At 43.7% G+C, this 144,179-nt stretch overlaps 4 protein-coding genes across 5 annotated transcripts in view; 2 read left to right on the forward strand and 2 right to left on the reverse strand.

Moving 5' to 3' along the window:
- Positions 1–13,342: 13,342 nt before the first annotated feature.
- On the reverse strand, positions 13,343–29,079 carry SKA1 (spindle and kinetochore associated complex subunit 1). The gene is made up of 7 exons (XM_070736412.1): positions 28,890–29,079; positions 28,172–28,273; positions 26,847–26,971; positions 24,421–24,512; positions 21,474–21,611; positions 16,171–16,340; positions 13,343–13,657 (listed from the first exon to the last, which is right to left on the reverse strand). The coding sequence occupies exons 1-7, from the start codon at positions 29,062–29,064 to the stop codon at positions 13,509–13,511; spliced, it is 951 nt and encodes a 316-aa protein (XP_070592513.1). The 5' UTR covers positions 29,065–29,079; the 3' UTR covers positions 13,343–13,508.
- A 4,132-nt stretch (positions 29,080–33,211) lies between these two features.
- LOC139162788 (tetraspanin-36-like) lies at positions 33,212–75,424 on the reverse strand. Its single transcript, XM_070743565.1, has 7 exons — positions 75,082–75,424; positions 50,317–50,508; positions 44,135–44,209; positions 40,744–40,839; positions 36,835–36,993; positions 35,691–35,768; positions 33,212–34,541 (listed from the first exon to the last, which is right to left on the reverse strand). The coding sequence occupies exons 1-7, from the start codon at positions 75,139–75,141 to the stop codon at positions 34,455–34,457; spliced, it is 747 nt and encodes a 248-aa protein (XP_070599666.1). The 5' UTR covers positions 75,142–75,424; the 3' UTR covers positions 33,212–34,454.
- Positions 75,425–80,312: 4,888 nt separating this feature from the next.
- Positions 80,313–112,332, forward strand: CFAP53 (cilia and flagella associated protein 53). Its single transcript, XM_070743566.1, has 8 exons — positions 80,313–80,603; positions 85,073–85,305; positions 87,082–87,255; positions 95,891–96,194; positions 102,055–102,273; positions 105,148–105,364; positions 108,335–108,437; positions 111,866–112,332. The coding sequence occupies exons 1-8, from the start codon at positions 80,538–80,540 to the stop codon at positions 112,092–112,094; spliced, it is 1,545 nt and encodes a 514-aa protein (XP_070599667.1). The 5' UTR covers positions 80,313–80,537; the 3' UTR covers positions 112,095–112,332.
- Positions 112,333–124,962: 12,630 nt separating this feature from the next.
- The window catches only part of MYO5B (myosin VB), a 345,830-nt gene continuing 326,613 nt past the window's right edge, over positions 124,963–144,179 (forward strand). The window contains exon 1 of one of the 2 annotated variants that reach the window (XM_070743570.1): positions 124,963–125,256. In XM_070743570.1, coding sequence (XP_070599671.1) covers positions 125,230–125,256 — 27 coding nt within the window. In that variant the 5' untranslated portion in view covers positions 124,963–125,229. The remainder of the gene's footprint in view (positions 125,257–144,179) is intronic. The other variant, XM_070743569.1, reaches the window with a different exon arrangement.

Here is a 144,179-nt window from a genome sequence, read left to right on the forward strand (position 1 = left end):
CTGGAATGGCTACCTTGTAACTCTGTAAATAGTTTGTTCCTCTTTCTAGCGCTGTCTGAGCCGAAGCAGGAAGTCGCTCCTGATTGGCTCAGACGCGACCGGCTCTAGCTTTGGCGGGAACCGCAAATGTATAAAAGGAGCGGTTTCTCCAGGCAGAGTCAGTCGGTACTCGCTGAATTGTCACTTTACCTTGCTGAGCTGTCACTTGTTCTCTGAGCTGAATAAAAGTACCGATTGCATGAACCCTGCCTCTGGGTCTACTTCACTGGCGACGAACGGACGGAAGAAACATCGCGTGCAACATGAACAAAGTCCAGATCGGCCAGGCTCCGGAACTCTTCGATCCCGAGAAAACGACCTGGGACGAATACATGGCCACCTTCGAGATCTTCCTCGAGGCGGCGGGAATACAGGACGCCGAAGCCGATCGAAGACGGGCTATTTTCCTTAATTACTGCGGCCCAGAAATCCGTGGACTGGCCCAAACTCTCACCGAACCGCAGCAAGCAAGAACCGTAGCGTGGGACGTCCTACAGGAAAAGCTAGCGAGCCATTTCAAACCGACCAAACCGGCCATGGTTTTTCGGCATCAATTTTCCATGATGGCTCAGAAGGAAACCGAGTCGATCAACCAGTTTACAACGCGGCTTCGAACGGTACTTGCTCAATGCAAGTTTAAAGACCCGGAAGCTCGCCTCACCGACGCCTTGGTTTTCGGCATGAAAAGCAGCACAGTGAGAAATAAACTCCTCACTGAAGAAGAGCCGACTCTACAAACCGTGATTAAACTAGCGCAAACCGCAGAAGCAGCCGACGCAGTGGCTTGGGAATTGAAAGAGCACGGAAGGCGAGAACTCATTGCCAAAATTGACTCCGCGTCTCCCAGCGCCGTGGAATCAGACGACCTCAGCCAACCAACTCACAGCGGGGACAACTGCCTCCTGGTGCAAGACCAGCCGAGACACCTTAGAGCTACTCACCCAGCCCCCTGCGCGGGCTGCCGGGGAAATCACCAGCGCCATCGATGCCCCTTCCGAGACGCTACATGCCGCCGCTGCAACCGTAGAGGCCACATCGCCATCGCTTGCAGAGCAACAGCACCAGAAGAAACTTTCGCCACACCGCAATACCAGCGACCACAAAACCAGACCCCCCAATCGCGAGAAAGGAGACCGTTCCGCAACTCGGGTCAAAGGAACTACTCAACCGCTAACCGCGACTACTATAGAGGTAACTCTCAATTTTCCGTGAATAACACGGCAACCAAAAAGGGGGCTAAAATTGTTATCTCACTGTTACTAAATAACCAGCCTTGCTCAATGGAGCTGGATACGGGCTCTAGATATACCATCATGCCCTGGGAAAAATTTAAACTGTATATGCCTAATGTGTCTAAGGCTGACCTAAATCAAACCTCTTTGGTGATCAGAGACTTTCAAGGGGGGGTAATCTCGGTCCTGGGAACAGCAAATGTACCTATTGCATTCAAGAATGTTAAATGTACCCTTCCCATGCTTATTGTAACGGGGGCCAAGCACTCTCTTCTGGGTTTAGCGTGGATGGAACCGTTGGGGATCGAGATTTCGGGTGTGTGTAATGTCAACTGTGATAATATGCCTAACTTTGTGAAAGAGTTCCCTGAAGTGTTCAGCCCCATCTTGGGATTGTATAAGGGGCCCCCTATATCATTCTCTATTGACCCCAAGGTCCCACCGATCAGACTAAAACCTCGCAGGGTCCCCCTTCCGCTTCTCCCCAAACTAGACATACAGCTGGATAAACTCATTAGCCAAGGTATTTTGGTCCCTGTGGAACAGGGGCCATGGGAAACTCCCATAGTTACACCTCTGAAGTCAGATGGTTCTTTAAGAGTTTGCGCTGATTACAAATCGACCCTGAATAAGGCACTCCAACACCACCCTTACCCCATTCCGGTTGTGCAACAACTTCTACACTCCCTGGGGGAGGGGAAAAGGTTCGCAAAGATCGACCTGGCGCAAGCTTACCAGCAACCTCCGGTCGATGAACAAACAGCAAACGCTCAAACAATTGTAACGCACAGGGGGGCTTTCAAATGCACGAGGTTACAGTTTGGGGTAAGCATAGCCCCAGGAATATTCCAGAGCATTATGGAACGCCTATTGTCAGGGGTAAATGGGGCCATTCCATACTTTGATGACATCTTAATTGCAGGGGAAAACCAGGAACAAGTAAACAAAAGAATAAGGGAAGTACTTAAGAGGTTACAGGACAAAGGGTTAAGAATCAAGCCTGATAAATGTGTCTGGGGAACCAACAGTATAGAATTCCTTGGTTATAAAATAGATAAAGAAGGCATCCACCCCACAACAGAAAAGCTGAAAGCAATTAGAGAAGCCCCAGAACCACGAGATAAGAATGAGCTACAGGCATTTTTGGGCCTCCTTAATTTTTATTCCGTTTTTTTAAAGCAGAAGGCAACAGTAGCAGAGCCTCTCCATCGTTTACTCCAGAAGGAAGCCCGCTGGACATGGGGGAAAACTGAACGTGAAGCTTTCTCTCAAATAAAGGATTTATTAACTTCTAAAAGTGTAGTAGTCCAATATAGTGCTTCACTACCCATTAGGCTCACGTGCGACGCTTCGCCGTACGGCATAGGAGGAGTCCTAGCTCACGTTCTACCTAATAAGACAGAGGCCCCAATAGCATTTTTCTCAAGAACCATGACCAGCACAGAGAGGAATTATAGCCAGTTAGACAAGGAGGCCCTAGCATTAGTGGCAGGGGTAAAGAAGTTCCACAATTATATTTTTGGAAGAAGTTTTGAACTAGTCACTGACCACAAGCCCCTACTAGGTCTGCTAGCCCCCAACAAGCCCACTCCACCTTTTATGTCTCCAAGACTAATCAGATGGGCTCTTTTCCTCTCAGGGTACCAGTATGAGCTCACCCACAAGGGGGGGAAGGAAATCAATCACGCAGACGGCCTCAGCAGGTGCCCCATAGCAGACTTAGTGGAAGACCCTGTTCCTTCCACAGATGTGTTAATGATAGAACTCGAGGATAACCCACTAACCACGGCCAAAGAGGTAGCTGCACACACGCAGCAAGATCAAATCCTTAAACAAGTGGTGAACTGTGTTCTAAAGGGATGGCAAAATGATGTTGTGAAACCTGAATTGTGTGATTTTAAAAACAAAAGACTTGAGTTATCGTATGTAAAGGGTTGTCTGTTGTGGGGAGATAGAGTGATCATCCCCAAAAGCCTAAGGGAAAAGGTACTCAAAATGTTACATGTGGGTCATCCTGGGATTGTCAGGATGAAGAGCCTAGCAAGGAGGCATCTATGGTGGCCAGGGCTGGATGCTGATATTGAAAATTGGGTTTCAAAGTGTGACCCGTGCCAAGAGTCACGGCCTAGTCCCCCCAAAACAACTCCGGCTGAGTGGGAACAGCCTGCTGGCCCTTGGTCTAGAATCCACATTGATTTTGCTGGCCCAGTGGGTTCCCAGTATTTTTTAATAGTGGTTGATGCCTTCTCCAAATGGGTGGAAATAATAGCAATGAACAACATAACCACAAGTGCCACCATCAAGGTATTGAGTAGACTGTTTGCATCCCATGGTTGCCCAGATATCTTAGTGTCTGACAATGGGCCACAGCTAACAGCCAGGCAATTCGAATTGTTCTTAGATGGCCTGGGGGTCAGGCATGCCCTCATCTCGCCTTATTCGCCCTGGGCTAACGGATTGGCAGAACGTTACGTTCGGGTGGCAAAGGAGGCATTGCGCAGGTCAGGCCCTGGGGATGTGCAACAAAACTTGGACCAATTCTTACTCACCCAGCACATTACCCCTAACTCACACACACATGTAAGCCCTGCAGAGTTATTGATGGGAAGGAAGTTGAGGTCACCACTAGACAGGTTAAACCCAAGGTTCTGTGTTAATAATAACCAAATGTGTGTAAAACCTGAAAGAGAAATGTATTTGGGACAAGATGTATATGTAAAAAGTTTTGATGGAAATGTAAACTGGATGAAAGGAATTGTTGTTAAGCAAAATGCACCAAAGACTTATATTGTAAAACTAGAGGATGGTCGTTTGTGGAAACGACACATAGACCACATTCGGAAGCGAACAGAAAATCAATTGCCACCAACCACTGACATGGACTCTCCCCCTTCAACAGACTTTAGTACATTGCCCGAGTTAAGAAACACGCAAAGAGACTTATCGGGCCAGGGGGAACCATCCAGCGACGCCGAGCCATCCTCGTCCTCCGAAGCCTTCGTTGGGCCCGCCAGGCCAAGTCCGCCGCGCCGGGAGAACAGCGGCGAGCCATCCTCCACAGTCAGTGTCGAAGGAGAAATTGAACTGCGCAGGTCAGCGCGAGCTCCTCGGAGGCCCCACCGATTGGACGACTTTGTCACATGGCTTTCATGATGGATGTGTCCAACTATGAGGGGAGGGGTGTTGTATCCTGGAATGGCTACCTTGTAACTCTGTAAATAGTTTGTTCCTCTTTCTAGCGCTGTCTGAGCCGAAGCAGGAAGTCGCTCCTGATTGGCTCAGACGCGACCGGCTCTAGCTTTGGCGGGAACCGCAAATGTATAAAAGGAGCGGTTTCTCCAGGCAGAGTCAGTCGGTACTCGCTGAATTGTCACTTTACCTTGCTGAGCTGTCACTTGTTCTCTGAGCTGAATAAAAGTACCGATTGCATGAACCCTGCCTCTGGGTCTACTTCAGGAAGGAAGCTTAAAAGAAGGAAGATTTTAAAAGAGTAAGGGAAAATTAAATGCAAGAGGGAGGAAGGAAGGAAGGGAGGGAGGAAGGGAAGGAAGGAAGGGAGGAAGGGAAGGAAGGAAGCTTAAGAGAAGGAAGATTTTAAAAGAGTAAGGGAAAATTAAATGCAAGAGGGAGGAAGGAAGGAAGGAAGGAAGGAAGGAAGGAAGGAAGGAAGGAAGGAAGGAAGGAAGCTTAAGAGAAGGAAGATTTTAAAAAAGAGTAAGGGAAAATTAAATGCAAGAGGGAGGAAGGAAGAAAGGAAGGAAGGAAGGAAGGAAGCTTAAAATAAGGATGATTTTAAAAAAGAGTAAGGGAAAATTAAATGCAAGAGGGAGGGAGGAAGGAAGGAAGGAAGGAAGGAAGGAAGGAAGGTGTTAGGTTTATACTGTAAAGAGGAAAGTCAGCATTAGTTGAACCTCAATCACTGGATCCCTTCTACAAAACAGATCTGAAAAATAACATCGCATCGGGGACGCGATAACTTTTCCCCTTAGAATTATTAGAGGCAGCAGAAATGTACAAACGTTCAAGTGATTTAAATAGGGAGAAAGGTTATCCCATCATCTTCATGGACATCCAGTTGCTTTAACGCAATCCTTTCTTAAGGACGTGACCTTTCTTGTCAAGTTGTTTCAGACCTGCTCTGGGAAGACCAGCCGCAAAATGTCATTGTGTCCTGTGGCGTTCCCTCGAAGCAATTTCACCATGTCCGTTCTGCTGCCAATATAAATTGAATCCATTAAGTCACGCTGGTCTTGAAGATTTTACTTAATCCACGCAGGCAGAAACTGTCGGCTTTGCTGGATATTTGCAAGGGTGGGCTTCAAAACTTTTAGCAAGGGCTTCTCCGCGCAGTTGATGGGTGGGCGTGGCCATAGTGGGTGTGGCCTAGCCGATGTCCTACACCATGTGTGTGTGCGCACTACTCGGGCTCTGGAGGCTTTGCTTGGGCCTCTGGCAGGGTGAAAACGGCCTCCACAGGCCAGAAATGGGTCCAAACTTCTCGTTGTTGTACATACTCCTGGTCAGTTGGAGCATGATGAAGAGCTTGATGACTGTGATACAGATAGCGTTTATGAAGTAGTGGCAGGCCCTGGGTTACAGGTATCAGAACAGGTGGGAGGCCAGCCACAGGATGTTGCTATGAGTCCAGACTCCAGTGAAGAAGAGACAGACAATCGCTGGCTAAATCCTCACTTCAGAAGAGTTCAAAGGTGCAGGGACCAGGTGTTAGGGAAAAGATATTAAGGGGAGGAATGGGTTAATTACTGGAGTGATATATTCGTCATGTCAGGGCGCCAGCGGGGAAGAAGGGCGGAGTTTTCAATGTTGTAAATCTATCATGGGACGTGTGTCGTTTTGGCTCTGGAGTGAGTTATCTTACTCTTTGTTATTTCACAGCTATTCCTGGTGCTTTTGAACTAAGCTGTGTAGACATGGAGGAAAGTTTGTGCGCTCTACTTGCTAAAGATAAAGAGAGAGGAATGTGACAGTATGTATTGTATTTTGAATACGGAAGAGAGGAGACTTAAAATGGAGGGGGTTTTTTGTTTATGATATCCTGCATTCAGAAAGCGTTATTTTCAATGTAACCAAAGTTCTACCAGAATCCAGAACACTGGTAGGCCTGTTTTTTACCCTCCTGAGCCTCCACATGCGCCCTGCACTTACCTGCATCCAAAATGGGCCATGTGGGGATTCCTGAGAGGGGAGGGGCCAGCCAGGAATGGGATTTGGAGGTTCTCCGAATTGCACTGAATCTTAGCTAGTGGTTCTTCTGAACCTAAGCAAGCCCCCAGAAGCCCATCCCTGGATTAGCCTATGTCAGTGATGGTAAACCTTTTTTTCCTCGGGTGCCGAAAACGTATGCACATACACTATAGCGAACCAGTAGAAGTGATGTGCCGGTGCCTGGAGACTGTTGGGGTCTGGATGGGTGTCCGGATAAGATGGAGTGGCTGTGGGTTTTGCCTCCCAAGGACAATTCCACCTGTCCGTCCATTACCGTGGGGGGGATTACTGACCCCCTCAAAGGGTCCGCAACTTGGGTGTCCTCCTCGATCCACAGCTCACATTAGAGAAACATCTTTCAGCTGTGGCGAGGGGGGCGTTTGCCCAGGTTCGCCTGGTGCACCAGTTGCAGCCCTATTTGGACCGGGAGTCACTGCTCACAGTCACTCATGCCCTCATCACCTCGAGGCTCGACTACTGTAATGCTCTCTACATGGGGCTACCTTTGAAGAGTGTTCAGACACTTCAGATCGTGCAACATGCAGCTGCGAGAGCAATCATGGGCTTTCCCAAAAATGCCCATATAACACCAACACTCCGCAGTCTGCATTGGTTGCCGATCAGTTTCCGGTTACAATTCAAAGTGTTGGTTATGACCTATAAAGCCCTCCATGGCACCAGACCAGATTATCTCAGGGACCGCCTTCTGCTGCACGAATCCCAGCGACCAGTTAGGTCCCACAGAGTGGGCCTTCTCCGGGTCCCGTCAACTAAACAATGTCGTTTGGCGGTGCCCAGGGGAAAAGCTTTCTCTGTGGTGGCCCCAGCCCTCTGGAACCAACTCCCCCCGGAGATTAGAATTGCCCCCACCCTCCTCGCCTTTCGTAAGCTCCTTAAAACCCACCTCTGCCATCAGGCATGGGGGAACTGAGATACTCTTTCCCCCTATGCCTTTACAATTTATGCATGGTATGTTTGCTTGTAGGTATGATTGGTTTTAAAATAAGGGTTTTTTAGTTGTTGTAGTATTGGATTTACATGCTGTTTTTATTATTGTTGTTAGCCGCCCCAAGTCTACGAAGAGGGGCGGCATACAAATCCAATAAATAAATAAATAATAAATAAATTGTGCCTGCGTGAGTGCCCACACCCATAATTCAATGCCTAGGGAGGGCAAAATTTTCCCCCCTGTCCCACTGGAGGCCCTCCGAAGGCCAAAAACAGCCCATTTCCCAACTTCTGGTGGGTTCGGTAAGCCCGTTTTTCACCCTCCCCAGGTTCCAGAGGCTTCCCTGGAGCTAGGGAGGGCAAGAACGCCCTCTCAAATCCCCCTGGAGGCCCTCTGTGTTCTGGTTTCAGGCTAATTCAGGTAATAATTGGAAATAAATGATTGCTCAATGCATCTTTGTAAAAACACAACCTCTTCTTTATTTCTCCTTGTTCTCTCATTCATACACCAACTTTGCACATAGTGCTTTCTTTTCTCATCTCTATCTTTAGTAGTTAAGTAAATTATCTTGGTAGTAACATAAAAACATTCCACAAGTCATTCTAAAATTTATGGTCTAATCAGTGCTAGCCAGGAGTCATAAAAGCAGGTAATAAATCACACATTGTTTTAGCTTACGCTCCGGAGTGTGTCCTCGACGCGTCCAATTTTGGTCTCACAAGATTGAACGGAATCAGCTTCTTCTTCCATTTACACCTAGATGTGAGGTAATTGATTAATTAATTCCTCACTCTCTAATATCTCCTCCCTCTTTCCTCTAAGCATCTCTGATAACTGTTGTACATACTCCTGATCAGTTGGAGGATGATGAAGATATTGAAGACTCGGATTCAGATAGTGTTTATGAAGTAGTGGGGGGCCCGGGGTTACGGGTAGTAGAACAGGTGGGAGGCCAGCCACAGGATGGGGCTATGAGTTCAGGATCTAGTGAGGGAGAATCAGACGCTCGCTGGGTTAACCCTAAATTCAGAAGGATTCAGAAACGTAGAGAGCAAAGGTCTGGAAGAAGATATTAAGGAGAGGAATGGGTTAAATATTGTAGTGAAGTAATTGGCACGTCAGGGGACTAGTGGAGAAGAAGGGTGGAGTTTCAACGTTGCTGAAAAGAAATATGGAGGTGTTGTATTGTATTTTGTATTTTGTATTGTATTTAGTCAGTGCTGCTGTTTTTTATAGCTATGTAGTTAGGAAATAAACCTTGTCTAAGTGAAGCAGGAAAAGGAATGTGAGGAATGCGACTGAGAGAGAGATAACGGACCAAGTGATGTCCGGAAGGTGTTGAAATACAGGAGAGCAGAGAAATAAACGGAGTTGCTTTATTCATGAAACGATGCATTTAATGAGTTATTTGTAATTACTAAACTTCTACCAGAAACCAGAACAATAACGTCTAAAATGGGCATCCATCCATCTATCACCTGCCCCATTTGATTCATCCGAACTCATGTCTATGTCATTAGCTCCATGGTCCTCACTAACATTGCCATCTGTCGCTGAATTAGGTAAATTTACTATCTCTAAATCACCCTCCTCCTCCGAATCTGTACATTCTGCAAGAGAGTATACACAACACTCTGGAAGCCAAAAATGCCCTCCCAGAGCCTCCACGCGAGCCGAAAATCAATTGGCCAGTGCACACGTGAGTGCTGGAGCTGAGCTAGGGCAATGGCTCATGTGCTGGCAGATATGACTCCGCGTGCCGCCTGTGGCACCTGTGCCATAGGTTCGCCATCATTGGCCTATGCCCTTTAGCTGTATCTGGAGAGGTTTGAAAAATCGTCTCCTTTACACCGAAAACCTATTTTGGAAGGAAATCTTTGTCACGCTGAATAATTGCCAGCTCCAGAGACATTCAGTAATTAAAGAGTTAACTATGTGTGCCTTACTAAGTTCCTCCTATTATGATGTAATATCCTGCCAAATCTCACATCACTTCCTTCTTCTTCCCATCATTCTCCCTTCTCTTTTCTATCCACCATCATGTAAGATGTGTTTATTTATTTATTTATTGGATTTGTATGCCGCCCCTCTCCGCACACTCGGGGTGGCTAACAACAGCAGTAAAACAGTATAACAAAATCCAATACTAAAAAACAGTTAAAAACCCATTATATAAAAACCAATCATACATACAAACATACCATGCATAAAATTGTAAAGGCCTAGGGGGAAAGTGTATCTTAGTTCCCCCATGCCAGGCGGCAGAGGTGGGTTTTAAGCAGCTTACGAAAGGCAAGGAGGGTGGGGGCAATTCTAATCTCTGGGGGGAGTTGGTTCCAGAGGGTCGGGGCCACCACAGAGAAGGCTCTTCCTCTGGATCCCGCCAGATGACATTGTTTGGTTGATGGGACCCGGAGAAGACCCACTCTGTGGGACCTAACTGGTCGCTGGGATTCGTGCAGCAGAAGGCGGTCCCTGAGGTAATCTGGTCCGGTGCCATGAAGGGCTTTATAGGTCATAACCAACACTTTGAATTGTGACCGGAAACTGATCGGCAACCAATGCAGACTGCGGAGTGTTGAAGTAACATGGGCATATTTGGGAAAGCCCATGATTGCTCTCGCAGCTGCATTCTGCACGATCTGAAGTTTCCGAACACTTTTCAAAGTTAGCCCCATGTAGAGAGCATTCCAGTAGTCGAGCCTCGAGGTGATAAGGGCATGAGTGACTGTGAGTAGTGACTCCCGGTCCAAATAGGATTTGTTATGATTTGCTATATTTTGATGTGAGCCGCCCCGAGTCCGCGGAGAGGGGCGGCATACAAATCTAAATAATAATAATAATAATAATAATAATAATAATAATAATAATAATAATAACTGGTGCACCAGGCGAACCTGGGCGAACGCCCCCCTCGCCACAGCTGAAAGGTGTTTCTCTAATGTGAGCTGTGGATCGAGGAGGACGCCCAAGTTGCGAACCCTCTCTGAGGGGGTCAATGATTCTCCCCCCAGGGTAATGGACGGACAGATGGAATTGTCCTTGGGAGGCAGGACCCACAGCCACTCCGTCTTGTCTGGGTTGAGTTTGAGTTTGTTGACACCCATCCAGGCCCCAACAGCCTCCAGCCACCGACACATCATTTCCACTGCTTCGTTGACTGGACATGGGGTGGAGATGTATAACTGGGTATCATCGGCACATTGATGATACCTCACCCCATGCCCTTGGATTATCTCACCCAGCGGTTTCATGTAGATATTATGTTGTTATGTTGTCCCTCGAGACATGTTTTACTTCTGTTTTATAATAAAGAAATCTTGTTTGAACAAATGACTGAGGCTTCAATCTATCACCTCTGCGGGGTTAAAGTTTTAACGGACTTTAATCACTCACAAACCGTGACGATCTTAACCAATGTTTTTTCCATGATGGACACGGTGATTCCACAAACTCTCATTCACACCAAAATACGAGGCAGCCCAGTTCTTTTGCATTTATTCCTTCCCATTTTATTATTATTATTATTCACATTTATTGGCAACACACACAACTTCCACAGTTCTAGCTCCATAGACTTTGAGCGAGTCACATTTCAAACAGATTTCAAATTACGCTTCTTGCGTTGCCAAATTAAAACGTCTTAAACTCACCAAGTAGAAAATTAAAGTAGAATTAGGAGACGGCAGGAAAAGCTGTGATATTGGTTCCGCTGCCTTCCGCACGGCAAAAAGCCAAAAACCTTTGCCCCACAACAAAAGTGTGAATCTTTTGTCAAGGTATGTTGGCAAAGCAACTACATTTCATTGGACATGCATAAAGAGGCTGCTGAGAGATACATGAAGCATACGAAGGACATTAAGTTGTTCCTAGAGCCGAAACACTACAAGTATCCTGAGTTGATTTGTTATGCAGATGCTGATTGGGCAGGTGATAAAGAAACACGAAAAAGTACTTCTGGTTATATAATGTTTTTGAATGGTTGTCCAATTGATTGGAAAGTTAGAAAGCAGAATTTTATTTCTTGTTCTTCCACTGAAGCTGAATATGCTCGTGTTTCTGATTGTTGCAATGCATTAACCTGTGTTTCTGCTCTCGTTGATAGTATCTGGGGCGATCCCATGAAACCAATTGTTATTATAGAGGATAATGTTTCAGTCACGTTCATATCTGAAACTGAATATGTTGGATCGCATTCACGGCACATCGATATAAGATATAAGAATGGGTCTGTTCTGGGTCCTATTCTTTTTAATATGTTTGTGAGTGACATAGGGGAAGGTTTGGTAGGGAAGTTTTGCCTATTTGCCGATGACTCTAAAGTGCAATAAGGTTGATATTCCTGGAGGCGTCTGTAATATGGTAAATGATTTAGCTTTACTAGATAAATGGTTGAAACAATGGAAACTGCAGTTTAATGTTTCCAAATGTAAAATAATGCACTTGGGGAAAAGGAATTCTCAATCTGAGTATTGTATTGGCAGTTCTGTGTTAGCAAATACTTCAAAAGAAAAGGATTTAGGGGTAGTGATTTCTGACAGTCTCACAATGGGTGAACAGTGCAGTCAGGCGGTAGGGAAAGCAAGTAGGATGCTTGGCTGCATAGCTAGAGGTATAACAAGCAGGAAGAGGGAGATTATGATCCCGCTATATAGAATGCTGGTGAGACCACATTTGGAATACTGTGTAAAACAAGGATTCGTGAAATTACACTATGTGCCCACAACTGAACAAATTGCCAACTTGCTGAATAAACCATTGCCAGCTGACCAACACCAATACCTATCCAAGAAAATGTGCCTTATGTGAACCAATGTCCCTGATGACTGCCAAAGAAGGGGTGTCACACTGAATATTGACAGCCCCAGAGACATTCAGAGACATTCAGAGTTATTAAGTAATTAAACAGCTAACAGAGTGTGTGTTTTATTAACTCCTCCTATTATGATGTAAAATCCTGCCACATCATTAATGCATCATATCCGCCCTCTCCACATTCTCCATTTTTATATCGTTAGTCCTTTGTTAGCTGCCATGATGTAAAGACGCATTTTTATATGCCTCCTATGGCATACTTTATTTTTCTACTTTTATAATAATAAGAAACCTTGTTTGTGTTCTGTCTGGGTCCCCCCAGACGCCAACACCAACCAAAAAGAGTATCCAGACACACTGGTAAAAAGCAAAGGCAGTTTATATACTGGAAAGCAAACACAGGTAACAAAAACTGTTCTTACAGACAGGAACACGATGAAGCTTCAAAGAGGTTTCACGAAGGCCAGGCAATAAAACAGGATTCTTGCTGGCAAAAACAACACTGGAGATAATAAAACCCACGCCTCCCCCAAGTCTTTCAGCCTTCTAGGCCACAAGCCAAGATCAGAGACACCAAGAATCGAAGCAAGGTCACAGGACTCACAGTTGATAGCTCTCCACAAGACTGTAAGGGCGGGCCTGCCTTTTCAACCCTGCTGAGGAGAACTACACCCAAACCCAGCTGTTGCCAATTCAGGGATGGAAATACCTTTCTAAATGGCCCCTTCTTTGAGCTGCACCTCTCTGCCTCATGTCTATTATAGCCTGTGTGTCTTCATCCAATGAATCCAGGCTACTAGCTGGGGAGAGGCCCCCCCCGGGGGTCTCAGGCTGCTCTCCCTCCTCCTCTTCCTGACGTTCCTCTCCCCCGTCTGCCTGGTCCTCCCCCTCCTGGTCACTGTCCTCCTCTTCTGGGCATGGCAGAGCTCCAGCCGGTCCCTGAGGAGCCTCAGGCTGAATCACAACAGTTTGAAAGCAGATTCTTTCTTTTAATCCATCGACCTCCAGAAATGATTTATTATGGTTCACACGGACTGTAATTAATCGCCTATTTCTGACAAATGCCAACAAAAACCACATCTTTTCTAATAATAATTTATTTATTCTTATCAAATTTTTAGGCCGCCCTTCTCCAGGGGACTCTGGGCGGCTTAGATAAAGCACACGAATGGCAGGAAGGCAGCAAAACGAAGCAGCGGCAGGAGGGGTGGGAGAACCAAAAATCCACAACGGTGGCCCGTAAATTTTCAACAGATGGCGTAGCGGACGATTCGGGATCCTCGGATTTCCCTCACTCGGTGGCAATGTCGCAAGATTGTCAGGATACTGTGAAAACGTTTGTCAGCCTTCAGCTGGGTGAACACTTCAATATCAGCCTCCACAATGAAATATTCACCTGGGGAGACACAAGATTTCAGTTTGGGGGTGTGAAACGCAGTGTAAGTATTTACCATAATTGCATTAGGAGCTGTGGTGGCGCAGTGGTTAGAATGCGGTATTGCAAACTAACTCTTATCAGAGCTGCATTTGCGGAAGCTAGCCAGCCCAACCAGCCAGCCACAGACCAATAGACCAATAAGTCTTCAATGAAACACAGCAGCAATAGGAAGTCTTGGAAAAATATATTTACTTCTAATTTACACTAACTGCATTCTCCTTTAATATACATACATTACACTAGTATCTCACTACAACTATCTCCCCTGCAGCGTTGCAAAAACACGGAAGTCCAGAGGTGGGGTTTCCCATGGAGGGGAGCCTCAGGGGAATCCCAGCAGTGCAAACACGGGTGCTTCGCTGGCAAAAGGGGTGAGTTTTGGGCTTGCACACATTAATGGTTTATGGAATTCACTGCCAGAAGAGGTCGTGACAGCTGTCAGCCTGGATAGCTTCAAGGCAGGATTAGACAGATTCATGGATGCAATATGTATTGGTGGTTATTAAAACAGATGTCCATGTGCCACCTCTATGTTGCTTGAGGCAGGCAGGATTCCCTTGAGTACCATTTATTGGGGGCCAAGGGAAAGGGAGGGTCTTGCCTTCTCTTTCTGCTCAATATCCCCAAGGACAATTGGTGGGCCACTGTGTGACACAGAATGCTGGACTCGATGGGCTTTGGCCTGATTCAGTATGGCTCTTCTTAGGTTCTTATGTTAGAAACATAGAAGACTGATGGCAGAAAAGAACCTCATGGTCCATCATTCTTGTAGCCTGTCTTTGGACCCGTTCAATTTTGTCAATATCTTTCTGCTCAAGATCCCCAAGGACAATTGGTGGGCCACTGTGTGACACAGAATGCTCGACTCGATGGGCTTTGGCCTGATTCAGCATGACTCTTATGTTCTTATGTTCGGCAACCAATGCAGCTCGTGTAAAGATGGAGTAACACGGGTGTACCTAGGTACACCTGTTATTACACACACCGCTGCATTTTGCACCAGCTTATTTCCAATTGAGCAAAAACACAATGGAAGATCAAACCAATGGAAGGCTGCATTTATCAAAGACAGATGGATCTTCGTTTGCTTGTATGCCTTGGTTTCTGACATGTCACAGACTGGGGCTGATCCACAAACCAGGGGCTGGAGACCCCTGATTTAGAGATGTGCACTTTCACTTAACAACTCACTTGTGCCGGCAGGCCTGGGGACGTTGAACTTTAACATTTGTTCTGACCGTTAATTTGGAGTTGACTGGGGTATGAATGAGTATGAGTGTATTGTTTTAAATAGGTTTTTAGATTATTAATTGAGTTTTTAAATTGTTAATATTGGACCTGTATTCAAATTTGTTTTGCATTTTGTACTTTTATACGTATTTTCTAGCCCCCTGATCATTTTGGTTGCTCTTTTCTGCACCTTCTCCAGAGTTTCAATGTCTTTTTTGAAGTCATCACACTTCAAAAGAGACATTGAAACTCTGGAGAAGGTGCAGAAAAGAGCAACCAAAATGATCAGGGGGCTAGAAACCAAGACTTACGAAGAGAGACTGCGGGAACTGGGCATGGATAGCCTAGAGAAAAGGAGGGCCAGAGCGGACATGATAGCAGTCTACAGGTATACGAGGGGTTGCCACAGAGAGGAGGGGATCACTTTATTCTCCAGGGCACCGGAGGGCCAAACGAGGAACAACGGCTGGAAGCTGACCAAGGAGAGATTCAACATGGAAATAAGGAAGAACTTCCTGATGGTCAGAACGATCAACCAGTGGAACAATCTACCAGCGGACGTTGTGAACTCCAATACTCTGGACATTTTAAAGAGGAAATTGGACTGCCATTTGGCTGGGATGCTATAGGGTTCCTGCTTAGGCAGGGGGTTGGACTTGATGACCTGCCTGGTCCCTTCCAACTCTACAATGAATGAATGAATGAATGAATGAATGAATGAATGAATGAATGAATGAATGAAAATAAATAAATAAATAAAACAAACAAACAAACAAACAAACAAATGTTGTAAGCTGCCCCAAGGCCTCGGAGAGGGGCGGCATAATCTGCTACAACGTCCTTCCTGTCAACGACCACTTCAGCTTCAACCACAACAACACACAAGCGCTCAACAGATACAAAATTAAAAGTAAGCCGCTCTAAACTTGACTGCAGGAAATACGACTTTAGTTACCGAGTAGTTCACGCATGGAACTGAACTATCAGACTCTGTAGTATCATCTCCTAACCTCCAAAACTTTACCCTTAGACTATCCACGATTGACCTCTCCCGATTCCTAAGAGGTCAGTAAGAGGCATGCATAAGTGCACCAGCGTGCCTTCCATCCCCTGTCCTAACATTTCTCTTTTTTTTATCATGTATATAAATATTACATCTTTGTATACCACGAATACGCACGTGACAAAATAAATAAATAAAATATAAGTCCAAACAAATAAATAAAAATAAATAAACTTACCTTTTGTATCTTTGGTTTCTTCTTCCTGGAATCGGTAGTAGAGGTTTCTGGTTGCGTTCCCCATGCTTTTAATAGGCTGGTGCAGGATGCTGTATTTGCTAGCAACAGCTTTGTTGATCTCTGCAACGACCGCGTTCACTTGGCTGAATGTCAGACGGCCTTTCATGTACCTTCAGGGGAGAAACATATGGAGAGGGGCGGCATACAAATCTAATTAATAATAATAATAATAATAATAATAATAATAATAATAATAATAATAATAATAATAATAGAAACATAGAAGATTGACGGCAGAAAAAGACCTCATGGTCCATCTAGTCTGCCCTTATACTATTTCCTGTATTTTATCTTAGGATGGATATATGTTTATCCCAGGCATGTTTAAATTCAGAGACTGTGGATTTACCAACCGCGTCTGCTGGAAGTTTGTTCTAAGCATCTACTACTCTTTCAGTAAAATAATATTTTCTCACATTGCTTTTGATCTTTCCCCCAACTAACCTCAGATTGTGCCCCCTTGTTCTTGTGTTCACTTTCCTATTAAAAACACTTCCCCCCTGGACCTGTATTAAAAACACTTCCCTCCTCAATCTGTATAGTCTGGAGGACAGAAGGAAAAGGGGGGGACATGATCAAAACATTTAAATATGCTAAAGGGTTAAATAAGGTTCAGGGGGGAAGTGTTTTTAATAGGAAAGTGAACACAGGAACAAGGGGGCACAATCTGAAGTTAGTTGGGGGAAAGATCAAAAGCAACATGAGAAAATATTATTTCACTGAAAGAGTAGTAGATCCTTGGAACAAACTTCCAGCAGACGTGGTTGGTAAATCCACAGTAACTGAATTTAAACATGCCTGGGATAAACATATATCCACCCTAAGATAAAACACAGGAAATAGTATAAGGGCAGATTAGATGAACCATGAGGTCTTTTTCTGCCGTCAGTCTTCTATGTAACCTTATTTAACCCTTTAACCTATTTAAATGTTTCGATCATGTCCCCCCTTTTCCTTCTGTCCTCCAGACTATACAGATTGAGTTCATGAAGTCTTTCCTGATAAGTTTGATGCTTAAGACCTTCCACCATTCTTGTAGCCCGTCTTTGGACCCGTTCAATTTTATCAATATCTTTTTGTGGGTAAGATCTCCAGAACTGAACACAGTATTCCAAATGTGGTCTCACAATCAAGCTTTGTGTTATCTCTGAACATCTCAGTGAGCCCAGAATAGGACCTTGTGGGACGCCAAGGAAGCCATTAAGGATCACTCATCGAATCTGGCTTTTGAGTCTTGGCTGAGTCACCCGCTGTATTATCTTTTGGCCCACATGACATTCTGAGGGACATTTGAGAAAAAGTGTTATTGATTTGGCTGCTTTCTGAGATAATTGTTATCCCCCCCCCCCCCAAAAAAAAAAAAATTGATCAAGGATCCAATTTCTTGGCGGAATCATTGAGAAACCACACACAATTTAATCACCTCACCTACAAAAAGATATTGACAAAACTGAACGGGTTCAAAGACGGGCTACAAGAATGGTGGAAGGTCTTAAGCATAAAACGTATCAGGAAAGACTGAATGAACTCAATCTGTATAGTCTGGAGGACAGAAGGAAAAGGGGGGGGACACAATCTGAGGTTAGTTGGGGGAAATATCAAAAGCAACGTGAGAAAATATTATTTTACTGAAAGAGTAGTAGATTCTTGGAACAAACTTCCAGCAGACGTGGTTGGTAAATCCACAGTAACTGAATTTAAACATGCCTGGGATAAACATATATCCATCCTAAGATAAAATACAGGAAATACTGTAGTATAAGGGCAGACTAGATGGACCAGGAGGTCTTTTTCTGAAAGAGTAGTAGATCCTTGGAACAAACTTCCAGCAGACGTGGTTGGTAAATCCACAGTAACTGAATTTAAACATGCCTGGGATAAACATATATCCATTGTAAGATAAAATACAGGAAATAGTATAAAGGCAGACTAGATGGAACATGAGGTCTTTTTCTGCCGTCAGTCTTCTATGCTTCTATGTTTCTATCACGTGTGGCTAAATATATCAGCTACTCTGTAGGTATTTATATTTTAAAGAAGCAATAAAAATATTACTTGGGCTCAAAATCATCAGTTGGACCAGGACAGTGATGGTGAACCTTTTCGGCGATGAGTGCCCAAACCAGAATATGTACGCACATGCCAGAAACCTGAGGACCAGCTGGTTGATGTTTGCACATCTGTGTTCAGGCCCAAAAAAGCTCCCCAAATGACCTGCAAAACAGCTCACTTTTTGGTGCTCCAGCACATGTGCGTGCCAGAAATCAGAAGAACATTTGGGGACAGTGTGCTGACCGAGAGGCCTCTTTGTGCCACGTCTGGCACACATGCCAAAGTCTCGCCATCATGGCACTAGGAAAAGGATATAAGAATGGCACCTTTGTTTTCATTGTGTAACAACTGGCCGGCCGAAACATGGACTCCAGGAAGGATGTCTTCGTGACGTCAAAGCTCCGCCCATGGAATTCCCTATTGGGATTCCCCACCTCCGTTTGAGCCTCCCGACAGGCCTGACAGCTCCACGGCTCTTTTGAAAAGCTGACAGCTGGGCGGCGGTGCTTCTCAGCGGCCTCCTGAACCCGAACGCCGAACCCGAACTTCCAGGTTCGGCGTTCGGGAGAACACCGAGAAGCCCCCTGGCTGTTTCAAAAGGTGACAGCCGGGCGGCAGGGCTTTTCGGCGGCCTCCCGAACTCCGAACCTGGAAGTTTGGCAAAAGTTCGGGTTTGGCATTTGGGTTCAGGAGGACGCCAAGAACCCCCCCGGCTGTTTCAAAAGGCGACAGCCGGGCGGCAGGGTTTCTCGGCGGCCACCCGAACCCGAACTGAACTTCTTGCATGCATTAATTCATTTTACATTGTTTCCTATGGGAAACAATGTTTCGTCTTACGAACTTTTCACCTTATGAACCTCCTCCGGGAACCAATTAAGTTCGTAAGACGAGGTATTACTGTATTATACAACGATGAATAAATAGTTCATTGTAATAACGATAAAATACATGTATGAATAACATGAAATGAAGTTATAAAATAGAAAAGAAGAAGACTGAAAAATAGAAGAACATATAAAGATTGAGATACGTAATTTTGAAATATATTTTGTAAGGGGAAAATTATAACGTGGAAAAGAGGATTAAAACATTATAAGTTGATCTTAGAGTTTAAGAAATAAGTGAAGTAAAAGACATTAATATTAGAAATATATAAGTTGGGAAATGACCACATCTTTGTTTGTTGGAATTAAAATGGGAAGGGGGATATTTAAAAAGATATTAAGAGGAAAAGAAATGCGAGAGATGTATTAAAAAATGAAATGATAATCGATTAATAAATACAGTGATACCTCATCTTACAAACGCTTCGTCATACAAACTTTTCGAGATACAACTCCGGGGTTTAAAATTATTTTTGCCTCTTCTTACAAACTATTTTCACCTTACAAACCCACCGCCGCCGCTGGGATGCCCCGCCTCCAGACCTCCGTTGCCAGCGAAGCACCCATTTTTGCACTGCTGGGATTCTCCTGAGGCTCCCCTCCATGGGAAACCCCACATCCGGACTTCTGTGTTTTTGTGATGCTGCAGGGGAATCCCAACAGGGGAATCCAAGCACTGCAAAAACGGGCACTTCGCTGGCAACGGAAGTCCGGAGGTGGGGTTTTCCAGCAAGGGGAGCCTCAGTGAAATTGCAGCATCGCAAAAACACAGAGGTCCGGAGGTGGGGTTTCGAGGACTTTGGTGTTTTTGCAATGCTGTGATTTCGCTGATGCTCCCTTCGCTGGGAAACCCCACCTCCGAACTTCTGTTGCCAGCAAAGTGCTCGTTTTTGTGCTGCTGGGATTCCCCTGCAGCATCGCAAAAACACAGAAGTCCAGAGGTGGGGTTTCCCATGGAGGGGAGCCTCAGGGAAATCCCAGCAGTGCAAAATCGAGCGCTTCGGCTGGCAAAAGGGGTGAGTTTGGGGCTTGCACGCATTAATCGCTTTTCCATTGATCCCTATGGGAAACATTGTTTCGTCTTACAAACTTTTCACCTTAAGAACCTTGTCCAGGAACCAATTAAGTTTGTAAGACAAGGTATCACTGTATTGTTAAGAATATTGTATGGATGTATGAAACTCACAAAGCAAATTCTCATGACATGAGATGCTGAAAGACCAAAAACAAATAAAATAAATTTTACTTATTTTATTTATTTATTTTATTATTTAGATTTGTATGCCGCCCCTCTCCGAAGACTCGGGGCGGCTCACAACAGAGTAAAACAAATCATAAATAATCCGAGTAAATTTAAAATATTTAAAGATTTAAAAACCCCTTATACTAACAGACACACACACAAGCATACCATGTATAAATTAAACATGCCCAGGGGGAGATGTTTCAATTCCCCCATGCCTGACGGCAAAGGTGGGTTTTAAGGAGTTTACGGAAGGCAGGAAGAGTAGGGGCTGTTCTAATCTCCGGGGGGGAGTTGGTTCCAGAGAGCCGGTGCTGCCACAGAGAAGGCTCTTCCCCTGGGGCCCGCCAACCGACATTGTTTAGTTGACGGGACCCGGAGAAGGCCCACTCTGTGGGACCTAATCGGTCGCTGGGATTCGTGCGGCAGGAGGCGGTCTCGGAGGTATTCTGGTCCAATGCCATGAAGGGCTTTAAAGGTCATAACCAACACTTTGAATTGTGACTGGAAATTGATCGGCAGCCAATGCAGACTGCGGAGTGATGGTGAAACATGGGCATACCTAGGTAAGCCCATGACTGCTCTCGCAGCTGCATTCTGCACGATCTGGAGTTTCCGAACACTTTTCAAAGGTAGCCCCATGTAGAGAGCATTACAGTAGTCGAACCTCGAGGTGATGAGGGCATGAGTGACTGTGAGCAATGAGTCCCGGTCCAGATAGGGCCGCAACTGGTGCACCAGGCGAACCTGGGCAAATGCCCCCCTCGCCACAGCTGAGAGATGGTTTTCTAATGTGAGCTGTGAATCGAGGAGGACGCCCAAGTTGCGGACCCTCTCTGAGGGGGTCAATGATTCCCCCCCAGGGTTATGGACGGACAGATGGGATTGTCCTTGGGAGGCAAAACCCACAACCACTCCGTCTTATCTGGGTTGAGTTTGAGTCTGTTGACACCCATCCAGGCCCCAACAGCCTCCAGGCACCGGCACATCACTTCCACCGCTAAATGGGGTGGGGTGGGGAATAACAAGCACCAGATTAGCTTTCCTGTTTGCAATTTACTCACGCGGGAATGCTCTCAAACTCCTCAGACGTTATGAAGGGTGCTTCTCTGATGCTCTTGGAGATTTTGGCTGACTTCTTTGTAGCTTTCTTCTCCTCAGCTTTGCACGGTTCCTTCTCCTTTAGAGTTGCACCAACTGAACTGCAACACATAACAAAGACAGTCCATCAAAAGCTGACCGTGCCAGTAAAAATAAATACACTTTTAATTCCATCAAGTTTGGTACTAGCTGCAAAGAAGACAATACAATTTTTAAAAAATTTTGCCGCATTTTCATGGCAGAGACAGGAATTTTTGCAAAAGGCCAAGAAAAAGAATATGTTCAGGTGCCAATTGGCCAAGAAATATTAATCGACAAAGGAATATATTTATTTGATAAGTTCGCAAATGATATAAAAGCTTAGTTTTGAAAGCAAAGCCTTATCTCTGAGGAAAATCTGGTCCCGTCAACAAGACAATGTCGTTTGGTGGAGCCTAGGGGAAGAGCCTTCTCTGTGGGGGCCCCGGCCCTCTGGAATCAACTCCCCCTGGAGATTCGGCCTGTCCCCACCCTCCTCACCTTTCGTAAGAGTCTTAAGACTCATTTATGTCGTCAGGCTAGGGACGATTAGATCTTGGCCCCTGGCCAATGAATATTTGTATGATCGTTGTACGAAGTGTGATTGATTTTAATATTTGGGATTTTAGATAGCTACTTAATTTTAATTTAACTGGATTAATGCTATTGTAATTTACTGTTTTTATGTATTGTAAGACGTGCCAAGTCTTCTGGGGGGTTTGAGGCCACTCCCAGCAAGTATAAAAAGCAAAGGATCTTGGGAAATTCTGGGTGAGATTTCAACATTATTTCATGAACTCTGTATTAGAGTTGGAGTGCTCGAAAATGTCCCCCTGAAAACCTGATTTCTGCCTTGCTAAAAACTCTTCGCCAGATACTGCATAACTGAAAATTGGTGAGCTGTCTTTTATCATCTATGCTTCATTCCTTGTCTTATCTCTGGAATGGGAGGGACACGGAGCTGGGCCCAGGAGATTACCAACGCTTCCTTGGGGAGGGGAGTTTTTCCATCACTCTATAAAGAAGCGCTCATGCGCCCCCTCCTCAAGAAGCCCTCCCTGGACCCAGACGTACTTAATAACTATCGTCCAGTCTCCAACCTTCCCTTTATGGGGAAGGTTGTTGAGAAGGTGGTGGCACTCCAGCTCCAGCGGTCCTTGGAAGAAGCCGATTATCTAGGTTCCCAACAGTCAGGTTTCAGGCCCGGTTACAGCACGGAAACCGCTTTGGTCGCGTTGATGGATGATCTCTGGCGGGCCCGGGACAGGGGTTTATCCTCTGTCCTGGTGCTCCTTGACCTCTCAGCGGCTTTCGATATCATTGACCATGGTATCCTTCTGCACCGGCTGGAGGAGTTGGGGGTGGGAGGCACTGTTCTCCAGTGGTTCTCCTCCTACCTCTCTGGCCGGTCGCAGTCGGTGTTAGTGGGGGGTCAGAGGTCGGCTCCTAGGTTTCTCCCTTGTGGGGTGCCTCAGGGGTCGGTCCTCTCCCCCCTGCTATTCAACATCTACATGAAACCGCTGAGCTAGATCATCCAAGGACATGGGGTGAGGTATCATCAATATGCGGATGATACCCAGCTTTACATCTCCACCCCATGCCCAGTCAACGAAGCGGTGGAAGTGATGTGCCGGTGCCTGGAGGCTGTTGGGGCCTGGATGGGTGTCAACAGACTCAAGCTCAACCCGGATAAGACGGAGTGGCTGTGGGTTTTGCCTCCCAAGGACAATTCCATCTGTCCGTCCATTACCCTGGGGGGGGGGGGAATTATTGACCCCCTCAGAGAGGGTCCGCAACTTGGGCGTCCTCCTCGATCCACAGCTCACATTAGAAAACCATCTCTCAGCTATGGCGAGGGGGGCGTTTGCCCAGGTTCGCCTGGTGCACCAGTTGCGGCCCTATCTGGACCAGGACTCATTGCTCACAGTCACTCATGCCCTCATCACCTCGAGGTTCGACTACTGTAATGCTCTCTACATGGGGCTACCTTTGAAAAGTGTTCGGAAACTCCAGATCGTGCAGAATGCAGCTGCGAGAGCAGTCATGGGCTTACCTAGGTATGCCCATGTTTCACCATCACTCCGCAGTCTGCATTGGCTGCCGATCAGTTTCCGGTCACAATTCAAAGTGTTGGTTATGACCTTTAAAGCCCTTCATGGCATTGGACCAGAATACCTCCGAGACCGCCTCCTGCTGCACGAATCCCAGCGACCGATTAGGTCCCACAGAGTGGGCCTTCTCCGGGTCCCGTCAACTAAACAATGTCGGTTGGCGGGCCCCAGGGGAATAGCCTTCTCTGTGGTGGCACCGGCCCTCTGGAACCAACTCCCCCCGGAGATCAGAACTGCCCCTACTTTTCCTGCCTTCCGTAAACTCCTTAAAACCCACCTTTGCCGTCAGGCATGGGAGAACTGAAACATCTCCCCCTGGGCATGTTTAATTTATATATGGTATGCTTGTGTGTGTGTCTGTTAGCATATGGGTTTTTTTAAAAAAAAATTTAAATATTTTAAATTTGTCAGATTATTTATGATTTGTTCCACGTGTTGTGAGCCGCCCCGAGTCCTCGAAGAGGGGCGGCATACAAATCCAAATAATAAATAAATAAATGCCATTAGGCCCGAAGTTGGAACCTTTCCTGGAACCTAATCTGGTCATAAATAAATAATAATAATAAATAAATTCTTTATTGTCATTGTCAATAAAGAATATTGTCATCATTTCGCTGCAGAGAAAAAATACTCACTGAACATTTTTTAAACACTGCTTGTAATGCTGTGTTTCCAAATAAAGAGTGTGGTTTAAAGCTGAAAATAGTGGGTTTTAGCCGTTTGCTTCAATCTGAAAGCCCGGGAACAGAACAGTAACCAAAGTGATTGACAGGAAACAGACCTGGCTTGTGCAGCTTTGGGAAGGTAGATCGGCATATTTTCTTCAAGATGCTGGGTTTCGAGGTAGTCCCTCTCCATCAACTCTTGCAGATCCTATAATTTGAAATATCAATGCAGAGACCAGAAATGACGTCGTGGCAGCATCAGTCGCAAAGGAACGGAACTCTGCAACCGTCAGAAGTACCAGTCAGTTGCCAAGCATCTGAGCCTGTGATGGCTGCAACAGCCGTATGAAAAATGGTCATAAGTCACAATTTTCTGTGGCGTTGTAACTTCGAAAGGTCACTAAATGAACTGTTGTAAATCTAGGACTACCTGTAGTTAGGATTGCTTTGTACAGGGTGTCCAGAGGGAAAGCATTTTGAAATGCTCTGATATTTCCCTGACATTTTGCTATAACTTGCGATCTAGTTAAGCCGCGGTCGTAGATGATATCATACCAAACGGTTAAGCCGTGGAGAAATATCGGTAGCTGAGGAAGCAAGTTGTTGCCACAGTTATGCTCATTTTTCCTTGACTCTACCAGGCAGCGTCATCTAAGTTTTTTTTACATTTTCCCCTGACTTTTAAACATTTTAATAGTTTGTTTCTCCCCCCTGATTTATTCCATGTCCCCCCCACAAATTCCGATACAGTGGTACCTCATGATATGAACTTAATTGGTTCCAGAAGGAGGTTCGTAAGGTGGAAAGTTCATAAGATGAAACAATGTTTCCCATAGGAATCAATATAAAAGCAAATAATGTGTGCAAATCCTTCAAGAAAATCCCAAACTTTAGAAGGGAGGCAAACAGAGGGCAGGGAGGAGCAGCTAAAGGGGGCGGGTGGTAGAAGCAAGGCTAGGCTAAAGGGTGAGTGGGAAGGAAGAAAGGCAAGGGGGGCGCCCCTCCCTTTTCTTTCTTCAAAAGACATCCTTTCAGTGCCTCTACTATGTTGTTTGCAAAGTCTTTCCCCCTCCAAGCTGCCCCTCCCTTTTCTTTCTTCAAAAGACACCCTTTCAGTGCCTCTGCAAGCACGCTGTTGTTTGCAAAGTCTTTCCCCCTCTAAGCCGCCCCTCCCTTTTCTTTCTTCAAAAGACACCCTTTCAGTGCATCTGCAAGCACGCTGTTGTTTGCAAAGTCTTTCCCCCTCCAAGCCGCCCCTCCCTTTTCTTTCTTCAAAAGACACCCTTTCAGTGCCTCTGCAAGCACGCTGTTGTTTGCAAAGTCTTTCCCCTTCCAAGCCGCCCCTCCCCTTTCTTTCTTCAAAAAAGGGGGAAAAAAGAAACCCCTTCATCCTAGCAGCAGCGGCTTGGTCGGGTTCGTAATGTGAAAATAGTTCGGAAGAAGAGGCAAAAAAATCTTAAACACCGGGTTCGTATCTCGAAAAGTTAGTTAGAAGAGGCGTTCGAAAGATGAGGTACCACTGTATTTCTTGAACTGCCTATTTCCCTAATAATTCCCTAATTTCCCTATTTTCCAGATTTGCTGGATACCCTGTTTGTAACTCTTGGTCCTCTGCTGAAGACACTATAGCAATTTTCCAGAATAATATTAATACAATGGTTCTCAACATGTGGCGGGCTGCGATGCCATCAAAGGCTTGAAGAAATGTTATGATTTAAATCGTGAGTCTTGGGAGTCTGTGGCCACAAAAAGTATTTAAAGAGGTCCGTGGTGAAGAAAAGGTTGAGAACCATTGATGTAATGTAGGCAAGAGGAATACCTTTGAAAAGTGTTCGGAAACTTCAGATCGTGCAGAATGCAGCTGCAAGAGCAATCATGGGCTTCCCAAATATGCCCATGTTACACCAACACTCCGCAGTCTGCACTGGTTGCCGATCAGTTTCCGGTCACAATTCAAAATGTTGGTTATGACCTATAAAGCCCTTCATGGCACCGGACCAGATTATGTCAGGGACCGCCTTCTGCTGCAAGAATCCCAGCGACCAGTTAGGTCCCACAGAGTGGGCCTTCTTCGTGTCCCGTCAACTAAACAATGTCGCTTGGTGGGACCCAGGGGAAGAGCCTTCTCTGTGGCGGCCCCAGCCCTCTGGAACCAAGTCCCCCCAGAGATTAGAATTTCCCCCACCCTCCTTGCCTTTCGTAAGCTGCTTAAAACCCACCTCTGCCGCCAGGCACGGGGGAATTGAGATACTCTTTCCCCCTAGGCCTTTACAATTTTATGCATGGTATGTCTGTACGTATGTTTGGTTTTTATAATTATGGGTTTTTAACTGTTTTTAGTATTGGATTACTATTATATGCTGTTTTATTATTGTTGTTAGCCGCCCCGAGTCTCCGGAGAGGGGCGGCATACAAATCCAATAAATTAAATAAATAAATAAATAAACAACATTTGCTTCAGATGCTTAAGATCTGTAGAGGCCATCTTTACCTCAGAAGATATATTTTATTGACATTCTGAGGCAACAAATGTCATTAGTACCTTGAGTGATTTCTGCAGTCTCTTCTGATGATTATATTCCTCTTCCAATTTGTTGAGGAGGCTATTTAAGAGAAACATTTCCTGGACTACTTTACTCAGCACTGTCTTCAAAGATGGCTCCTGGCCTACAAATGAAGATCAAACAAAATAGGGAAAAACTGGAATAGAATACAGAACAGAGAAGAGAAGAAACGGAGTTGGAAAGGACCCTGGAGATCTTCTAGTCCAGTGTTTCCCAACCTTTTTTGAGCCACGGCACATTTTTTACATTTACAAAATCCTGGGGCACACCACCAACCCAAATGACACAAAATGACACCCTAAGACACTCTCCTCTCCTTTTCCATCCCTGTCTTCTCCCCACCCTTTTGTGTGTGTGTATACACTCTTGAACCATTTCCAAAAACAGGTGAGGGCTGGGTTTTCTCTCTCTCTTATTCTTTGGCTTTTTATCATATGCTTTAAATCAAGAGTCACTTCTCTCTCTCTTTTGTTTCTCTCTCTCTCTCTTTCTTCTCATTTTCTGTCTCAATCATTTTCTCATGTCTCTTTTTTCCTCCCCTTTTTGTTCATTTCTCTTTCTCTCTCTCCCTTCTCCTTTTCTCTCTCTCTCTTGCTTTCTTTCTCTCTCACTCTTGCTTTCTCTCTCTTTCGCTTTTCTTTCTCTCTTGCTTTCTCTCTCTCACACACTCTCTTTCTCTCTCTCTCTCTTTCTCTCTCTTTTGCTTTCTTTCTCTCTCACTCTTGCTTTCTCTCTCTTTTGCTTTTCTTTCTCTCTTGCTTTCTCTCTCACACACACTCTCTCTTTCTCTCTCTCTTTCTTTCTCTTTTTCTCTCTCTCTCACTCTCACAGCAAAACCTGAGCTTCCTTCTTCGCGGCACACCTGACCATGTCTCGCGGCACACTAGTGTGCCACGGCACACTGGTTGAAAAACACTGTTCTAGTCCAATCCCCTGCTCAGGCAGGAAACCTTATACCAGTGATGGTATACTGACTAAGCAAATGCATTGAGGAAGGCAGTAACACCGTTGTGGTTGCTTAAGATATTCCGCCTGTGATTCAGGAATTATTGTACCATTCATTCTCTATGTAATTGTCTGGTCTGACTGTAAAACTATCTCAATTGGCAGACATCACAACCTCTGGTGGCAGTAAATTGCATAGTTTATGCCTTTTACAAAGGGCATGAAATAATCTGCAAGTATAATATTTATCAGACTGGCATTTCCCATGCATACATTCTCAACAGACTTCCCAATCAAATTACAAAACACCACTGCAAACACCAGATGTGCAGTTTTTAAAAAAAGGGAAATTTCTTACCTATTTTTCTCAACAGAAATAACTTTTTGATATTTGAGATCTTGGAGTTGAGATGAAAGCATAAGTCATTTAAGTTTGAAGAAATTGTATCGAATTTTCCAGCTTTACAGAGAAAGAAATAAAAACAGATGAATGTTTACTTTTAAAGGTTACAATATTAGCTAATGTTTTTTACACATTTTCATTTTTTAACAAAAACAAGTATTTTTTACCCATCTGCAATAGATATAAAATATTTAATATGAAAGGAAAAGATAACAGATAGGTAGAAATAGTAAAAAGTATTATATAATATATTAGAATTATTAGAATTAAAATAAAAATATCATAATGGCATTTTACACATTTTCACTTTTCTAAGGATACAAATATTTTTACAAATCTGCCTACAAAGAGATAGCAAAATCTAGTCTTGCATTCAAACAATAGTTTATTATTATTATTATTATTATTGTTGTTGTTGTTGTTGTTATTAATTGGACTTTTATGCCGCCCTTCTCCGAGGATTCGGAGCGGCTCACAACATATAAAATATAAAATATTTATTTATTTCAGTTAATGTAATATTAAACTTTATTATAATTTTGGAATTCTCCCAATGTCACTACTGTAATTTGAAATCGGCGGCTAGAGTGATAGAAAAAATATACAAATAAATATTAATATTATTTTAAGCTGTATTCGAAAGAAAAGACATAAAGGGGCATCGTGATCTCACCGTCAGCATCACCGGGAGAACCAAATGCCTCCTTGTCTTCTTCCATCTCCACGTTACACAAAAGCAAAAACTTTCCTTCCAGCTGCTCACATTTAAACGACGCGCCCAAGCGGTTGGTTATCTCCAAATCGCGCGAGAACTCCGCCATCTCACCGCGGAGACCTGCCTGGCTCATTCCCAATCTCGGAAGGAGTGACGAGTTTTAGCCAAAGACGAGAAATATAGAACGGCGCACTGTTCAGCCATCTATTTACGAAGTGAGTTTAGCCATAGACGAGAAATATAGAGCGGCGCACAGTTCAGCCATCCATTTACGAATACAGTAGTGAGTTTAGCCATAGACGAGAAATATAGAGTGGCGCTGTTGGGGAGATAGAAATTGTAGAGTCGCCCGGCATCTTCATTCTTTTGGGGGGGGCGGGGGGATCTACCGTTAGAAAGCAAAGGACGAAGAACTTAGTTTGAAATAAAGGGGATTGCATCTGAATTGACAGGTGTAGGGGAAACTTTATCAATAGGGTAGGCAAAATTGGCTGTTCTATGACTTGTGGACTTCAACTCCCAGAATTCCTGAGCCAATCACGCTAACTGAGGAATTCTGGGAGTTGAAGTCCACATGTCATAGAAGAGCTATCTTTGCTATCTCTCTGGTAGGCTTTAAAAGTTTGGCTGGGATGAAGTTTTTTCCTCCTGCACTTTCAGGCAATCAGTGGTAGGACCGCTGAGCTGCGAAGATTTGTGGGATGCCTAATTCCTGCAACTGTGGTTTATAATGGCAGCAACACTCAACTGAAATCTGAACAGTAAAAGCTGTGTCCCTATTTAAGCCTTACAATGCGGTTGTAGCTGAATGAAAGCCTGAAGTGAGGGATGAAACCTGGAATGCAATTGTTCCAGTATTCAAGCAAAAGGAGTGCTGAAGTCTAGTGATAATTTGCTTGAAACCAGTTTCCAAGTTGTTGTTGTTGTTGTTGTTGTTATTATTATTATTATTATTATTATTATTATTATTATTATTATTATTTAGATTTGTATGCTGCCCTTCTGCTTAGACTCAGGGCAGCTCACAGCATACAATAAAACAATTCATGACAAATCTAATAGATTTAAAAAAAAAACATTTAAAAACCCCATTAAACCAGACATACACACAGACATACCATACATAAATTGTATAGGCCCGGGGGAGAGGTGGGGGGAATGCCTCAATTCCCCCATGCCTGAGGGCAGAGGTGAGTTTTAAGGAGTTTACGGAAGGCAAGGAGGGTGGGGGCAGTTCTAATCACCGGAGGGGAGCTGGTTCCAGAGAGTCGGGGCCGCCACAGAGAAGGCTCTTCCCCTGGGACTCGCCAGACGACATTGTTTAGTCAACGGGATCCGGAGAAGGCCAACTCTGTGGGACCTTATAGGTCGCTGGGATTCGTGCGGCAGAAGGCGATCCCGGAGATATTCTGGTCTGATGCCATGAAGGGCTTTATAGGTCATAACCAACACTTTGAATTGTGACCGGAAATTGATCGGCAACCAATGCAGACTGCGGAGTGTTGGTGTAACATGGGCATACATGGGGAAGTCCATGATTGCTCTCGCAGCTGCATAAGTGCATAAGTGCACCAGTGCCTTCTGTCCCGTCCTAACATTTCTCTTTTACTAGTATCATGGAAATAAATATTATATCTTTGTATATCACAAATATGTACGTGACAAAACAAGTAAATAAATAAAAAGTAAAATAAAATATTTGGAAAGCTTAGCAAAACCATTCAGTAGTTCTTAGGTGTAAACTGAACACACTTAGTGTAAAAAACAAAATTTAGTCTTGCGTTCAAACAATAGTTCATTTTAACCAGGTCTTTTGTGTTGTTTGTGCCTTTGCAACTCACTGGATATCTTGTGGTTTGATGTTTTATGCATAACCCATAAGGGCTGGTTCAGTCACAGGTTGTATGAATGCAAGCTTAGCAAACAAGTGAGAAGATCCAGGAATTTGCTGTAATATTTTTTTATTTATTTGATTTATATGCCGCCACTCTCCATAGACTTGGGGCGGCTTACAGCAATAATAACAATGTATAACAAATCTAATATTTAAAATATCTAAAAAATCCTTATTTAAAAAGCAAGACATACACACAAACACACCATGCATAAACTATATACGCCTGGGGGAGATGTCTCAATTCCCCCATGCCTGACGGCAGAGGTGGGTTTTGAGGAGTTTACGAAAGGCAAGGGGGGTGGGGGCAATCCTAATCTCTGGGGGGATTTGGTTCCAGAGGGTTGGGGCCGCCACAGAGAAGGCTCTTCCCCTGGGTCCCGCCAGACGATATTGTTTAGTCGACGGGACCCGGAGAAGGCCAACTATGTGGGATCTAACCGGTCGCTGGGATTCGTGCGGCAGAAGGTGGTCCCGGAGATTTTCTGGTCCAATGCCATGAAGGGCTTTAAAGGTCATAACCAACACTTTGAATTGTGACCAGAAACTGATCAGCAACCAATGCAGACTGTGGAATGTTGGTGTAACATGGGTATACCTAGGGAAGCCCAGGATTGCTCTTGCAGCTGCATTCTGCACAATCTGAAGTTTCCGAACACTTTTCAAAGGTTGCCCCATGCAGAGACCGTTACAGTAGTCGAACCTCGAGGTGATGAGGGCATGAGTGACTGTGAGCAGTGACTCCCGGTCCAAGTAGGGCCGCCACTGGTGCACCAGGTGAACCTGGGCAAATGCCCCCCTTGCCACAGCTGAAAGGTGGTTCTCTAATGTAAGCTGTGGATCGAGGAGGATGCCCAAGTTGCAGACCCTTTCTGAGGGGGTCAATTTCCCCCCCCCCCGGGAAATGGACGGACAGATGGAATTGTCCTTGGGAGGCAAAATCTACAGCCACTCCGTCTTATCGGGGATAGTCTAATAGGACAATCTGGCTTCTTTCCTCATTCTCATTATTTGTTCTTGGCAGATCTTGACTGGATTCTGAAACTCTTGAGGGATGGGCCTGATTGGCACTTGGATGGGAGACCACCAAGTAATTCCAGAGTTCAAAATTAGACTGGGGTATTTTTTTAAAAAAATCCAAGAAGGTAGCAATTAAAATAGCACCACCATACTTCATGGAAGTGTAAGTGGAGTTGTGAGTATCTAAATTCATCTTGGAGATTTTATTGTATGTGGTAGGTGAATTCCACAGCAAATTGTCAAAAAGTCATGGAATATTTTTCCATTCTATGTATGATAAAAACCCAGAAAATGTATTAAAAATTGGGGCCGGGGATAATAACTCCAGAACAGGACACTAGCAAAGTCCTTATATTTGTTTTTTAAGTATGCAAGGGTTTTTAGAATATTATTTAAATTAGATTTATGTGTTTTTAGTAGTGATATTTTAATGTATCTTAATATTAGATTTCTCCTTGTTAGGTTTATTGTGAGCTACCCTGAGTTCCAGGAAAAGAGCGGCATAGAAATTGAATGAATGAATAAATATTTTCCAAGTTGCCTGTGAAATCATCAGAAGTTTAACTAAAATATCTTAGTACCCTTGTGTTGCTATTTTATACTCTGGATTTTTCAAATCTCCTTGTATTTTCAAATGAAATAAAATACTGCACTTTTTTTGGAAGTTTTTATTTAGGGTTTCAGGAGGCTCTTTATGTAATCTAAGTAGCCATACAATACTCAAAAAGTAAAGAGAAATGGTTTGAAAAACCCAAAACTGTTGCTTTCCCCTCCAGCGATACATTTGGTATTGTTTCTTTGCTTACAAAAACAAAAAGACAAAAAAATGAGGAATACATTTGTTCATGCCACAGCAAGTCAACATCCTTCCTCTGGAGAAATTGTTTTAATTGCCATCCAAGAATGCAGAGTAATATCAAGCTCAGCTGTTATTGGAATGAAAGTAGCATCATGGTTTTTGAAATATATTTCCAGGCACATCCTGAAATGTTATTCAACTGCGGTGCATTGGGGGTTGGTTCCTTTCGGTTCGGACCGGATGGCCTGAACCCGTAGCGACCCACTGGATCCATCACAATGGTGTCACGGATCTGGTTCGGTCGGTGCCGGTCCATGGGTGCCATCTTTTTTTTAAAATCCCCAATTTTTTTTTACTGTTTGGAAATTTTTTCTCTTGCTGCTGCTTGAAAAAGGGCCCTCCCGCCTGCCCCCTAATTTATTCTTTTACCAAAAGCACAGCTGAGCAAGTCCTCAGCTGTGTTTCAGGCTGATTATAACTATTGAATATACGTGGAAGCAGAACACGTGAGCGTGCACGAAACATTGTGATGTCACCAGTGGCGAAGGTAAGTGGAACCCATTCCTATGGCGCATACTGATTTATTGGGACAAAAACAGACCGTATTGAAACTGCAGTATCCAGTGAATAAAGACTTAAAAAAACCCAAAACACATACAGCTAGATCAGCCTTCTCTAACCTGGTGTCCTTGGAGTATTTAATTACTCTGTGCAGATATGGCTGGGAATAAGAAATTAATCCATCGCTTCTGAAGGATTCTCGCAACTCTGATTTTGTTCTGCAGCTCAACAAATTTATAACTGAGAATTGTAGTTAGTTCTGATCCACCAGAACTAAGGATGCGATGGTAACAAGGAGTAACTATATATTATTTCAAAGATGAGGCTATGATTGATACTTAAAGCAGAGTATCTTCCTTTGCTTTAAAACAGGAGTGTCCAACATTGGTAACTTTAAGACTTGTGGACTTCAACTCCCAGAATTCCCCAGCAAGTATGGGTAGTTGGGGAATTCTGTAAGCTGAAGTCCACAAATTTTAAAATTTCTAAGGTTGAAGCCTATTTTAGGAATTAGGTTACAACTTTATTGTACTTCCCCTATAGGAGTTGTCAGTTTGGAGAACATTTACCATCAGAATTCAACATTGTGAGCTTTTAAAAAATGGAATCTTATATGCTTAACTTCTGCGCAGAAGAATTGGTATGGTCAGAAATTTAATGTTAGAAAAGCTGGTCACTCCCAGATGAAGTCTGCCTATATCTAAATCTCCCCAGTTACTCTAGAAAGTATCTCTAGAGGAAAAGAAATTGCCAGCATTCATACCTGCAATTTTTCTTGGGAGAAGAATCCGGCTTCAATCCAAGGCATACTATATTTTCAACATTTACCTAAGAGTGCATTTCAAGATTTAGCCATTTTCACTGGATTTTAGAGATTTGCTATAAGCGCCTACCCCTTTACCATAGGCCAATGGGTCAGCCAATCAGGGAAAAAGTGTGCCTTGGGTGAAAAATAAATTAACTCTCTTCAAGGATAGATTCACGAATTATATCAGACACTGGAATCACAAGTGGTGGTTTGCCTTTTCTGGAGAATGTCTCCATCTGCTGTTTAAAAGAGGGCACCTTAATTTCTATCTCAGGCTTATCAGGATGTTAATGCCAACTATTTCACCTTTAATATGACTTAGGAAAGCCAGTGTAATCTCCTTTGGGAATCTCATAAAAAGAAGGCTAATGTGGTCTACTCAAGACATCTTTCCGTTTTTGTTCATGGAGATCCCAAAAGGAAAAGTCCTCTATTTTTTGGTCAGGCAAACACTCCGGTGCTCAGGGACTGATACCCTTGGCTTTCCTTCTTGCAGGCTAATACGCAAATCCCAAGCATTCCAAAAAACTGAAATGGAAAAAAAATACAGCTAATTAATCTTTCGGTCTGCGCACATAGCATCAAACAGAATACAGTGGTACCTCTACTTAAGAACGCCTCTACTTACAAACTTTTCTAGATAAGAACTGGGTGTTCAAGATTTTTTTTGCCTCTTCTAAAGAACCACTTTCTACTTACAAGCCCAAGCCTCCGAAACTGTAACCGGAAAAGGCAGGGAGAAGCCTCCATGGGGCCTCTCTAGGAATCTCCTGGGAGGAAAGAGGGACGGAAAAGGTGGGGAGAAGCCTCTGTGGGGCCTTCTCTAGGAATCTCCTTGGAGGAAACAGGGCTGGAAAAGGTGGGGAGAAGCCTCCGTGGGGCCTCTCTAGGAATCTCCTGGGAGGAAACAGGGCCGGAAAAAGCAGGCAGAATCCTCTGTGGGGCCTCTCTAGGAATCTCCTGGGAAGAAACAGGGACGGAAAAGGCAGGGAGAAGGCTCCATGGGGACTCTCTAGGAATCTCCTTGGAGGAAACAGGGCTGGAAAAGGTGGGGAGAAGCCTCTGTGGGGCCTCTCTAGGAATCTCCTTGGAGGAAACAGGGCCGGAAAAGGTGGGGAGAAGCCTCCGTGGGGCCTCTCTAGGAATCTCCTGGGAGGAAACAGGGCCGGAAAAGGCAGGGAGAAGCCTCTGTGGGGCCTCTCTAGGAATCTCCTGGGAGGAAACAGGGCCGGAAAAGGCAGGGAGAAGCCTCTGTGGAGCTTCTCTAGGAATCTTCTGGAAGGAAACAGGGCCAGAAAAGGCAGGCAGAATCCTCTGTGGGGCCTCTCTAGGAATATTCTGGGAGGAAACAGGGCCTCTGAAACTGTAACTGGAAAAGGCAGGGAGAAGCCTTCGTGAGGCCTCTCTAGAAATCTCCTGGGAGGAAACAGGGCTAGAAAAGGTAGGGAGAAGCCTCCATGGGGCCTCTCTAGGAATCTCCTGGGAGGAAACAGGGCCTCCACCCTCCCTGTGCTTTCCCCAATCACATGCATTATTTGCTTTTACATTGATTCCTATGGGAAAAATTGCTTCTTCTTACAAACTTTTCTACTTAAGAACCTGATCATGGAACAAATTAAGTTCCATTAAGGTACCACTGTACTGAAAAGCAGGTTCAAACTTGGCAATCACACTTACCTTCACAATGGCAAAAGCCAAGACAATGAGCATTGCGTAATTGAGCAGGTCACGGAGATCAATGATCTTTTCACAGCCCTGTAGTGAAGGGAGGTAAGGGGAAAGAACTGATTACATACGTTCAAAGAGTTTTGGAGAAAAGTTCAAGAGTTTTGTTCTAGAACTTGGCAAAGATAGCAATATCACTTAAGACTTATAGATCACTTCACAGCCCTCTCTAAGCAGTTTACAGAATCAGCCTATTGCCCCCAACACAATCTGGGTCCTCGTTTTATCAACCTCGGAAGGATGGAAGGCTGAAACAATCTAGAACTGGTCAGGATCAAACTCCTGGCAATGGGCAGAGTCTGCCTGCAATACCGCATGCTAACCATTGAACCACCACAGCTCTTAAAAACATAGTCCAGTTGTCTTTTGAAAAACCACCTTTGAAACAATTATGGCTTGCATGATTAAGAATCTCCACATATATGTAGGGAGATGAATTTTGGATATGAAAGACTAAACATATATTCTGGAATAAAATAAGTAAAAACAGCCAGCAAAGGTCCCATCAACTAGACAGAGCCTAGGGGAAGAGCCTTCTCTGTGGAGGGCCCAACCCTCTGGAATCAGCTCTCCCCAGAGATTCGCATTGCCCCCACCTTCCTCGCCTTTTGCAAGAGTCTTAAGACTCATTTATGTCGCCAGGTTTGGGGTGATTGGATCTCAGCCCCCTGGTCGACAAAGGTTGGTATGGATGTTGTTTGAATGGGTATGACTGATTTTAATATAATTGGGGATTTTAGATTCTTTGTTTAGTTTTTAATTAATTGGATTTGCTATTGTATTTTCTTGTTTTTCTACGTTGTAAGCCACCCCATGTCTTTGGCGTATAAATCAAGAAAGGAAGGAAGGAAGGAAGGAAGGAAGGAAGAAGGAAAGAGAGAGAGAGAGGGAGGGAGGGAAGAAAGGAAGGAAGGAAGGAAGAAGGAAAGAGAGAGAGAGAGGGAGGGAGGGAGGAAAGGAAGAAAGGAAGGAAGGAAAGAAGAAAGAAAGAAAGAAAGAAAGAAAGAAAGAAAGAAAGAAAGAAAGAAAGGGAAAGAAAACCCCAATTCAAATTCTCCTTTCCTACAACTTTGGCCAAACTCAAGAAAACTCTTACTTGTGTGTTCAGAAGATGCATCTCACTTAGTTGTCCTGTGCAATTTTTGAAAGCAGGACCTTGCTTGCAGCAGCTCAGAGGAAGAGTGTGGTTGCCTGTGGTGTTGAACCACTGGGTCCCAATCCAGTTAGTGTAGTTTTGGATACCGCAACACTTAAGCTGAAAGAGCAACAACTGGGGTTGGAAGAGGCACATCCAAAGTTCAGTTCACTTGCGTTTGAGACTTGGAGGGCTTATCCCTCAAGGAAGGTCACCTTCTCCAGAATGCGATACCCTCCAGATGTGCTAGAATGGAAAGTCCCAGAATCCCCCAGAATCCCATGCATCTGGACAGTGCTAGGTAAAGAATGCCCAGTAAGAGCCATAATAGCAATAGCAATAAGACTTATATACCGCTTTACAGCCCTCTCGAAGCAATTTACAAAATCAGCACATTGCCCCCAACAATTTAGAAACATAGAAGATTGAGGGCAGAAAAAGACCTCATGATCCATCTAGTCTGCCCTTCTACTATTTCCTGTATTTTATCTTAGGATGGATATACTGTATGTTTATCCCAGGCATGTTTAAATTAAATTACTGTGGATTTACCAACCAATCCGCTGGAAGTTTATTCCAAGCGTCTACTACTCTTTCAGTAAAATATTTTCTCACCTTGCTTCTAATCTTTCCTCCAACTAAACTCAGATTGTGCCCCCCTGTTCTTGTGTTCACTTTCCTATTAAAAACACTTCCCTCCTGAACCTTATTTAACCCTTTGACATATTTAAATGTTTCGATCACGTCCCCCCTTTTCCTTCTGTCCTCCAGACTATACAGATTGAGTTCATTAAGTCTTTCCTGATAAGTTTTAAGCTTAAGACCTTCCACCATTCTTGTAGCCCGTCTTTGGACCCGTTCAATTTTATCAATATCTTTTTGTAGGTCAGGTCTCCAGAACTGAGCACAGTATTCCAAATTTGGGTTCTCGTTTTATCCACCTCAGAAAGATGGAAGGCTGAGTCAACCTTAAGCCTGGTGAGATTCGACCTGCCAAATTGCTGTCTGTCGGCAGTCAGCAGACGCAGCCTGCAGTACTGCTCTCTAACCACTGTGCCACCGCAGCTCATAATACGTATATTGATTCTTCTTCCTCCTTGGGAAAACACTGCAATTAATTTTTGAAATTGGCAACTGTGTGTTGTGGAGACTCTTGCCCAGATACAATATGCTGGAGAACTTTCCAGAAAAATCTAAGAAAAGAATTAATTACTGTGGATTTACCAGCTGGAAGTTTATTCCAAGCATCTACTACTCTTTCAGTAAAATAATATTTTCTCACGTTGCTTCTAATCTTTCCTCCAACTAACCTCATATTGTGCCCTTGTTCTTGTGTTCACTTTCCTATTAAAATACTTCCCAAAGAAAAGAAAAAAATTGCTTCCATCGTGATATTAATGTGGGCACAACTATGCAGGCAGTGGTTCTCAACCTGGGGGTCACGACCCTTTGGGAGCCGAACAACCGTTTCACAGGGGTATCACCTAAGAGCACGAGAAAAGACAAATGTCCATTGGTGTTAGGAACTAAAGCTTCTATTCTGCCACCTTGGAACATATTTTTACAATCCGGCCAATCAGGCGTTACAGTGGGGGTGTCCCTCTGACCTTCCTGCCAATCAGCTTAAAGCTCTGTTGGGAGAATTGGTGCTAGACTTATGGTTGGGAGTCACCACAACATGAGGACCTGTATTAAGGGGTTGCGGCATTAGAAAGGTTGAAAACAACTAATGTAGGAGGGTTTGGGGGCAATAAAGTAGTTTATTATGGCCTTTGTCTAGTTTTTAAAAATAACCTTTATTTTCCAGGGCCTCCCATGTAAGAGCCAAAAAACCATTCATCTTTTCTCATAGAAACATAGAAGTCTGACGGCAGAAAAAGACCTCATGGTCCATCTAGTCTGCCCTTATACTATTTTCTGTATGTTATCTTAGGATGGATCTATGTTTATCCCAGGCATGTTTAAATTCAGTTACTGTGGATTTACCAACCACGTCTGCTGGAAGTTTGTTCCAAAGATCTACTACTCTTTCAGTAAAATAATATTTTCTCATGTTGCTTTTGATCTTTCCCCCAACTAACTTCAGATTGTGTCCCCTTGTTCTTGTGTTCACTTTCCTATTAAAAACACTTCCCTCCTGGAGCTTATTTAACCCTTTCACATATTTAAATGTTTCGATCATGTCCCCCTTTTCTTTCTGTCCTCCAGACTATACAGATTGAGTCCATGAAGTCTTTCCTGATACGTTTTAAGCTTAAGACCTTCCACCATTCTTGTAGCCCGTCTTTGGACCTGTTCAATTTTGTCAATATCTTTTTGTAGGTGAGGTCTCCAGAACTGAACACAGTATTCCAAATGGGGTCTCACCAAATAAATAACCTTTATTTTCCAGGGCCTCCCATGTAAGAGCCAAAAAACCCATTCATCTTTTCTCAGTTTTGTTAAAAGATTATCATTGGATTCTTTGTTATGTTCTGCGAAAGATTAATTCCTCTGGTGAAAACTCAATTCAAACAGTGACGATATGTTCTTTATTGTAAGGAGAGACCTTTATTTCAGAAAGCTGTCTTTTAAATGGATTTATTTTTCACTTCTGTCCTTTCTTTTAAAGACAATTGTTTACTGTACAAATGGTACCACGGTGCAGAGTTTTTCGCATTTGTCTGAAAAACATGGATTCTGAATTGCCCTTTTCATACATTTATACATAGGGCTCAAGTTTAGATATCTTTATTACAATATGCATTTTTACAAAGTTTTTTTCTTAGTTTCGCAATTGAATTTTTCTTCGTAAAGCAAAGTTATAAACAAAGAATGAAAATATTTTATCCTTATGAATCTCTTTCATATTTGCCCAACTCCAATTCAAAATCTTTTCTGTTCTTAAAAACGAAACCAACTAGGGAAACTGCAACCAGAATGAACATACAGCAGAATAAAAGTACAGTAATACCTTGTCTTATGAACCTAATTGGTTCCGGAAGGAGGTTCGTAAGGCGAAAAGTTCGTAAGACGAAACATAGGAAACAATGTAAAAGTGATTAATGCGTGCAAAGGGGGAAAAAAAAATCGCAAAATGAAGCTCTGCTGGGCGCCGCCGCCCAACTGTCACCTTTTAAAACAGCCGGGGGGCTTCTCGGCGTTCTCCCGAACCTGAACTTTTGCCGAACGTTTGGGGTTCGGGAGGCCGCCGAGAAGCGCCGCTGCCCATCTGTCACCTTCTGAAACAGCCGGGGGGCTTCTCGGCGTTCCCCTGAACGCCGAACCCGGAAGTTTGGCAAAAGTTCGGGTTCAGGTTCCGGAGGCCGCCGAGAAGCGCCCGGCTGTTTCAAAAGATGACAGCTGGGCACCGGCGCCGAAACGTGGCCTTCAGGAAGGACGTCTTCGTGACATCAAAGCTCCACCTATTGGGCTTCCCCACCTCCGTTTCAGCCTCCAGATCGGCCGAAAACGCTACCGCCAATCGCAAAAACGGCACTCCGCCGGCTGCCGCCGCCCGGCTATAACCTTCTGAAACAGTCGGGCGATTCTTGGCGTCCTCCGGAACCCGAAGCCGAACCAGAACTTTTGCTGAATGTCCAGGTTCGGCGTTCGGGGGAATGCCGAGAAGCCCCCCGGCTGTTTCAGAAGGTGACAGGCGGGCGGCAGCGCCCAGCGGAGCACCATTTTGCGATCTGCGGTGGGTTCGTAAGTTGAAAAAAGTTCGTAAGAAGAGGCAAAATTTTTCCAAAACCCGGGTTCGTATCTCGAAATGTTCGTATCACGAGGGTTTCGTATCACGGGGTACCACTGTACATTCTTATTTCAAAAACCAGTATCATCTTATCAGGAACTGAGACACAAATGCTAGCCCAAAACCAGTTTTCTTACCTCCTTCTGCAGGTAATCTACATTATGAGAGTTTTCTGATTTTCCATCGTAGGCTGCAAATGATTTCGACAAAGAGTCATGGAACTCAGTTATTATCTGTGGCAAGGAAAGAAAGGCACAGATTGTTATTACATCTTTTCATTCATCTGAAATGCAATGGAAAGCCTTGAGTCTTTAAAGGGGCAAGATTTGTGTATCAGATAACAGCACCATTAAACAAAGAGGTTTTGCTGTCTGTCTCTGCAGGTGCAAATAACTGGTGACTCAATTTAAAAAGGCGACACATGATTATTTAACCACTGAGTCTTAAGGTTCCAAAGTTTTCTAGTCCATTAGTCCATTTATGGGCAGCATGGAGACTCAGGAGTTAAGACGCCAGGCTTGTTCAGTGGAATACTAGTACAGTTTGAGACCTGAGTACTATGCTTGCCATCCTAGCAGTTTGAAAGCATGCAAATCGGTGGTGGGTTTCAAATATTTTTACTATCGGTTCTACGGGCATGGCTTGGTGGGCGTGGTGTGGTTTGGTAAGTGTGTGTAGGAAGGATATTGTAAAATTTCCATTCCCTCCCCATTCTAGGGGAAGGTTACCACAAAATCCCCATTTCATCCCACTCAGAGGAATAATTCAATCTGTCATCTGCACTTCTAATAACTGTCTGGTTTGGTGCTGCAACCCAACAAGACCGACAGAGACTTCAGAGGAGAATCAGAACTGCAGAAAAAACAATGGCTGCCAACCTGCCTTCCATTGAGAACTTGTATACAGTGATCCCTCGAGTTTCGCGATCTCGATTATTGCGAAACGCTATATCGCGAGTTTTCAACCCGGAAGTAAACTCCACCATCTGCGCATGCGTGCCCTTCCACGCATGCGTAGATGGTGGAGTTTCCCCGCCGGGCAGAGGCTTCCCTGGGTCTTCCCCCTCTTGCCCCGGTAAGACAGCGGCGGCGCGAGCAACGGCGTGGGCGGGCGGGCGGCACGCGCGCGGGAAACCCCACCTCCGCCTCCCAGCTGGGAAGCGGAGCCGACAACAGCGTGGGCGGGCGGGCGACTCGCGCGAGCCTGGGGACACCCTTGCTCTGCTTCCCAGCGCGCGCGCGTTGCTGGGGAAAGCGCGCGCGCTTGGGGACACCTCACCTCCGCCTCCCAGCTGGGAAGCGGAGCCGGCAACAGCGTGGGTGGGCGGGCGACTCGCGCGAGCCTGGGGACACCCTTGCTCTGCTTCCCAGCGCGCGCGCGTTGCTGGGGAAAGCGCGCGCGCTTGGGGACACCTCACCTCCGCCTCCCAGCTGGGAAGCGGAGCCGGCAACAGCGTGGGTGGGCGGGCGACTCGCGCGAGCCTGGGGACACCCTTGCTCTGCTTCCCAGCGCGCGCGCTTGGGGACACCTCACCTCCGCCTCCCAGCTGGGAAGCGGAGCCGGCAACAGCGTGGGTGGGCGGGCGGCGGCGCGCGAGCCTGGGGACACCCTAGCTCTGCGCGCGTTGCTGGGGAAAGCCCGTGCGCGCGGGAAACCTCACCTCCGCCTCCCAGCTGGGAAGCGGAGCCGGCAACAGCGTGGGTGGGCGGGCGGCGGCGCGCGAGCCTGGGGACACCCTAGCTCTGCGCGCGTTGCTGGGGAAAGCCCGTGCGCGCGGGAAACCTCACCTCCGCCTCCCAGCTGGGAAGCGGAGCCGGCAACAGCGTGGGCGGGCGGGCAGCGCGCGCGAGCCTGGGCGCGAGCAACGGGGTGGGCGGGCGAAGGGCGGGCGGCAGTGGAAGCAAAAACACCATCTGCGCACGCGCAGATGGTGTTTTTACTTCCGCACCGCTACTTCGCTAAAAATCGATCATCGCGTGGGTTCCTGGAACGGAACCCTCGCGATGATCGAGGGTTCACTGTACTGCATGAGTCAAAAAGAGGGCGGGGAAAATATTTACTGACCCCCTCGCATCCTGCACATAAACTGTTTCAACTCCTACCCTCAAAACGTCGCTACAGAGCACTGCACACCATGACAACTAAGACACAAGAACAGTTTTTTACCGAATGCCATCACTCTGCTAAACAAATTGTTTGTTTGTTGGATTTGTATGCCGCCCCCCTCCCAGGACTCCTAGCGGCTCACAGCATATCAACATTCCCTCAACACTGTCAAACTATTTACTAAGGCTGCACTACTATTACTACTAGTTTTTTCCCCATCATTCCTATAACCCATTTGCTCCCACTTATGACTGTATGACTTTAACTTGTTGCATGTATCCTTAAGATTTTATTAATAATGATGCTCAGTGTATGTCAAAGGTCTCATAGCCTAGCTATACCGAAACATACCAACATTCCTCATTGCTTATTTGACCCTTATGGCAATCATTAAGTGTTGTACCTCATGATTCTTGACATATGTATGTTTTTATTTTATGTACGCTGAGAGCATATGCACCAAAGAGAAATTCCTTGTGTGGTACAATCACACCTGGCCAATAAAGTGTTCTATTCTGTTCTATTCTATTCCATTCCATTAGCTGGGACTTGGGACGCAGAGAATAGATGGGGGTGTGGCCAGTCAGCGGTGATACAGTGTTCCCTCAATTTTCGCGGGTTCGAACTTTGCAAAAAGTCTATACCATGGTTTTTTAAAATTATTAATTAAAAAATACTTCGCGTTTTTTTCCCCTATACCAGTTTTTCCCACCCGATGACATCATATCTCATCGCCAAACTTTTGTCCGCCTTTAATAAATATTTTTTTAATAAACTTTAATAAATAAATATGGTAATAATTTAAATGGTTGCTAAGGGAATGGGAAACTGTAATTTAGGGTTTTAAAGTGTTAAGGGAAGGCTTGTGATACTGTTCATAGCCAAAAATGGTGTATTTACTTCTGCATCTCTACTTTGTGGAAATTCAACTTTCGCGGGCGGTCTTGGAACGCATCCCCCGTGAAAACTGAGGGAACACTGTATTTACCAGTTCTCCAAACTACACAAACTTTCATTACTGGTTCTCCAGAACTGTTCATAGCCTACTGAAAGCCACCTCTGATGCAAATGCGAGTAGATAAATAGATAGTAACCGATACTAACTTTTCCTACAGTTCTCCACCCAGATTAAGGTTCATCCCTCATCCTTACATCCACAAGTTCATCAAATGGACCACTCCGGTTTCTCTCAACGTCCACGGCCCTCCCCTGTACTTCCGGCCAGGTGCTGAACAAAGGATGACCTTGAATCTTCTGGAAGGAATTTGTTGTGGCTACTATCTTTCCCACTCATGCAACCGCCCCTCCCAATTCCATAGTACTAATCTACTTATCGCAGGCCAAAGTAAACTCAAACGATGGCTTCGGCCTGATACTGCTGTCATTTCATTGCCTGGATGATCTTTAGATATTTCCACCCACCTTTCCTTTGTAAACAAATCCAAGCACAAAGGCTGCCATTTCTGCAGTGAAGATCAGCAGGATAATGACCAAGAACTGAAGAAAGAAAGAAAGAAAAAGACGACTTAAGTTATGTGATCTTCTCCAGATGTTGCCAACAAACCAAACTCTGGAAGATTTAACTGTTCTGTGGAAACATCTACCCCGATGATTGTAAACCTTTTTTTTTTACTCTGGTGCCAAAAGGGTGCACAATCATTCATTCATTCATTCATTTATTGGATTTGTATGCTGCCCCTCTCTGGAGACTCGGGGCGGCTAACAGCAATAATAAGACAGCGTACAATAATAACCCAATAATAAAAACGATTAAAAACCCATTAATATAAAAACCAAACATACATACAGACATACCATGCATAAAATTGTAAAGGCCTAGGGGGAAAGAGTATCTCAATTCCCCCATGCCTGGTGGCAGAGGTGGGTTTTAAGTAGCTTACGAAAGGCAAGGAGGGTGGGGGCAATTCTAATCTCTGGGGGGACTTAGTTCCAGAGGACCGGGGCCGCCACAGAGAAGGCTCTTCCCCTTGATCCCGCCAAGCGGCATTGTTTAGTTGACGGGACCCGGAGAAGACCCACTCTGTGGGACCTAACTGGTCGCTGGGATTCGTGCAGCAGAAGGCTGTGTGCAATAGCACGCTTGTGTGTGGCCACACCCATTATGCAATATCCTCCCCCTGTGCCTGTACACACAATCCCATGTTGGCCCCTCCCCCCACACATGCGCGCAGGCCTCACGGAAGCCTCTGGACTTCCGGTAGGCCCATTGGGTCCGTTTTTCACCATCCATGGGCTCCGGAGCTTGGAGAGGGCGAAAACAGCCTCCCCCGCCCTCCAGAAGGCCAAAAACAAGCTGGCTATCACACACATGCGTGCTGGAGCTGATATAGGGCAACATCTCATGTGCCCTCAAATATAGCTCCGCATGCCACCTGTGGCAAGCGTGCCATAGGTTCGCCATCACGGATGTACCCTCTCTTTCAAGATGTGTAGGATTCTGGGAGTTGAAGTCCACGTTTTAAAATTGCGATGGTTGCGAAACCCTATTGTAGGCAAAAGGTTTTTTTTAGACATCTGTTGGCATGAATGCAATTCTCCAAATGCAATTAAAGGTGTTGGTTATCACCTACAAAGCCATATAGGTAAGGACCAGATTAGCTGCGGAACCGACTTCTGCCTCGTACATCCCAGCGGCCGATAAGAGCCCACAGAATAGGCCTCCTCCAAGTCCCATCAGACAAGCAATGTCGCCTGGCAGGGCTGCGGAGAAGGGCCTTCTCTGTAGTGGCTCCGGTTCTATGGAACCAACTTCCCCCGTAGATTCGTATGGCCCCCACTCTCATGGCCTTTTGAAAGGCCCTTTAAAACACGGCTCTGCTGCAAGCCTGGGGCCGTTGAGCGTTATATTCTGCTCCGGCCGGCTGCTATGAATGTATGAAGAATGAATGTTTTGTTGGGGTTTTATATTGTATTTTATAATTGCATTTTATTATTGTGGTTTTATCCTTGTAAGCCATCCACTTGGAGATGGGCGACTTACAAATCTAATTAATAAAATTAACATTATTATTATTATTATTATTATTAATATATAATAACTGAAATATTAATAGATATATATTAATATTCATAATATATGAAGGGCTTTATATAACCTATAAAGCCCTTCATGGCACCGGACCAGGGTATCTACGAGACCGCCTTCTGCCGCACGAATCCCAGCGACCGGTTAGGTCCCACAGAGTTGGTCTCCTCCGGGTCCCGTCAACTAAACAGTGTCATTTGGCGGAACCCAGAGGAAGAGCCTTCTCTGTGGCGGCTCTGACCCTTTGGAATCAGCTCCCTCCAGAGATTAGAACTGCCCCCACCCTCCTTGCCTTTCGTAAACTCCTTAAAACCCACCTCTGTCGTCAAGCGTGGGGGAACTGAAACATCTCCCCCTGCCTATGTAGTTTTCTGTGTATGATATGACTCTATGTATGTTTTTATATATATTGGGTTTTTTTGTTTTTTAGACTTTTTTAATGTATTATTGTTACCGTATTTTCCGGCGTATAAGACGACTTTTTAACCCCTGAAAATCTTTTCCAAAGTGGGGGGTCGTCTTATAGGCCGGATACTGCGCCCATTCCACAGCCGCGGGCGGGAGGAGGCCGGGAGCGGGATTGAGGGGGGGGGAGCGGACCCGCGCTCACTTTCGGCTCCGGGGAAAGGAAAAAGCGCTGCTGTTGCTGCTGTCGCTGCCGCCTGAGGCGGCGGCACTCGAATCTGGCGTGGTGGAAAATCTGGAGGCAGGCAAAGATTTTCCACCACGCCAGATTCGAGTGCCGCCGCCTCAGGCGGCAGCGACAGCAGCAACAGCAGCGCGTTGATGAAGCCGGCGAGGGAGCTCCGGAATCGGTTGGCGCTCGCCCGACGCCTTGTTTTTTTATTTCCCCCTTTGGTTTCTCTTCACAGGCGGGAGTTCGGGAGGCAAGGGAGCGCTCGAGGAGACAGCGTCTTGCGGCATCGCTCAGCAACTTCTTTTTCCTTTCGGCGCCATAGCCATCCGCAGTCCCCGGAGCCGAAAGTGAGCGCGGGTCCGCTCCGCCCGCCCGGTTTGCAAGCGGCGGAGATCCCGGGCTGCTTGGCCGAGTGGGGCTTCCATTCAGGACGGGGGCAGGAGGGAGGGAGGGAAGGGAAACGCAGCCCTTTGCCTCAACCCGCGGGCTCCGGGGACTGCGGGTGGCTATGGCGCCGAAAGGAAAAAGAAGTTGCTGAGCGTCCCTTCGTCATAAACCCAACGGGAGGCGATGCCGCAAGACGCTGTCTCCTCGAGCGCTCCCTTGCCTCCCGAACTCCCGCCTCTGAAGAGAAACCAAAGGGGGAAATAAAAAAACAAGGCGTCGGGCGAGCGCCAACCGATTCCAGAGCTCCCTCGCCGGCTTCATCGAAGCGCTGCTATTGCTGGACGACGCCACTCCCGCCGCCGGCTTTGCTGGGGTGGAGCGCCACTCCCGGCGGCAGGAACTGCGGGGGGTAGCCGGCGTAACGAGCCCTTGCCACAGCTATCCGCCGCTTCTTTGTTCTCCGCCTTGCCTCCGCTACTCCCGCCGCCGCCTTTGCCTCTTGCCCGGCGGGGAGAGCAAAGGCGGCGGCGGGAATAGCGGAGGCGAGGCGGAGAAGAAAGAAGCGGCGGATAGCTGCAGCAAGAGCTTGTTAGCCGGAGCGTACGCCGGCTACCCCCCGCAGTTCCTGCCGCCGGGAAGCAGCCCCTTTACATTAGCGGTGGCTGCAACGGCACTGGCGATGCGGCCGCTAGCCGCTCCGAGCGGTGTGGGAACGCCCACCCCTCTCACAGTCCGGTCCCGGGCTGACAGTAAAGGGGCTGCTTCCCATCCTCCTGCCAGCTTGCTCAGAAGGAAACCTTCTGAGAAGGAGGATGGGAAGCAGCCCCTTTACTGTCAGCCCGGGACCGGACTGTGAGAGGGGTGGGCGTTCCCACAGCGCTCGGAGCGGCTAGCGGCCGGATCACCAGCGCCGCTGTAGCCACCGTTGTGGGAGGAGCCTCAGAAAGAAAATAAGAGAGAACAAGAGAGAGAGAGAACAAGAGAGAGGGAGAGAGGTGATTCTTGAAGCATATGGTAAAAAGCACCCAAATAATAAGAAACACCCCCCCCAGCCCACACCTGTGTTTGAAAAGAATAAAAGAGAAAAAAAAACCCAGCCCTCAACTGGTTTTGGAAATGGTTCGAGTGTGTATACACACACACACACACACACACACGTAAGGGGGGGAGAGAGACAGGGATGGAAAAAGAGGAGAAGTGAGAGGGAGAAGGAATGAGGGAAAAAGGGAGGAAGAGAGAGAAATGAGAAACATGAGAGAGAAAAGGGGGAAAGACAGGAGAATAACCCAGAAATGAGACAGTGGTATAAATTTGAGGAGGGATGATTGATGATTGACTGTATTTATAAGGGGATGTTACATGGGATTGTATATATGAGGGGGTTATTTATGTGTGTGTGTGTGTGTGTGTGTGTGTGTGTGTGTATGTATGTATATATGTATTTATTTATTAGATTTGTGTAATTTTGGTTGGTGGTGTGCCCCAGGATTTTGTAAATGTAAAAAATGTGCTGCGGCTCAAAAAAGGTTGAAAATCACTGCTCTAGCAGGTGGTAAATCAGCACTCCTTTTAACTGACAAGGGAGCCATTTCCCAGACTTTGATCATTTCCCCAGGTATTTTTGTACCTACTTGACCAACATTATTAGTGGTTGCAAAATTGAATGTTAAACTGGATGCATTTATTTCTGCCTGTTTGTATTTGTTCTTATGTTTAACCATTGAAAATGTACTTTTCCTCCAAAAAGAATCATCTTTCCATATTTCTTAGGCAACATTTTAAAATAACTTTAAAAGCTGAGGTCATATTATTCACCCTGCTCTGTATCATAGCACACTGCACAGTACTGAAAATTGGCAGGGTCACTAATTAAACCCGACAAGTTAAAATCTGTTTAAGTGACATTGCAAGAGGATAAAGACAGAAAGTGCGGAAAGAGGAAAAAATGGATGGGCTGTTTGGATTGCCATATCATGATATCACATACAGATTCTCATTCCATAATAGATTCTCACATAGGTGTCAGCATGCTGCATGTTAGACTGAAAGATACCTGCAGAATAGATGGTAGGAGAAAGAAAAATAGCCAGGTTCACCTTTTTGTGTTGACAAATTATGATGAGTTATAATAATAAACTTAATTGTGGTGAGGAGAAATATGAGAGGCAGACAAGACAGATAGACAGAGACATATGGAGAGATAGACAGAAGAGTGCTCCCACTTGGCTCTCTCTCTCTAAATAATTCATTCATAATTTTAACAATAAGATCTTCATCATTAGTAATTAAAATATTGTGTTATCATGTTCAGAAATGATTTTTTTCTCAATGCAAGTACATCATAGACCTAGACTCAGTCAGGTCTATGATGTACAGAAGAGGGGTAGTCTTATACGGCGAGTATATCTCAAATTCTATATTTTAACTGGAAAAGTTAGGGGGTCGTCTTATACGCCCAGTCGTCTTATACGCCGGAAAATACGGTATTTTAGATTCTATTAGATTTGTCATTATTGTTTTTATCATTGCTGTAAGCCGCCCCGAGTCTACAGAGAGGGGTGGCATACAAATCTAATAAACAATAATAATAATAATAATAATAATAATAATAATAATAATAATAATAATGGAATCAACCCACAAGCTAGTTGACAAGCTTCAGGGATTTCTGAATGATTTGAATCTCATAATTTACTAAGTAATATCCCTTCCTACTAGGCAGCCGTAAGACTCCAGGAATGGAGGGATTCGGACTGGGATAATCTCATTATCCATTTCCAGCATCACCTCCATATATATATATATATATATATATATATATATATATATATATATATATATATATATATATATATATGTCTTTTAATGACCCCGTAATCCCTTACATTGAAGTGGAGTCACTGAATAAAGCTGAGTGTTTACTGGCTGGATGCCCTTCCTGTCGCCAATGTCTCCGGGTCCCGTCGACTAAACAATGTCGTTTGGCGGGACCCAGGGGAAGAGCCTTCTCTGTGGTGGCCCCGACCCTCTGGAACCAACCAGGTCCCCCCGGAGATTAGGATTGCCCCCACCCTCTTTGCCTTTCGCAAACTTCTCAAAACCCACCTCTGCCGTCAGGCATGGGGGAATTGAGACATTTCCCCCTGGCTTATATACTTTTATGTATGGTATGCTTGCGTTGAATGGTTTTAAATTAATGGGGTTTTAGATACTTTTAAAATATTAATTTGTTTATTATATACTGTTTTGCTATTGTTGTGAGCTGCCCCGAGTCTACGGAGAGGGGCAGCATAGAAATCTAAATAATAATAATAATAATAATAATAATAATAATAATAATAATAATAATAATGAAGAGTTCACTGCATATATTTACCCATTGTGCCCAGAGAGAGAAATATCTGCCGTTACCTAGGATCGAACTCACAGCCTCCTGATTGTGAGGCGAGAGCTCCACCTCAAGGCCACCGCACCACTTGCCATGCAATCGTATTATTATAAATGAGACCACCAGCCGGCAGGTCTTATTCTTACCACTCCGAGGCCAATCTTGGATTCGCGAAGGGTGGCACAGCAGCCCACTATGCCAATGACCATCATGACCACAGCAACGACAATGATGATGACCGGGGGCAACAGAGCATCTCGGTTCTGAAGAAAGGGGTCATATTCCTTGTAAGCGTTGAGGACATGTGCGCCAACGTAGAAGAGTCCAGCTGCTGCACCCTGTAAAAGATAAGGAGATGCTTTCAAAGTGTAATCCAATGAATCGATTTAAGTTAGGACAGGGGTAGGCAAAGTTGGCTCTTCTATGACATGTGGACTTCAACTCCCAGAATTTCTGAGCTGGCATGATTGCGTCAGGAATTCTGGGAGTTGAGGTCCACAAGTCATAGAAGAGCCAACTTTGCCTACCCCTGAGTTAGGAGATCTTCTATCATCTTACCTCCTCTATAAACCCAACGGATTCGATCATGCCAGCTACTCGAAACCCCATCTCCAGACTTCTGTGTTTTTGCGATGCTGCAGGAGAATCCCAGCATCACAAAAATGAGCGCTTCGCTGGCAACGAAAGTCCGGAGGTGGGGTTTCCCAGCAAAGGGAGCATCAGTGAAATCGCAGCATCACAAAAACACCGAAGTCCTCAAAAACCCACCTCCGGACCTCTGTGTTTTTGCGATGCTGCGATTTCACTGAGGCTCCCTTCGCTGGGAAACCCCACCTCCAGACTTCCGTTGCCAGCGAAGCGCTCGTTTTTGCGATGCTGGGATTCCCCTGCAGCATTTCAAAAACACAGAAGTCCGGAGGTGGGGTTTCCCATAGAGGGAGCCTTAGGGGAATCCCAGCAGCGCAAAAACGGGTGCTTCGGCTGGCAAAAAGGGTGAATTTTAGGCTTGCACGCATTAATTGTTTTTCCATTGATTCCTATGGGAAACATTGTTTCGTCTTACAAACTTTTCACCTTAAGAACCTCGTCCCAGAACCAATTAAGTTTGTAAGACGAGGTATCACTGTATACTTGATGACTCTGTGCCCAACTATAATTACAAGTTGGTTATTGAGGCGAAAAACTGGTGAAAAAGAACATTACGCTTGTGCCTTATTTTTTTTTCCTTAAGGGAAGGCATGGTTTCATCTAATGAGTGAAGGAATGCATTGGATGAACAGATAAAACACTTGACTATTAATCATATGCAAAATCAAAATTGAAAAGACTTTTATGTCACATGAGACAAATTCATATGATGTAAATTATAATTTTTCATCCTCTTAAAAACTGATTCCCCCCCCCCCTCCTCTGCCTACTTATGTTCATAACTCTGGCAGTGGGTTGGACTAGAAAACCTCCATACTCTGTTATCTCGACTACTGTAATGCTCTCTACATGGGGCTACCTTTGAAAAGTGTTCGGAAACTTCAGATCGTGCAGAATGCAGCTGCGAGAGCAATCATGGGCTTTCCTAAATATGCCCATGTCACACCAACACTCCGCAGTCTGCATTGGTTGCCGATCAGTTTCTGGTCACAATTCAAAGTGTGGGTTATGACCTATAAAGCCCTTCATGGCACCGGGCCAGTTTATCTCAAGGACCGCCTTCTGCCGCACGAATCCCAGTGACCAGTTAGAGTGGGCCTTCTCCGGGTCCCGTCAACTAACAATGTCAGTTGGCGGGGCCCAGGGGAAGAGCCTTCTCTGTGGCGGCCCTTACCCTCTGGAACCAACTCCCCCCAGAGATTAGAATAGCCCCCACCCTTCTTGCCTTTCGTAAGCTCCTCAAAACCCACCTCTGCCGTCAGGCATGGGGGAATTAAGAAAATCTTTCCCCCTAGGCTTCTACAATTTATGCATGGTATGTTTGTATGTATGATTGGTTTTATAACAAGCGTTTTTAACTGTTGTAATATTGGATTTTTACATTTTGTTTTTTGTCACCGTTGTTAGGCGCCCCGAATCTGCGGAGAGGGGCGGCATACAAATCCAATAAAATAAATAAATAAATAAATAAATAATCTTGTTATGTACATTAGCTTCACTGAACCTAAGGAGACGGACACAATATCTATTTTGGCACACTAAAGGTCAAATTGCTGTATTTTTCTGGGTATGCACCAGTGTATAAGACACACCTTAGTTTTTGGGGAGGAAAATAAGGGGGGGGGGAAATCTCCCTAACAGATATCCATCTCGCTACCCTCTTTAGTCTTGTCAGTTTCAGCACATTATTTTATCCGCTGGTTAGGGCTTTTAAAAAACCTTATTTGGAGAGAGTAACAATGAAAGAGCTTGCAAAGTAAGAGCTGGGAAGATCGTTAGCACCTGGTTAGGGCTGGAAAGAAACTTATTCTGAGCAAGTAGAGCAATGGAAAAAAAACCCTGCAATGACTTAGAGCTTGGAAAACATTCTTTGCAGAGAGTAACAATGAAAGAGCTTGCAAGCCGGTAAGAGCTGGGAACATCATTAGCACCTGGTTAGGGCTGGAAATAAACTTATTCTGAACCAAGTCGAGCAGTGGGGGAAAAAAACCTGAAAAGAGGGCTTGGAAAACAATCTTCCGCAGAGAGTAACAATGAAAGAGCCTGCAAGATAGGAGCTGGGAAGATCGTTAGCACCTACCGTGTTTCCCCGATAGTAAGACCCCCCCGATTGTAAGACATATGGGGGGTTTCAGGGGGGTCGGCTAATATAAGCCATACCCCGAAAGTAAGACATATGTCTTGCTTTCGGGGAAACACGGTACTAAAAGCGAGGGAGGCGTTGGAGCAGTTCGCGGCGCTGGCGAGGGAGCTTCGCGCCCAGGAGAGTCCAAGGAACTGAAAGGGGAGAGGAGGGTGGCATGGACGGGGGGGGGGGAGAAAGACCACCTGCCCCCCCCCATCCGGACCCTCCGGAGAGTTTAAAGTGGCTTCCCGAGTCTTCCCCTCAACAGGCTCCGCAGCGGCTCTTTCCGCATCCCTCTCCAGCCCCGCTTGGGGCTTCCCCCGCTTCCTTAGCTCTCCCAACCCAGGCATACCTTCACCTGTTCGTCTCCCCCCGGCAAAGCCCTCCGCCTCCACCGAAGCTGTGCGATCCTCTGGCAGGGCGCAGTAAATGGGCGGGAAGAGCCGCTTCGGCCCAGCTGGTCCTGGCTCCCGGGGCAAGCAGAGCCGCCACACTGCTTCGCTCTGTCCTTGGCGCCGTCCCGCCCTCTTTTTCCCTCACAGCACTTCGGCTCTGCTCTTTCCTCCCCCCATTGCCGGGAGGCTCGAACCGAGGGGGCCGCAGCGCGCGCGCCCCTTCCCCTCTCTTCGGCGGAGGGCAGCGGACACCCCGGTCCTGCTCTCCCCCTGATGTCCGCCCGCCCCCCCTCCCCGCAGGATGCCTGCTTTGCCCTGGCGGCCGAGCCCGGCCGTCCCTTCCGCCTGGCTTCTCCTCTCCTTAGCTTGGGCGCGGAGCAACTCTCGGGGACTGACGGGCTTCTCGCCCAACACCGCTTCTTCCCCTACGATCCCCATAGCCATCATGGGCTTAATGCCGCTGAGCGACTCGGTGGAGAAGGGCAAGATCGGCCGGGGGGTCCTACCGGCTATGCAACTGGCAATGGAGCAGATCCTCAACGAATCGCTGCTCAACCCCTACTCTCTGGAGCCGGCCCCGGTGCCCGGGACAATATAAGACATACCCCCAAAGTAAGACACAGTGGGGCTTTTGGGGGTAAAAAGAAAGTAAGACACTGCCTTACTATCGGGGAAACACGGTAGTTAGGGCTGCAAAACAAAAACTTCAGGAAAAAAGCTATATACAGAGTATAACACGCACCCTAATTTTCAGCCTCTTTTAGGGAGGAAAAAGGTGCATCTTATACTCCGAAAAATACAGTATACCATTGCCTCTTCTATTTCAGCTATCATAGGTTGTCCTAAACTTACAACCCTTCATGGCATCGGACCAGAATATCTCCGGGATCGCCTTCTGACGCACGAATCCCAGCGACCGGGTAGGTCCCACAGAGTTGGCCTTCTCCGGGTCCCGTCGACTAAAGAATGTCATTTGGCAGGACCCAGGAGAAGAGCCTTCTCTGTGGCGGCCTCGACCCTCTGGAACCAGCTCCCCCCAGATATCAGAGTTGCCCCCACCCTCCTTGCCTTTTGCAAGCTCCTTAAAACCCACCTCTGTCGTCAGGCATGGGGGAATTGAAATTTTTTCCCTTCCCCCTAGGCTTATAGAATATATACATGGTATGCTTGCTTGTATGATTGGTCTCTTAAATTGGGGTTTTTTAGATTATTTTTAATATTAGATTTGTTACATTGTTTTCTTCATTGTTGTTAGCCACCCCGAGTCTTCGGAGAGGGGCAGCATACAAATCTAAATAAACTAAACTAAACTAAACTAAACTAAACATTGGGATCAGAAAACTATTGGGATCAAAACCACTGGGATTAAAAAACTATGGAATCAACTCCCCCAAGATCCGCATGATCCACATCCTCCTGGCCTTCTGAAAGACGGTAAAAACATGACTTTCTCAAGCAGGCCTGGAGCCAGTGAATACAGTGATCCCCCGATTATCGCGAGGGTTCCGTTCCAAGACCCCGCGCGATAATCGTAAACTCGCAATGTAGCGGCACGGAAGTAAAAACACCATCTACCCAGGCAAAGGGGAAACCCCAAGATCGCTTGCCGCTTGCCCGTTCGCCCGCCCGCCCGGCTCTTCGCTGCTGCGGCGCTGCAAGCGAGCAGCCGGGCGGGCGGGCGAACGGGCAAGCGGCAAGCGATCTTGGGGTTTCCCCTTTGCCTGGGCAACGGGGAAACCCCAAGATCGCTTGCCGCTTGCCTGTTCGCCCGCCCGCCCGGCTGCTCGCTTGCAGCAGCTGAGTCCTGAAGCCAGACGGCAAAGGCGAACTTCCGCGTTTGGCTTCGGGACTCAGCTGGGAAGCGGCGCTGGGGTCTTACTGGCCGCCCACGCAAAGGGGAAACCCCGGCTCCTCGCTGATGCCCGCCGCTCGCCCTCCCGCCAGCAAGAGGGGGAAGACCCAGGGAAGCCGCCCAGCAGCTGATCTGCCCGGGGAACGCAAACTCCACCATCTACGCATGCGTGGCCATAGATAAAAGGGGCGCGCATGCGCAGATGGTGTTTTTACTTCCGGGTGGAAAAATCGCGATATAGCGATTAGCAATGATCGAGAGCGCGAAACTCGGGGGATCACTGTAGTTCCATCTTGCCCCGGCTGAACGGATAAATGTTTTTCAGTGATGGTGAACCTTTTTTCCCTCCGGTGCCAAGAGCCTGGCACTTGCGCAAGTGCCCACACACATAATTCAATTATTATAATAATAATTATTATTATTATTATTTATTAGATTTGTATGCCGCCCCTCTCCGCAGACTCGGGGCTGCTCACAGCAGTGATAAAACAATATACAGTAACAAATCTAATATTAAAGTCTAAAATAACAATTTTACATTAAAAACCTAAAAACCCCATTATATAAAAAGCATACACACAAACATATCATACATAAAACTACATAGGCAAGGGGGAGATGTCTCAGTTCCCCCATGCCTGGGTTTTAAGAAGTTTACGAAAGGCAAGGAGGGTGGGGGCAGTCCTAATCTCTGGGGGGAGCTGGTTCCAGAGGGTCGGTGCCGCCACAGAGAAGGCTCTTCCTCTGGGTCCCGCCAGCCAACATTGTTTAGTCGACGGGACCCGGCGAAGGCCAACTCTGTGGGACCTCAATGAGTGGGGAGGGTGAAAACAGCCTCCCCCGCCCCTCTGGAGGCCAAAAATGGCCATGTTCCCAACTTTTGGTGGGATAGGTAGGCCAGTTTTTCACCCTCCCCAGGCTCCAGTGGCTTTCCTGGAGTCAGGGGAGGGCACAAAAGCCCTCCCCCATCCTCTTGGAGGACCTCCGGAAGCCAAAAATGCCCTCCCAGAGTCTCCGTGCGAGCTGAAAATCAGCTAGCCGACACACACATGTGCGTTGGAGCTGAGCTAATGTCTCAGAAATGTTGAGAGTACTTGTATGAAGAACCACAAGGAAACTACTCGAGTACCGGAGTGTGGGGAGAGGGGGAGGCCAAGAAATGAACAAACAATTGAATTGACCACTGTTTGATGTGGGTTAGATGTCTGGACGTCAGTTGCGCTAGCCACAAGGAGGCTGGGAAGGTTTGCAGGATTGCAACACGTTGGGTTAAAAGCCTCCATAGAAAAATGTAGGAAGAGAAAACTCAAACGGGTTCTTGAGTTGCAGCAACATATACAGGCAGCCGTCGACTTACAAAAGTTCATTTAGTGACCTTTCCAAGGGTTGCCCAGAAAGTATTGCACCACATTTTTTCCCTTCAGCCTACAGTAATGGTACAAATGCGAAACTTTAGATATACATTATTTGAATTGTTAGGAGTGCCTGTTTAAATTTTGCGTTTCTTTAGATAGGTAGGGCAGACTAGATGGACCATGAGGACTTTTTCTGCGGTCAATCTTCTATGTTTCTATAAGCACGAATCCCAGCGGCCGATAAGGTCCCACAGAGTTGGCCTTCTCCGGGTCCCGTCGACTAAACAATGCCGTTTGGCGAGGCCCAGGGGAAGAGCCTTCTCTGTGGCGGCCCCGGCCCTCTGGAATCAACTCCCCCCAGAGATTAGAACGGCCCCCACTCTCCTTGTCTGTCGCAAACTACTCAAGACCCACCTTTGTTGCCAGGCATGGGGGAGTTAAGATATTTCTTCCCCTAGGCCATTACAAGTTATGCACGGTATGTTTGTGTGTATGTTTGGTTTTTTATAATTAGGGGTTTTAGTTGTTTTATTAAATTGGATTGTTACGTATTGTCTTTTACCATTGTTGTTAGCCGCCCCGAGTCTGCGGAGAGGGGCGGCATACAAATCCAATAAATAAAATAAATAAACATAGCTGCAGCAGTGTTTCGAAATGGCATCTGTAAGTGATGTACGTTACAAGCAACGTGTCGTCCTTGAATTTCTCACTGTGGAGAAAGAAACTCTTGGGAACATTCCCAAACATTTGTATACACTTTATGGAGACTCTGCAGTTGACAGAAGTACGGTTAAATTTGTTGCTTGTATCTTAAGATTTTTTATTAATATTGATTGTTTCTTCATTGCTAATTTGACCCCCTATGAAAATCATTAAGTGTTGTACCACATGATTGTCATAGGGGTCAAATAAGCATTACTATTACTATGAGTTTTTTCTCATTACAGTGTTCCCTCGACTTTCGCGGGGGATGCGTTCCGAGACCGCCCGCGAAAGTCGAATTTCCGCGAAGTAGAGATGCGGAAGTAAATACACTATTTTTGGCTATGAATAGTATCACAAGCCTTCCCTTAACAGTTTAAACCCTTAAATTACAATTCCCCATTCCCTTAGCAGCCATTTAGATTATTCCTCACCATGTTTATTTATTAAAGTTTATTAAAAAAAAATGTTTATTAAAGGCGGACAAAAGTTTGGCGATGACTTTTGCCTTTCATAAACTCCTTAAAACCCACCTCTGCCGTCAGGCATGGGGGAATTGAGATGTCTCCCCCAGGCCTGTATAGTTTATGTATGGTATTGCTTGTGTGTATGTCTTTTTTTAAATAATGGGTTTTTAGATATTTTTAAATATTAGATTTGTTATTGTACACTGTTTTTATTATTGCTGTGAGCCGCCCCAATTTCCAATTTCTATTACCAGAAAGTTATGTTTGGACTACCCACCGGGTTGAAAACAAGACTTTTTATACATTAATGTAGATTCCTCAAACAAAGTATTCTATCTATTCTTATAATTACGGAAACTTTATGGGGAAATCGTGCTGTGTGGTAATCAATTCAGCTGCAAAAACTCATTATGTAAACATGTTCAGTATTTCTTGCTGTGAAATGGGAACATTCCTAGTTATAGGATTAGAAGAATGTAATTTAACTAAGCTCTGCCTCTGCTACAATTTAATAAACTGGTTATACAAATTAGAAGAATTAAATAGAATTCCAATGCTTTAACCAAGATATCTTTTTACCGGATGATGTGGGAAGTTGCATTGTCTCCCCAGTTGAAATAGTTAAGAGAGGAAAAGAAAAATGAAAGATAACTCCAAATACAAAATAACTAATATCAATTCACATTAAAGGTAATTCTCGACTTATAACCATAATTGATCCCACAATTTTACTCACAAGTCGTAATAGTTATCAAAATAAGCTGTGCCTAATTATAATAATAATTTATTAGATTTGTATGCCGCCCCTCTCCGGGGACTCGGAGTGGCATACAAATCTAATAAATTATTATTATTATTATTATTAATTTATTATTAAATTATTATAATATTATTATTATTTAATGATTACTACTAAGTGGGGGTTTCTCTTTGCCGGTGCTCCCTGAATGCTCCCAGTGACTGGCACAGACGTGCACATATCCAAGAGCGTGCCGGCACACGATTCGGCTTCTGCGCATGTGTTGGAAACCAAATCTTGCGTGAGGACATACAATCGAGAATTCGGCGATTTTCATTGATATTTTTGTCTCTGCGCACAGAAGCAAAATTTCTCTCCCTTGCATGCCCGTCCTTGTGCAAGATTTCGCTTCTGGCACATGTGCCAAAACCCAATCTTGCGCTGACGCCTGCGCCCGCCGGTCAGCTTGAGCTGCGCACGCAGCTCCATTTTCACTAACGGGATGCCATATTGGACCGTACTGGCTACAACCCTATACTGATTATTACTACGTGAAATTGTGATGATTTTACATCAGCTTTCCTGGATGGCAGTGATTCTCAACCTTCCCAATGCCGTGACCCTTTAATACAGTTCCTCATATTGTGGCAACTAACCACTGCGCCTCCAAGGCTCTATTGTGACATAGCGGAAGGTGAGTGACACAGGGGAAGGTTTGGTAGGGAAGGTTTGCCTATTTGCCGATGACTCTAAAGTGTGCAATAGGGTTGATATTCCTGGAAGCGTCTGTAATATGGTAAATGATTTAGCTTTAGTAGATAAGTCAAAGCAATGGAAACTGCAGTTTAATGTTTCCAAATGTAAAATAATGCACTTGGGGAAAAGGAATCCTCAGTCAGAGTATTATATTGGCGGTTCTGTGTTAGCAAAAACTTCAGAAGAGAAGGATTTAGGGGTGGTGATTTCTGACAGTCTCAAAATGGGTGAGCAGTGTGGTCGGGCGGTAGGAAAAGCAAGTAGGATGCTTGGCTGCATAGCTAGAGGTATAACAAGCACGAAGAGGGAGATTGTGATCCTGCTATATAGAGCGCTGGTGAGACCCCATTTGGAATACTGTGTTCAGTTCTGGAGACCTCACCTACAAAAAGATACAGTAGAACCTCGACATACGAGCAGCTCTACTTACGAGCTACTCGAGATAAGAGCTGGGAGGGGAGAGACATTTCTGTTCGTCTCCCGAGCTCAAATCCGGGATACGAGCTGAGAAGAGCCGGGCTGGTTTGCTTTCCTTCCTTCCGGCGCTGATGCAGAGCAAAGCGTCAGGCCCCCCTGGCGCTTTCGGCGGTTTCCGAAGCAACGCTGGGCTCTTTTGCCGCCAAAAGCGTCAGGGGGCATGACACTTTGCTCTGCATCAGCGCGGGAAGGAAGGAAAGCAAACCAGCCCGGCTCTTCTCAGCTCGTATCCCGGCACTTGGTGAGTGGAGAGGCGGTCGCCTCCCCTGCCGCCCCACTCTGCGGGTCCTTGGCTTCTGCTGGGGGTGGGGGGATCTGAACGCTTTCCTGAAAGGGACAGAGAAAGCCCTCTCTCGCAGCGAAAGCGCTCCCAGCCAGGGGGCTGCGAGAGAGGGCTTTCTCCGTCCCTTTCGTGAAAGCGCGCCGCGCCCCTCTCACAGCTCGGAACTGACAGGGCGCTGCTCTCTCTCTCTCCCGTGAGGCGGGAAAAAAAAAAAGCAAAAAACCCCTTCTTGGGGGCTGCGAGAGGGGCGCGGCGCGCTTTCCTGAAAGGGACGGAGAAAGCCCTCTCTCGCAGCCCCCTGGCTGGGAGCGCTTTCGCTGCGAGAGAGGGCTTTCTCCGTCCCTTTCAGGAACTTCCCCGCTTTAGAAGTCAGCGGAGAAGCCGCGCGCCTGTTTTAAAAGATCGGAGCCGGCCTGGGGGGGCTTTCCAGCAACCCCCGAGCCCGGGTTGGGGGCTCGGGGGTTGCTGGAAAGCCCCCCCAGGCCGGTTCCGATCTTTTAAAACAGGAGCGCCGCTTCTCCGCTGACTCCTGGCGAACTTCCCCGGGCTTGCACGCATTAATCGCTTTTCCATTGTTTCCTATGGGAAACAATGTTTCGACATACGAGCTTTTCAACGTACGAGCCTCCTTCCGGAACCAATTAATTTCGTAAGTCGGGGTTCTACTGTATTGACAAAATTGAACAGGTCCAAACACGGGCTACAAGAATGGTGGAAGGACTTAAGCGTAAAACGTATCAGGAAAGACTTCATGAACTCAATCTGTATAGTCTGGAGGACAGAAGGAAAAGGGGGGACATGATCGAAACATTTAAATATGTTAAAGGGTTAAATAAGCTCCAGGAGGGAAGTGTTTTTAATAGGAAAGTGAACCCAAGAACAAGGGGACACAATCTGAAGTTAGTTGGGGGAAAGATCAAAAGCAACATGAGAAAATATTATTCTACTGAAAGAGTAGTAGATCCTTGGAAGAAACTTCCAGCAGACGTGGTTGGTAAATCCACAGTAACTGAATTTAAACATGCCTGGGATAAACATCCATCCATCCTAAGATAAAATACAAAAAACAGTATAAGAGCAGACTAGATGGACCATGAGTCTTTCTCTGCCGTCAGTCTTCTTCCATTTCAATGGGTTCGCAATCATTTCAGACTCCATTTATGTCAGAGATGGTGCAGAGCATCCAATCCAGGGACAAGAACACCTTCTAGAAAATAACTAAATAAAACATTCTCTGGTGGGACTGAAAACCTAACCATCTTGAACTCAGTTGACAGAACAGGAAAGATAGATGCAACCATTTGTGTATTGTGTAACCTCGTCGTGTGGTTTCTTAGGAGTTTCGTTTCACATTTTTGTGAAACTCTAGGCACCATTCTCAGAAACATACAAACCTAGAAGATTGACAGCAGAAAAAGACCTCATGGTCCATCTAGTCCAGTGTTTCCCAACCTTGGCAACTTGAAGATATTTGGACTTCAACTCCCAGAATTCCCCAGCCAGGGAATGCTGGCTGGGGAATTCTGGGAGTTGAAGTCCAAATATCTTCAAGTTGCCAAGGTTGGGAAACACTGATCTAGTCTGCCTTTATACTATTTCCTGTATTTTATCTTAGGATGATCTATGTTTATCCCAGGCATGTTTAAATTCATTTACTGTGGATTTACCAGCCACGTCTGCTGGAAGTTTGTTATTATTATTTATTATTTATTGGATTTGTATGCCGCCCCTCTCCGTAGACTCGGGGCGGCTAACAACAGTAGTACAAAACAGCATGTAAATCCAATACTAAAACAGCTAAAAAACCCTTATTTGTAAAACCAAACATACATACAAACAAACATACCATGCATAAATTGTAAAGGCCTAGGGGGAAAGAATATCTCAGTTCCATGCATCTACTACTCTTTCAGTAAAATAATATTTTCTCACGTTGCTTCTGAAAACCCCCAAACTGATTGTCTTGGGATGCTGTCGGTTGTTGTGGTTTCTTCAACAGTAAACCCACATTGTTTAATTTTGTGATGCTGTGATGTTCCCAGAACAGTTTCTTAAAATTTAGCAACTTTGCCTGGTATAAACATAGATCCATCCTAAGATAAAATACAGGAAATAGTATAAGAGCAGACTAGATCAGTGTTTCCCAACCTTGGCAACTTGAAGATATTTGGACTTCAACTCCCAGAATTCCCCAGCCAGCATTCGCAGACTAGATGGATCATGAGGTCTTTTTCTGCCATCAGTCTTCTACGTTTCTAAGTATTTTGTATTATTTGGAAGTACCGCTTGGAGTACTCTCATCTACCCAAACGTTGAGTTACCTCCGGAACCGCCTGCTACCGCACGAATCCCAGCGACCAATAAGGTCCCACAGAGTTGTCCTTCTCCGGGTCCCGTCGACTAAACAATGTCGTTTGGCGGGCCCCAGGGGAAGAGCCTTCTCTGTGGCGGCCCCGGCCCTCTGGAACCAACTCCCCCCAGAGATTAGAACTGCCCCCACCCTCCCTGTCTTTCGTAAACTACTCAAGACTCATTTATACCGCCAGGCATGGGGGAATTGAGGTAGCCCTTCCCCCTAGGCAATTACAAGTTATGCATGGTATGTTTGTGTGTATGTTTGGTTTTATAATAGGGGTTTTAGTTGTTTTTTATTATTGGCTTGTACATGTTGTTTTTATTATTGTTGTTAGCCGCCCCGAGTCTACGGAGAGGGGCGGCATACAAATCCAATAAATTATTAATATTATTATTATTAATAGCTGCTTTTTTAGGGAGAACATGAACTTCCTACAGAAAACAAAAATTCTGAGAGCTGCAACATATCCACAGCTTGCTGAATTGCAGAAATCTGGACTAGATTCAATTTTAATTTATTCAATTTAGGCACCGCCTGACTCCAAAATGACTCTGCGAAGTGCACAATAGAACCAAACAAAATAGAAAATAAAACAGAACATTATAAAAGAAAAAAATAAACACCCAAAGGCCAGTCCAGCTAATACTGTGCACAAACACTTTGGGGAAACAATGACAGGGGCCAAACCTAGGATAATGGCCCAGGACAGTGCTGGTGAACTTTTTCGGCACCGAGTGCTGAAACTGGCCTGTTGGATTTCACGCTCACGGGAGCGCTTGAAACCGGAAGTGCATCCGGCCAGTGCACATGTGCGCACTGGAAAGATGATCTTCTGGTTTTCGGCGCGCACATGCACTCCGGCCACTTGGTCTTCTGGTTTCTGGCACACATGCGTGAGTTAAAACCAGCTGGTTGGTGCGCATGCAAACGCCAGAAACCAGATCATCTTCCTGGCACACACATGCACACTGGGCGGCTGTTCTTCCGGTTTCCGACATTCCCATGTGCACGAAGACCAGCTGGCCAGTGCAACGGAACCCGGAAGAGCAACAAGCTATGGCTTGCATGCAGTGAAGGGCCGCACTTACCTCCGTTTACCGTGAGGCCTCCGGGCAGGCAGTTGCAGGGGTGGGACGCACACACCCAGCGTGAGATTTGCTTCCAGCGCCTGCAAGATTTTGGCGATTTTCACTGGTTTTTTGCTTCTGCGCATGCGCGGAAGCGAAAAACCAGTGAAAATTGCAGAAATCTCACGATTGTGCGCATGAGATTTCACTTCCTATGCATGCAAGGGAAACAAATCTCGCACCGGGCACATGCGCCCGACTGCTGGTAAGTTGGAGATGCGCATGCAGCTCCATTTCCACTACTGGGATGGTGCCCCCTGTCCCGGGAGCAACCTGCCCCTGCTTGCAAGCCCGGAGAGATGGTTCTGCATGCCACCTCTGGCACATGTGCCGTAGGTTTGCCATCATGGGTCTAGGACAATTGATTCCCTCCATCCCTCCCGTTTCCTTCCCTTTGTGAAATGTACTTAAGAATGTATTCAAAATGAAGTTTCAATTAGGAATTTTTATTTATTTATTTTTTATCCATCCATCCATCCATCCATCCATCCATATCTATCTATCTATCTATCTATCTATCTATCTATCTATCTATCTATCTATCTATCTATCTATCTATCCATCTATCTCTATCTATCTATCGTCTATCTATCTATCTATCTATCTATCTATCTATCTATCTATCTATCTATAATCTATCTATCTATCTATCTATCTATCTATCTATCTATCCATCTATCTATCTATCATCTATCTATCAATCTATCTATCTATCTATCTATCTATCTATCTATCTATCTATCCATCTATCTCTATCTATCTATCGTCTATCTATCTATCTATCTATCTATCTATCTATCTATCTATCTATCTATAATCTATCTATCTATCTATCTATCTATCCATCTATATATCTATCATCTATCTATCTATCTATCTATCTATCTATCTATCTATCTATCTATCTATCTATCTATCTTATCTATCTCTATCTACCTACCTACCTACCTATCTATTCGAATTCTATGCTACCCAATCCCGAAGGACTCAGGGTTACAATAATAATAGAAATAGAAATAAAAATAGATACAGAACAATAAAAAGCAGTTGAATATAATCTAAAACTATAAAACCCCGTATTAAAAGAAACCCATTACAGTAATTATAAAACAGTCACAATCCCATATGCCATTTATTCAGTGTGGCCCTGTCAGTTGTTAGTTTATGCCCCCCCCCCCAGGCCTGCCGGCAAAGCCAGGTCTTTGTGGCCTTACGGAAGGCCAGTAGGGTGGGAGCAGTACGGACATCAGGAGGGGGGGTAGTTGGTTCCATTGAATCGGGGCAGCCACAGAGAAGGCCCTCTCCCGTGGTCCCGCCAACTGAATTTGTGGCAGTTCCAGTCTAAACTAAGGTGGTTTTTTCCCCCTCTTTGTTAAATTTCCATAAATGCCATGTAAACATTAGCTGAGTGGATGTGATTCGTTCTTTCTGGAAATTTCCACCTGACGGCTGTGATTTAAATTTAACTCAGAAAAAAGAAGTCGATGAGGAAATTGCAGAACAGCTTCATTTAGTTCCTTTAATTTAGGCCTCTTTATTGCACCTGGCTGCCTTGCCATTAAACACCCTGATCGGGTTTGAAGATAAAACACTGCAGTCATTGTGAAGATGCTCCTTGTACCAGACGGTCAAAGTCAGAAGCTCAAAGGTCTTCAAAAACTGTGTACAGTTCTGGTCACCGCACCTCAAGAAGGATATACAGTGTTTCCTCGATTTTCGCGGGTTCGAACTTCGCGAATAGCCTATACCACGGTTTTTCAAAAAATATTAATTAAAAAATACTTCGCGGTTTTTTTCCTATACCATGGTTTTTCCCACCCAATGACATCATATGTCATCGCCAAACTAATAATTTTTGCAAATAAATAACAAAAATAATAATTATTGTTAATAAATAATTATGTTTATAAATATCAGGATCACTAAGTGTCTTATTCAATGGTGAGTATCAGTAATAATGGTGAGTAAATGGTTGTTAAGGGAATGGGAAATGGTAATTTAGGGGTTTAAAGTATTAAGGGAAGGCTTGTGATACTGTCCATAGCCAAAAATGGTGTATTTACTTCCGCATCTCTACTTCGCGGAAATTCGACTTTCGCGGGCGGTCTCGGAACGCATCCCCCGCGGAAATCGAGGGAACACTGTATTTCTCCAGCACTCCACGGACTGCATTGGCTGCCGATTGGTTTCCAGACTCAATTCAAAGTGTTGGTTATGACCTATAAAGCCCTACATGGGATCGAACCAGTTTACTTAATGGGACCGTCTTCTGCCTCATGAGTCCCAGCGACCGGTTAGGTCCCACAGAGTTTGCCTTCTCCGGGTCCCGTCAACCAGACAATGTCGCTTGGCGGGACCTAGGGGAAGAGCCTTCTCTGTGGGGGGCCCGGCCCCCTGAAATCAGCTCTCCCCGGAGATTCCCACTGCCCCCACCCTCCTTGCCTTCGGTAAAAGTTTAAAGACCTATCTGTGCTGCCAGGCTTGGGGCCATTAGATCTTAGCCCCCTGGCCGACGAGTGTAGTATGTCATGCTGTGTGAATGGAAATAAATGATTTTAAATGTTATTAGAGTTTTTAAAGGTTTTTTTAGCTATATTAATTGGATTTTTTTAAAGGTATGTATATTGAATATTGTTTTGATACGGAGCTTTGACGTCACGAAGATGTCCTTCCTTGTCGGCCGAAACGTGGCCTCCAGGAAGGACGTCTTTGTGACGTCAAAGCTCCGCCCATGGAATTCCCTATTGGGATTCCCCACCTCCGTTTCGGCCTCCAGATCAGCCGAAAACGCTGCCGCCGATTGCAAAAACCCCGCGCTCTGCTGGGCGCCGCCGCCCAGCTGTAACCTTCTGAAACAGCCGGGCGCTTCTCGGCGGCCTCTGGAACCTGAACGTTTGCTGAACCTCCGGGTTCGGCGTTCAGGAGAACGCCGAGAAGCCCCCTGGCTGTTTCAGAAGGTGACAGGCGGGCGGCGGCGCTTCTCGGCGGTCTCCCGAACTTGAACCCGAAAAGTTCGGCAAAAGTTCAGGTTCGGGAGAATGCCAAGAAACCCCCCGGCTGTTTCAAAAGGTGACAGCCGGGCGGCGGCGGCCAGCGGAGCACCATTTGGCGATCTGCGGTGGGTTCGTAAGGCGAAAAAAGTTCGTAAGAAGAGGCAAAAAATTTCCGAACCCCGGGTTCGTATCTCGAAATGTTCGTATCACGAGGTACCACTGTATTTCTTCACCCAGAGGGTTGATGGTTTATGGAATTCACTTCCAGAAGAGGTGGTGACAGCTGTCAGCCTTGATAGCTTCAAGGCAGGATTAGACAGATTCATGGATGCCAAGTGTATCAGTGGTTATTGAAACAGATGTCCATGTGCCGTCTGTATGTTGGTTGAGGCAGGCAGGATCTCTTGGGTACCATTTGTTGGGGGTTCAGGGGAAAGTTTTGCCTTCTCTTTCTGCTCAAGATCCCCATGGACAATTGGTGGGCCACTGTGGGACACAGAATGCTGGACTTGATGGGCTTTGGCCTGATTCAGCATGGCTCTTTTTATGTTCTTACGTTTGCTTTAGAAGGTCACAAATCACAGTGCAGAGGGGAATTTTGACAGCTGCAGCCTTGCTCAACCTTCTTCTTAAGCGTGACCAATTCAATCAGGGTGGGGAAAATACGTCCACAGAAGGACAAGGTCAAACCTTCAGGTCTGGTACGCCGTTTCTTCAGAGTTGAACTGGACCTTCCTCTTGTTTGCAACCCATCCTGCCCTGCAGTGGCATGTAGAAAAACAAGGCCTTCTTTGTAATGCCAGCCTGGCAGGGGAATTTTCAGCAGGGAAGGAAAGATGAGAAGCCGACAAAGAGGCAGTTGAATAGAAGCAAAGTGTCCCTAATTATGGAAACACAGCAGTGATTCTACTCCATTCTGCATTTATCAGCCTTGATCTTGATCCTGCTTGGAGCTACATAATTTAAGGTGGCCTTAGATTCTAGCTACAGTGGTACTTTTACTTAAGAACTTAATTCGTTCCGTGACCAGGTTCTTAAGTAGAAACGTTCTTAAGTGTTCTGTCTGGGTGCCCCCAGACTTCAACACCAACTGGAAAAAGCAGCCAGACACGCTGGTAAAAGCAAAAGCACTTTATAGTTTGAAAAATAAACACAGAGAAAAACCTGTTCTTCCCAACAGGCAGGCTATGAGACTTCACAGCAGAGTCCTGACGGCCAGACAATACAGCAGACTTCTTGCTGGCACACCCACCACTGTAGAGAATAAGACCCACACCTTTCCCCCCCAAGGTTTCAGTATTCAAAGTCACAAACCAGAATTCCAAGACGCCAAAGATCACAGCCAGGTCCCAGGACTCCCAAAGATAATACTCCACAAGCCAGGAAGGGTGGGTCTGCCTTTTCAGCCTTTCCAGAGAGCACCACACCCAAACCCAGCTGTTGCCTCTTTAGTGCTGAAAGTACCTGGCTAATTGTCCCCTTCGTTGTGTTGCTCTTCTCTGCCGGAGATCTATGATTGCTTGTGCATTTTCATCTAAGGAATCCAGGCTGCTTGCTGGGGAGAGCTCCCCCTCGGGAGACTCTGGCTGTCCTCCCTCTCCCTCAGCCTGAGATTCCTCCTCCCCGTCTGCCTGAACCTCCTGTTCCTCATCCTCCCCCTCTGAGCAGGAAGCCGGCAGAGGATCAGCCGTTCCCTGAGGGGCCTCAGACGGAATCACAACATTAAGTAGAAGCAATTTTTCCCATGGGAATCAATGTAAATGCAAATAATGCGTGCAAACCCATTAGGAAAGAAATAAAAGGTCAAAATTTGGGTGGGAGGAGGAGGAGGAGGAAGAAGAGGAGGAGGAGAGTTGCTGCCAAAGGAAGAAAGTGAAGTGAGGGGAATTTAAAAAATTCAAAACTTTTAAGGCTTAAAAAAAAAAGAGGGACTCTGAGGCGGCAAGAAGGAGCATGCACCTCCAATACACCCTCTCATATACTGCCTCCCATACACTGACTGCTGCTGCTGCTACCTGCTTCCTCTTCCTTCCCATGCTGATGGGCTCCCCTCTCCTCTCACTTGCTCGCTTTGTAGCCGGCGCCTTTCCTTCACTGTGGTGACTCCTTGGCTGCCCAGAGCAAAGGGAGCGTTTCTTTTCTCTGGGCGCTGGCAGAGGTTTATTCCCTGTCCGAAGGCCCAGAGAAAGGAATATTCTTCGTTCGCTCTGGACTGCAAAAGCCTCCTTAAGCACCACCAAAAGGCTCCTCTGGCAGCCCACATGGACGGGATTAAAGGGGGAATGGCAGGAAACTGGCCAGGCCTTCGTGCCGCTCACAAATTTCCTGGGAGATTTTTCCCAGCTCAGGTTCTTAAGTAGAAAATGATTATTAAGTAGAGGCCAAAAAATCTTGAACACCGGGTTATCTAGAAAAATTCTTAAGTAGAGGCGTTCTTAAGTAGAGGTACCACTGTACATAATTTAAAGAGGTCTTAGATTCAGTTTTGGGACCTTTACTTCTTTATTTATTCATTCATTCGTTCATTCACCCACCCACCCCACTGTGGAGAACCCTATGTTTTGTTTTCTTCTGCCAAAAATGAAAACCAACTTTTTGTTTGAGCATCTGGGGTTATTCATGAATCTAGAATCTGAAAACAGTCCTAAGAGAAAGAATCCTAAGAGAACAGGTGTGGTCTTCACCACTATTGACAGAGATAATTAAAGATGGTGTAGGCAACCAGTGCGAGAAGATGGCCGTTAGTAAGATCAGCAACAGATGCATCCTGTTTCTCCTTTAAAAATCAAACCATCTTCAAGTCATGCTTGACTTCTGATGAACCACCCAGGGGTGGGCAGTGGGCAGGACGGGGTGGAACGCAGTTCCACCGGCGGAAATGAAGATGCTTGAACAGCTCCAGCTGATTGACAGCAGTCACTTCCTGGATTACCAGTCTCGGCTTGTCTCTCCTTTTTTCCCCTGCTGCTGCTGCTGTGTCTGCGCTCCTTGCTTTTTTCCTCTTTCCTCCTTCCTGGCCTCGGACGAGCTTCCCTCTCTCCTGCCCGGCTCCCCTCCAGCCTCACGCGGCCACCTCCCACCTGAGGTGCAAGCAGGTGTGGGTGGAAGCGGCGCTGGCAGCATTTATGCTTCTGGCAGCACCCGTTCGCCTAGCACCCCAGCCTGAGACAAGGGGGGGGGACGACCCAGGAAGGAGAGTGCGGGAAACGCGAAGCAAATTGTCACCCCAGCGAGCAACACTGGTAAGGTTAGAACATAAGAACATAAGAAGAGCCATGCTGAATCAGGCCAAAGCCCATCGAGTCCAGCATTCTGTGGCCCACCAATTGTCCATGGGGATCTTGAGCAGAAAGAGAAGGCAAAACCTTCCCTTTCCCTTGACCCCCAACAAATGGTACTCAAAGGAATCCTGCCCGCCTGCCTCAACCAACATGGACATCCGTTTCAATAACCACCGATACACTTGGCATCCATGAATCTGTCTAATCCTGCCTTGAAGCTATCAAGGCTGACAGCTGTCACGACCTCTTCTGGAAGTGAATTCCATAAACCAACCACCGTCTGGGTGAAAAAATATTTCCCTTGATTTGTCCTCACTTTCTTACCTGTGAGCTTTGGGGAGGGCCCCCTCGTCCTAGTATTGTGTGATAGAGAAAACATTTTTCTCTATCCACCTTTTCTATCCCATGCATGATTTTATACACTTCAATCAAGTCACCCCTTCAACGCCGTCTTTCAAGGCTGAAGAGACCAATGCGTTGCAACCTGGTTTCATAATGATGATTCTTGTTGCCCTTCTTTGCACCTTTTCCAGTTCCATTATATCTATCTATCTATCTATCTATCTATCTATCTATCTATCTATCTATCTATCTATCTATCTATCTATCTATCTATTGGGTTTCATAAGGGAGGGGCTCTATTTATATTATTCTTTTATTGCACCTTTTCCAGTTCCAGGTTATAAGTCGAGGACTTAACGATTCACTTGAATGATGATGATCGTTCAAGCCACTCCCACCTGGTCACATGGCCGGCAAGCCACTCCTACCCAGTCACATGACCATTAAGCTACACCCACAAAATAAGCCAAACCCACAGCGTGGCAATAAAAAATTTGGCTGCCCATTACTAAAACCACCCTGACATGCAATTTTCTTGGTAAGTATGAGGAAGTGCTTTGCCATTGCCTTCAGAGATTTCTCCACCCCCCAACTTTCCAGTCTATACCTCTGGGATTTCCAGCTCCAATCCTAAGAGTAACTGGATCCAATCCAGCTTAGACTTTTTGGACACAGCCAAAGTCAACAACTTGTGACCAGCCTTGACGGAAATGAATCAGATATCCGACAAGGGTACCCAAGCTGTGATTTCCTCTTTTGAGTTCTTCACTCTCATAACTTCCTTTCTTCATTTTTCTTGCCTCGTTTGTGGAAGTTAATTTGGCAAGGGCTATCAATAGAGAGGTATGTTCTTTCTGCAAGCCTTCAATCAGACCGCTTGCACAAGGAACCTGTCCTAGAAGGTTATCTAGCATGTTAAGAGCTAGATAACCCATTCTTACCCAACCTGCTGGCTGAGAAGTTGAAGGGTATTTGTCCAAGAAACTAGGAGATGGCCAACCAGATTAAAGAAGACTGGCATAGTTCTTACGAGTCGTGACATGCTAAAGAAACAACATATTTCCATTGATTTTATACAGAAGACAATTATTATACATACAGTGGTACCTCTACCTAAGAACGCCTCTACTTACAAACTTTTCTAGATAAGAACCGGGTGTCCAAGATTTTTTTGCCACTTCTCAAAAACCATTTTCCACTTTCAATCCCAAGCCTCCGAAACTGTAACCGGTAAAGGCAGGGAAAAGCCTCCGTGGGACATCTCTAGGAGTCTACTGGGAGGAAACACGGCCGGTAAAGGCGGGGAGGAGCCTCTGTGGGGCCTCTCTAGGAATCTTCTGGGAGGAAACAGGGCCAGAAAAGGCAGAGAGGAGCCTCTGTGGGGTCTCTCTAGGAATCTTCTGGGAAGAAACAGGGCCGGTAAAGGTGGGGAGAAGCCTCCGTGGGGTCTCTCTAGGAATCTCCTGGGAGGAAACAGGGCCAGAAAAGGCAGGGAGGAGCCTCTGTGGGGCCTCTCTAGGAATCTTCTGGGAAGAAACAGGGCCGGTAAAGGTGGGGAGAAGCCTCCGTGGGGCCTCTCTAAGAATCTCCTGGGAGGAAACAGGGCCAGAAAAGGAGGGGAGAAGCCTCCGTGGGACATCTCTAGGAATCTCCTGGAAGGAAACAGGGACTCTACCCTCCCTGTGGTTTCCCCAATCGCATGCATTATTTGCTTTTACATTGTTTCCTATGGGAAAATTGCTTCTTCTTACAAGCTTTTCTACTTAAGAATCTGGTCACGGAATGAATTAAACTCGTAAGTAGAAGTACTACTGTACTGTTGTTTTAATGCCATTCTGAATAACATTGGCTCTGCTAAATGATATTGGCAAACTTCACCAATATTCCTCACCATTACCAAGTGGACTGAACACCCTCTTCTAAGGGAGAAGTTACAGGTTTGAAAATAGAAGGAAACTAATTTACTAGCAATTGATATAAAAACAATAAAACTCTGCTATTCTTTTTCTGAAGTCGACATTTGGGCCCTTTGTTAAAATCAGAGAGATGAACAAAAAAAAGATGTCCGTGCAGATGGATCAGCACCGGCCGATCCAGTTAATTGACGGTACCAGCAGGTTGCTACCGGTTCGGGCAATCCGGCCCAAACTGGGAGGAACCCACCCCTAGATGGATGTGGGAAAGGACTCAATTCTCTCTCTCTTTTTTTTGAAGCCCAGTTTCTGAGTAACCACTGACTCAAAGTCATTTTTCTTCCTTATTATCAAAGTCATTTCTTCCACAATTGTTCTGTACAACCGTATATGGTTTAGTCCTTATGATAGGCACTGGTTGATTTAGCATAACAACGTTTCCAGGAATTCAAGGAAATACCATGCAGTATTCATTATATTTTATCCCCACAACATCCCTGAGATATATTTTTGGCTGAGAGATCCACACTCCTTCAAAAATCCAAAATCACCCAATGTATTGTACAGCACGGTCAAGAATTAAAATTTAATTTGGAATCCTTTATATTCAATTCCGGAACTATAACACTGCAGTGTTTTTTCAGTCTTCTCAATCCCAAAGTAAAGCTGGCTGGGGAATTCTGGGAATTTCACCTACTTTAAAGTTGGGTAGGAACTGGAAACTAAAAGCCACCTATCTTAAATTGGGCTGGGGAATTTAGGAGGTGAATTCCACCAATCTTCAAGTTGGGAAACTCCAGGAACAAAAGTCCAACTATCTCAAGTGTTGACTGGGAAATTTGGGAGTTCAAATTCACCTATCTTAAAGTTGCCCGAAACACTGCTTTAGTGGCTATTACTCTGGAATTAGAATTTAGGTTTCTAATTATAAAATATTTCTCTTCTTCACTCAGTCTGCTACCTCATTTTCTGGATGGAGAAGGAATCCATGATTTCAGACAAATAATAATAATATTCCACCTAACGTTTGCTTCAGGAATCAGCAGGACTTTAGGAGCTATCCTCCTGAAACATGGTTCTTTTGGAAGAAGTCTTAAACAAAATGGGCCTTTCTTCTGAAGAGTTCTCTAAAGGAAGGCATCACAAATATTTCAACTTCTTAACGAGTATCTCTCATCCCTAAATGATGGAAAAGGAAAAATCCCCCTAAATTAGTTCATACCACAGAGGTGTCAGACTGCATTTAAAGACAAAGTTTAGACAATTGCCCTAGATTATAATTTAACCCTGGAACACAAACTACAACAAGTCCTTTGGGAGTTGGGCAGCATATAAATTAGATAGATTGGATGGATGGATGGATGGATGGATGGATGGATGGATGGATGGATGGATGGATAGATAGATAGATAGATAGATAAAACAAACGATGGTTAACAAGGCTTAGTGGCCATTTTCAAACAATTATATCAATCCAGAACCACATACCTTTCTAATGCCGCGATGCCCTAATACAGTTCTTCATGTTGTGGTGAACCCCAACCATAAGTCTAGTGCAAATTATCCCAACAGAGCTTTAAGCGGATTGGCAGGAAGGTCAGAGGGACACCCCCACTGTAAATGCCTGATTGGTCAGATTGTAAAAATATGTTCCAATGTGCCAAAACAGAAGTTTTAGTTCCTAACAGTATGGGAAATTTGTTTTTTTCCCCATGGTCTTAGGCGACCCCTGGAAAACGGCCATTCGACCCTCAAAGGGATCCTGACCCCCAGGTTGAGAACCACTGATATAAACCAAGCCAGTGCATAACCATCTTTTTTTTTTTAAAAGGCTCATTCTTTGTCAAGCGGACCGGGTGAAATTGAAGCCTTATTTGAAAAGAAACCATCACAAAAACAACACATATGATAGAAAAAAAACGTGCTCTTTCTCAAGAAATAAAAATGAAGATGATTGAAGGTGAGAAAACAGAGTGCGACAGAAAAAAAACCCCTTCCTCTTTCTAATGAAGGTGATGAAACAGATCTCTCTTTTCTCCCCTTGAATCGTCTTCATTTTTATTTCATTAGAAAGAGCACCATTTTTTCCTGTCATATGTGTTATTTTTGGGATGGTTTCTTTTCATATAAGGCTGCAAAAATCAGTCAAATGGACACCTGGTCCCCTTGAGAAAGAATGGCCCAAAAGCCATTTAGAAAACAATCGTTATTAAATGATTTAAAAACAACACATACAGTATAAAACCCCAACTCAGAACAATCTATAAATCTATCTTTCTATCTATCTATGTAGATTGTTCTGAGTTCAGGTTTTACCCCGTGTAATATTTTGAGTGTCTATGCGACGTTTAGGTGAAATCACATTCACCATCATCAGGCTGAAGTTGTTAAGCTTCATGCTGCTTTGAATATAGGTATGTATGTATGTATGTATGTATGTATGGGCGAGTACAAGTGGACTAGAGTGCCTTCCGTCCCCTGTCCTATTGCTCTCCTATATCTCCTATACCTTTCTTCTATTCCTATATCTCTTCTTCTATTCTTTCATTGATATGTTCTATTACTATACCTTCTTTTCTATTACAGTATTTCTTAGATTTACTATGAGTATCTCCTCTATAACCTTCATCGTGTATTTTACTATGTGTATATAGATATATATATACCCACTAAAACCCTCATTGTGTATTGGACTGACTAACTAACTAACTAACTAACTAACTAACTAACTAACTAACTAACTAACTAACTAACTAACTAACTATATAATTAATACGACAGAAAACACACACACACACACACACACACACACACACACACACTTAAAGGTCTATATGACCATAACCATGTTTTGAGATGAACCCCCGAGTTCAACTCAGCAGAAAAACTTTCTTACTTCTGAACAAAACCTTCCAACTAGGAGCGAAACTTAGGAGTAAAATCTTCACTTCAACCTGTATCAATCTTCCTTGCAAAAAAATCAAGCTGGTTATTGACGTCCCAAACCATCCTCCGCGCAGCAACTTAGCTGCGGGTTCACTTCGGAGGAAGGGTTGAGTAAGAGAAGAGAAAAGGGATGGAAACTTCCTCAGAGACTTACCCAGAAGACGAGGCTGATAAACAGCAGCACGCTCTTGGAAACGATCACCCCAAAATCCATCTTGCCTTTCCGAACGCTTTTCCCCAAAAAAAGAAAAGGAAGAGTAAAAAGGTTGGAAAATTAAGAAACTCCCAACAGCTCTTTCCGGATTGAGTAACGAAAGCGCAGCTGAGGCGCGCGCGGCGGCGAACTTTTCTGGGAAGGCTTGAAATGAGCTCCGCCAAGTTTATCACGTGACCTCCTCGCAACTTGCTATTTCCTGGGCGATGGAAATCAACACCTTACGGTAACTGGCCCTCCCTCCGCCATTAGTGTGACTAACGATGCTACCGCCATCTTGCTAAAATAGCTGCAGGCAAGAAAAGGGAGGTACCGAAGAGCTGGTAGTAGCAGGCGCGCCCGGAAAGTTATTTATTTGTTTGTTTGTTTTGTCCAATACACAATAATACACAATGAGTGTTATAGAAAAGTGTTTCCCAAGCTTGGCCACTTGAAGATATCTGGACTCCAACTCCCAGAATTCCACAGCCAGCATTCGCTGGCTAGGGAATTCTGGGAGTTGAAGTCCAAATACTGTATCTTCAAGTGGCCAAGGTTGGGAAACACTGTTATAGAGGATAGAATCAGGAAGAATGTATTAAAGGGAGAATAGAGGAGAAAATAAAGGAGTCAAATATAACTATGAGAGAATAGCAGAAAAAGATATAGGGATAGAAGAGAAGATATACTGTATGCGATATAGAATAGGATAGAATAGAATTTTTATTGGCCAAGTGTGATTGGATACACAAGGAATTTGTCTTGGTGCATATGCTTTCAATGTGCATAAAATAAAAAGATACATTTGTCAAGAATCATGAGGTACAGCACTTAATGATTGTCATAGGGGTCAAAAAAGCAATGAAGAAACAATCAATACAGTATTAATAAAAATCTTAGGATACAAGCAACAAGTTACAGTCATACAGTCCTAAGTGGGAGGAAAAGGATGATGAGAATGATGAGAAAAACTAGTAGAAATAGAAGTGCAGATTTAGTAAAAAGTCTATTGCTGTATTTCCCCTGAACCACTCTTATTTTACTTGCCAGCTTCCTGGAGGTGGAGAAAATAATTGCCTTCAATCTAAGTTCACTTTTGATCTACTTCAGCAACAATTATTGCATTTAATGAAATTAAACAGTCACTAGAGGGCAGAATTGTCCTTTTAAAATAGAATGATAGAATGGATGAAGAAAAATCGTATATTTTCTTTAATAAAGTTATTTTATTGCTGCCCAGCGTACCATTATATCTTTTAAATGCTATTAAAAATATCCTTTTAATGCTTTCTTCTTTCTCTTCTTTCTCTTTGTTAACATTACCAGATCATGGAAAGATAATCTACAACATTTAATGATTGTCATAGGGGTCAAATAAGTAATCAGGAAACAATATTAAATAGTTAAAATAAATATTAATAAATATTAATAGTTAAAATTAAAATAGATGAAATCCCAAAGATGCTTTTTCAAAAGGCAACTGGACTTTGTTTTTTTCCTGAACTGAAGAAGCTTCTTGGAGGAGAAGCAAAATGTCTTCAAAGCACTTTAGGGACACCTATGACCTGGTAGATTGAGAATCTCTATAGACAAACAACCAGGGGTGGAATCTAGCAGTTTCTGATAGGTTTGGGAGAACTGGCACTAGAAATTTTGAGTAGTTCGCAGAACCAGCAAATACCATCTTTGGCTGGCATCAGAGTGGGGTAGGAATGGGGATTTTGCAATATTATTCTTCTTCTTCTTATTATTATTATTATCATTTCAACAATACAACACAGCAAACGAGATCACTATGCTGCATTTCGTATTTCATCACCAGTCGGACGCATCCCAAGCACCTAGGACTGTGTGATACAGCGGCAAGTTATGTGTGCTGATCCCAATTTTGCAACTGACAGATGGAGAGTTTGTCAAGTCCGATGGTTTTCAAATGTCCATCTATTCTTCTCACCTTGCAAGGCAAACTAACTTCAGTGTCAAATTTCCTTATAAAGAGAACTGGATGAGATGAAGAACTACATCTGAAGGCAGCATAACCCAGGAAGATACGAAGAGGGGAAGGCAGCCTGGGTCTGTCCAATGACCAGCTCCTAAGTCATACAGGGCTTCATATGTCATAACAACCTCTTTGCATTTTACCTAGAAACAGACTGGTAGCCAGGGCAGCTGTCTGAACAAATCAAACTCCCCTCTTCCATATAACCAACCTGTGTCCTGGTGTGGATTCATAGAATAGAGAATAGAATAGAATTCTTTATTGGCCAAGTGTGATTGGACACACAAGGGATTTGTCTTCGCTGCATATGCTCTCAGTGTACATAAAAGAAAATATAGATTTGTCAAGAAACATGTGGTACAACATTTAATGATTGTCATAGGGGTCAAATAATCAATGAAGAAACATTAATAAAAAATCTTTAGGATACAAGCAACAAGTTACAGTCATACAGTCCTAAGTGGGAGGAAAAGGGTGATAGGAATGATGAGAAAATACTAGTAGAAATAGAGCTAGGGCAACGACTGGCGTGCTAGCAGATATGTCTCCCCATGCCACCTGTGGCTCCCAGGCCATAGCTTCAGCATCACTGATGTAGGGTCTCCTGCTTAGGCTTGGATTAGATGATCTACAAGGTCCCTTCCAACTCTGTCTTTGATGTCCAATATCAATATATTCCGAGACATTCATTCATTCATTCATTCATTCATTCATTCATTCATTTATTTGATTGATTTGTATGCCGCCCCTCTCCGTAGACTCGGGGCGGCTAACAACAACAATAAAACAGCATATCACAAATCTAATATGTAAAATAACTAAAAACTCTTATTAAAAGCCAAACATACACAAAAACATACAAACATGCTCGATATGTGGTCGGGCAGTAGGAAAAGCAAGTAGGATGCTTGGCTGCATAGCTAGAGGTATAACAAGCAGGAAGAGGGAGATTTTGATCCCCTTATATAGAGCGCTGGTGAGACCACATTTGGAATACTGTGTTCAGTTCTGGAGACCTCACCTACAAAAAGATATTGACAAAATTGAACGGGTCCAAAGATGGGCTACAAGAATGGTGGAAGGTCTTAAGCATAAAACGTATCAGGAAAGACTTAATGAACTCAATCTGTATAGTCTGGAGGACAGAAGGGAAAGGGGGGACATGATCAAAACATTTAAATATATTAAAGGGTTAAATAAGGTTCAGGAGGGAAGTGTTTTTAATAGGAAAGTGAACCCAAGAACAAGGGGCACAATCTGAAGTTAGTTGGGGGAAAGATCAAAAGCAACGTGAGAAAATATTATTTTACTGAAAGAGTAGTAGATCCTTGGAATAAACTTCCAGCAGACGTGGTTGGTAAATCCACAGTAACTGAATTTAAACACGCCTGGGATAAACATATATCCATTGTAAGATAAAATACAGGAAATAGTATAAGGGCAGACTAGATGGACGATGAGATCTTTTTCTTCCGTCAGTCTTCTATGTTTCTATGTATACACTGTACTTTGGGGTGCCCTGCCAACCCAGATTTTGTCTCTGCAAGTCTTGAGACTCAGTCTCTACTACAGCTTGTAGAGTCATTGGTTGCTTATAGATAATACTCAATTTATGCCCAGTTGCTTAGGGATCCGGCTTCAAAGTTCTGACATCTGCACGCCCCCTCTTGTGATCATATGATCACATTTGGGACGTATGGCAACCAACCCAGATTTGTGGAGTGCCCCAAGGCTGTTTTAGGCCCAGGACTCTTCAACATCTTCATCAATGACTTGGACGAGGGGATAGATGGGGAACCATCAAATTTGCAGCTGATACCAAACTGGCAGGAATAGCCAACAATCCAAAAGATAGGTGCAAAATATAGAAGGATCTTGACAAACCTGAGCATTGGGCGCTATCTGACAAAATGAAATTAAATTCGGAAAAAAGTAAGGTTCTACATTTAGGCAAGGAAAACAAAATGCACAGGTACAGTATATGTGGTACATTGTTCAACGGTAGTGAGGGACCTTGGAGTCCTAGTGGACAACCATTTAAATAGGAGCCAGCCGTGTGCAGCAGCTGCCAAAAAAGCCAACACAGTTCTAGGCTGCATTAACAGAGGGATAGAATCAAGATCACATGAAGTGTTAATACCACTTTATAAGGCCACACTTGGAATATTGCATTCAATTTTGGTCGCCAGGATGCCAAAAGAATGTTGAGACTCTAGAAAAAGTGCAGAGAAGAGCGACAAAGATTATTAGGGGACTGGGGGCTAAAACATATGAAGAACGATTGCAGGAACTGGGCATGGATAGTTTAATGAAAAGAAGGATCAGGGGAGTCATGATAGCAGTGTTGCAATATCTCAGGGGTTGCCACAAAGAAGGAGTCAGGATATTCAACAAAGCATCTGAGGGTAGAACAAGAAGCAATGGGTGGAAACTAAACAAGGAGAGAAGTAACTTAGAACTAAGGAGAAAATTCCTGATAGAACAATTGATCAGTGGAACGGCTTGCCTCCAGAAGTTGTGAATGCTCCAGCACTGGAAGTTTTTAGGAAGATGTTGAATAATCATTTGTCTGAAGTAGTGCAGTGTCCCCTGCCTAAGCAGGTGGTTGGACTGGAACAGTGGTAGGCAAAGTTGGCTCTTCTATGATTTGTGGACTTCAACTCCCAGAATTCCTGGGCCAATCATGCTAGCTCAGGAACTCTGGGAGTTGAAGTCCACATGTCATAGAAGAGTCAACTTTGCCTACTTCTGGACTAGAAGACTTCCAAGGTCCCTTCCAACTGTTGTTGTTGTTGTTGTTTATTATTGCCATTTGCAGGAAAGCTGAAGTCACATGATTGCAGTTAACAAAGGTGTTTACTTCTGGCTTTTTTTGGCAAAAACTCCATGGCCAACAATGAATTCATTTAGCAAGCACACTTTACACTTTACAGCTATTCTGTTCTGTTCTACTGATCTAATCTTCCTCGTTCTTTCATGAATTGCTATTATTATTAATATTATTATTAATATTATTATTATTATCATCATCATTATTATCATTATTATATTACTACTTCTATCATCATTATTATTTATTATTAATTATTATTATTATTTATTGTTGTTGTTGTTATTGGTTGTTGTTATTATAATTATCATCATCATCATTGCATTGCATTGAAGTTTTTAACAAGGAAACTCACTTCCGATAAGTGAGGGTGTCGGGTTGGGGGGCGGCGGAGAGAGAGAGAGAAAAGAGCCGGCTGCAAACGCTCCCAGGCCGTGGGGTGGGTGGGTATCCCCACACCAAGCCCGCGCAGGAAACGCCCTTGCGCGGTGACGTCACCGCCTCGCTCCCGCCGCACCCCCAGCGTTGGTTGCCGCGGCAACTACAGCGCGTCGGATTCCGCGGCGAGTCCGGGGGGCAGCCGGCAAGATGATGGACGATCGGGGCCGCGTGCGTCGGGAGGTGAAAGGCCCCAAACCGTTCGTCATAGCCCTGGTGAGTCGCCGCGGGGGGAAAGGGACTCTTGGTGAACAGGGAGAGGGCGCTCGCGGGACGTTGACCCCTCCCTTTTAAAAAAAAACTCAGCCAAGCAGCTAGTCCTCAAGGAGGTTCCGCTGCGCGTTGCTTTCCCAGACTCAGTTCCCCCCTTTACTCTTTCGTGTTGGGGGAATCAATCTACTAAAACTTGCCCTGTTCCTCCCAGCCAGAGGTTGAAACTGCAGCCCTGGAAATGCATTTTCCACTAAGAAGCTACTAACAGCAACAGGTACCGGATGTGTAGTTGGCATAGACCAGGGGTAGGCAAAGTTGGCTCTTCTATGAGATGTGGACTTCAACTCCCAGAATTCCTGAGCTAGCATGATTGGCTCAGGAATTCTGGGAGTTGAAGTCCACATGTCAAAGAAGAGCCAATTTTGCCTACTCCTGGCATAGACAATCGTTGTGTTGTTGTTTTCCTGGTTTTGTAACTCTCCGGAGGTTAATATGTACAACTACTTCGATAAATATGAGCCAGCAATGAGCAGCAGCTGCCAAAAAAGCCAACACAGTTCTAGGCTGCATTAACAGAGGGATAGAATCAAGATCACATGAAGTGTTAATAGCACTTTATAAGGCCACACTTGGAATATTGCATTCAGTTTTGGTCGCCACGATGCAAAAAGGATGTTGGAACTCTAAAGAAAGTGCAGAGAAGAATGACAAAGATCACTAGAGGACTGGAGGCTAAAACATATGAAGAACGATTGCAGGAACTGGGCATGGCTAGTTTAACGAAAAGAAGGTCCAAAGGAGACATGATAGCAGTGTTCCACTATCTCAGGGGTTGCCACAAAGAAGAGGGAGTCAACCTATTCTCTAAAGCATCTGAGGGTAGAATAGGAAACAATGGGTGGAAACTAAACAAGGAGAGAAGTATGGTAACTAAGGAGAAATTTCCTGACAGTCAGAACGGTTGATCTGTGGAACAGGTTGCCTCCAGAAGTTATGAATGCCCAAACACTGGAAGTTTTTAAGCAGATGTTGGATAACCATCTGTCTGAAGTAGTGTAGGGTTTCCTGCCTAAGCAAGGGGTTGGTTATTATTATTATTATTATTATTATTATTATTATTATTATTATTATTATTATTACGTCAGTACAACACAGCAAACGAGATCACTATGCTGGATTTCGTATTTCATCACCAGTCGGGTGCTTCCCAAGCACCTAGGACTGGGTGATGTAGCGGCGAATTATGTTTGCCGATCCCAGTAAAGCAGCCTTTTGCAATTGACAGATGGAGATTTTGTCAATTCCAATGGTTTTCAAATGTCCGCTGAGATCCTTTGGCACTGCACCCAGCGTGCCAAGTTCCACTGGGACCACTTTCACGGGCTTATGCCAGAGTCATTGTGTTGTTGTTGTTATTATTATTATTATTATTATTATTATTATTATTATTATTATTATTATTATTATTATTATTATATTGAGCATTTTAGACACATAGTGCTTCCCACTCACCCAACATCAGTCTTGTAATTCCAACAACGCCTAAAGATATTTATTCACCCTGTATGGTTGTATTGCTACTCTCCTTCTCATCTTTCTCATTTCTGCTACTACCTTCTCCCATTTTCTCTTATGAGTTATCACTTATTTGTATCTTCTGATTAATGATTGCAAGTGTGATTTATAATCGATGACCCACCACTTTGTTGTTTGGATACTATGTGCACTGAAAGTTTATGCACAGGAGACAAATTCCTTGTGTGTTCAATCACACTTGGCCATTAAAGAATTCTGTTCTGTTTTGTTCTTTTCCCCTAAACCAGAGGTAGGCAAAGTTGGCTCCTCTATGACTTGTGGACTTCAACTCCCAGAATTCCTGAGCCAACCATGCTAGCTCAGGAATTCTGGAAGTTGAAGTCCACATGTCATAGAAGAGCCAACTTTGCCTACCTCTGCGTAAACTCTAACCCTAACCCTTACTCTACTCCAGTGATTTTCAACCTTTTTTGAGCCGCGGCACATTTTTTACATTTATGAAACCCTGGGGCACATTGAGTGGGGGGGGGGGGCACTAAAAAAAGTTTGGACAAAAAAATTCTCTCTCTCTCTCTTCCTCCCTTTCACTATTTCTTTCTCCCTCCCTCTTTCTCTCCCTTCCTCTTTCTTTCTCTCTCCTTCCTCTTTCTTTCTCTCTCTCCATCCCTCTTTCTTTCTCTTCCTTCTTTCCTCTCTTTTTTGCTCTCTTTCTCTCTCCCTCCCTACCTCCCTCTATGTCTTTCTCTCTCTCTCTTGCTTTCTTTCTCTCTCTTGCTCTCTCTCTCTCTCTCTCGTTCTCTTTCTCTCTCTCTCGCTCTTTCTTTCTTTCTCTCTTTCTTTCTCTCTCTCTTGCTTTCTTTCTCTCTGAGCTTCGCGGCACACCTGACCATGTCTCGCGGCACACTAGTGTGCCACGGCACACTGGTTGGAAAACACTGCTCTACTCTACATTCTATTCTACTCTACTCTGTATTCTATTCTGCTATATGAAGCTGCTTGCCTCTATTGGTACTGTACAGTGAATCTGGGATTACAGCAGTGTTTCCCAACCTCTCTAATGCCGCGACCCTGGTTATGACCTATAAAGCCCTTCATGGCATCGGACCAGAATATCTGCCTTCTGCCGCACAAATCCCAGTGACCGATTAGGTCCCACAGAGTTGGCCTTCTCTGGGTCCCGTCGACAAAACAATGTCGTCTGGCGGGACCCAGGGGAAGAGCCTTCTCTGGTGGCCCCGATCCTCTGGAATCAACCTCCCCTGGAGATCAGAATTGCCCCCACCCTCCTTGCCTTTCGCAAACTCCTTAAAACCCAACTCTGCCGTCAGGCATGGGGAAACTGATTCCCCTGGGCCATTCCGTTTTATGCATGGTTTGCTTGAGATGTATGATTGTTTTTAATTTAAGGGTTTTAAATTGTTTTTAATCATTAGATTTGTACTGTGTTTTATTGTTGTGAGCCGCTCCGAGTCTTTGGAGAGGGGCGGCATACAAATTTAATAAATAATAATAATAATAATAATAATAATAATAATAATAATAATAATAATAATAATAAATACAGTTCCTCATGTTGTGGTGACCCCTAACCATAAGTCTTGCGCCATTTCCCCCAATAGAGCTTTAACATGATTGGCAGGAAGGTCAAAGGGACACCCCCATTGTAAACGCCTGATTGGTTGCATTGTAAATATATGTCGCAAGGCGCCAGAATAGAAGCTTTAGTTTCTAATACCATGGGAAATTTGTCTTTTCCCGTGGTCTTAAGCGACCCCTGTGAAATGATCCTTCGACTCTCAAAGGGGTCCCGACCCCCAGGTTGAGAACCATTGCTCTAGAATCTCAGAATCTTTTTTACTTCATGGTGACCAAAGCTGGATGCAGTATTCCAGGACCGTCACATTTGTGGCCCTCGGGCCGGAGACTGGCCAGGCACGTGCCCAGTTTAGTGAAGGAGGAGGAGTCACGATTCATCACATGACACCAGTCACGGACACCGCGAGTTTGATACCCCTGCAGTTATTCCAAGTGTGGTCTTACCAAGGCATTATAAATTTATATTAGCATGATGGATGTTAATATATTGATTGTTTTTTTTAGTAATAATGGGTTTTTAATTCAGTTTTTTATATTGGATTTGTATTGTACTGTATTATTATTGATGTTGTGAGCCGCTCTGAGTCCTCAGAGAGGGGCGGCATACAAATCTAATAAATTATTATTATTATTTATTATTATTAATAATAATAATGACAATAATTATTAATTATTAATTATTAATTATTAATTATTAATTATTAATTATTAATTATTAATTATTAATTATTAATTATTAATTATTAATTATTAATTATTAATTATTAATTATTAATTATTAATTATTAATTATTAATTATGTATTATGTATTATGTATTATGTATTATGTATTATGTATTATGTATTATGTATTATGTATTATGTATTATGTATTATGTATTATGTATTATGTATTATGTATTATTAATTATGTATTATTAATTATTAATTATGTATTATTAATTATGTATTATTAATTATTAATTATGTATTGTGTATTGTGTATTATTTATTATTTATTATTTGTTATTTGTTATTTGTTATTTGTTATTTGTTATTTATTATTTATTATTTATTATTTATTATTTATTATTTATTATTTATTATTTATTATTTATTATTTATTATTTATTATTTATTATTTATTATTTATTATTTATTATTTATTATTTATTATTTATTATTTATTATTTATTATTTATTATTTATTATTTATTATTTATTATTTATTATTTATTATTTATATGGTGAACCGGGTAATTCTTTGCAGAGACTTGTTTGGGGCCAAGGTTGTAGCCCCCTTTCTCCCCTTCTGCAGTTGTGGCCTGAGGCTTTGATTAAATCACGTTTCTTCCCGCAGAGAGCCACGTTGCCCAATACTTCTGAGGATAGCCAGAAGCAGCTCTTTTATTGGAGGGCTCAGGAAGCGAAGCGCCATGAATACGGCCGCTATGCCAGAACCCACGAGCTTGGGATCATTAGAGGTAAAATGGCGGAGATCAGCGAACAGAAACGACATCACCGGGAAGTTCAGAAGAGAATTGGTGTGGAAATGCAGGGTTATCTGGCTGGTGAAGAAGAGAGGAAAGACAGGTAAAGAAGAATTGCTGCTTTTGTTAAAGAATATTTTTTTGTAAAAAGTTTATTTTTATTTTTTCCGTATTTTTCAGAGGATAAGACGCACCTTTTTCCTCCCTAAAAGAAGCTGATAATTGGGTGCGTCTTATACTCTGAATGTATTTTTTGCTCCCCCATCCCTAACTAGCTGCTAATAATCTTCTCAGCTCTTACCATGCAGGCTCTTTCATAGTTTCATTCTGCAAAGAATGTTTTCCGAGCCTGAAGTCTTTGCAGGGCTTTGTTCATTCCTCTAACTTGCTCCAAATAAGTTTCTTTCCAGTCCTAACCAGGTGTTAACGATGTTCCCAGCTCTTACCGGCTTGCAAGCCCTTTCATTGTTATTCTCTATGAAGAATGTATTCCAAACCCTGTCTTTGTAGGGGTTTTTTTTCATTCTCTACTTGCTCCAAATGTTTCTTTCCAGCCCTAACCAGGTGCTAACAGTGTTCCCAGCTCTTTACCGGCTTGCAAGCTCTTTCATTATTACTCTGCAAAAAATGTTTTTCAAGTCCTAAGACTTTCCAGGGTTTTTTTCATTGCTCTAACTTGCTCCAAATAAGTTTCTTTACAGCCCTAACCGGATGCTAACAATGTTCCCAGCTCTTACCGGCTTGCAAGCTCTTTCATTGTTACTCTCTGTGAAGAATGTTTTCCACGCCCTAAGTCTTTGCAGGGTTTTTTCCATTGCTCTATTTGCTCCAAATCTTTCTTTCCAGGTGCTAATGATGTTCCCAGCTCTTACTGGCTTGCAAGCTCTTTCATTGTTACTCTCTCCAAATAAAGTTTTTTTAAAACCCTACCTATCAGGTCCCCCCTTTCCCTTCTGTCCTCCAGAGTCCAGACTATGCAGATTGAGTTCATGAAGTGTTTCCAGATAAGTTTTATGCTTAAGACCTTCCACCATTTTTGTAGCCCGTCTTTGGACCCATTCAATCTTATCAATATCTTTTTGTAGGTGAGATCTCCAGAACTGAACACAGTACAGTGATCCCTCATTTTTCACAGGGGATGCATTCCAAGACCATCTGTGAAAGATGAATTTCTGTGAAGTAGAGGAAAGATAATTTATTATTATTTATTTATTTATCTATTTTTATTTATTATTTTTATTTATTGTTGTTGTTGTTGTTATTATTATTATTATTATTATTATTATTATTATTTGCAAAGACTTGTTTGGGGCCAAGGTGGTAGCCCCCTTTCTCCCCTTCTGCAGTTGTGGCCGGAGGCTTCAATTAAATCACGTTTTTTCCTGCAGAGAAAGGAAGATATTTTTTTATGTATTTAACAAGTATTTGGACTTTTAAAACCCACCCTTTGCATTAAACAGTCATTCTATAATGTTTCTCAGCTGGAGCTACATGTGATATCCTACCAGTTTCTTTAATAGAGTACAGCAGTACTGTAGAAGAATTTTTTGAATTTTTAATGGATTTAAAATTTTTAATGGATTTAAGCCCCCTTTGAAAACCCATGAAATAGCGAATCCGCAAAAGATGAACTGTGAAGTAGCGAGGGATTACTGTCTTCCAAATGTGGTCTCACCAGCGCTCTATACAGCGGGATCACAATCTCCCTCTTCCTGCTTGTTATACCTCTAGCTATGCAGCCAAGCATCCTACTTGCTTTCCCAACCGCCTGACCGCACTGCTGCTTGGAAAGCTGTATATAAGCAATAAACCCTGCGAAGGCAGCCAGACATCTTTGCATCCCTGCCATGATTTGCCCATCACATCTGTCTCTTTTCAGACTTCGAGATCTCCTGGAAACCGAAGAGAAGGCCTTGCTTGCCGAAATGGAATTGCAGGAAGAAACCATCGAGAGTCGTCAGAATAGCATGAGAAGGAGAGCCAAGGAGCTGAGGGAGAAGCGGGAAGAGGCTCGGAGGAAACTAGTGGCGGAAAAACGGGAACTGCAGTTTCGGTAAGTGAGCCAAACCTAGGATTGTCTGTTGAAATTCTCAGTCATCCAGGTCATTGTTGTCTCAAACATGACTTGAGATTTGACCTGTCTTGGATAGTTCTCTATTCTGATTCAGGTGACTCTAAGTACATGATCGAAACATTTAAATATGTTAAAGGGTTAAATAGGGTCCAGGAGGGAAGTGTTTTTAATAGGAAAGTGAACACAAGAACAAGGGGACACAATCTGAAGTTAGTTGGGGGAAAGATCAAAAGCAACGTGAGAAAATATTATTTGACTGAAAGAGTAGTAGATCCTTGGAACAAACTTCCAGCAGAGGTGGTAGATAAATCCACAGTAACTGAATTTAAACATGCCTGGGATAAACATATATCCATCCTAAGATAAAATACAGGAAATAGTATAAGGGCAGACTAGATGGACCATGAGGTCTTTTTCTGCCATCAGACTTCTATGTTTCTACAGTGGCACCTCTACTTACGAACTTAATTCGTTCCGTGACCAAGTTCTTAAGTATTAAAGTTTGTAAGAAGAAGCCATTTTTCCCTTAGGAATCAATGTAAAAGCAAATAATGTGTGCGATTGGGAAAACCACAGGAGGATGGAGGCCCTGTTTCCTCCCAGGGGTCTCCTAGAGATTCCTAGAGAGGCCCCATGGCTTCTCCCTGCCTTTTCCGGCCCTGTTTCCTCCCAGGAGATTCCAAGAGAGGCCCCATGGAGGCTTCACCCTGCCTTTTCCGGCCCTGTTTCCTCCCAGGAGATTCCTAGAGAGGCCCCACATAGGCTTCACCCTGCCTTTTCCGGCCCTGTTTCCTCCCAGGAGATTCCTAGAGAGGCCTCCTGGACGCTTCTCCACACCTTTTCCATCCCTGTTTCCTCACAGAAGCTTCCTAGAGAGGCCTCACAGAGGCTTCTCCCCGCCTTTTCCGGACCTGTTTCCTTCAGGAGATTCATAGAGAGACCCCACGGAGGCTTCACCCTGCCTTTTCCGGCCCTGTTTCCTCCCAGGAGATTCCTAGAGTGGCCTCCTGGAGGCTTCTCCCCACCTTTTCCGTCCCTATTTCCTCCCAGGAGATTCCTAGAGAGGCCCCACGGAGGCGTCTCCCCGCCTTTTCCGGCCCTGTTTCCTCCCAGGAGATTCCTAGAGAGGCCCCACAGAGACTTTTCCCCACCTTTTCCGGCCCTGTTTCCTCCCAGGAGATTCCTAGAGAGGCCCCATGGAGGCTTCACCCTGCCTTTTCCAGCCCTGTTTCCTCCCAGGAGATTCCTAGAGTGGCTTCCTGGAGGCTTCTCCCCACCTTTTCCATTCCTGTTTCCTCCCAGAAGTTTCCCAGAGAGGCCCCACGGAGGCGTCTCCCCGCCTTTTTCGGACCTGTTTCCGCCCAGGAGATTCCTAGAAAGACCCTACAAAGGCTTCTCCCTGCCTTTTCCAGTTACAGTTTCGGAGGTTCAGGTGTGCAAGTGGAAAATGGTTCTTGAGAAGAGGCAAAAAAAATCTTGAACATCTGGGTCTTATCTAGAAAAGTTCGTAAGTAGAGGCATTCATAGTTAGAGGTACCACTGTATTCTGTGCACAGCCACCGGAGCGAACCCACCGACTCAAAAGTCCCTTATTTCATGGGAAAAAATCACACTCTTTATTGATAAAAGCAACACACAGCGAAAAGCAGATTGAATGGCAAGCAAGAGGGAGTAATTTCTCTATCCAAAGTAAAACATCAACAAGGTCTGGGAAAAGCACATCCTAATGGCATTCCTTAGATCACAAAGTTCATTTTATTTATTTATTGGACTTATAAACCGCCCCTCTCCATGGACTCCCGCAGGCTCACAACATTTCAATTAAAAAAACTCCCACAGTATATAAAACATATCTAAATCCAATTAACATAAATAATTAATTTAAAATACAGTAGTATCTCTACTTAAGAACTTAATCCGTTCCGTGATCAGGTTCTTAAGTAGAAAAGTTTGTAAGTAGAAGCAATTTTTCCCATAGGAATCAATGTAAAAGCAAATAATCATGCAAACTCATTAGGAAAGAAATAAAAGCTCGGAATTGGGTGGGAGGAGGAGGAGAAGGAAGAGGACAGTTGCTGCTGAAGGAAGAAGGGGAGGGGAAGGGAATAAAAAAAATCCAAAAATTAAGGCTTTTTTTAAAAAAAGAGGGACTCTGAGGGGGCGAGGAGGAGCACGCGCCTCCCATACATGCGGCGTGAGGCTGCCTCCCATACACTGCTCCAGAAAGAGAAACCCAGGGGGAATGGCAGGAAACTGGCCGGGCTTTTGTGCCACTATCAAATTTCCTGAGAAATGTTTCCTGGTTGGGGTTTTTAAGTAGAAAATGGCTTCTTAAGAAGAGGAAAAAAAATCTTGAACACCCGGGTCTTAACAAGAAAAGTTCTTAAGTAGAGGCGTTCTTAAGTAGAGGTACCACTGTAGTTTAAAAAGCTAAACATTTTTTGAAAAATCAATCAAATACACACTACAAACATCCTACACATTCACTGACCAGAGCCTGAGGTCTAATGACCCCAAACCTGGCGGCATAAATACATTTTTAAATTCTTACGAAAGGCAAGGAGAGTGCGGGCAGTGCGAATCTCTGGGGAGAGCTGATTCCATAGGGCCGGGGCCCCCACAGAGAAGACTCTTCCCCTAGGACCTGCCAAGTGACATTCTCTAGTTGACACGACCTGGAGAAGGTCAACAATGTGGGACCTAACCGGTCGCTGGGATTCGTGCGGCAGAAGGCGGTCCCTTAGGATTACCATTCAAGAGTATAAATCAGCTCACCAAAATAACAACTCTGTTGTTATTATTATATGCAGTGGACTGCGTTAAATTATAATTTCTGTGCAGAATCTTGAACTCTCCCTTTCTTCCTTCTATTAGCTTGGGTAAGATTTAGAGGCGGAACAGAAGTATTTTTTTATTTTATTTTATTTATTTATTTATTTTGTCCAATACACAATGAGAGTTTTAGTGGGTATATATCTATATACACATAGTAAAATACATGATGAAGGTTATAGAGGAGATACTCATAGTAAAACATATCTATGAAAGAATAGAAAAGAAGATATAGTAATAGAACATATCAATGAAAGAATAGAAGAAGAGATATAGGAATAGAAGAAAGGTATAGGAGATATAGGAGAGCAATAGGACAGGGGACGGAAGGCACTCTAGTGCACTTGTACTCGCCCTTTACTGACCTCTTAGGAATCTGGATAGGTCAACCGTGGATAATCTAAGGATAAAGTGTTGGGGGTTTGGGGATGACACTATGGAGTCCGGTAATGAGTTCCACGCTTTGACAACTTGGTTACTGAAGTCATATTTTTTACAGTCATGTTTGGAGCGGTTAATATTAAGTTTAAATCTGTTGCGTGCTCTTGTGTTGTTGTGGTTGAAGCTGAAGTAGTCGCCAACAGGCAGGACGTTGCAGCATATGATCTTGTGGGCAATACTTAGATCTTGTTTAAGGTGTCTTAGTTCTAGGCTTTCTAGGCCCAGGATTGAAAGTCTAGTCTCATAGGGTATTTATTCTATTTCGAGTGGAGGAGTGAAGGGCTCTTCTGGTGAAGTATCTTTGGACTTTTTAGTTGCTCTTTTCTGTACTTTCTCTAGAGTTTCAATGTCCTTTTTGTAGTGGGGTGACCAAAATTGAATGCAGTTGTAGGGTGTATTTGTGAAGGTTCCTGGGGCGTTTCTTTTAACTTTCCACCTTAGCCTGAGATTCCTGGGTTATCTCTGTCCAAGTACAAGCTGCCTCGCTCAGCCAGAGAGGAGATACTCATAGTAAATATATATCTATGAAAGAATAGAAAAGAAGGTATAGTAATAGAACATATCAATGAAAGAATAGAAGAAGAGATATGGGAATAGAAGGAAGGTATAGGAGATATAGGAGAGCAATAGGACAGGGGACGGAAGGCACTCTAGTGGCAAGGAATCCTGTCCGAAATAAGTTCATTTCTGAAGGCAAGTAAATGGTTTGTAACCCTGGGAGAGGCTGATGTAAGCCACAATCAGCACGTAATCATGGGTTTGCTAATTGTGCTGCAACCTGATTGGCTGTAACCTATACTATAAGGAGGAACATCCTTGCATGGGTGTAGTTTGTTACAGAGAGGTTTTATACAGTGGGTGCTTTGTTATAGTATAGAGTGGTTTGTAAATTAGTGGTTAATGCTTAGTGGTTACAGTGGTGGGTATTATAAGAGTTGTTTATTTATTATTTATTTATGTATTGGATTTGAATGCTGCCCCTCTCCGAGGACTCGGGGTGGCTCACAACATATCAGAAAGAAGATAACAAGTACAGTGGTAACTCTGCTTAAGAACGTCTCCACTTAAGAACTTTTCTAGATAAGAACCGGATGTTCAAGATTTTTTTGCCTCTACTTAAGAACCATTTTCTACTCAAGAACCCAAGCCCGGAAAAATTCCCAGGAAATTTGAGAGTGGCACGAAGCCCAGCCAGTTTCCTGCCATTCCCCCTTTAATCCCGGCCATCTAGGGCTTTTCTGGGCTGCCAGAGGAGCCTTTCCGTGGCGCTTAAGGAGGCTTTGGCAGCCCAGAGCGAACAAGGCATTTCCCTTTCTTTGAGCACTTGGAGAGGGAATAAACCTCTGCCAGCACCCAGAGGAGAGAAACACTCCCTTCGCTCTGGGCAGCGACTGTCCTCCTCCTCCCACCCAAATTCCGAGCTTTTATTTCTTTCCTAATGGGTTTGCATGCATTATTTGCTTCTACATTGATTCCTATGGGAAAAATTGCTTCTACTTACAAACTTTTCTACTTAAGAACCTGGTCACGGAACGAATTAAGTTCTTAAGTAGAGGTACCACTGTACATCTAAAAATCCAATTAATATGGCTAAAAAGACTTTAAAAAGCTCTACTATGATTTTAAAACATTCATTATATGAATGTTATATGAAAGTATTTTACAACAGTTTATTTAGAGAAGCAGTTTGATAAATAGAATAGAATAGAATAGAATTTTTATTGGCCAAGTGTGATTGGACAGACAAGGAATTTGTCTTGGTGCATATGCTCTCAGCATACATAAAATAAAATATACATTTGTCAAGAATCATGGGGTATAACACTTAATGATTGTAATAGGGGTCAAATAAGCAATGAAGAAGCAATATTAATAAAAATCTTAGGATATAAGCAACAAGTTACAGTCATACAGTCAACATGGGAGGAAATGGGTGATAGGAATGATGAGAAAAACTAGTAGAATAGAAGTGCAGATTTAGTAGAAAGTCTGACAGTGTTGAGGGAATTATTTATTTAGTAGAGTGATGGTGTTCGGGAAAAAACTGTTCTTGTGTCTAGTTGTCTTGGTGTGCAGTGCTCTGTAGCGACGTTTTGAGGGTAGGAGTTGAAACTATTTGTGTCCAGGATGCGAGGGGTCAGTAAATATTTTCCCCGCCCTCTTTTTGACTCGTGCAGTATACAGGTCCTCAATGGAAGGCAGGTTGGCAGCGATTGTTTTTTCTAAAGTTCTGATTCTCCTCTGAAGTCTGTGTCGATCCTGTTGGGTTGCAGCACCAAACCAGACAGTTATAGAGGTGCAGATGTCAGACTCAACGATTCCTCTGTAGAACTGTATCAGCAGCTCCTTGGGCAGTTTGAGCTTCCTGAGCTGGCGCAGAAAGAACATTCTTTGTTGTGCTTTTTTGATGATGTTTTTGGTGTTATGTATAGTGGTTAACTGTGGCTTAACTTCTGTGTGCGCAAAACTCTCTTTGCCTAACAATTCCCACCCTCCATCTGCAAAGCACGTTAGCTTTCCTGGTGGGCAAAAGGGTTCATTTGCCAGCTGAGTTAATCTCTTTCAGAGATACCAGCTTGCATCCTAAGAGCCAAGTAATTTCTGATAGCATTCTTTTCAGTGAGGAATTTGTTCTTAGACTGTCAGTAATTTATGTTGGTTGTTTGAGGTTCTCATTTGGAGAGCGACAAAGCCAAACATGTTGAAAATATATATTCACAGATGTCCTTTGACAGTGACACAAATCAGCCACAGAGACAGTCAAGGCCTGGTTAATAGTCTTGTTGGAAGGATCAAATTGGGCACAGAGGAACCAAACGGTGTTTTGCCTAGCCGCAAATGCCAACAACAGAAGAAGCTAAACAGTCCCTTTCTATTCTTTATTTTTTCCTTTTGGTGGTGCAATTTCAGGGCCATTGTCAAGCCGGTGCAGAGGTGGGTGATACATCAACGGCTTACTACACTATCTGTAGAAGGCCTGATGATTATGGGAACTTGGGAGGAGTGATTTTCAGGAAGGAACCGATGAAGCCACAAAGCATTTTTTTGAGTGGTTCAAGCCATCATATGTAGGCAGGGGTGGGCTGCTGCCCGGACAGGGGAGAACGCAGTGGGGTAGCGAAAATGGAGCTCCACCCCAGAGCACCCAATTTGCTCAGAGAGATTCCTAGAGAGGCCCCACGGAGGCTTCTCCCTGCCTTTTCCGGCCTTGTTTCATCCCAGGAGATTCCTAGAGAGGCCTCAGAGAGGCTTCTCCCTGTCTTTTCCGGCCCTGTTTCCTCCCAGGAGATTCCTAGAGAGGCCCCACAGTGACTTCTCCCTGCCTTTTCCGGCCCTGTTTCCTGCCAGGAGATTCCTTGATTTGATTTGATTTGATTTGATTTGTATGCCACCCCTCTCTGAAGACTCGGAGCGGCTCACAACAGCAAAGCACAGTACAAATCCAATGATTAAAGAATTTATCTGTTATTATGCTTATAAAGAAGTTATTGAATCCAGGTGAATCAGTCATCTGTGTGTCTAGAGCGGGTTCTTCTTACCTGCCTACTGGTGCGCTGCAGGCGCATTGTGATGTTTCGCACGTGTGTCCCCTCGCATGATTTTGCTTCCGTGCATGTGCAGAGGGACAATTTCCCCTTTGTGCATACTCAGAGGGCAAAAATAACCGATGGTGCCATGCACGGACCGGCAAAGACAGCAACGTAGCCATCGTGCGCAATTATACAATTGGCAGGCCACTAGAATAGAATAGAATTCTTTATTGGCCAAGTGTGATTGGACACACAAGGAATTTGTCTTGGGGCATATGCTCTCAGTGTACATAAAAGAAACAGATACATTTGCCAAGAATATGTGGTACAACACTTAATGATTGTCATAGGGGTCAAATAAGCAATGAAGAAACAATCAATATTAATAAAAATCTTAGGATACAAGCAACAAGTTACAGTCATATAGTCCTAAGTGGGAGCAAATGGGTGATAGGAATGATGAGAAAAAACTAGTAGAAATAGAAGTGCAGACTTAATAAAAAGTTTGACAGTGTTGAGTGAATTTTTTGTTTAGCAGAGTGATGGCGTTTGGGAAAAAATTGTTCTTGTGTCTACTTGTCTTGGTGTGCAGTGCTCTGTAGCGACGTTTTGAGGGTAGGAGTTGAAACAATTTGTGTCCAAGATGTGAGGGAATCAATAAATATTTTTACTGCCCTCTTTTTGACTCGTGCAGTATGCAGGTCCTCAATGGAAGGCAGGTTGGCAACAATTGTAATACAACTGTACTGTAAGTTGTATTCAAGAATATACATTTTACTGTTTCATACTTTGTTGTTTTTTTTATCTTCAATAATCTTTTTTTCTCAAATCCCACCATTTATACACTTTTCCCCAAATTTTATAAAATTCAGATTCCACTTGATTATTTAACCTTCTCGTCATCATATCCAATTCTGCACATTCCATAATTTTCCTAAAAATCTCTTCATCTTTTGGAATTTCCTTTTCTTTCCATTTTTCTGCAAATGCAATCATAGTTCCCTCTAAGCTGAGCAGTGAGCCATGGCTCACTTAAAAATCATCACCAACTCAGAGTTTTTCAAACCTGCCCAGAAGCCGATCGCCAACCTTTTGCAAAACCAGATTGCCTAGCTTTTGCCAAAAGTTCTCCCACCGGATCTTCCACTAGCACCCTGTAAACAGGCTCAAGCAGCGGGGTGCTGAAAGAGGAGGCAGTGGAGGCGAGGGGCTTACAGCTGCCCCCACCCCCCCACGCAGCACAATGGAGAGAGAGAGAAATTCAAAGGAAAAGGAGGCAGAGAAAGAGAGGGAAAGAGTGAGAGGGAAGGAGAGAGAGAGGAAGAGAGGAAGAGAGAGAAACAGATAGAAAAAAGAGAGGAAGGAAAAGAGAAAGAAAAAGAATGGGAGTAAGGAAGACAGAAAGAAAATCAAAATCTAGTTTGAAACTAGCTCAACTATTTAACTGGCATTTTGATAATGATAGAGTTGCCCTATTATGAGCTCACTGTTATAGACACACAGTACAGTATTTTATTTTGAAATTCTCTGAGGCAAAACAGGGTGGGTTTTTATTTATTTATTTATTTATTTTGTTTATTTATTTATTATTTCTGTGCCGCCCAGTCCCGAAGGGACTGCCGCTCAGACACTATACTTTTCCGCCCATCCCAAAAAAAAATTAGAGGGAACACTGAATGCAATTCTAGCTGCTACTAAAATATGAATTATTAAATAATATACTTCTTTTTAATGTTTAATATCCGTGATACCTAATAAAAAGAATTCTGGTGTCTTCCTAATTTCTGCTCATCTTGTTAACTGCGTTTCAGAGAAACGTGTGAGGAGGTGCGGGCGTTATTAACCCAGCAGCACCTGGAGGAGGTGTTTAAAGACCGATTGACCCAGATGGCCCTCAAGGAGGAGCTGAACAAGCAGAAGGAGATGGAGGACGCCATGTACGACGCTCTCTGGGAAGAGGACCGCTTAGCCAAGGAGAGACGAGCCTCCGAGGAGGCCAACATACGGTCCGGTTGGAAGGAGGAAATGATCAGCATGCTCAATGCCCAGAAAGCCATCGCGGACGCTCAAAGGGAAGAGGCGAGGCTGCTGAAGGAAGAAGAGGCGAAACTGACGGTAAGGGAGCTTCTCACTTCCTGCTCACAGGGAGTCCTCGGGTTACGACTTGTAGCTGAGTCTGGAATTATGGTCGTACATCATGCTGGTCTTTGAAGTGGGGGGTCACCCTGTGACCGCACCCCATTTTATAACATTTTTTGCAGTAGTCATAAAGTGGTTCGCCATGGGCATTTTTTTTTCTTTTGCAAAAACTTTTTATTTATTTTTATTTTATTTATTTGTTTTGTCTTTGGAGAGGGGCGGCGTGCAAATCTAATAAATAATAATAATAATAATAATAATAATAATAATAATAATAATAAATAAACACAGTAACTGAATTTAAACATGCCTGGGATAAACATATACAGTATCCATCCTAAGATAAAATACAGGAAATAGTAGAAGGGCAGACTAGATGGATCATGAGGTCTTTTTCTGCGGTCAATCTTCTATGCTTCTATAATGATGATGATGATGATGATGATGATAATGACATGTACTGGTGGTAAACAAATATATAATACTTATATACATGATAGTGATAAAAAGAGAAACATTAGGACGGGATGGAAGGCACTCTGGTGCACTTATGCATGCCCCTTACTGACCTCTTAGGAATCAGGAGAGGTCAACAGTGAATAGTCTAAGGGTAAAGTTTTGGGGGTCTGGTAGTGAGTTCCATGCATGAACTACTTAGTTAATAAAGTCGTATTTCCTGCAGTCAAGTTTAAAGCCGATTACTTTAACTTTGTATCTGTTGTGTGCTCGTGTGTTGTTGTGGTTGAAGCTGAAGTAGTCATTGACAGGAAGGAAACTGTAGCAGGATGATTTTATGGGCTATGCCTAGGTCATGCTTAAGACAATGTAGTTCTAAGCTTTCTAAATCTAGGATTGTAAGTCTAGTTTTGTAGGGCAGTGTTTCCCAACCTTGGCAACTTGAAGATATTTGGACTTCAACTCCCAGAATTCCTCAGCCAGCGAATGCAGGTTGGGGAATTCTGGGAGTTGAAGTCCAGATATCTTCAAGTTGCCAAGGTTGGGAAACACTGTTGTAGGGTATTCTGTTGCGAGTAGAGGAATGGAGGGCTTTTCTAGTAAAGTATCTCTGGACATTTTCTAGAGTGTTTATGTCTGAAATGTGGCATGGGTTCCAGACAGATGAGCTGTATTCCCGCTACGGGTTCTACAGAACTGGCCCGAACTGGCAGGAACCCGCCTCTGCTCACCAAAGACTTGCTGTCAAGGCCAGTAATTTTGGTTTTGATTGTCAGCAGTTCCCCAGAGTTCTGATTAAGAGAGTACGGCCAATCTTTCCACCTAAATGCTTCTTCTTGTGAAAATGCCACGCTTAGCTATGGATCTCCCTTAGGATCATCACCGAAGGCTTGTTTCTGCAGCAATCTTACTCCGCGTTGCCTGGCAGAGTTGAGTAAGCTATTCCCAGGGCTCTTCTGTAGTGGCAGCATTTCCCCAACGGCCTTTGACATGTGTGTTTTCTCGTTTTCCAATCAAAGACGGCTCTATTGTCAGGATTCTTTTGGATTATTTAGCATCCTCTTTGGATCCAAGCAAGGGTTCCCAGTGTGCGGTGCGCAGCTCCGCATCTCCGGCATGTGGATACACACGTCTGGGCGAGATTTTGCTTCTACGTAGGTGCAGGAAGCAAAGCTCCACAGATAAAACAAATAAAAATCTTGGGTCCTCCTCTCGTGACGTACTTCCTCTTTCTTCTCCCTTCTTCTTCTTAACCTCCATGATGTAAGCAGCATAGGTTCTCCTGTTCCTCGAAACATAGAAACATAGAAGACTGATGGCAGAAAAGACCTCATGGTCCACCTACCGTGTTTCCCCGAAAGTAAGACAGTGTCTTACTTTCTTTTTGTCCCCAAAAGCCCCACTATGTCTTACTTTTGGGGTATGTCTTATATTGTTAAAGGGGCACTGACAGCTTAAAAAACTGTGTAAAATGTGTTTTTTTAGTGTATATGCATTTTACCTTCTGTGACGGGCGGGGGGGAGGTTTCTTTGGAGTAGGGACGTGCCCGACTAAATTTGCAGAGGCGGCAGTGACAAGTGCAGGGGACGGCGCGGCGACGTATGGAGAGGGGGACGGTGCGGACGTGGGCAGGAGGCGGCGCGCAGCTAGATGAGAGGGAGGCGGCAATACCCCCCGTGTTTCCCCGAAAGTAAGACATATGTCTTACTTTCGGGGTATGGCTTATATTAGCCGACCCCCCTGAAACCCCCGATACGTCTTACAATCGGGGGTGTCTTACTATCGGGGAAACAGGGTAGTCTGCCCTTATACTATTTCCTGTATTTTATCTTACAATGTTTAAATTCAGTTACTGTGGATTTACCAACCACGTCTGCTGGGAGTTTGTTCCAAGGATCTACTACTCTTTCAATAAAATAATATTTTCTCATGTTGCTTTTGATCTTTCCCCCAACTAACTTGAGATTGTGTCCCCTTGTTCTTGTGTTCACTTTCCTATTAAAAACACTTCCCTCCTGAACCTTAACCCTTTAACATATTTAAATGTTTCGATCATGTCCCCCCTTTTCCTTCTGTCCTCCAGACTATACAGATTGAGTTCATTAAGTCTTTCCTGATACGTTTTATGCTTAAGACCTTCCACCATTCTTGTAGCCCGTCTTTGGACCCATTCAATTTTGTCAATATCTTTTTGTAGGTGAGGTCTCCAGAACTGAACACAGCATTCCAAATGTGGTCTCAGTCCAAATGTGGAAACAGTCTTTTATTTGTTTTATCTCTGTTTTTAAAATAAAAATCTTGTTTAAAAAAATGATTAAGGCTTCTATCCATCGACCTCCGGAGTTAAGGTCGTAACAGATCTTAATTTCCTACGACATCCCGCGCATATGAAATTTCGGTGATTTTTTTTTTGCTTCCGCGCATGTCTGTAGTGATTGACTGCAAAAAATACGACTTCAGCAACAGAGTAATCAACGCCTGGAATGCACTACCTGATTCTGTGGTTTCTACTCCTAACCCCAAAACCTTTAACCTTAGACTATCTACAATTGACCTCTCCCCCTTTCTAAGAGGTCTGTAAGGGGCGTGCATAAGCACACCACTGTGCCTACCGTCCCTGTCCTATTGTCTTTTTTGTTACTTTTTATCATTACTTATCTAATGTTTGATTTGTACAAATTACCACCCTATAATTGTTTGACAAAATAAATACAGTGTTCCCTCGATTTTCGCAATTTCAAACTTCGCGAAAAGTCTATATTTTTAAAAATATTAATTAAAAAATACTTCATGGGTTTTTTCCCTATACCACGGTTTTTCAAAAATATTAATTAAAAAATACTTCATGGGTTTTTCCCCTATACCACGGTTTTCCCGCCCAATGACGTCATATGTCATTGCCAAACTTTTATTTGCCTTTAATAAATATTTTTTTTAATAAACCTTAATAAATAAACAGGGTGAGTAATAATCTAAATGGTTGCTAAGGGAATGGGAAATTGTAATTTAGGGGTTTAAAGTGCTAAGGGAAGGCTTGTGATACTGTTCATAGCCAAAAATAGTGTATTTACTTCCGTATCTCTGCTTCGCGGAAATTCGACTTTCGCGGCCGGTCTTGGAACGCATCCCCCGCGAAAATCGAGGGAACACTGTAAATAAAAATAAAATAAATAAAAAATACAAGTAGTCCTTGACTCACAACTATGATGGAGCCCAGAATTACTGCAACACGCTCTACATGGGGCTACCCTTGAAGAGTGTTCGGAGACTGCAAATGGTCTAGAATGCAGCCGCGAGAGCTGTCATGGCTATGCCCCAGTACGCCCATATAACACCTACGCTCTGCGAGCTGCACTGGCTTCCTATTAGTCTCCGGTCACAATTCAAGGTGTTGGTTATGACCTATAAAGCCCTACATGGTTCAGGGCCAGGCTATTTATGGGACTGCCTCTTGCCACACACCTCCCAGAGACCAATAAGAATACACAGAATCCCAAATAATATAAAATTCCAAATAATATAAAATTCGGATTCTTCTTTTATAAGTGGATAGGCAAAACTAAAAATTAAATGTTATGAGAAATGCATGAATATATTAAAATGATATTAGAATTTTTCTGTTTTCTTTTTTTATTAACTTAATTTTACGTTTATTAGAATGTGTAAACAAAATTCTTCTTTTCATCTAGATTAATACGTTGACTTAATGATTTAAGAATATATTCTTTTTTGTATATTAAAAATTGACTTCAAGAAAAGAGGGGTAATTGTAACCCCCATTATGTGTTTAAATGTTTGTGTGTCTGTATGTTTTTTTATGAAAAATTAATAAAGTCCTATTAAAAAAAAAAAAAGAACACACAGAATCGGCCTCCTCCGGGTCCCGTCACTGAAACAATGCAGGTTGGTGGGGCCATGAAGGAGGGCCTTTTCTGTGGCCGCCCCGGCTCTATGAAACCAACTACCCCCCCGATGTCTGTACTGCTCCCACCCTACTGGCTTTCTGTAAGGCCACGAAGACCTAATAATTACCTTCCTTCTGCAATCCTTGTACTCAGGTTTAGATTGGATGATAATTTACGATAGTTGGTTATAGCATTGGTTATATGAATTTTACCTATAGATCACAGGAGGGCAGCCTCTTGTGCACAGGGGTGGCCCAATAAGTTTAGCTGTAGACACAGAGGTAATACAGTAGTCCCTCACCTATCGCTGGTGTTACGTTCCAGACCCGGCTGCGATAGTTGAAATCCGCGATGGGGAATTTATCGACTGATAGTACTTATTTAAGTATTTATATTGTAATTGTTTGGTAAGTTTTCATTGTTTTAAGTGTTTATAAACCCTTCCCACACAGTATTTATTTTAGATACAGTATTTAAATACAGTATTTACAATTTTGGATATTTTTTTTTTGAAAAACCTGCCGATTGAGTTCGGCGGGCTGTTTAAATCTGCCGATCGACTTCCTCCGAAACCCGCGAACCAGCGAAGATCCGCGAATGATTTTTCTCATTAATATTTCTTGAAAACCCGCGATGAAGTGAAGCCGCAGTAGGTGAAGCGCGGTATAGCGAGGGACTACTGTAACACAATGGGAGGGTTGGGAAGAAGAGAGGAGAAGAAAGGAAAGGGAAGAGAGAGAAGGAAAGGAAAGGAAAGGAGGAAGGAATATAAAAAGAAAAAGGAAAGGAAGATAAAAAGAGAAAGAATAGAATAGAATAGAATTCTTTATTGGATAGGTGTGATTGCACGGAACTTGTCCTTGGTGCAGATGCTCTCAGTGTACATAAAAGAAAAAGATACATTTGTCAGGAATCAGGAGATACTTAATGATTGTCATAGGGGTCAAATAAGCAATCAGGAAACAATATTAATAAAAACCTTAAGGATACAAGCAGCAAGTTACAGTCATACAGTCATAAGTGGGAGGAAATAGGTGATAGAAATAATAATAATAATAATAATAATAATAATAATAATAATAATTTAATAATTAATAATAAGATTTGTATGCCGCCCTTCTCCAAGAACTCGGGGCGGCTCACAACAATAATAACAATGTACAAATCCAATATTTAAAAACACAATTTAAAAACCCTTATTAATAAAATAACCACACAACCCAATCAAACCATACATGAAGCAGTAGTTAGGGGAGGTGTCAATTTCCCCATGCCTGGCGGCAAAGGTGAGTTTTCAACAACTTACGAAAGGCAAGGAGGGTGTTCTAATCTCCGGGGGGAGTTGGTTCCAGAGGGCCGGGGCCACCACAGAGAAGGCTCTTCCCCTGGGCCCCGCCAGACAACATTGCTTAGTCGACGGGACCCGGAGAAGGCCAACTCTGTGGGACCTAATTGCTGCTGTGCTCTTGTGCAGGAAGAAGAAAGGCAGCTGATCAAAATGGAGAACGTACAGGCCGAGATAAAAAGGCGCCAGAAACTGAGAGAATGCAGTGACATGTTGCTGGATTCCATGAAGAAGAAAGCAAAGCGTCTCCATGATGAGAGGCAAGAGGAGCTCGCTTTGGAAATGAAAATCTTGGATCACGTCCTTCAAGAATCCCAGGAGGACACGGAAGGCCAAAGACAAAGGAAGGTAAAGCCAACAGTGAACCTGGTTGTAAGCTTCATGATATCTTATGCAAAATGTCTGTCTATATCTATCTATCTGTCTGTCTGTCTGTCTGTCTGTCTGTCTGTCTGTCTGTCTGTCTCTGTCTGTCTGTCTGTCTGTCTGTCTTTCTTTCTATCTATCTATCTATCTATCTATCTATCTACCTACCTACCTACCTACCTTTCTGTCTTTCTGTCTGTCTGTCTGTCTGTCTGTCTATCTGTCTATCTATCTATCTATCTATCTATCTATCTATCTATCTATCTATCTATCTACCTACCTACCAACCTACCTACCTACCTACCTTTCTGTCTGTCTGTCTATCTATCTATCTGCCTACCTTTCTGTCTGTCTGTCTGTCTGTCTGTCAATCTGCCTGTCGGTCTGTCTGTCTGTCTGTATATCTATCTATCTACCTACCTATCTATCTACCTACCTTTCTGTCTGTCTGTCTGTCTGTCTGTCTGTCTATCTATCTATCTATCTATTTCTATCTTTCTATCTATCTGTCTGCCTGCCTGCCTGCCTGCCTGTCTACCTACCTTTCTGTCTGTCTGTCTTTCTATCTGTCTGCCTGCCTGCCTGCCTGCCTGCCTGCCTGCCTACCTACCTACCTTTCTGTCTGTCTGTCTATCTATCTATCTATCTATCTATCTATCTATCTATCTATCTATCTATCTATCTATCTATTTCTATTTTTCTATCTATCTATCTGCCTGCCTGCCTGCCTGCCTGTCTGTCTGTCTGTCTACCTACCTTTCTGTCTGTCTGTCTGTCTGCCTGCCTGCCTGCCTGCCTGTCTGTCTACCTACCTACCTACCTTTCTGTCTGTCTGTCTTTCTATTTGCCTGCCTGCCTGCCTATCTACCTACCTACCTACCTATCTATCCATCTGCCGCCATGTGCCACATGCCCTTAATTACAGGTTAATTAATCCAAGCAGACACACACACACAGAATAGAATACAAATAAATGTTCTTTATCAACAGAAGAGAAGAAAGAACTCCCTTTTAAACTTCAAAGGGATTTCTTGTACAAACAAGGCACACTTGGAATACAATCCAAGAACGATGTCCCGTAATAAATCCAATTAATAACCCAGTAACTGGGAATTGGCTCACAGCTACTGTTGTCCAAACGCTGATAAACACTCTCAATGAATTTTAGTTCAGAGTCCGGGAATCCTAAGAAAGTCTTGAATACAGAAAGGCATGGTCTTGATGAACTACGATCAGATAATCTTCCACAACGGCTAAGTCAGCACGCTGCTATTTTATCAGCAGCTCTAATTACTGGAGCCCCACCCAACCCAACCACAGGTGGCCTCTCATATCTCCTGTAATATGTCTTAAGTTGTTCTCTCCTATGCATAGCTCTATGCATGCATGGGTCTGTCATAAATTCCTCATCGGAATCCAACGAAGATAAGGAAGATTGCCTTGTGTGCTTTTAATTGCAGTTTTTATGACTCTGGGCTAATTGACTAGCCATAAATCTTAGAATGACTTGTGGAATGTTTTAATGATTTTGATGTTGCCTTGCATGCCGAAGTTTAAGATAACAGATTAGTGCTGCGTGCCGAGATGATTCAGTGTGGAAAAGAGGAAAGATAAAATAAAGATGATGTGTTGTTTTACAAATCTATGCATTTAGAAATCCTTTATTCCAATTAACAGGAGCCTTAGCCGGAGATCAGAACAGTACATACGTTTTATCCATACAAATGGATTGTTCATTTTAACTGTGTAGTTATTTCATGTTTCCTTTCCCTGGGCCTTGTTTCGGCTAAGGAGGGCAGTCCTGTGGTGAAAGGCATAGTTTGAGTAGGATGAGGCCAGGCAGTTGCATCAAAATAGGCCTTGTGAGGAAACATGTGCTCACTCACCATGCGATAGGTCATTCTGGTGGTTTCCAGGCGCCTTGACCTGAAGCAGCCTTTCGTGTCAACCACTACATTTCCTCTGCAGATTGGTTGAATGCGCAAATGGTGGCCTGAAAAATTCTCCTGAGCTCCTGAAGCTATGTTGCTGTAGGAAAAACATTTCAGTTTACCAGTTATGAGATTTGGAAGAGGATAAAAATCAAGAAGGGGATGGAAAATTTGTCAGAATTCCAGAATTTGCAGGTTTTTTGAGGGGGTGTCATCAAGTAATTCATAGAAATTGCGGTTCTGCCCTCCTTCCTTCCTTCCTTCCTTCCTTCCTTCCTTCCTTCCTTCCTTCCTTCCTTCTTCCTCTTCTTTTATTATTATTATTATTATTATTATTATTATTATTATTATTATTATTATTATTATTATTAATTGGATTTGTATGCCGCCCCTCTCCGTAGACTCGGGGGGGGGGGGGGGTAACAACAGTGGTGAAAACAACATGCGACAATCCAATACTAAAGAAGCTAAAAACCCTTATTTTAAAACCAATCATACATACAAACATACCATACATAAATTGTAGAAGCCTAGGGGGAAAGAATATCTCAGTTCCCCCATGCCTGACGTCTTCTTCCTCCTCCTCTCCTTCTTTTCCTCCTTCTCCTTCCACTACTTCCACTTCTTCCACTTCTTCCTCTTCTTCCTCTTCTTCTTCTTCTTCCTCTTCTTCCTCTTCTTCCTCTTCTTCTTCTTCCTCCTCCTCCTCCTCTTCTTCTTTTCTTTTTCTTCTCCTTCATGTCTTCTTTTCTCCTCTCTCTCTCCTCCTTTTTTCTCCTCCTCCTCTTCTTGTCTTTTTTTCTCTTCTTCCCCTTTTTCTGCTTTTCTCCCGCTCCTCCTCCTTTTCTCCTCCTCCTCCTCTTCCTCCCCTCTTCTCTCCCTTCTCTCTCCCTTTTAAAATCTCTCCCCTTTTCGCTTTTTTCAGAGGGAGCTCTTTAAAGAGCAGCAGATGTATCAGGCCTATCTGGCTCAACAGAGGGAAGAGGACAAACGACAGGAAGAAGAGATGGACAGGTTGCGGGCCGAGGATGCCGCCAAAGTGTGGGCCAATAGAGCTGAGAAGGAAAGGGCCCTGAAACTAGCCAGAGATCGGTTACTCAAAGAAGTCATGGACATAAGAAAGCTTCAGATTGAAGAGAAATGTAAGGAATTGTTGGGGACAGGGGATTTTCTTTAACTCCAGTTTCTCTCCAGCTTTCCATCATGTAGAAGAGCTGGATAATAATACTGGAGGTGGGTCTCTCTATTGGATTTTGGGAAACAAGATGGATAATTATGTCCGAAAGAAAGATGTTTCTGTGAAAACCATGTACAGTGGTACCTCTACCTAAGAACGCCTCTACTTACGAACTTTTCTAGATAAGAACCGGGGGTTCAAGATTTTTTTTTGCCTCTTCTCAAGAACCATTTTCCACTTACAACCCCGAGCCTCCAAAACTGTAACCGGAAAAGGCAGAGGGAAGCCTACCTGGGGCCTCTCTAGGAATCTCCTGGGAGGAAACAGGCCTGGAAAAGGTGGGGAGAAGCCTCTGTGGGGCCTCTCTAGGAATCTCAAGGGAGGAAACAGGGCTGGAAAATATGGGGAGAAGCCTCTGTAGAGCCTCTCTAGGAATCTCAAGGGAGGAAACAGGGCTGGAAAAGGCAGGGAAAAGCCTCCGTGGGGCCTCTCTAGGAATCTCCTGGGAGGAAACAGACCCAGAAAAGGCGAAGATAAGCCTCTGTGGAACCTCTCTAGGAATCTCCTGGGAGGAAACAGGGCTGGAAAAGACGGGGAGAAGCCTCTGTGGGGCTTCTCTAGGAATCTCCTGGGAGGAAACAGGGCCTCCACCCTCCCTGTGGTTTCCCCAATCCTATGCATTTGCTTTTACCTTGATTCCTATGGGAAAAAATGCTTCTCCTTACAAACCTTTCTATTTAAGAACCTGGTCACGGAACTAATTAAGTTCGTAAGTAGAGGTTTCGCTGTTAACTTGCTTGCCAATTTTCAAACAAAGTGCATTTGTATGAGGGTTGGGTTCCATTTATCTTCATCACCGGTTCGCATTGTGACGTTTTGCGTCCCCTCGTGCAATTTTGTTTCCGCACATGCTCAGGATTCAGCCCGAAACACAGCTGAGGAGCTGACCAGCTGTGCTTCGGGCAAAGAAATAAAGGTCAGTATTAACAAGGGGAGGGGGCAAGATTAATTTAAGAACTGTGTTACTAACTCAACAACTGCTGTGATTTATTTACTGTGGCAAGAAAGGCAGGAAAACGGGGTGAGACTCACTTAACATTTGTCTTAATAATAATAATTTAATAATAATAATTTGTTAGATTTGTATGCCGCCCCTCTCTGAAGTCTTGTTTAGTAGCAGGAATTTTGGGCTCCATTGTGAGCCACAAGCTGAGGACTGCCCGTATGTACCACATAAACACAGGTAGAGTATATGTGGTACATTGCTCAACAGTAGTAACTGTGAGAGGGACCTTGGAGTCCTAGTGGACAATCATTTAAATATGAGCCAGCCATGTGGAGCAGCTGCCAAAATTTCCAACACAGTTCTAGGTTGCATTAACAGAGGGATAGAATCAAGATCACGTGAAGTGTTAATACCACTTTATAAGGCCACACTTGGAATACTGCAGCCAGTTCTGGTCGCCACGATACAAAAAGGATGTTGAGACTCTAGAAAGAGTGCAGAGAAGAGCGACAAAGAGGATTAGGGGACTGGGGGCTAAAACATATGAAGAACAGTAGTGCAGTGTCTCCTGCCTAAGCAGAAATAGGCAAAGTTGGCTCTTCTATGATTTGTGGACTTAAACTCCCAGAATTCCTGGGCCAATCATGCTAGCTCAGGAATTCTGGGAGTTGAAGTCCACATGTCATAGAAGAGCCAACTTTGCCTACTTCTACTAAAGGCTAAAACATATGAAGAACGGTTGCAAGAACTGGGCATGGCTAGTTGAATGAAAAGAAGGACCAGGGGGAGACATGATAGCAGTCTTCCAATATCTCAGGGGTTGCCACAAAGAAAAGGGAGTCAAACTTTTCTCCAAAGCACCTGAGGGTAGAAAAGAAACAATGGGTGGAAGCTGAACAAGGAGAGAAGCAACTTAGAACTAAGGAAAAAATTCCTGACAGTTAGAACAATGAATCAGTGGAACAGCTTGTCTCTAGAAGTTGTGAATGATCCAACAATGGAAGCTTTTAAGAAGATGTTGAATAACCATTTGTCTGCAGTAGTATAGGGTTTCCTGCCTAAGCAGGTGGTTGGACTAGAAGACCTCCAAGGTCCCTTCCAACTCTGTTGTTATTATTTATTATTATTATATTTGAAACTGTTGTACATACTCCTGATCAGTTGGAGGATGATGAAGATATTGACTCGGATTCAGATAGTGTTTATGAAGTAGTGGGGGGCTCGGGGTTACAGGTAGTAGAACAGGTGGGAGGCCAGCCACAGGATGGGGCGATGAGTTCAGGATCTAGTGAGGGAGAATCAGACGCTCGCTGGGTTAACCCTAAATTCAGAAGGGTTCAGAAACATAGAGAACAGAGGTCTGGAAGAAGATATTAAGGAGAGGAATGGGTTAAATATTGTACTGAGGTATTTGGCACGTCGGGGCTAGTGGAGAAGAAGGGCGGAGTTTCAACGTTGCTGAAAAGAAATATGGAGGTGTTTTTCGCCACGCTAAAGTAAGCCAAAGTATTTTGTATTGTATTTAGTCAGTGCTGCTGTTTTTTATAGCTATGTAGTTAGGAAATAAACCTTGTCTAAGTGAAGCAGGAGAAGGAATGTGAGGAATGCGGCTAGAAGAGAGATAACGGACCAATTGATGTCTGGAATGTGTTGAAGTACAAGAGAGTAGAGGAATAAACGGAATTGCTTTATTCATGAAATGATGCATTTAATGAGAGTTATTTGTAATTACTAAACTTCTACCAGAAACCAGAACAGAAACAAGGACCCTACAGTGCATGGATTGTCCATTTACGATGTAGTTAAAATCTTGTAATGGCCAAATCTGCATCAGGAAAGGTGGGAGGGACTACTGAGCATGGCTGTCCAATGAACCCCCTGTTCGGCTTCGACATTAGCCAATGACTCGTGCTGTTTTCTACTTCTCAGTGCGGAAAAATGCTAAGGAGCAGGAAGATCTTCACCGGGACAAGGAATTATTAAAGGCAGCCATTCAGGAATACCAACAGCTAGAACAAGAGACTTGCATAAGGTAATTGCTAAGGGCCCTGCCAACGGGGTGGACTCTTCTCAATCAATGGGGCATTTCCTACTACAGGTAGTCCTCGGTTTACAACAATTTGTTTCATGACCATTCAAAGTGACATCAGCTGTTCTGTCGGGCTCTCTGGTAGAATCCTCCCGAAAATCCACAGGTACAAATTTCAGACACACACACGTTTGAAAATTCAAAACAATGTTCTTTATAATGAAAATTCACTTAAACCAACCCCTCTTTTGGTATAGCAAAGAGCACTCGTCTCCAAACAAACTGGTAATTTGTACACGTCTCTTATCAGTTCTGTGATACTTAGCTTGCAGCTGTGAGGCAATTCACAGTCCTTCTTCTTTCACGAAGTGAAACACACTTTGCTCTGGTTGAGTTTCAAACCAGGGAAAAATCAGCACACAAAAGGTCAAACGCAGCAAAGCAGGCACGAAACACAACGATCAGATAATCCTCCACAATGGCCAAACCCACAGGCTGCTATTTAAAGCAGCCTCACTAATTACCACAGCCCCACCCAACCACAGGTGGCCTCATTTTCTTTGATAATAATCTCTCAGTTGTTGCTGCCTATGCATCGCTCTCCACATGTGTGGCTGTATCATTAACTCTTGTTCTGAATCCAAGGAGGAGCTAGATAATTGATCTCCTTCTGAGCTGTCTGCCACACTCTCCTCCTCCCTGTCACTCATGTCTTCTTGGTCAGAGGAGCCTTCATCATCAGATTCCACTGGGGGCAAAACAGGCCTGCGGCATGTGGATGTCTCCCCCAATCCACAGTCCTTGGGGCAGGAGCTGGGCCAGAGCTAACCACAACATCAGCACTGGAAAAAAGTGACTTACATGCCTCTATTTCACACTTAACAACCTTGGCCACAATCAAAATTCACATTTTTTCCAACATATTTATGACCGTTGCAGTGTCCCGGGGTCATGGGCTCATCTTTGGTAGCTCTCTGACAAGCAAAGTCAGTGGGGAAGCCCGATTCACTTAACAGCCCTATTAGTACAGTGATTCTGTCAGGGTTCCAAATAGCATCTGAAATTAAATCAGAGTTCGAGGCATAGCATTCCTTCAGGAGCCATGGTGGCACAATGGTTAGAGTCACTAGTGGGCTGCAGCATGGACAGCCCAGTATGCCGTCCCAGTAGGAAAAATGGAGATGTTCACACTTCTCTGTGTTCCCGATGCAGCTTCTGCGCATGTGCGGAAGTGAAAAAACCACAGAAAATCAGTGAAATCTAGCCTGCACGAGCATCCCAGCGACCGGTTAGATCCCACAGAGTTGGCCTTCTCCGGGTCCCATCGACTAAACAATGTCGTCTGGCAGGACCCAGGGGAAGAGCCTTCTCTGTGGCGGCCCCGACCCTCTGGAACCAGCTCCCCCCGGAGATTAGAACTGCCCCCACCCTCCTTGCCTTTCGTAAACTCCTTAAAACCCACCTCTGCCGCCAGGCATGGGGGAACTGTGATATCTCCCCCGGGCCTATACAGTTTATGCATGGTATGCTTGTGTGTATGTTTCTTTTTAGTTTTAGTTTTTTTAGTGACTTTTAATTATTAGATTTGTTATATATTGTGCTATTAGTGTTGTGAGCCGCCCCGAGTCTACAGAGAGGGGCGGCATACAAATCTAATAAATGAATGAATGAATGAATGTAATAATAGTAATAATAATAATAATCCCCCCTGCAAGATTTCACTTCCTGTGCATGCGCCGAAGCTGCATTGATAATGAAGAGATGCGTGAGCATCTCCATTTTTCCTACCTCCATGCCAAGCGCTCAACCTCCATGATAAGTGCTAAAATTTCAGTGGCCGATCAGGTCCCACAGAGTTGGCCTTCTCCAGGTCCTGTCGACCAAACAATGTCATCTGGCGGGGCCCAGGAGAAGAGCCTTCTCTGTGGCAGCCCCGGCCCTCTGGAATCAACTCCCCCTGGAGAATCAAACTGCTCCCACCCTCCTTGTCTTTCGCAAGGGCCTAAAGACCTATCTATGTCGCCAGGCATGGGGCAACTAATGTATCCCCCTTTCTGACCATTAAAGTTATGAGTGGGTATGATTGTATAGTATCGATTGTTTTTAATATGATGGGTTTTAGCTACAGTTTTAATTGTATTAGATTTGTTACTGTATTGTTTTATTGTTGTTGTGAGCCGCCCCAAGTCTTCGGAGAGGGGCGGCATACAAATCTAATAAATTATTATTATTATTATTATTATTATTATTATTATTATTATTATTATGTCAATACAACACAGCAAATGAGATCACTATGCTGGATTTCGTATTTCATCACCAGTCGGGCGCTTCCCAAGCACCTAGGACTACGGGATGTAGCGGCGAATTATGTTTGCCGATCCCAGTAAAGCAGCCTTTTGCAATTGACAGATGGAGACGTTGTCAATTCTGATGGTTTTCAAATGTCCGCTGAGATCCTTTGGCACTGCGCCCAGCGTGCCAAGTACCACTGGGATCACTTTCACTGGCTTATGCCAGAGTCGTTGCAGCTCGATTTTTAGATCTTCGTATTTCACAAATATCTCTAGCTGCTTCTCCTCAATTCTGCTGTCCCCTGGGATTGCGATGTCGATGATCCATACTTTCTTTTTCTCCACAATCAGGATGTCTGGTGTGTTATGCTTCAGAATTTGGTCAGTCTGAAGTCGGAAGTCCCACAGTAGTTTTGCTTGCTCATTTTCGACCACTTTTTGGGGCTTATGATCCCACCAGTTCTTTGCCACTGGTAAATGGTAGTTCCGGCACAAGTTCCAGTGGATCATCTGTGCCACAGCATCATGTCTATGCTTGTAGTCAATCTGTGCGATCTTTTTGCAGCAGCTGAGTATGTGATTGTTTCATCTGTTTCTTTACAGCGTCTGCACTTTGGATCGTCTGTTGATTTTTCAATTCTGGCTTTGACAGCATTTGTTCTAATGGCCTGTTCTTGTGCCGCCAGTATTAGTCCTTCTGTCTACTTTTTGAGTGTTCCACTTGTAAGCCATGACCAGGTCTTTTCTTTATCCACTTTGCCTTCAATCTTCTCCAAGAACTGGCCATACAATGCTTTGTTCTGCCAACTGTCCATACGACATTGAGTTACAGTTTTTCTATACTGGTTCTTGGTTTGCTTCACATTGAGAAGCTTCCTATTGTTGACCTCCATCAACGCTGACTCTTTGCTCTCCTTCACATAGTCAGCTAATGCATGCTTCTCTTTTTCCACTGTCTGCTTCACTTGCAAAAGTCCTCTGCCGCCTATTTTCCTTGGTAAATACAGCCTGTCAACGTCACTGCGGGGCTGTAGTGCATGATGGATCGTCATTATTATTATTATTATTATTATTATTATTATTATTATTATTATTATTATTATTATTACTCCTTTCTCCCATACATGTTTCCTGCAGGCGTTGGCAGCAATCAAAACAATACCGGGAAGAACTCCGTGGTCAAATGGATCACCGCAAAGAAACCCATGAAAGGGAAAAGGAGGAGGAGCGCCGTGAATATGCCCTGGCAGAGGAAGCAGAAAAGCTTTACCAGCAAAAGTTGGCAGATATGCTTTCCAGACCATACATGAAGTTAGATTTTCTTCACCCTTTAAGGAGGCACCTAGTCGTTAACTCTAAGAGTTAGAATCGGTTCCCTATATGGATATGTAAATGCTATATGAGCCCAGGGATAGAAAGGAAAGGGAGGAATTTAAAGGAACATCATCATTATTTCTTTCAGTATTATTATTATTATTATTATTATTTTGTCCAGCAAAAGCTTCTCTCCTCACCACTTTTTCCCCTTGAAATGTTAAAATAATTGGATCTTAAATAAAGTCTTCCAGCAATTAAACCTTTCAGGAATAAATACTAACCTAAAAGAAGATGAGTTGCTCTAAATCATTTGTCAATCTTGTTCGGTTTGGCTTTTTAAAGTCTAAATTTGGCATTTTTCAATTATCCACCCTGATCTATTGCTAGTAAGTGGTTATTTCAGGATTAGCATTGACACAACTCTTCAGTCCTACTGTGCATTTTGGAAAAATCTAGCTTAGCATGCTGTGAGAATCCAACTATTTGCAAAATAAGATTTAGAGGGAATTACGTCACATGAACAAAACCCATTGTGATTTGGAAACCATTGTGAACTGTTGCTCAGTAACGGATCTACAGAAATCATGCTACCGTAATTACATTTGAAGGAATATAAATCTTTGCCCTACAGATTTCTATCTATGAAATAACAGAGGTTACAGTAAATAATAAACATTATCTGGAAAAGACATGAACTATCATCTCAACATTCCATCATTTGTAGGTAGAAACATAGAAACATAGAAGTCTGGCGGCAGAAAAAGACCTCCTGGTCCATCTAGTCTGCCCTTATACTATTTTCTGTATTTTATCTTAGGATGGATATATGTTTATCCCAGGCATGTTTAAATTCAGTTACTGTGGATTTATCTACCACGTCTGCTGGAAGTTTGTTCCAAGCATCTTCTACTCTTTCAGTAAAATAATATTTTCTCATGTTGCTTTTTATCTTTCCCCCAACTAACTTCAGATTGTGTCCCCTTGTTCTTGTATTCACTTTCCTATTAAAAACACTTCCCTCCTGGACCTTATTTAACCCTTTAATATATTTAAATGTTTCGATCATGTCCCCCCTTTTCCTTCTGTCCTCCAGACTATACAGATTGAGTTCATGAAGTCTTTCCTGATACGTTTTATGCTTAAGACCTTCCACCATTCTTGTAGCCCAGGGGTCGACAAAGTTGTTCAGAATCTAGGAGCCAGCCAAAAAATTTAGGAGCCAGAATTTTTTTTAAGCAAACTTGGTTTTTTGCCGAGTCTCCACCTGACATCGCTTTCATCCCCTCTGTCTCCTCCTTCCTCTCTCATCTCTTTCCTTCCTCTCCCTCCCTTTCTCTCTTTCCTTTCTCTCCCTTTCTGTCTATCCTTTCTATCTCTCACCCCTTCTCCCTCTTTCATTCCCTTTCTCTCCCTCCCTTTCTCTCTCATTCCTTTCTCTCCCTCTTTCCTTCCTATCTCTCTTTCTTTTTCTCCCTCCTTCATATCTTCTTTCTCTCCCCCTTCCTCCCTCTTTCCTTTCTCTCCCTCCCTTTCTCTTCCTTTTTCTCTATCCTTTCTACTTCTTACTCTTTCTTTCTCTCCCTCCTTCATTCAATTTTCTCTCCCCCCCTTCCTCCCTCTTTCCTTTCTCTCCCTCCCTTTCTCTTCCTTTTTCTCTATCCTTTCTACTTCTTACTCTTTCTTTCTCTCCCTCCTTCATTCAATTTTCTCTCCCTCCCCTTCCTCCCTCTTTCCTTTCTCTCCCTCCCTTTCTCTTCCTTTTTCTCTATCCTTTCTACTTCTTACTCTTTCTTTCTCTCCCTCCTTCATTCAATTTTCTCTCCCCCCCTTCCTCCCTCTTTCCTTTCTCTCCCTCCCTTTCTCTTCCTTTTTCTCTATCCTTTCTACTTCTTACTCTTTCTTTCTCTCCCTCCTTCATTCAATTTTCTCTCCCCCCCTTCCTCCCTCTTTCCTTTCTCTCCCTCCCTTTCTCTTCCTTTTTCTCTATCCTTTCTACTTCTTACTCTTTCTTTCTCTCCCTCCTTCATTCAATTTTCTCTCCCCCCCTTCCTCCCTCTTTCCTTTCTCTCCCTCCCTTTCTCTTCCTTTTTCTCTATCCTTTCTACTTCTTACTCTTTCTTTCTCTCCCTCCTTCATTCAATTTTCTCTCCCCCCCTTCCTCCCTCTTTCCTTTCTCCCCCTCCCTTTCTCTTCCTTTTTCTCTATCCTTTCTGCTTCTTACTCTTTCTTTCTCTCCCTCCTTCATTCAATTTTCTCTCCCTCCCTTACTCTCTCTTTCCTTTCTCTCCCTCCCTTGTTCTCCCCTGGGGCTGCCTGTGCCTGCCCTGCACCACCCAACACGGACGGACAGCCCCCGGTCGTCGGTTCGTCGCCCCCCACCCCCCCACGGAGGGAGATCAGGCTGGCGAGGGCGGTAGAACTACGTCACCAGCCACTGGAGGGAGATCGGGCTGGCGGGGGCGGCGAATCCACCTCCCCAGCCGCGCGGAGGGAAATCCGGTAGGCGGGCGGGTGGCCGCGGCTCCCTGCGCGCCCCTGGAAAAGCGTACAGGGAACGGTGCCCGGGGCCGCTTTAGCCGCCCCCCGCTCCCCCCGCCATCTCCCCGCGACTGCCTGTGCCGCTGCAGCCGCGGCCCCCCCCCCCCCGCTCCCACCGCCAGTGCCCTCCCGCCGGGCCCCAAAGGACACTTGCCGATGACGACAGGGAACCTTCAGCTGGGCGGGCGCTGCCGTGCCGGTGCCTCCGACCTCCCGGTTCCTGCTCGATGCCGCGGTTTCTGGCGCTCTCCTGCTGGGCTCCAAAGAAGGAAGGCGGGAAAAAGGCGCGAAGAATGGAGCTCTCCTTCCTGCCTGCCTTCTTTGGGACCCAGCAGGAGAGCGCCAGAAACCCCGGCATCGGGCAGGAGCGGAGAGGTCAGAGGCACCGCAGCGCCCTGCCCAGGCGGCACACCGGTTGGGAAACGCTGACATACAGTACAGCAGGCAACATTTTCTAGGCGCCAGACAACATTTTCTAGGCGCCACTGGCGACCAGGCGCCTGGGTTTGTCGAACCTTGTTGTAGCCCGTCTTTGGACCCGTTCAATTTTGTCAATATCTTTTTGTAGGTGAGGTCTCCAGAACTGAACACAGTATTCCAAATGTGGTCTCACCAGCATTCTATATAGCGGGATCATAATCTCCCTCTTCCTGCTTGTTATACCTCTAGCTATGCAGCCAAGCATCCTACTTGCTTTCCCTACCGCCTGACTGCACTGTTCACCCATTTTGAGACTGTCAGAAATCACTACGCCTAAATCCTTTTCTTTTGAAGTATTTGCTAACACAGAACTGCCAATACAATACTCAGATTGAGGATTCCTTTTCCCCAAGTGCATTATTTTACATTTGGAAACATTAAACTGCAGTTTCCATTGCTTTGACCATTTATCTAGTAAAGCTAAATCATTTACCATATTACAGACGCCTCCAGGAATATCAACCCTATTGCACACTTTAGAGTCATCGGCAAATAGGCAAACCTTCCCTACCAAACCTTCCCCTATGTCACTCACAAACATATTAAAAAGAATAGGACCCAGAACAGACCCTTGCGGCACACCGCTTGTAACCTGACTCTGCTCAGAATACTCGCCGTTAACAATAACTCTCTGATGTCTACGCTTCGGCCAGCTGCAAATCTATTGATTGAACTATCCAGGGATTAAGTCCAATCTTCACTAATTTATCTATCAGCTCTATGTGGAAGCGTATCAAAGGCTTTGCAGAACTAAAGCAGTAAGACAAAGTGAGTCTTCTAAAGGCAAATGTTTATTTATTCTGACTTTATGTAATATCTATAAATTCTGTGTGAATTAAACAGAGCCAGCACGTTGCCCCCACAATCCGGGTCCTCATTTTACCCACCTCGGAAGGATGGAAGTTTGAGTCAGCCTTGAGCCGGTGATGAGATTTGAACCGCTGACCTACAGATCTACAGTCAGCTTCAGTGGGCTGCAATACAGCACTCTACCTGCTGCGCCACCCCGGCTCTACCCAACATGCACGTTGGAGCTGAGCTAGGGCAACAGGTCACGTGCCAGCAGATACGGCTCTATGTGCCACCTGTGGCACCCATGCCATAGGTCCCTCCATCACTGACTCACTTTTGTGTAAATCTGATTTTGAACCCTGTGCACATTTCACTCTAGCTCTAATTGAGGGAATAACAAACTGCTTGGGGAGTGACTTCTAACTGTTGTCAAAATGGAGAGGTAAAGGCAACAGTAATCCGCATTCTCATCAACTCTGGTTTGGACAGCTGCCGTGCACGATATGTGGGGTGGCTTTGAAAAATGCTCAGCAACTGCAGGTGGCAAGCGAGCGCAGTGGTCTGAGAACTCTGTCCTCTGCATCATGTTCTGCCTGGGTTCCCCCAGACGTCAACACCAACTAAAAAGAGTATCCAGACATGCTGGTAAAAAGCAAAGTCATTTTATATCTTTGAAAACAAACACAGATAACAAAAACTGTTCTTACAAACTGGAATGCTATGAAGCTTCACAGAAGAGTCACGACGGCCAGACAATACAACAGGCTTCTTGCTGGCACACACACCACTGTAGATAATAAAACCCACGCCTCCCCCAGGTTTTCAGCCTTCGAGGCCACAAGCCAGAATCAGAGACACCAAGGATCGAAGCAAGGTCACAGGACTCCCAAAAGATAACTCTCCACAATACAGGAAGGGCGGGCCTGCCTTTTCAACCTTTCTGGGGAGAACCACACCCAAACCCAGCTGTTGCCTATTAGGGATGGAAATACCTGGCTAATTGTCCCCTTCGTTGTGCTGCCCTTCTCTGCCTCATATCTATGATGGCTTGTGCGTTCTCATCTAATGATCCCAGGCTACTCGCTGGGGAGAGCTCTCCCCCGGGGGTCTCAGGCTGTTCTCCCTCCTCCTCGTCCTGACATTTCTCTAGCCCGTCTGCCTGGTCCTCCTCCTGTTCCTCGTCCTCCCCCTCTGAGCATGGAGCCGGCAGAGTTCCAGCCGTTCCCTGAGGAGCCTCAGACTGAATCACAACACATCATTTCCCATATTGCCATATCAGGATCTCCCTTACAGTCTTCAGCATACAACCAAAGTCTAAACAGCACTGAAAAAGGTGCCCAGAAATGTTTTCTTAAGAACTCCTACTGCAGTGTGTTCATTTGAAGACTTCAGCTTCTTATTTCCTGGTCTGTGGCTGATTGGTTGGGTTGGCTTGGCTTGGGTTAGAATGGAATGGAATGGAATGGAATTTTATTGGCCAAGTGTGACTGGACACACAAGGAATTTGTCTTGGTGCATATGCTCTCAACGTACATAAAAGAAAAAGATACATTTGTCAAGAATCATGTGGTACAACACTTAATGATTTATTTATTTATTGTTAAAGAGTTGAAAGGGACCATGAAGGCCATCGAGTTCAACCCCCTGCCCAAGCAGGAACCCTATAGCACACCAGTCAAGTGGCAGTTCAATCTTCTCTTAAAAATGTCCAGAGTGTTGGAGTTCACAACGTCCGCTGGTAGGTTGTTCCATTGGTTGATCACTCTGACCGTCAGGAAGTTCCTCCTTATCTCCATGTTGAATCTCTCCTTGGTCAGCTTCCAGCCGTTGTTCCTCGTCCGGCCCTCCGGTGCCCTGGAGAATAAAGTGATCCCCTCCTCTCTGTGACATCCCCTCGTATACTTGTAGACTGCTATCAATGTCCACTCTGGCCCTCCTTGTCATAGGGGTCAAATAAGCAATGAAGAAACAATCAATATTAATAAAAATCTTAGGATACAAGCAACAAGTTACAGTCATACAGTCCTAAGTGGGAGGAAAAGGACGATAGGAACGATGAGAAAGAACTAGTAGAAATAGAAGTGCAGACTTAGCAAAAAGTCTGACAGTGTTGAGGGAATTATTTGTTTAGTAGAGTGATGGCGTTCAGGAAAAAACTGTTCTGTCTAGTTGTCTTGGTGTGCAGTGCCCTGTAGCGAAGTTTTGAGGGTAGGAATTGAAACAGTTTATGTCCAGGATGCGAGGGGTCAGTAAGGGGCGAGCATAAGTGCACTAGTGTGCCTTCCGTACCCTGTCCAATTGTCTCTCCTATATTTTATATATCTTTTATCCCATTCATGTATCCTTTCCTCTATTCTTCATTGACGTATTCTATTCGCATATCTTTTCTTCTGTCCTTTCCCTGATATTTACTACTACATCTTTTTATTCTCTTTAACTTTCAATTTGTATTGGACAAAATAAATAAAATAAAATAAAGAAGCCCATCCTTTTTGCTTGCACAACTGCACAGTAAATCACATAGCGTAATGTCTCCGTCCACTCCTAGCAAGCCCTCCGCCATCTATTCTGCGAAGTTTCTTGCTGTGTTCATCATAAACCGGAGTGCCTCTGGTGACAGTACCTGGTATCAGCAAATGAGTAGCAAACTTGCTGCCACATTCAATATTCCTGTATGGCTCTGGGCAGACCTTTTAACCCCTCAAATCAAAGCAATTTCTAAACGCTTTCTCTTTGTTCCCAGAAGTCAACCTCAGAGGGTTTCATCTCACTCCAGCGCTTTAGAATAGAGAACTAATTTAAAAGCCTCCGTAAAGGATTCCCGATGCAGAATGAAAAGAATTATCTGACTCGGCATATCGTTAAAACTACAGAGAAGCATTTTTAGTGGCTAGATGCATGGTCATTTTTAACCAGTGAACTACAAAATTCAGCCTGACGTCTTATGAAATTCAGACTTTGGGCCCAAATGATTTTCGAAGGATCTGTACAGAAACCACTGTGGATCGATATAATAGGTGCATTGCTTTCAAAAGACAAGATAAAAAACGATGGATGGAAACTAAGGAGAGAAACAACTTAGAACTGAAGAGAAATTGGAATAGAATAGAATAATTTTTATTTTATTTATTGTATTTGTCAAACAAGTATAGGAAAGTAGTATATATAAACATAACATAGGAAGTAATTGTTTAAAGGGTTAAATAAGGTTCAGGAGGAAAGTCAAACTATTTACTAAGACTGCACTACTATTACTACTAGTTTTTTCTCATCATTCCTATCATCCTTTTCCTCCCACCTATGACTATATGACTGTAACTTGTTGCTTGTATCCTTAAGATTTTTATTAATATTGTTTCTTGACTGCCTATTTGACCCCTATGATAATTATTAAGTGTTGTACCTCATGATTTTTGACAGATGTATATTTTTTTTTACGTACACTGAGAGCATATGCACCAAAGACAAATTCCTTGTGTGTCCAATCACACTCGGCCAATAAAGAATTATATTCTTATTTATTTGTTTGTTTGTTTGTTTGTTTGTTTGTTTGTTCGTTCGTTCGTTCGTTCGTTCGTTCGTTCGTTCGTTCATTCATTCATTCATTCATTCATTCATTTATTGTTAGAGTTGAAAGGGACCATGAAGGCCATCGAGTTCAACCCCCTGCCCAAGCAGCAACCCTATAGCACACCAGTCAAGTGGCAGTTCAATCTTCTCTTAAAAATGTCCAGAGTGTTGGAGTTCACAACGTCCGCTGGTAGGTTGTTCCATTGGTTGATCGCTCTGACCGTCAGGAAGTTCCTCCTTATCTCCATGTTGAATCTCTCCTTGGTCAGCTTCCAGCCGTTGTTCCTCGTCCGGCCCTCTGGTGCCCTGGAGAATAAAGTGATCCCCTCCTCTCTGTGACATCCCCTCGTATACTTGTAGACTGCTATCATGTCCGCTCTATTCTATTCTATTCTATTCCAATTTTTCTATTCTATTCTATACTATACGATTCTATTATTTTCCACTGAGAGCATCTGCACCAAAGACAAATTCCTTGTGTGTCCAATCACACTTAGCCAATAGAGAATTCTATTCTATTGATTCCACACTTTTGAGATCTTGCCAGCCTTCAAGACAGATACAAACCCCCTGTTTGTGCAGGATCTTGTGATTTATAACCTCACACATAGATTGGAATCACACAGCAGACTGGGCTAAAATATGGCTCCTTGATTTGTGATTCACAATGTCAGATGAACACAGCCAAGAGAGAGATTAGCCTTTCATAGGTAAGGTGGACTGAGAATCTCTGAATTCTAAACTCAGGATGTCCAGCGGGAAAGCATTTTGAAATTCCCTGATATTTCCCTGTAACTTACAACCTAATTAAGGCTCGGTCGTAGATGACGTCATACCAAACGGCTAAGCCGTGGAGAAATATCGGTAGCTGAGGAAGCAAGTTGTTGCCACAGTTATGCTCATTTTTGCTTGACTCTGCCAGGCAGCGCGATCTGGTTTTTTTTACATGACTTCCCCCCCACTTTTAAACATTTTAATACAGTTTGTCTTTTTTCCCTGATTTATTGTTTTTTTTCCACGAATTCCCTGATAATTTGCTGATATTTCCCAAACCACCGATTTCCCTGATAATTCCGATTGATTGATTGATTGGTTGATTTGTTTGTTTGTTTGTTTATTTGTTTGTTTATTTATTTATTTATTTATTGATTGATTGATTGATTGGATTTGTATGCCGCCCCTCTCCGTGGACTTGGGGCGGCTAACAACAGTAATAAAAACAATATATAGCAATCCAATAATAAAACAACTAAAACCCCTTATTATAAAAACCAGACATACATACTGACATACCATGCATAAACTGTAGAGGCCCAGGGGGAAAGAACATCTCAGTTCCCCCATGCCTGATGGCAGAGGTGGGTTTTAAGAAGCTTACGAAAGGCGAGGAGGGTGGGGGCAATTCTGATCTCTGGAGGGAGTTGGTTCCAGAGGGCTGGGGCCGCCACAGAGAAGGCTCTTCCCCTGGGTCCCGCCAAACGACATTGTTTAGTTGACGGGACCCGGAGAAGGCCCACTCTGTGAGACCTAATCGGTCGCTGGGATTCGTGCGGCAGAAGGCAGTCCCGGAGATAATCTGGTCCGGTGCCATGAAGCCTTTTTGGCAATGTTGTTTCTCTGTTTTCCAGGTTTACTGGACACCCTGAAACTCTTCCAGTCATTTTGGCATATGATTTATTGCCAGTCCTTACAATGGGATGTAGGCTTGAATATGTGCACGCTCACACTCCCAAAATGCTAGAAAGAGCAGCAAGTAATGGTTTCGATATGAACATAGGCTATTAACATCTAAACATATCAGGCAAAATCTAGGCTCCTCTTATTCATTGGTTTTCCCACGCTTAATTCAGTTACTCACTGCCTGTGATGCAATGAAGAAGCAATTGATTTAATAAAGGCACCGTTTCTGATTATTCATAAAATGCCTCCTGTACGTTATTATTATATTTATGATTATTCATAAAATGCCTCCTGTACATTATTATTATATTTATGATTATTCATAAAATGCCTCCCGTAATTTCAAAGTTGAGGCAAAACTATGGTTTTGTTTCTTGGTTTGCCTAGAAATCTTTCAAAAATTGCAAATCCTATTTGTGGTATTGTCATCCAAAGAAGAGGGAGAGATGCTTCCTTCCTTCCTTCCTTCCTTCCTTCCTTCCTTCCTTCCTTCCTTACTTACTTACTTACTTACTTACTTACTTAATTTGACTTCTATGTCACCCAATCGCAATGAAATTCATCTCCCATTGGGATTGGGACCTGAGTCCCATTGCGATTGGGTAGCATAGAAGTCTAAATAATTCCTTCCTTCCTTCCTTCCTCTCTCCCTCCCTTCCTCTCTCCCTCCCTTCCTCTCTCCCTCCCTTCCTTCCTCCCTTTCCTTCCTTCTACCTTTCTCCTTTTCATTTGTTTCTCACCTTCCTGTCTCTCATATTTCTCCTTTCCCTTTTTCATCCATTTATTTCTTTTCCTTCGAGTTTATATCTCCATCTCCATCTATCTATCTATCTATCTATCTATCTATCTATCTATCTATCTATCTATCCATCTATACTGTGTATATATATATATATATATATATATATATATATATATATATATATGTTAAATGTTTTTAGCTGTTTGTCGGCTATAAATATATTACTGCCTTGCAGTGGCCCTGGGTTGGGCCTAGAGGCAAAAAAAGGAGCTGTGACGTTCCTTAAAAAAAAATATACCAGGGTGATCCGACATAAGAAAAAAAAAAAAAAAAAAAAAAAAATATATATATATATATATATATATATATATATATATATATATATATATATATATGTTTTTCTTAAGTCGGATCACCCTGGTATATTTAAGGAACGTCACAGCTCCTTTTTGCCTCTAGGCCCAACCCAGGACCACTACAAGGCAGTTAATATATTTATAGCCGACAACTATATTCTGTATGTGTTAAAATGTTTTCAGCTGGAATTTTAAAATTAAGGGAGACTAGGATGGTCCCATTTCGGCCTTATTAGGCCTCATCAGCTAGCCACACCCCAGTAAAAGAAAGGGGTGTGGCTAGCTGATGAGGCCTAATAAGGCCGAAATGGGACCATCCTAGTCTCCCTTAATTTTAAAATTCCAGCTGAAAACATTTTAACATATATATATATATATATATATATATATATATATATATTATATATATATACACTGTACGTATATATGTGTGTGTGTGGAATACAAGACCTTGAAGGTCCCTTCCAACTCTGTTGTTGTTGTTGTTGTTGTTGTTGTTGTTGTTGTTATTATTATTATTATTATTATTATTATTATTATTATGACAATGTACTTTCTCAACCTTCCACCCTCCCATGAGTGGGCTTGGCATCTGACACCAAAGAAGAATTATGAGAATCGGACCTAAAGAACCATCTGATGCTGCCAGAACTCCTCCCAGAAGGATAACGGGGGTTTCTCCAGGGAACTTCAGGATGCCACCTTACTATAACAAGCAGATATTCAGGGTTTGTCACAGTGAAGAGCTACCAAAATGTTTACTACCACACCGTGGGCGTGGCTTATGCAGGACACCCTGCATTTTCTTTCAGTGCAAATTGGGTGCTCTGGGGTGAAGGTCCATTTTTACTACCCCACTGCATTCCCCTCCGCCCCCCCCCCCCCCCCAAAAAAAAATCTGGGCAGCAGCTCACCCCTGGTTGTCATCTTTTGGATCCTGGCTGGGAAAAGTGGGATGAGGAAAAAAGATGAGATTACCAGGGCGCAGGATGCCTCTCCTCATTCCGGAGCGCCCCGTTTTGCCTAGCACACTGTATGTGGCAATGCTGTGTGGGTTCCAGACAGATGCGCTGTATTCAAGGATTGGTCTGGCAAAGGTTTTGTATGCTCTGGTTAGTAATGTGAGATTACCGGAGAAGAAGCTACGTAGGACTAAGTTAAGAATTCTTGAAGCCTTTTTGGCAATGTTGTTGCAGTGGGCATTGACACTTAGGTCGTTTGATATGAGTATTCCAAGGTCTTTAAGGGAGTGAGTGTTGTCTATAAGGTCTTGTTTATTCAGCTTGTATTTGGTGTTCTAATTCTTTTTGCCAATGTGTAGGACACGGAATGAATTAAGTTTGTAAGTAGACGTACCACTGTAATTCTAATACATACATACATACATTTTTTTGAGGTTCTTCCTTTTTATTTTATTTTTTGTATGTTTTATGATTGTGTTAAATAACATAAATAGCTTATTACATATCTGTTCTGCCGGCGTGCCCCAACCACCCGTAATTACAGGGTAATTAGTCCAGAAAGACACACACCACACGATAGAAGGAAAACCAAAAGTCTTTATCAACAGAAAAACAGAAACAGCTCCCATTTTAAATGTCAAAGGGATTTTCTGGTACACACAAGGCAGAGGGTAAATGCAATCTAATTGTTCACCCAATAACTGGGAACTTGAGTCCAATTCTAAAGTCCAGAAAGTCCACACACAGTCTTGAACAGCAAAAACCACGATCTTGACGAAACTATGAATCAGATAAACTGCCATGAGGCTAAACCAGCAGCCTGCTCTTTTCTCTGTAGCACTAATTACAGCAGCCCCACCCAACCACAGATGACCTCACTTATCTCCTGTAATAATCCTTCAGTTGTTCTCTCCTATGCATCACTCTACGCATGCATGGATGTGTCATAAGTTCTTGTTCAGAATCCAGGGATGATAAGGATGATTGATCTCCTCCTGGGCTGTCTGCCAAACTCCCCTCGTCCAAGTCACCCCCACCTTCTTCTTCTTCCGAGGAAACTTCACTACCTGACTCTGTCGGCAATAAAACAGGCCTATGACATGTTGATGTTTCCCCTGCATCCACCTCCACATTCCTTGGGGCAGCAGCTGGGCCAGAGCCAACCACAACACATATCAATTCTAAGTATTGAACTATACATAATAGAAAAATATTTGTTCGAGAATTAAGTTATACATGTTCATATCGATTATGTATACAGGTTCAAAAGTATGTTAGTTAACTTTATTATATTATAAAGTAGCGTGGGTATTGGAAGATATGTGGAGGGGTGAAGTGGGGTTTTGATATTGGGAAAGAAAAGGAAAGGGAATATCTGCAATATAGCAGGCATTATTGATTTGAGCACTGAGCACATTGTTATATGTTGGGTGTTTGTTCTATTGTTATTGATATTATAAAAAATTAACAAAAATTAAATAAAGAAAAAAGAAAACCGCAGCTTCGACCGGGAAGTTAAAGGAAAGGGAACGCTGGAAGAGCCGAAGGGCCCTTCCGAAGGCATCTAGCCGGCCCTTGCCCAGCTCTAGCCACGCCACCGCGAGGCGTGAAAAAGCCGGACCGCGCGCACTTTGCTTCCCGGGCTCTGCCGGCAGAGGGCGAGCTGCGCCCGCGGGCTGGCCCGGCTCTCTTCCCACCTGCGCCAACGAGCTAGGCGAGCGCAGGGAAAGCGGAACCGGCCGGCCGCCTCCTTCCCTCCCTCCCTCCCCGCCGTGCCCAGCAGCGCCTCCCCTACCTGGCGACGAGGGAGCGGCGCCCGGCTCCGCCCGCCTCGCCGGGGGCAGCGGCTGCTCCTTTCCCCTCTCCACCTTCCGCTCGTCGCCGGCCGTTGGGTAAATAACTCGGGGCCCGAGGCCGGCCAAAGGTCGCCCGCCTGGAATCAGGCTGTCAACGGGCTTCGGCTTGAATGCTTCGGAGTTGCCGCCGGAGTTTCCTCCTCCCCGGAGCGCCAGCGCCGCGCTCGGCTTTGCGCCCTTTGCGCTTTTACGCATCGCCGGCCGGGACATGTCGGTGACGGAGCTGTACAGCAAGGTAAAAAAAAAAAGGGGGGGGGGGGAAGGGGGGTAGGTGGGGAGGGGAGAGTCTCGGGCTCTCGGAGGTCTCCCTGGATCTCCTCTCCGTCTCTTCTTCCTCCTTCTCCGCCGTCTCTTTCTCCGTTCCCCGGAGCCGCCTGCGGCGCGCCCTGCGGTTTCCTTGGCGGCCGGTTTTCACTTTGGTTCCTGGAGAGAGAGTGCAAGGGAGTCCGCCCCCGGCCGGGTAAGACGGCGGGTGGGTGGGTGGGAATAGCTCGCGTTCCCATTTCCCGGAGGGGGAAACTGAGGCACGGGTGTAAAAGGGGAGGCGGGATACAGCAGGCAGGATGGGGGATCCCGAGAAAGCTGGAACGCGCCTTTGCGCGGCGCTTCTTCTTCCTCCAGGGTGGTCGTGAAAATAATTTCTTTATTTATTATTTACATTTATAGGCCGCCCTTCTCCTGTGGACTAGGGGCGGCCTACAAGAGAAAGACCATACAATTTTGACTGGTGGTGTGTGTGTTTTTAAATATTAAATTGGGGTTTTAGATTGTTAGTTTTAGTTTTAAGGTTGGATTTCAGATATTTTGCGTTGTTCTTTTTATATGCCGTAAGCCGCCCCGAGTCCTCGAAGAGGGGCGGCATATAAATCCAGACAGTAGATGATGATGATGGTGGTGGTGGTTATTGTTTTATTTTAACCAAACATAAAAGAAATATTAAGATAATACAAAATGTAAAATCACGAACCATTCATCCAGCAAATCATACCTTTAGCATACTATCGGCTGTCTGACACGCGAGTTTCCGAAGTCCCGAGTGGGATTCCTTCCTTCCTTCCTTCCTTCCTTCCTTCCTTCCTTCCTTCCTTCCTTCCTTCCTTCCTTCCTTCCTTCCTTCCTTCCTTCCTTCCTTTCCTTTCCTTTCCTTTCCTTTCCTTCCTTTCCTTCCCTTGCTTGCTTCGCCTTCCAACTTCTCGGCTCCTAGGAAGCGACGGAGTTCCGTGGGAGCCCGAGTGGAGCGGATGAGTCCCGGGTCTCGCTCCTGCCTGGGAATCCCGCCTGGGCCCCCTCTGGCTGTAGAGGACGCCTTTCCGCTGCGGTTTGACAGGACTCCGAGTTCCTGGGGATGAGCCTGCGACCTTCCCGGGATAAAGATACCAACGAGTGCCCTTTCCCCACGTTTAGACCTGGGTTCCTCCGGATTCAGACCCGGGACCGCAAATTTTCCGATTCCCCCCAACATGGCAGGAAATGGAATTTATTAATTTGTGGGATTTGCAGTCTCAACTCATCCAGAAGGGGGCAGGTGAGACTCTGAGAAGTGATTTCGGATTGCCAATAGAATTGAGCTGGAAGAGACCTTGGGAGATCTTCTAGTCCAACCCTGGGCTCAAGCAGGAAAACTTATACCGACTTTAGATAAGTGACTGTCTAGATTCTTCTTAAAAACCTTCCAGAGAAGGGAAGTTTGGAATAAAATTATGGATTGTGCAGAGATGAATAGATTGACTTTGAAACTTAAAGAGAAACAAGATTCTGATTACTATAGAATTTGGGGGAAATTCTATGAGTGGATAGAGAGTTAAGATTTATTGATGTTTTGATGTCTTAATAATAAGATGCTGCTGATAAAATTGAGATCAGAGGATTGAGTTTTCAATATTATATGACCCAGATGGAGGAGAATGGTGGTAGCACTATGTATTGATGTAACCCTTAAAAAAACTATTGGAATAAACTGTATATATATGGAGGCATCTGTAATATGGTAAATGATTTAGCTTTACTAGATAAATGGTCAAAGCAATGGAAACTGCAGTTTAATGTTTCCAAATGTAAAATAATGCACTTGGGGAAAAGGAATCCTCAATCTGAGTATTGTATTGGCAGCTCTGTGTTAGCAAATACTTCAAAAGAAAAGGATTTAATCATCAATACCAAATTACTATTGTACACTGTTTTATTGTCGCTGTTAGCCGCCCCGAGTCTCTGGAGAGGGGCGGCATACAAATCCAATAAATAAATAAATAAATAAATAAATTTAGGGGTAGTGATTTCTGACAGTCTCAAAATGGGTGAACAGTGCAGTCAGGCGGTAGGGAAAGCAAGTAGGATGCTTGGCTGCATAGCTAGAGGTATAACAAGCAGGAAGAGGGAGATTATGATCCCGCTATATAGAATGCTGGTGAGACCACATTTGGAATACTGTGTTCAGTTCTGGAGACCTCACCTACAAAAAGATATTGACAAAATTGAACGGGTCCAAAGACGGGCTACAAGAATGGTGGAAGGTCTTAAGCATAAAACGTATCAGGAAAGACTTAATGAACTCAATCTGTATAGTCTGGAGGACAGAAGGAAAAGGGGGGACATGATCGAAACATTTAAATATATTAAAGGGTTAAATAAGGTCCAGGAGGGAAGTGTTTTTAATAGGAAAGTGAACACAAGAACAAGGGGACACAATCTGAAGTTAGTTGGGGGAAAGATCAAAAGCAACATGAGAAAATATTATTTTACTGAAAGAGTAGTAGATCCTTGCAACAAACTTCCAGCAGACGTGGTAGATAAATCCACAGTAACTGAATTTAAACATGCCTGGGATAAACATATATCCATCCTAAGATAAAATACAGAAAATAGTATAAGGGCAGACTAGATGGACCATGAGGTCTTTTTCTGCCGTCAGACTTCTATGTTTCTATGTTTCTATATATAATATATTTTATTATTATATAATATGATATACTTTGTTATTGGAGTAATTACTTTGTTAGACAGATAGGATTATGGTTTTTTAGACTTTTTGTTGCAATATGAAGAATTGTTTTATATATAATCTACTTTGCTAAACCTTAGATGATGATAAGAAAACTGCTTTTTGGAACAATTAGCTCAATAGATTGGTAAGACTCAAATAGGATGTGAATTTGATGACCAGTGTGTAAAGGTTATTGTAATGTTTTAATATTAGATGGAGAAAAGCTATATTTTAAGAGGTTTTTGAATATATAAGATATTATATGTTTCTACAGTCCTTTTGTGAAAGAAAGAGATATAAGAACCTCCATTGAATGATTACAAAGTAAAAAGGAAAAAAATTGTATATGTTTGATAATAAGCTTGATTTTGTGTTGGAAACTATGTACAGTGATACCTCGTCTTACAAACGCCTCGTCATACAAACTTTTCGAGATACAAACCCAGGGTTTAAGATTTTTTTGCCTCTTCTTACAAACTATTTTCACCTTACAAACCCACCACCGCCACTGGGATGCTCCTCCTCCGGACTTCCGTTGCCAGCAAAGCACCCGTTTAAACGGGCACTTCGCTGGCAATGGAAGTTTGGAGGTGGGGTTTCCCAGCGAGGGTAGCCTCAGTGAAATTGCAGCATCGCAAAAACACAGAGGTCCAGCGGTGGGGTTTTGAGGACTTCGGTGTTTTTGCGATGCTGCGATTTCACTGAGGCTACCCTCGCTGGGAAACCCCACCTCCGGACTTCCGTTGCTAGCGAAGAGCTCATTTTTGTGATGCTGGGATTCCCCTGCTGGGATTCTCCTGCAGCATCACAAAAACACAGACGTCCGGAGGTGGGGTTTCCCATGGAGGGGAGCCACAGGGGAATCCCAGCAGTGCAAAAACGGGCACTTCGGCTGGCAAAAGGGGTGAATTTTGGGCTTGCACGCATTATTCGCTTTCCCATTGATTCCTATGGGAAACATTGTTTCGTCTTACAAACTTTTCACCTTAAGAACCTCATCCTGGAACCAATTAAGTTTGTAAGATGAGGTATCACTGTATTGTTTTTTATTTTATGTTGGAGAAAAAAAAATAATAACAGAAAAAAAAACCTTCCAGAAATGGAGCACCTTCTATTTCTGGAGGCAAGCTGTTCCACTGGTTAATTGTTCTCCCTATTAGGAAGTTTCTCCTTAATTACAGATTGCTTCTGATTAGTTGCCAACTATTCTTTCTTGTCCTGCCCTCTGGTGCTTTGGAAAATAAGTTGAAAACACCTCCTTTGTGCAGCCTCTGAAATACTGGAACATTGCTACCAAATCATATGACAAAGGGATAGATGGGGAACTCATCAAATTTGCAGATGACACCAAACTGGCGGGAATAGCCAACTCCCCAGAAGATAGGCTCAAGATACAGAAAGATCTTGACAGACTTGAACATTGGGAATTGTCAACAAAATGAAATTCAATGGTGAAAAAAGTAAAGTTCTACATTTAGCTGCTCAGAGTCCGTTTGGAGTGAGCGGCGTATAAATACAATAAATAAATTTAGGCAAGAAAAACAAAATGCACAGGTACAGTATACGTGGTACCTTGCTCAACAGTAGTGTGACAGGGACCTTGGAGTCCTAGTGGACAACCATTTCAATATGAGCCAGCCGTGTGCAGCAGCTGCCAAAAAAGCCAACACAGTTCTAAGCTGCATTGACAGAGTTATAGAATCAAGATCATGTGAAGTGTTAATGCCACTTTATAAGGTCACACTTGGAATATTGCATTCAATTTTGGTCGCCAAGATGCCAAAAGGATGTTGAGACTCTAGAAAAAGTGCAGAGAAGAGCGACAAAGAGGATTAGGGGATTGGAGGCTAAAACATATGAAGAACGGTTGCAGGAACAGGGCATGTCTAGTTTAATGAAAAGAAGGACCAGGGGAGACATGATAGCAGTGTTCCAGTATCTCAGGGGTTGCCACAAAGAAGAGGGAGTCAACCTATTCTCCAAAACACCTGAGGGTAGAACAAGAAGCAATGGGTGGAAACTAAACAAGGAGAGAAGCAACTTAGAACTAAGGAGAAAATTCCTGACAGAACAATTGATCAGTGGAACAGTCTGCCTCCAGAAGTTGTGAATGCTCCAACATTGGAAGTTTTTAAAAAGATGTTGGATAACCATTTGTCTGAAGTAGTGTAGGGTCTCCTGCCTAAGCAGGGGGTTGGATTAGAAGACCTCCATTGTCCCTTCCCATTCTGTTGTTGTTGTTGTTGTTGTTGTTGTTGTTGTTGTTACTATTATTATTATTATTATTATTATTATTATTATTATTATTATTAAAGTTTCAAGTTTCAAGTTTTATTGGATTTATATGCCGCCCCTCTCCGAAAACTCGGGGCGGCTAACAACAATCATAAACAATGTACAATAAAATCCAATACTAAAAGCAAATTAAAACCCCTTAATATATAAAAATCAAACATCCATACAGCAAACATCCCATGCATAAATTATAAAGGCCTAGGGGGAAAGAATGTCTCAATTCCCCCATGCCTAGCGGCAGAAGTGGGTTTTAAGTAGCTTACGAAAGGCAAGGAGGGTGGGGGCAATTCTGATCTCTGGGGGGAGTTGGTTCCAGAGGGTCGGGGCCACCACAGAGAAGGCTCTTCCCCTGGGTCCCGCCAAGTGGTATTGTTTAGTTAACGGGACCTGGAGAAGACCCACTCTGTGGGACCTAACTGGCCGCTGGGACTCGTGCGGCAGAAGGCGGTCCCTGAGGATTATTATTATTATTATTATTATTATTATTATTATTATTATTATATCATCTCTAGTACTTCTTTCCTCTGGGGAAAGAAGGGGTTGGCAACCTCGAGAGAGCCATTTGTACCCATTTCCCACAGAAAAGAAAACACCGGGAGCCACAAAACTCTTCCTGTGCCTGACAATTTGCTGAGCAGCCACAAAACTAGCACATATAGTTGAATTAAAGATTCTGTTTTCTTTTGAAAGTTTTCTTTTCTTGGATTTACCATGGTTGGCCTACCGGGGGTCAAAAAGCTTAATCAATTGTGTGTTGGTAGGTGGTCACACATTGGCAGTTGTGAGGCATATTTTGAGCGAGAGGGAGCCACAGCATAGGGATGGAAGAGCCACATGTGGCTCCAGACCTGTGGATTGCTGACCCCTGCTCTAGACCAGCCAAGAGAGAGAGAGAGAGAGAGAGAGAGAGAGAGAGAGAGAGAGATTAATTAATTAATTAATTAATTAATTTTCAGAACATTCAGAGTTATCCACCATTGGAGGTTGGTGGACCTTTCTGTCCCATCCTCTCCAAGTTATTGATTCACCTGCATTTGGTTTCATTTCAGAGGTGCGTTCCTACTGGTTCAGTCCGGTTCTGTAGAGCCGGTAGTAACTTGGCCACCTTGGTCATTAGAACTGGCAGCAACACAGGGCTGCAAATCCCCGAACCAGTTCTTTCGGTGGCACCAGTAGTGGGTTACTACCGGAATGGTAGAGGATGCCACTCAGTAGTAAAAATTGAGCTGCCCATGCAGATTTGGGTCTCTCGAGGGGACACGTACACAAGATTTCGATAATTTTGTTTTTTTTATTTTTTTAGTTATTAGATTTGTATGCCGCCCCTCTCCGAAGACTCGGAGCGGCTTCCAACAACAATACAGTGTACAAATCTAACCATTAAAAAAACAAACAGTTATAAAAACCCTTATTTAAAAACAATCATACAATCATAACCAAACATAAAGCAGGACAATCAATTTCCCCATGCCTGGCGACATAGGTGGGTTTTCAGGAGTTTACGGAAGGCAAGGAGGGTGGGGGCAGTCCTAATCTCCAGGAGGAGTTGATTCCAGAGGGCCACCACAGAGGAGGCTCTTCCGCTGGGTCCTGCCAGACAACGCTGTTTTGTCTACACATGCACAAAAGGAAAAACAATTCGCCGAAATCTCATGCACACATCCCCATTCGCAGACGCAAACTCTCGCTGGGAAGTGCGTGCATGGCACAGACGTGAAGCTGCATGGACAGCACACTGGTAGCAGCATTAGCGGCAACTCTCTGCTGGATGATGCCATAGGTGGCGCCATCTTGTTTTTTGCATTGAAACTTTTTTTTAAAGTATTGAGCATATGTGTGCGCTTGGCAGCCATCACACACATGTGCACAAAGCATATTCCTAAACGAAACGGTAGCAAAACAAACCGGAACACACCCCTGGTTCACTTCCTTTGCTTTTGCTTAGCGTTGCTGAACAAACAGTAGCGCAAGTGATTGTTTTTATTGTTTAGATGTAAAGATAGCCACTCACTCCAAGTTGACTCTGGGTGGCTTACGAAATAAAACAGCAATTACAACAATTACAAACAGGAACAAAATTGTTCCTTTGAAAAGCCTCCCTAAAGCTGGAAGTTAAGCGGTTTCTAAAGATGAAGGCAACGATAAAGCCCCAAGCCAGTAGAATGCTTGGCTGCATAGCTAGAGGTATAACAAGCAGGAAGAGGGAGATTGTGATCCCGCTGTATAGAGCGCTGGTGAGACCCCATTTGGAAGACTGTGTTCAGTTCTGGAGACCTCACCTACAAAAAGATATTGACAAGATTGAACGGGTCCAAAGACGGGCTACAAGAATGGTGGAAGGTCTTAAGCATAAAACGTATCAGGAAAGACTTCATGAACTCAATCTGTATAGTCTGGAGGACAGAAGGAAAAGGGGGGACATGATCGAAACATTTAAATATGTTAAAGGGTTAAATAAGGTTCAGGAGGGAAGTGTTTTTAATAGGAAAGTGAACACAAGAACAAGGGGACACAATCTGAGGTTAGTTGGGGGAAAGATCAAAAGCAACATGAGAAAATATTATTTTACTGAAAGAGTAGTAGATCCTTGGAACAAACTTTCAGCAGACGTGGTTGGTAAATCCACAGTAACTGAATTTAAACATGCCTGGGATAAACATATATCCACCCTAAGATAAAATACAGGAAATTGTGTAAGGGCAGACTAGATGGACCATGAGGTCTTTTTCTGCTGCCAATCTTCTATGTTTTTATGTATTTCTCTCTCTCTCTCTCTCTCTCTCTCTCTCTCTCTCTCACTCTCTCTCACTCTGTCTCTCTCTCTCTCTCTCTCTCCCTCTGTTTCTCTCTCACTCTCTCTCTCTCTCACTCTCACTCTGTCTCTCTCTCACTCTCTCTCTCTCACTCTGTCTCTCTCTCTCTCTCTCCCTCCCCCCCTCCCCCCCTCTCTATCAGTTTTCCTTGTAACAAGTCATCACCTGGTCAGTTAAACTGCGGCTTCTAGGTGCTAGTTTCCATAGGACTGAGTGCCGAGAAGGAAATGGATTTTGATTGTTTTATTGCCTTTTAGGTTTTTGTTGCTAGTCCTTAAGTTGGGAGTACTTTCTTTTGGCAGTTGAAATATGTGGCCCTAGTTATCTCCCTTTGTCTGAGATAGGTGCAAAGTACAGTACATTGTTTCAGAGGTAGAAAACAAACAAAAGATCCAATTTGGTCCAGTGGTTAAGATAAACAGGCTAGAAAGCGTCAGATCGTGAGTTCAAGTCCCACCTTAGTCATGAAAGCCTGGTGACTTTGAGCCAGCCATTCTCTCTCAGCTCTAGAAGACCCCCAAGGCATCTTCCAATTTTATTGTTCTATGTTCATAAAATGAATGGAGTGTTTATTCCAATTTCACTTTCGCTTCGGATATCAAACAGGGAAATGAGTACAAGAAGCCCTTGCCTGTTGACCAAAATTGGGACCGGAACTTCTTTTGATAGGCTAGGTGACTATTAATAGAATAGAATTATTTTATTGGCCAAGGGTGACTGGACACACAAGGAATTTGTCTTGGTGCATATGCTCCCAGTGTACATAAAAGAAAATATAGATTTGTCAAGAATCATGAGGTACAACATTTAATGGTTGTCATAGGGGTCAAATAAGCAATGAAGAAACAATCAATATTAATAAAATCTTAAGGATAAAGGCAACAAGTTACAGTCATACTGTCATAAGTGGGAGGAAATGGCTGATAGGAATGATGAGAAAAAAAACTAGTAGAAATAGAAGTGCAGTCTTAGTAAATAATTTGACAGTGTTGAGGGAATTACTTGTTTAGCAGAGTGATGGCGTTTGGGAAAAAACTGTTCTTGTGTCTTGGTGTGCAGTGCTCTGCATTGACGTTTTGAGGGTAGGAGTTGAAACAGTTTGTGTCCAGGATGCGAGGGGTCAGTAAATATTTTCCCCGCCCTCTTTTTGACTCGTGCAGTATCCAGGTCCTCAATGGAAGGCAGGTTGGCAGCAACTGTTTTTTCTGCAGTTCTGATTCTCCTCTGAAGTCTGAGTTGCACTTGAACTTTTTTTTGCCACCGTTATTAGGTTTTTAAAAAAATTACTTTGCACTTTTAGCACACAATCCTCAGTTTTCCTTATTCTTTCCTTTCAAGTATTAACTGAATATTAGCCAAATATTGGATTTTTCTCTCTCTCTCTTGAAGTAAGCCACAAATGGAAGCAGTAGTCTAAATATCCCTGTAGAGCAGTGATTTTCAACCTTTTTTGAGCCGCGGCACATTTTTTACATTTACAAAATCCTGGAGCGCACCGCTAACCAAAATGACACAAAATGACATTCTAACACAGTACATATTATACATGCTGTATAGTTAATAATATAGTTTCTAAATGTATTTATACTCACTTAGTGTGAAATCTGGGCCTGTTTCGATGAACGCAAAAGGGGTATCCTGGCAGGAATGATAGAAAAACACACACCAAGCTCTTCCTCAACAGTTCTCAGTCTTTCTCTGTTTTTAGTTTTTATCGCAGTCAAGCTTGAGAAGCTCAGCTCACATAGATATGTGGTTGAAAACGGGAGCAATCTTTGTTTATTTATTTTTATTTATTTATTTATTTTGTCCAATACATAATACACATTGAAGAGAAAGATATGTAATGTCCAATTGTCTCTCCTTATCTCATTTATCTTTTCTTCTTTTCAAATATGTTCACCTATACTTTTATATCTTTTCTTCTATTCTTTTCTTTAAAGAAAAGATATAAAAGTATAGGTGAACATATTTGAAAAGAAGAAAAGATAAATGAGATAAGGAGAGACAATTGGACAGGGGACAGAAGGCACACTGGTGCACTTATGCACACCCTTTACTGACCTCTAGGGAACCTGGAGAGGTCAATCGTGGATAGTCTAAGGGGAAAATGTTGGGGGTCAGGAGTTGACACTACAGAGTCAGGTAATGAGTTCCATGCTTCGACAACTCGGTTGCTGAAGTCATATTTTTTACAGTCAAGTTTGGAGCAGTTAATATTACGTTTGAATCTGTTGTGTGCTCTTGTGTTGTTGCGATTGAAGCTGAAGTAGTCATTGACAGGTAGAACGTTGCAGCATATGATCTTGTGGGCAATACTTAGATCGTGTTTTAGGCTTTCAAGACCTAGGATTGATAGTCTGCTTTCGTAGGACATTCTGTTTCGAGTGGAGGAGTGAAGGGCTCTTCTGGTGAAGTATCTTTGGACATTTTCAAGGGTGTTGATATCCGAGATGTGGTATGGGTTCCAGACAGATGAACTGTATTCAAGGATGGGTCTGGCAAAAGTTTTGTAGGCTCTGGTGAGTAGCGTGAGATTGCCAGAGCAGAAACTGCGTAGGATCAGGTTAACAACTCTAGAAGCCTTTTTGGCGATATTGTTGCAGTGGGCTTTGGCACTTAGGTCATTCGATATTAGTATTCCAAGGTCTTTTACTTAGTGTGGGTTGGCTGTGAGATTTTGTTTATTCAGTTCATATATGAAGTTCGGATTCTTTTTGCCGATGTGGAGGGTAGAACATTTGCTGGTTGATATATGAAGTTGCCAGGTGTTAGACCAATCTGAGACAAAGTTGAGGTCTTTTTAGAGAGTAGATGTGTTGTCCGTGGTGTTGAAAAGTTTTACATCGTCGGCGAAAAGAACACAGTTGCTTGTGATATGATTGCAGAGGACGTTGATGTAGAGAATGAATAGAGTAGGTCCTAGTACGCTGCCTTGGGGAACTCCACTTTTAACTAGGATAGGGGTGGAAATGGCGCTTCCAATTTTGACAGCTTGTTGGCCAGAATGGGGAACTCCTTGGCAACAGATAACCAAAAACTGTCCAAAGGAAGATCAGCAAACTTTAGCTTTAAATCACGATTAGAAATCAGGACCATGGGGAGGAGGAACAGCTTTAACTACTCGCTACGGCCCCACAATGACAAGTGTGGCAGCCCGAGTGGGGACCTTCCTGGGTGTGGATGAGAGGGGGCCTGCTATTGGTTCATTGCTAGTGGTCGGGATGAATCCTAGAAGGTGATTGGTCAGTGAGCATTCCCTGTGCCTCCACTCTTCCTGTTGTTGATATCTGGAGGGATTGAGAGCTGTGGGCTGGATAAATGGCCTCCACGGGCCATATTCGGCGTGCGGGCCGTAGTTTGGGGACCCATGTTTAATTTTCCCACAGCACACCTGACCATGTCTCATGGCACACTAGTTGAAAAACACTGCTGTAGAGAGCTCAGTTGAAAGGACTGTTTTACCGAATTATGGTAGGTTTCCACCTGTAAATTCATAAAATATTGCCGTATTCTTAGTTGACATATTTTCACAGCTACGTAAAGTGATGTAAGTCATTTTGAAAATCTATACTAATTTAATAGATGACTGAAAAGATGACTGAAAGCAATAGATGAGTTGTAATAGCAAACAGCGTTGTAAATGTGTATAAGGATATTGAAAAATTCAATATCCAGGTGATAACAGCTAAGGAGGCAGCACTTATTGGATGATAAATACCGAAAGTAATTCTAAAATTATTGTATTTTATTGAAGATTGAAGGTATGTCATATTGTATGTGTTTGCGGAGAGGGGCGGCATATAAATCCAATAAATCTAATCTAAATCTAATCTAAAAGTGGAGAAAAAAACCCCTTATATCTCCAAAAAAAAGAAGAAAATCTATACTGGTGAGACCACATTTGGAATACTGTGTTCAGTTCTGGAGACCTCACCTACAAAAAGATATTGACAAAATTGAACAGGTCCAAAGAAGGGCTACAAGAATGGTGGAAGGTTTTAAGCATAAAACGTATCAGGAAAGACTTAATGAACTCAATCTGTGTAGTCTGGACTCTGGAGGACAGAAGGAAAAGGGGGGACATGATTGAAACATTTAAATTTGTTAAAGGCTTAAATAAGGTCCAGGAGGGAAATGTTTTTAATAGGAAAGTGAACACAAGAACAAGGGGACACAATCTGAAGTTAGTTGGGGGAAAGATCAAAAGCAAAATGAGAAAATATTATTTTACTGAAAGAGTAGTAGATCCTTGGAACAAACTTCCAGCAGAAGGGGTAGATAAATCCATAGTAACTGAATTTAAACATGCCTGGGATAAACATATATCCATCCTAAGATAAAATACAGGAAATAGTATAAGGGCAGACTAGATGGACCATGAGGTCTTTTTCTGCCGTCAGGCTTCTATGTTTCTATGTTTCTATACTATGGTAATTTTCTGTCTTGCAATGTCTATAAAATAAAATTAAAACAGCATTAGTATTTTCTGTGCCTGCTCACAAAACATGTTTGTTGTATTTACTTTGTAAGTTTCAAGATCTGTACAGAAACATCAGAAAGTCCTCTTTGCATTTTATTGCTTTTAGATTTTAGCCATTGCGGTTTTTTTACCCTGTTGTGCCAATATATTCTGTAGACACAATCACCTACAAAAATAATATTGCATACATTTCAAAATGTGGCTTCTGTCCTGTAATCACCTTATAAGTGTCAGTAAACTCTTTCAGTATAATTCCAGGCATGGCTACTATGATGTAAACATTTACAGACTTATTCTCAAGTCAATCTGTTGAAGACTGCAGACTCAGTTAATTTTGTTGTGCCATGCTAACATTGCATTTCCTTGGAATTCCCTGAAGAAGTAGCCTACATACACCAACTTGGAGGAATTTAAAGATTAATATACAATTGAAACCGGATGTTTTTCTTTTGAGATTCATAGACAAACAAGCTGGAAAAAAGATGTTTGGTTTTATATAGGATAACTTCAGCGAGATTATTATTTGTGCAAATTGGAAAGATTTGGCATTAATCACAACGGAGAAATAATCGGCGAAGGTGATGAAACTTACAGAGATAGCTAAGTTGACTTCCTTGGTTAGAGGAAACACAGTATTCATGTTTAATGTTGACTAGAAACCTTTTATGGACTCTTTTCATGAAAATGAAAAAAAAGGAGTGTACTGTATGGTGTATGGTTTGGATGATTAAAACTGAAATTATGGAAAAAGAGAAGGGGTTTTTTTTGTAACCCATTAAGCAAAAGGTGCAAAAAGGGGCAACAAGAATGATCAAGGAAATGGAGCACGTCCCTTATGAAACCAGGTTGCAACGCCTTGGTCTCTTCAGCCTTGAAAGACGGTGTTTAAGGGGTGACTTGATCGAAGTGTATAAAATCATGCATGGGATAGAAAAAGTGGATAGAGAAAAATTCCTTTCTCTTTCACACAATATTAGGACAAGGGGGCACTCCCTAAAGCTCACAGGTAAGAAAGTGAGGACAAATAAAGGGAAATACTTCCGGGTTCAGCATTCCGGAGGCCGCCGAGAAGCTCCCCGGCTGTTTCAAAAGACGACAGCTGGGCGGCAGGGTTTCTCGGCGGCCTCCCGAATGCCGAACCCGGAAGTTCGGCAAAAGTTTGGGTTCGGGAGGCCGCCGAGAAGCCGCCCAGCTGTTTCGCTTTTTGAAACAGCCGGGGGGCTTCTCAGCGTCCTCCTGAACCTGAACGCCAAACCCGAACTTCCGGGTTCGGCGTCCGGGAGGCCGCTGAGAAGCCGCCTGGCTGTTTCAAAAGGTGACAGCCGGGCGGCGGGGCTTCTCGGCGGCCTCCCGAACCCAAACTTTTGCCGAACTTCTGGGTTTGGCATTGGGAGAATGTTTCATCTTACGAACTTTTTGCTTTATGAACCTCCCCCGGGAACCAATTAGGTTCGTAAGACGAGGTATTACTGTAGTTCTAATTTTGACATTGGCAGAAGAGTGGTTTTAAAAGTGTTTTTAAATGTCCGAAATTATACAATCATCCTTCAACTGAAACCTGAACACTTTCTGCTTTGTACATATGTAAAATTCCATTTGATATTTGGCATATTATTATTATTATTGTTGTTGTTGTTGTTGTTGTTGTTATTATTATTAATTAGATTTGTATGCCACCCTTCTCTGAAGACTCGGGGCAGCATACAAATCTAATTAATAATTAATAATATGTGTAAATGTACACAGGTATAGATAGGACTGTATTCAGATTTAATGAAAATTCTGCTTTAACAAATGCTACTCTCTTTTAGTCTGTTAAATCAAAGGCTTAGTGCATCTCTTTTCTTTATTAAGAAAAATTCTAATTCCTTCTGAATCAGCCAAGCAGTTTGCTGATCTTTTCTTCACCCACAAAAATCCCACTTAATGATATACTGTATTAAGGTACTTGCAAGGAAATTATAAGCATCTGGAATCTTTTTTCCACCAGCCTTAAATGCATTATGCTGTAGAGCATAACTTTAATTCAACTTTTTATCCTGACCTGGGCTGTAAGTGTTTCCACTTGGTTTCTCTTCACTCACTTTTAAGACAAGTAAGATACCAAAATTATTATTTTAATAACTTCTATCAAGGATAATGCGTTGGATAGGAAACAATTTATTCTGGGTAACTGTAATTTTGAATAAAGAGCAGTCATTAGCCCTGCATTCAATTGTCATGTGATGTTTTTGAATCTTGAGACTATCCAATATTACTATAATAGGTGCCCTTTTTCCTGCCTGCTGTATAGTTACAAATTATGGTTTTATTAGTCATTTGCTTGGTTATGGGTGCAAGCATGCAAGGTGTGAAAAAAAAATGACAGGTATGTTCAGTATATCATCTAAGTGCAGCATATATTTACTTAGCACCTTTGTATTCAAGAGGCTTTCGTATTCTGTGAACAGTAATGTCTAAAATAAAATACAGTGATACCTTGTCTTACAAACTTAATTGGTTCTGGGATGAGGTTCTTAAGGTGAAAAGTTTGTAAGACGAAACAATGTTTCCCATAGGAATCAATGGAAAAGCGATTAATGCGTGCAAGCCCAAAATTCACCACTTTTGCCAGCCGAAGTGCCCGTTTTTGCGCTGCTGGGATTCCCCTGAGGTTCCCCTCCATAGGAAACCTCACCTCCGGACTTCTGTGTTTTTGCGATGCTGCAGGGGAATCCCAGCAGGGGAATCCCAGCATCGCAAAAACAAGCGCTTTGCTGGCAACGGAAATCCGGAGGTGGGGTTTCCCATGGAGGGGAGCCTCAGGGAAATCCCAGCAGTGCAAAAATGGGTGCTTCTCTGGTGACGGAAGTCTGGAGGCGGGGCATCCCAGCGCGGCAGTGGGTTTGTAAGGTGAAAATAGTTTGTAAGAAGAGGCAAAAAAATCTTAAACCCCGGGTTTGTATCTTGAAAAGTTTGTATGACGAGGCATTTGTAAGATGAGGTATCAGTGTAGTTCTGAACTTTAAGATGTCTTCTGCTTCCCACAAAACATTAGCATGAGTCACAATTGTCTGTGGAAATTTTTAGACTTAATAGAGAAATAAGTGACACCTGATGAAGTGGACAAGGCCATTGGAGCTGTGAGGTCCGCCACCTGTTTACTGGATCCGTGTCCGTCCTGGCTGGTCTCGGCCAGCAGGGAGGTGATACAGAGCTGGGTCCAGGAGATTGTCAACGCTTCTTTGGGGAGGGGGTCCTTTCCGTCTCCGTACAAGGAGACACTTGTGTGCCCCCTCCTCAAGAAGCCTTCCCTGGACCCAGCCGTACTTAATAACTATCGTCCAGTCTCCAACCTTCCTTTTATGGGGAAGGTTGTTGAGAAGGTGGTGTCGCTCCAGTGGTCCTTGGAAGAAGCTGATTATCTAGGTCCTCAATAGTCTGGATTCAGGCCCGGTTACAGCACTGAAACTGCTTTGGTTATGTTACGTATGGATGATCTCTGGTGGGCCCGGGACAGGGGTTTATCCTCTGTCCTGGTGCTTCTTGACCTCTCAGTGGCTTTTGATACCATCGACCATGGTATCCTTCTGCAACGGGTGGAGGGGTTGGGAGTGGGAAGCGCTGTTCTTCAGTGGTTCTCCTCCTACTTCTCACAAAAAAGTCAGCTAATTGCTGCCACCTGCCTATGTAGTTTTATGTAATGGTATGTTTGTGTGTATGCTTTTTAAATAATTGGGGTTTTTTAGGCTTTTAATGTTAAATTGTCATTTTAGTCTCTTAATATTAGATTTCTTATTGTATATTGTTTTATCACTGCTGTGAGCCACCCCGAATCTGCGGAGAGAGGCGGCATACAAATCTAATAAATAATAATAATAATGTAGAGGGTTTCTTTTCTCACTGAGTTTAACTTTGTTGGACTTCATATACATGCTCATTTAGTTCTTTTGTTCAGTGATTCAGAAGTTTGACGTTTCCTTCTTTAGGATTTTTCAAATCTAACCTATAGTCTATTCCTAGTGGTCTCCTATCCGGCTATCAACAGGTCTCACCCTGTTTAAAAAATTTTTGAGGCTAAAGTCAGCTAAGTGCTGCCACCTGCTGGGTACATCTTGAAACCAAAAAGGGTTCAACCAGTACAACCAGAAATAGAATTAATTGCATCTAATTCAAATTCATTGCCTATGTAGCAAGATAACTTATCTGCATATGCCAAACACTCTGACATACAGAGATACTTCCTTCTTTCCGGGAGAACCAAGAAAGAAAAACAGGATGGAGTTGGTTTGCGGAGCTTCTTCTCAGGTAAAACTGATTGAACTACAATCTAGGGCATATAAAACTTTTGCTTTTGACCAATTCTTGAATAGAAGTTCATCTGTCTGGAAACTATTGGGCATTAATAAAATTGAACGAGTCCAGCAATATTTTATGAGAAGTGTCCTCCACTTCTCTGCTCGCAACAGAATACCTTATGCCACCAGACTTGAAATTTTAAAATTAGACAGTTTCGAACTTCGCTGTCTTTGATCTGACCTACGCATGGTACATAAAATTATCCACTACAATGTCCTATTTATCAATGAATACTTCAGCTTCAACCACAACAATACACAAGCACATAATGGATATAAAATGGATATAAGGGGCGTGCATAAGTGCACCATTGTGCCTCCGTCCATGTTCTACTGTTCCATTGTCCTCTATCATTACTTTTTATCATTATTTATTTAATGTTTTATTTGTACAAATTATCATCCTATAAATTGTTTGACAAATATCGAAATAATAATAATGACAATAATAATAATGATAATGATGCATGATGATGATGATAATAATAATAATAATAATAATAATAATAACAACAACAACAACAGCAATAATAATAAATATCTCTGAGACCACCTTCTGCCGCACAAATCCCAGTGACCGGTTAGGCTCCACAGAGTTGGCCTTCTCTGGGTCTTGTCAACTAAACAATGTCATCTGGCAGGACCCAGGGGAAGAGCCTTCTCTGTGGTGGCCCCGACCCTCTGGAACCAGCTCCCCCCCGGAGATTAGAATTGCCACCACCCTCTTTGTCTTTCGTAAACTTCTTAAAGCCCACCTCTGCCGCCAGGCATGGGGGAACTGAGACATCTCCCCCGGGCCTATACAGTTTACGCATGGTATATTTGTGTGTATGTTTCTTTTTAATAAGGGGTTCTTAGTTCTTAGTTATTATTGTTGTGAGCCACCCCAAGTCTACGGAGAGGGGCGGCATACAAATCTAATAAATAATAATAATAATAATAATAATAATAATAATAATAATAATAATAATAAAAATAATAATCTGTACCAAACTTCATTGCAGGAAATACAATTTCAGTAACAGAGTGCCATTGGGATTGGGCAGCATAGAAGTAAGTAAGTAAATAGAGAGAGAGAGAGGAAGGAAGGAAGGAAGAAAGAAAGGAAAGGAAGGAAGGAAAGAAAGAAAGAGGGAGGAAGGAAGGAAGGATGGGAGGAGGGAAGGAAGGAAAGAAAGAAAGAAAGAAGGAGGGAGGAAGGAAGGAAGGAAGGAAGGAAGGAAGGAAGGAAAGGATACCTGACTCGGTGATTTCTTCCTTAAACCCCCAAACTTTACCCTTAGACTGTCTACTGTCAACCTCACCCCATTCCTAAGAGGTCCTTAGGGGACGCGCATAAGCACATCAACACGCCTACCATCTCTGTCCTAACATTCCCTTTTATTCATACCCATTTCATATATTCATAATTATGTTTATACTTCCATTTGTTATCTAATTCGTGCCTGATGAAACAAACAAACAAATAAATAGGATGGGATGGGAGAAGGGTGTAAATATCTTGGGAAGATAAGGAAAGGGACAAAAAGGAGGAGTTAATCTGGAGTAGCTGAGAAGGATGGAAGAGACAACTGGGTAGGGAAGGAGAGGAGTCACAGGGCCAGCGACTTAAGACTGCTTAGGCATTACTAAAGGGTTAACATCACCCGGCAAACTGCTCCTCCCAGGAGCAACCACTTCAAAGTAATCTCCCAAAGTATCCACCCTCCCTAGCAAAGAGGCTTGTAAGTGATTTGTACGTCTTCTTCAGCTCCTTCCTTTTCAACAGCTTCTCCTATTCTCATCTGGGAATGCAAGATGACTGCCCCTCCCAAGCCACAGGTAATAATTTTGGGGGAGAAGAACTCACTTTCCTCCATTGTGATTATTTTTTCTGGCATTTTTCCAATTGTTAGGCTTGAGTTTTGAGAGGTTCTTTCCACAGCTAAGGTCTTGAGAACATCGCTCTGGTCTTTTGAGTGCGAAGAATGACAGAAGCTTTCATCCTTCTCTTCATCCTATTTTCTTATTCTTTTTTGAGGTGGCTTTTGATGTATTGTTTTGGAAACAAAAACCAATCTATCCAGGAAAACTCGATTTGATTTCATGGGATTCGGTCTGTGAAATTTATAGTACGGCTAGTTCCTTGACGTATGACAATAATTGGGACTGGAATTTCCGTTGCTAAGCGAGAGGGTTGTTAAACAAATTTGTGCCTGATTTTATGAGCACTTTTGTCACGAATCTTAAGCAAAGAGCTCCGGTTGTTAA

The sequence above is a fragment of the Erythrolamprus reginae genome, chromosome 2 (assembly GCF_031021105.1).
Source record: "Erythrolamprus reginae isolate rEryReg1 chromosome 2, rEryReg1.hap1, whole genome shotgun sequence".
Taxonomy (NCBI): Eukaryota; Metazoa; Chordata; class Lepidosauria; order Squamata; family Dipsadidae; genus Erythrolamprus; species Erythrolamprus reginae.

Bases quoted from the DNA above. Each gene is read 5' to 3' on its own strand.
- SKA1 (XM_070736412.1), bottom strand. From the start codon at position 29,064: ATGAGCCAGGCAGGTCTCCGCGGTGAGATGGCGGAGTTCTCGCGCGAT. The intron at 24,513-26,846 runs GTACTAATGACA...TTCAAATTATAG, and splicing joins GACTGCAGAAATCACTCAAG to GATCTGCAAGAGTTGATGGA. The intron at 13,658-16,170 runs GTAAGTTTATTT...GTGTCTCCCCAG, and splicing joins AGAAACCAAAGATACAAAAG to GTGAATATTTCATTGTGGAG.
- LOC139162788 (XM_070743565.1), bottom strand. From the start codon at position 75,141: ATGGATTTTGGGGTGATCGTTTCCAAGAGCGTGCTGCTGTTTATCAGC. The intron at 35,769-36,834 runs GTAAGAGTTTTC...CCTTCACTACAG, and splicing joins TGCATCTTCTGAACACACAA to GGCTGTGAAAAGATCATTGA. The intron at 34,542-35,690 runs GTAAGTGTGATT...TTTCCATTTCAG, and splicing joins TGGCTTTTGCCATTGTGAAG to TTTTTTGGAATGCTTGGGAT.
- CFAP53 (XM_070743566.1), top strand. From the start codon at position 80,538: ATGATGGACGATCGGGGCCGCGTGCGTCGGGAGGTGAAAGGCCCCAAA. The intron at 87,256-95,890 runs GTAAGTGAGCCA...ACTGCGTTTCAG, and splicing joins AAACGGGAACTGCAGTTTCG to AGAAACGTGTGAGGAGGTGC. The intron at 105,365-108,334 runs GTAAGGAATTGT...TCTACTTCTCAG, and splicing joins GCTTCAGATTGAAGAGAAAT to TGCGGAAAAATGCTAAGGAG.